Raw genomic sequence first — 144,179 nt, forward strand, 5'->3', positions numbered from 1 at the left:
CACCAATAGAGTATACTCTGAGATCAAGAATTGACAAATGGGACCTCATAAAATTACAAAGTTTCTGTAAGGCAAAGGACACCATCAAAAGGACAAAGAGGCAATCAACAAATTGGGAAAAGATCTTCACCAACCCTACATAAGATAGAGGGCTAATATCCAATATATAAAAAGAACTCAAGAAGTTAGATCCAAGAAAAACAAATAACCCTATTAAAAATGGGGTACAGAGCTAAACAAAGAATTTTCACCTGAAGAACTTCGAATGGCTGAGAAGCATCTTAAAAACATGCTCTTACTGCCTTTAATATTCTTTCTTTGTTTAGAACATTTGGTGTTTTGATTATTATGTGATGGGAAGTATTTCTGTTCTGGTCCAGTCTGTTTGGAGTTCTGTAGGCTTCTTGTATATTCATGGGCATCTCTCTCTTTAGGTTAGGGAAGTTTTCTTCCATAATTTTATTGAAGATATTTGCTGGCCCTTTAAGTTGTAAATCTTCACTCTCATCTATGTCTATAATCCTTAGGTTTGGTCTTCTCATTGTGTCCTGGATTTCCTGGATATTTTGGGTTACAAGTTTTTTGCATTTTGCATTGTCTTTAACTGTTGAGTCCATGGTTTCTATGGAATCTTCAGCATCTGAGGTTCTTTCTTCTATCTCTTGTATTCTGTTGTTGATATTTGCATCTCTGTCCCCTGATTTCTTCCCAAGGCTTTCTATCTTCAAAGTTGACTCCCATTGAGTTTTCTTAGTTGTTTCTACTTCTGATTTTAGATCCTGTATGGTTTTGCTTAGCTCCTTCACTTGCTTGTTTGTGCTTTCCTGTAATTCTTTAAGAGATTTTTGTGTTTCCTCTTTCATGACCTCAGCCTGTTGACCAAAGTTCTCCTGTATTTCTTTAAGTGTTTTTTGCGTTTCCTCATTGTTGGCTTTTGTATTCTCCTGGATTTCTTTCAATGATTTTTGTGTTTCCTTTGCAAGGGCTTTTAACTTTTGATCCATTTTCTCCTGAATTTCTTTAAGTATGTCCTTCATGTGTTCCTGTACCAGCATCATGACCAATGATTTTAAATCCCAATCTTGTTTTACTGGTGTCATGGGGTATCCAGGACATGTTGATAGAAGAGAATTGGGTTCAGATGTTGCCATATTGCCTTGATTTCTGTTAGTGACGTTCCTGCGTTTGGATCGGTAGAATCAATATAGTTAAAATGGCCATTTTGCCAAAAGCAATATACAGATTCAATGCAATACCCATCAAAATCCCAACTCAATTCTTCACAGAGTTAGAAAGAGCAATTATCAAATTCATCTGGAACAACAAAAAACCCAGGAGAGCTAAAACTATTCTCAGCAACAAAAGAAAATCTGGGGGAATCAGTATCCCTGACCTCAAGCAATACTACAGAGCAATAGTGTTAAAAGCTGCATGGTATTGGTACAGTGACAGGCAGGAGGATCAATGGAACAGGATTGAAGATCCAGAAATGAACCCACACACCTATGGCCACTTGATCCTCGACAAAGAGGCTGAAAACATCCAATGGAAAAAAGATAGCCTTTTTAACAAATGGTGCTGGTTCAACAGGAGGCCAGCATGCAGAAGAATGCGAATTGATTCATCCTAGTCTCCTTGTACTAAGCTCAAATCCAAATGGATCAAGGACCTCCACATAAAGCCAGACACTCTGAAGCTAATAGAAAAGAAACTGGGGAAGACCCTTGAGGACATCGGTACAGGGAGAAAGTTTCTGAACAGAACACCAATAGCGTATGCTCTAAGAGCAAGAATTGACAAATGGGACCTCATAAGGTTACAGAGTTTCTGTAAGGCAAAGGACACCATCAAGAGGACAGATCGGCAACCAACAAATTGGGAAAAGATCTTCACCAATCCTACATCAGATAGAGGGCTAATATCCAATATATATAAAGAACTCAAGAAGTTAGACTCCAGAAAACCGAACAACCCTATTAAAAAATGGGGTACAGAGTTAAACAAAGAATTCTCACCTGAAGAACTTCGGATGGCGGAGAAGCATCTTAAAAAATGCTCAACTTCATTAGTCATTAGGGAAATGCAAATCAAAACAACCCTAAGATTTCATCTTACACCAGTCAGAATGGCTAAGATTAAAAATTCAGGAGACAGCAGGTGTTGGAGAGGGTGTGGAGAAAGATGAACACTCCTCCACTGCTGGTGGGGTTGCAAATTGGTACAACCACTCTGGAAATCAGTCTGGAGGTTCCTCCGAAAACTGGGCACCTCACTTCCAGAAGATCCTGCTATACCACTCCTGGGCATATACCCAGAGGATTCCCCACCATGTAATAAGGATACATGCTCTACTATGTTCAAAGCAGCCCTATTTATAATTGCCAGATGCTGGAAAGAACCCAGGTATCCCTCAACAGAAGAGTGGATGCAAAAAATGTGGTATATCTACACAATGGAGTACTATTCAGCCATTAGAAACAATGAATTCATGAAATTCTTAGGCAAATGGATGGAGCTAGAGAACATCATACTAAGTGAGGTAACCCAGACTCAAAAGGTGAATCATGGTATGCACTCACTAATAAGTGGTTATTAACCTAGAAAACTGGAATACCCAAAATATAATTCACACATCAATTGAGATACAAGAAGAAAGGAGGAGTGGTCCCTGGTTCTGGAAAGACTCAGTGAAACAGTATTCGGCAAAACGAGAACGGGGAACTGGGAAGGGGTGGGAGGGAGGACAGGGGAAGAGAAGGGGGCTTATGGGACTTTCGGGGAGTGGGGGGGGCTAGAAAAGGGGAAATCATTTGAAATGTAAATAAATGATATCAAATAAAAAAATTAAAAATAAATAAATAAATAAGTCTTAAAGAAAAAAAAAAGAGAGAGAGAGAGAGACTGGTATGGCATGGGCTTTTGAAACACCAAAGCTCAACCGGGTTCGATGCCAAGTTTCCTCCAACAAGGCCACATCTAATCTAAGAAGGTCACATCTTCTAGTTTTTCTGAAAGAGTTCCACTGGCTGATGAATAAGCATTGAAAAATGTGGGCCAGTCTTCTTCATTCCATCCCCTTCCCCCTCCAAAACCACCATGGAATTAGAGCTCTACACATGACAGGCATATATATTCCTCAGAACCTCTACACTATAACTAAGGGGAGCCTTACCAAAAGGTGTCTTCACATTCGTCTGTCCTTGGGAACCCTCGTTTTTCGCAAGGACAATTTCATGGGAGCTTTGTCTTTTTCAGCATAGTATGACATCCTTCTCCTCATATTTCACTTTCATGCAGTGTAGCATAAACACAGCTTGGACATTGACATTTCCCTTCAAATTCTACAGTTCATTCCAAGATATTGTCTCAGACATTATACCAGGATATCAGAATTTCACTCAGCCAGTATTTTGTGAAACTGATCACTTTCTCAGACAGCAAAACATCTTGTTCTCTCCAGGGTCTCACAGATAAATGAATATATCACACAAATTAGTAAACCAGAAAGATTGAAGAATGTTGGCTTCTCATGCTGCTGGAAGAAGCTGGCCCAATGGGACAGCAGGGCAGTGTCTCTGCTTCATGCCTTCTAAGTGGGCACACATATCCAGAGGGAACTTTACTCTTGTGAGCAGGTACAAAATTAAATGGTGAGGAATGCAGATATGATGTTTTATTAGTTGTTCCTAGCACACAACCAAATCCTAATACACTGAAAAATGTTTATTATGTACATTAAAATATACTTAATAAAGTGTGTGTGTGTGTGTGTGTGTGTGTGTGTTTCTGTGTCATTTTTCATAGAGTACTGCGTTTGGGGAGTTGGAAAAACAGATGGATAGATGGTTCAGCAGGTAAGAGCTATTTGTCCCTTTAGAGGACCTGAGGTCAGTGACCAGCACCCATGTCATGAAGCTCACAACTGTCTGCAACTCCAGCTACAGAGGATGCAAACTTCTGTGCACTGACACATTCACAACACTCCTCACCCATGATTAAGTATAAAACCTAAACACTGAAACAATTGATTATGAAAACTTTGTACTTGTCCTGTTATATTTTTGAGGAGAGAATGTTGCTACTTACAAAAAATTATACCATTCCATGGTGAGAAAGATCATCTATTAAAGTTGGAGTCAGATGACATCTCATGACCCATGTGAGAAGAGCAGAACTTCAAGTGTGCTAGTGAGTCAGTCCATAGGCAGGAGAACTGGGGTGATTGATGGAGTTCCATGGATTCATGGATTCATGAAAACAGGGAAAGCAGTGCTCCCAGAGTCCTGGCATCTGCATGACACAACAGGAAAGGCTTTTGAGAGGTTCCAGGATCTATTTATTACTACTGGATATCTCTAAATGAGGCAATGTGTCCTCACAGTCCTAAAATCCTGTGTGCAATACATGGTACATGGTAGGTCCTCAACACAGTCCACCCTGAACAAGCAATCTCCTTCCTGTCTTAGGATGAGAGTGGCTGAAATCAGACAGTATGACTGAGAGAGAGCCCACTTGGAAGTGTAGCAGTAAGAAACAGCACACACTCATGCTTGCAGGCAGATTGAAGCTTTAGAGCCATTATTGTGATGCAGGGTGATATTGATGATGGATTCACTGAGGATAAAGACCATCAGACAGTTCCCTTACTTATACTAACATTTGTCTTGTGGATATACCCTTCATTATCAGAAAAGAAGATCCCCACTGTGCTTCATTCTGATACAGGTAAGAAGGGAAGAATGGTACTGTTTATACTGACATGGTTAGAGGGAATAACGCACAACATGTGATTCCTGAGATGTGTCTAGCTGTCAACAGAACCATAGATTAACAGATTCCACATTTTTCTCTCTTTTCTCTCTTCCTGGGTTCTTGGAGTCATGTTGATGGGAAATGCTTCACTATTAGTAGTCATGAGATCATGACCGATCCCCTCCATATTTTCTGGGGAATACGTGCTTGGGACATTCTCCTCCACATTGCCAAATATTCCTATGTCAGAGTTAGTTGTGAAAGTCTCACATTTTAATAATACTATTCTTTGTTGGTTTTTTTTATCAAGACAGGATATTACTTTATAGCTTTGCTTCTCCTGGAACACACTCTGTAAACATGGCTGGCCTCAACTACAGAGATCCACAACCCTCTTCCTCATCAGTGCTGGACCTAAAGTTGTGCAACACCCACCACAATCTGTGACATCTGAGTGTGTGAATAGGTGGGGCTCTCACTCCTGTCCCTAATCTTGGGTCTTTGCTTCTTTTGCCTTGGCCACCTGCTATGTGATTGTTGTGCTTTATCCTATTCTAAGTTATTTTGTTATGTGAAGATGTGATCTTTTAGAAACCTGTGCTTCTGTGATGAGTTACAGGTAGGCAGTGGATCCAGATGGGAGGAAACGGGGGCAGAGGGGGTTGGTGGGGGTGGGGGGGGGCTTGATCTGGAAAAGTACAGGGAATGGAAGCTATAATTAGCATATTTTAGAAGAGAATTTATTTCAAATAAAAGAAAATGTAAGGAAATCTTCCAGAGTGAAATATGATGGAAAAGGATCCTGACTCACAGAGATATACGGACACATATTTACATAGCACTTGGTTGTTGAGTATCAGCAATTATCCACCACTGCCTAAGCACTCAGTCCCCACTGGCAATGGGTTGCTACTGCTTATCTCTTCCCCACACTTTACCAGAGAGGGCACTCCTCTCTTGCTGGTGGAATTGCAAGCTGGTTCAACAATGCTGAAAATCAATCTGTTGGTTCCTCAGAAAACTGGAAATAGTTTTCTCGTGAAGAAACAGTGCTGTGCTCAGATCATGAAAACTCCAAAGAGATCACCAGGAACCACAGCTCCTATGCAAGCACATGAGGGTCTTTATTCAAGCTTGACATCAAGCCACTGACATTCATGATGGTGCAACAGGATAGGAGAGAGGCCCTGAGGTCTAGGGGAAGGGGATTTTATTTTATTCTGATATATTTTTTATTTACATTTCAAATGATTTCCCCTTTTCTGGCCCCCCACTCCCCAAAAGTTCCATAAGCGCCCCTCTGTCCCCCTGTTCTCCCACCCACCCCTTCCCACTTCCCTGTTCTGGTTTTGCCTTATCCTGCTACACTGAGTCTTCACAGAACCAGGGGCCACTCCTCCTTTCTTCTTGTACCTCAGTTGATGTGTGGATTATGTTTTGGGTATTCCAGTTTTCTAGGTTAAGATCCATTTATTAGTGAGTGCATACCATGATTGATCTTTTGAGACTTGGTTACCTCACTTAGTATGATGTTCTCCAGCTCCATCCATTTGCCTAAGAATTTCATGAATTCATTGTTTCTAATAGCTGAATAGTACTCCATTGTGTATATATACCACATTTTTTGGCACCCATTCTTCTGTTGAGGGATACCTGGGTTCTTTCCAGCTTCTGGCTATTATAAATAGGGCTGCTATGAACATAGTGGAGCATGTATCCTTATTACATGCTGGGGAATCTTCTGGATATATGCCCAGGAGTGGTATAGCAGGATCTTCCGAAAGTGAGGTGCCCAGTTTTCTGAGGAACCACCAGACTGATTTCCAGAGTGGTTGTACCAATTTACAACCCCACCAACAGTGGAGGAGTGTTCCTCTTTCTCCACATCCTTGCCAACACCTGCTGTCTCCTGAATTTTTAATCTTAGCCATTCTGACTGGTGTAAGGTGAAATCTCAGGGTTGTTTTGATTTGCATTTCCTTAATGACTAATGAAGTTGAGCATTTTTTAAGATGCTTCTCCGCCATCCCATGTTCTTCAGGTGAAATTTCTTTGTTTAGCTCTGTACCCCATTTTTAATAGGGTTATTTGTTTTTCTGGAGTCTAACTTCTTGAGTTCTTTGTATATATTGGATATAAGCCCTCTATCTGATGTAGGGTTGGTGAAGATTTTTACCCAATTTGTTTGTTGAAGATTTGTCCTTTTGATGGTATCCTTTGCATTACAGAAACTTTGTAGTTTTATGAGGTCCCACTTGTCAATTCTTGATCTTAGAGCATACACTATTGGTGTTCTGTTCAGAAACTTTCCCCCTGTACCGATGTCCTCAAGGGTCTTCCCCAGTTTCTTTTCTATTAGCTTCAGAGTGCCTGGCTTTATGTGTAGGTCCTTGATCCATTTGGAGTTGAGCTTAGTACAAGGAGACAAGGATGGATCAATTCACATTCTTCTGCATGCTGACCTCCAGTTGAACCAGCACCATTTGTTGAAAAGGCTATCTTTTTTCCATTGGATGTTTTCTGCCCCTTTGTTGAGGATCAAGTGACCATAGGTGTGTGGATTCATTTCTGGAACTTCAATCCTGTTCCATTGATCTGCCTGCCTGCCACTGTGCCAATACCATGCAATTTTGAACACTATTGCTCTGTAGTATTGCTTGAGGTCAGGGATACTGATTCCCCTAGAATTTCTTTTGTTATTGAGAATAGTTTTAGCTATCCTGTTTTTTTTTTTTTTTATTCCAGATGAATTTCAAAATTGCTCTTTCTAACTCTATGAAGAATTGAGTTGGGATTTTGATAGGTATTGCGTTGAATCTGTATATTGTTTTTGGCAAAATGGCCATTTTAACTATATTAATCTTGCTAATCCATGAGCATGGGAGGTTTTTCCATTTTTTTGAGGTCTTCTAATATTTCCTTCTTCAGAGTCTTGAAGTTCTTGTCATATAGATCTTTCACATGTTTGGTAAGAGTCACCCCTAGGTACTTTATACTGTTGTGGCTATTGTGAAGGGTGTCATTTCCCTAATTTCTTTCTCAACCTGCTTATCCTTTCAATATAGGGAGGCTACTGATTTGCTTGAGTGGGGAAGGGGATTATAATGGAACAAACAAAAAGCAGGTGTTTCCAAGCCTTGGCACTACATGAGATGGTAAAGGGATGTTGTCCTTTAAGCTGATTGGTTTACAGCACCCGGTTAAACCATAAGGAGGGCACATACATCAAAAAGAGCACCACGACCTGGGAACACCTTATGTTTTCTTAGACCATTCTGTTGTTAATCAGCTAGCAGCAGCTGATTTGTCTGTTCTGCAACTACCAGAGACATTTCATGATTTGTCTCAGACCTCAAGAGTGGGAACCACACCTCTCTAAGCCATGTTACTTCACCAGCTATATCACCCTTGTGCATATACCCTAAAGACACCTCACCATACCACAAGGATCCATGCTCCAGCAAGTTCATAGCAGCCTTATTTGTAATAGCCAGAAACCACACAGATGTCCCTCAGCAGAATAATGGATACAGAAAATGTGCTTCACTTTCTCAAAGGAATACTACTCAGCTATAAAAACAAGGACATCATGATGTATCAGGTAAATGGATGGAACTAGATAAATGGATATTAGCCAAAATGTACTGAATACCTGGGATACAACCCAGAGAAAATCACAACATGCAGAAATGCCAAGTAAGGAGGCTTCAATCCTGATTAGAAGTGTGTGGGGGGGTGGATAATCAGAGTAGGCAGAGAGAGGGAGGGACCTGTATGTGAGAAGAGAGGGAGAGGGCAAAGGAGGAACAGGGTCTGATATGGAGGGGACAGGAGAGAGTATCGCAGAGGGCCAGGAGAATGAATGGAAATATGCATCCTCTGGGAATGGGAAGTAGGGAGACCATCTATATAGTACAAGAGACCTAAGAGGTAAGAGACTCTCAGGACTCATGGAAGGTGACCATAGCCAAAACCCCCAACATGGGGAAGAGGGAACTAAAAGTTTCTACCTCCTTTACATAGACAGTGTTAATAAACCACAGTCAAGACTCTAATCCAGAATTGTTCCTGTCTAAAAGAACTGCAGAAACAAAACTGGGGAAGAGACTGGAAGAAATGCTGCCAATGGCCAGCCCAAAATGGGATCCATCTCATGGGGGTGACCAAGGTCTGTCACTATTACTGATGCTATGTTGTGCTCACAGACCAAACCCTGACAAGGCTTTCCTGAGAGAGGCCCTACCAGCAGCTGACTTACAGAGAGGCAGATACTTACACCTGACCATTGGATTCAACCTGAGGTTGAATTTGGTCAAGGACTGAATAATATGAAAAAGAGAATGACCACATAGGAATAGCAGAAGACTCAACTAACCTAGACTCCCAGGGAGATCCCAGAGACTGAGACACCAAACAGAGCATGCAGGCCCAATCTGAGGCCCCTGGCACATATCCAGCAGAGGACTCTCTAATTTGGCCTCAGTGAGAGAAAATGCTTTTAATCCTTACTAGACTTGAGGGCCCAGAAAGGAGGAGGCATGGGTGAGCACCTACTTGTAGGCAAGAGGGAGGAGGAAAGGGAGGGTTATAGAAGGCAGAAATAAACAAAAATAACTTAAAAAATAAAAAAATAAAAAAGGAAAAAGTGAGTGATCATGGACAGCAACCTTGGAGAACAAAGAGCCTTTGATGCTGGCTTGGATGTAAAGAATCTGACCATGGTCCAATGCAGGGACTGCACTCTCCAGAAGCAGAATAAGAGGGTGTTTGCAACTATGATGCCTGTCACAGTCCTCTGGCCATCACCTAGGCTAGTGTATCACTTGTTAGTCTTCTGAGATGTCCTTCCTCTTGTGGCCATTTACCATCCAACTGGATAGATTTCATACCAACAACATAACTCTGCACCCTGGATGTCAGGGATTCAAACTGTCAAATACCAGTTGATACTAATGCACATCCAGGGGGAACCCAGTAGTGAAAGACAAAAGCTTCACTAGAGTTCTTCTAAGCAAGTGGGAAGGACAAAAGACTGTTTCCTCCAGGAGCAGGATCAAGGCACTTCTGTATGCTGTTCCCATGACACTGACTGATCTTCAAGGTTTATCCTCCCTCAGTTCCTCTATAAATGCACATTTAGCCTGAAGAAATCATTTAAACCTGCATTGGAGCAGCCGTGGAGCCTCGGTCTCAGAGAGCTCCTGGTAGCCTTCCTCCTAGGGAAGCACATGAGGGTGAAGGAAACCCAAGTATCAGTGTACCCAACCTTGCAATGCCATGGTCCCAACCTCTGCCCACCTTGTCCTGATCTTACTAACCATGCAGAAACACATTATAATTAATTTGACATGACACTGTCATTTTATTATGTGTATGCTATGTCTCAAAGAATACAAAATTTCCTGTTCTTAGTATTATTTTTATTAAAAATAGATTCATTTGTCCTAGAAGAAATAACAGAAAAATTCCATAAAATAATAAACTAGAAGCCATAAATCGTACACAAAGACATGATGCAGGTCCTTACATACCCTTTAAAGGCAGCTTCAGTCAGTGTATGTTGATATAGGCTATAATCACCCTACCCACTGGCCTCTTAAAATAGCTTAGCGGTAAAGCACCATACCTTGAACACACGGCGTCCCGGGTTCGACTCCCGGTATCTCTGAGGTTTTTCTTTTTCTCTTCAGGGTCTCATTCTACACAGTGTGTCACAACCTAGAACACATTTCCATAGAGACCTCCAGAGTCTCCTCAGTATAGTAAAAGAGCTCATCTAGGACCATGAAAACAATGTTGCTCTATATCCTTGATGTGAAAACAATGTTGCTCTTTAACCTTGATGATGTTTCCATGGAGACTTCCATCTTCTGGTGAGCACAGTCTGGCCATGCCTCTAGGAATGTTTCCTTCACAAGTTGAGGGAATCTCTGCTTTCTAGCTGGTGTAGTTTCCCTTATGGGTATGATTACTCAGGTGATAAAGGACAAGGGTGAATGAATTCTGCTTTGAGAGAAAGGAAGGGAGGGCAGTGGAGAGCCTTCCTAGTTACTGAGCAGAGGGAGGAGCATTTGTGGCTGTCATGGTTACTATAGATATTTTTAAACTATTCCCCTAGACATGGTCTTAAATCATCTCATTTTTTTAAACCTATGTAAATTTTAAGATATCTGCAGTCTTCCAATTTTGGTTTTTATTTGGTGTCTTGGGTATGAAATCTTCACATATATCCTAGTTAATGAAATTTTCTTTTTATACATTCTGTTAGACATTTTATAGGCATTTATTTTTATAAATTTCTAAAATAAAATAAAACAAATTTAAAAATGTTTTTCCATATGATACATATGCAGATCCTAATTTCTATTGGTTTTTATTTATTCATTTAATTTTGGATTGGATATTTTCTTTATTAACATTTCAAATGCTATCCCCTCTCCAGGTTACCCCTTGGGAAATCCCCTATCCCACCGTCCCCTGCCTCTGTGAGGGTGCTCACCTACTCACCCACGCACTCCTGTCCTTCCTCACTGGCATTCCCCTACACTGGGGCATCAAACACCCTCAGGCTCAAGGGCTGCTCCTCTCACTGATGGCCATACAAGGCCATCCTCTGCCACATATGTGCCCAGGGCCATGGGTCACTCCATGTGTACTCTTTGGTTGGTGGCTCAGTCCCCAGGAGCTCCAGGGGGTCTGGACAGTTGACACTGTTGCTCCATCCTTGGGGCTGCAAACCCCCTCAGATACTTCATTGCTCTCCCCAACTCCCCCATTGGGGACCCCATGCTCAGTCCAATGGTTGGCTGTGAGCTTCTGCCTCTGTATTGGTCAAGCTCTGGCAGCCGTTCAGTTGATACCATGATAGCTGAAAGAGAACTGCAGTGGTTGTATGTATGTATGTATGTATGTATGTATATAAAATGAGGAAAGAGATCCTAGAGGGTGTAGGGATTAGATTGAATATAGAAGCAAAGTCAGACTTGCTGAGTCCTAGAGGAGACTTACATTCCTGCAGCCCTGGACAGTGCTTGCTAAGGCAGGAGTAGAGACTGTTAGGTCCCTTTGGCTGGTTTGTCAATCACCAAAGTAAATTGGTAAATGAATGAAGCCACAGGCCCCAGGATAGGACACAACTTGTTTTTGTCACCTGCTGAATATTTGCTAAGTTACTTCACTCTTCTAAAACTTCATTTTGTCATCCACAAAATCAGAATCATAGTAATACCTATCACATTTTCACACTGCTGTGAAAATTAGGAAAAGTAATAAAAATCCTACATAGTTCAGGGCCTCATACGCTCATGGTAAATTTCTAATGCCAATAGAACTTAATATATCACAGGTTTAAAGACATAGTTCAATAATAATTATAAAAGTAGCATGTGTGTGGGATTCATAATGCTCAGAGGCAGACACAGTTTATTTAGAGGTCTCTGGTGTAGTGTCCAAAATGCTTGCAGTTTATAGAGCTCAAAAAACTGTCTAGATTTCTAAATGAGAAAATGGATGAAAGTACAGAATATTTAATATTGGCCTTGGACTCGAGCTGATGAGACAATAAGTCCCTGACTTTGACATACATTTTGTAATTTTCATTAAATACTTCTTTAATATTAGGTAACATATTCTCAATCTGAAAAATGTGCTAATGATGCAAAGTATTTCATACAATTGTTAACATGAAAAAAAAAGCTTCTGAGGAGGCAGAAAGGTCCCAGTCCCTCTCATTCTGCTCACAACACACTGACCACAAATCCTGAAGTGGTGGTGAGCCTACTTGGGTCTGGGATCCCAGCATCTGTCTTCCCACCCTCAGGGAGATTCAACCTCTGGGAACCCACAAGCCTGGCTCCAGAGAATGCTCCTTTCACTACATATTCTCCTAGGTACACACTGAAAAAGGTTTCCACAATGACTCTAGGTTTCCATGACAACCACAATGAGCATTCTGTTTAGTAACTAGGGATGGCTCCACCCCACCCTCTCTTCCAGTCTCTCAAAGTAGAACTCCTTCCCTCCTGTTATCTAGGCCCCCAACCTGAGAAAGCTTACCCACAAGGGAAACTGCCACCAGCCAGAAAGCAGAGATTCACTCAAGCTGTGAACAAAACATATTCCTGGAGGCATGACCACAGTGTTCTCCCCAGTCTGTGGAGTTCTCCATGGAAATGTCATGTTATAGAGCAACATTGTTGTCATGGTCCTAGATGAGCACTTTCATCCAATAATTATCTATGCTTATTTAACCTCATAACAGAAAGTTACAGTCTGAGACACCTTGTGTAGAAAAGAATCGGAAAATAAAAAATCCAAAGATGAAAAGACTTATGTGGAGATGCCGGGAATCGAACCCGGAACCTCATACATGCTAAGCATGTGCTCTACCATTGAGCTACATCCCCAAACATGTATCCTGTCTGATCATTTCATATATGAAGTCACAGAGACTGAAGCAATATTCAGAACCTTCCAGTGATCTACATTAGGTATTAGTGTATAATTGACGGTGTCCAGTTTAGTGTTTTAGAGTTTTTCTGTCATTTCTTGTATGACAAAACATTTCTATTTTCAATAAAAAGAAAATAAGAATAATAAGAGCAAATAATCGTGTGCTCTTCAAAATTTGACAGACCTACATTAAACAACACTGAATTATTTGTGCTCCTCAATTTTAACTCAATTTTTTGTTGGATTAGTTCAGTTAACAGTATAACGTCAAATTCATAATAATGTTACTGAATTAGCAATATGCTCTCATATTTCAGGGAACCAAAGTTGCCTGAAACTTCCTGAACACACCTTTATTCTTTTTTAAAACGTGCCTTAGCTTTCAAGCCTTGTTATTTAGTAACTTAATGTTTCAACCCATGAAAAGCACAACTATTACTGTTCAAATGGTTACCTTCTAGGCTGCCACTGCAGAACAAAAGCTGCAGGATCTCCATATCACAGAGGCAACAACAGGATATCCTAGAGGAGTCCCAGCGAGGTTACAGTATTGACAGAGTATCAAAAGCCAGAGGCCTTGAAACAGACCAAGGACTCACTGAAATGAAGATTTGTAAGTAATAATGTGTGGACAAAAGTGTATACTGTGTGATACACTGTGACACACCACAGCTTCCACGGTGAGATGTTCTTATGTTGTGTTTGTCCTTCTCATTTGATTTTGAATGTTATTTTTTCTTTGTCTTGTTTTTATTATTTGTGGTGGGGGGCATTTGCAAGGGCAGAGGGTGGAAATGGAGGGACAGGAAGATGAGTGAGATTGGGGTGCATGTAATGAATTCATAAAAAATCAATATAAAGATAAAAGGGTATAATTTCTCATCTGAATTATCACTTTTATATGTTCCTAAAAATAATGAAATTATTTACTTAAAATGCATCATTGAAATTGAAGCCTTCAGGTGTAAACATTTGAGTCACGTCTGAGTCCCATCTGAAGGATGTAATAACTCCTCTCTATGGAATGAATTTCTTCCAGATGCTTTATTATTAATCACTGTTTTTAGCTCTCACACCCTTTTCCTATGGTGTCATCACTTCACACGTCCCAGTGTTTGTGTTAAGTGTGTCTTAAGGCACTATCAACCAAAGTAGGATCTTCTAGACCTTATCCTTAGAATCTCATAAATGTTTTCACATCTAATTTTAATATATATACACTGCAATTTACAGAGAATATAAGATTTCTTGAAATTCTTATTATTCTATATCAAATGTAGTCTATTAACTAGTTCCTTCTGTGCTAAACAACTACGCATTCACATGTCAAGTGTTCTCCTCTTTTCATAAATCCTCCACAATTTCATTTGTATTTGCTTCACAATGTTGGGATAATGTATGGGAAAATGGATTAGAGTTTTGAACAGACATGAACTTTTATTTTTCCATTTAGGTCTAACTTCAGGCAATGTTTTTCTCTGATTTTGTTCTGTTTCTTAGGATCTTTTTCTATGCATTTATCAGTGAAAATCGGAATTTGACACCCAATTAAAGTAAATAGTATAAATCGTATTCCTGTTACAATGAATATGTGAAATAGTTTTGAAACAATAGACATTTATCAATAATGAATTGTCAGACCATGAACATACTCTGGATGTATGTAAGTTAATTTAGCAATGTTTTGAGCTGTTCTAATGTACAGGCAGTATAGGTCTATGTTCCCATATCACTCACAAATACTTGACACTTTCTGATTCAAATGGTCAAGTTATTATTTTAAACTAGAGATACTATCTATTGCATTCTCTGTGAACCAATCATTAAATTTTCTGTGAAGTATCAGAAACCAAATATCTAGGATACTCATGAAGGATCTGCATGGATTTCTCAATGATGGAGATTTTATTTGCTCCTTAATGGAGTTTGACCCTACTTCCTTAAGAGCCTGTAGAGGCTACTGAGTCTATTGAAGGAAGTGAGAGAAATGTCCCAGAGACAAGTCCACAGGCCCCCTTCACAAGGTTCTCACTAAGAGATCATGACTGTGTAGCTTTCAGAATTCTGTGTGTAACTGTTATTGGTGAATCTGTTGGAAGATGTGGTTTGACTTCTTGGCCCCTCAACAAACACATTAATGGATCTAGACTAGTGAGGGGGAGAGGCATTGTGTATGTGGGAACAGGGATTCCTAGAAAGAAGCTGGGTCTGCAAAGATTGATTGACTGATTGGAACTTCACTGATGTGCTTGCTTATTCTCCATCCTGATTTGTTTATCAGTATGACTCAGATTACCCATTTCTTCACAGTTATCTCTCATATGTCTTTATATGGTTTCATGCTCTGTTTTCCCCTATTAGCCAGAGGAATAAATTAAATCTTCATCTGATGCCTCTGCTGAATTTGCTGAATTTGATGAGTCTCAATGTTTCACTCCGTGACTGTGAATAGGACACAGTCAGGGAGGGAACCCAGAATGCTAGTGGTAAATGCACAGGCTTACATTTCCACTGTGTGTATACATTCCCTGGCATGGCCTGGTGTGTTTATGGTTGTGTGATGAGATGGGAAGTGGAAAGTCATTGTGCATACCTTTCTCTGAAGGAGTCTGCTCAGACAAGCCACCACCATTCCATCCTCTGGGTTTTAGGTGCTGTCTCCTCCTGGTTTCCTCTATTTCATGGGTTTATTTCCCTGTGTGTTACCTTCCAGGGTGACAGAGAAGGGTCTCGTATCTTCATCCCAGAAGCAGGAGCTCATTGAGACAAACACAGTGTGCTGTGGAGTCTCTCAGTCAGATCAGGTGAAAAGAACGTGGGGACACTCTGGGTAGGCTGGTTCTCTTCCAGCATCCTTATCTCCTCAATAGGTTAACTGTATCCCTTCTTTTGTTCATCAGCAGTCTGTTGAGGTTCAGTATGACTCCATGTGCAAAAAATACCCTGCCATGTCAAACAGGCAGAGTCACCAAGGGACAATAGAGTGAATCTATTACATCAGGTATCCCAGAACTTTCAGTATAGATTACTGGTTCTCACATGTGCTGCACGTGTGGTGAGTACCCAGCTCTTTCTGGGGTCATTGTTAATATTGTTCTTTCACAATCCACCCATATAGAGGTGAGAGTGTGCTACACCCCTTTATGCTCCAGGAGGGTAGTAGCACTTCCAGCCACTCACCCGGGGAATCACCACTTACCTCAAATTTCACATGTCTGGTTGTTTTTATCTCCTGCAGGTCCTATGTCCATCCATCCATCTGAGTCTCTTTCTTCCCCTAAGTCATGCTGGTTCCTTTCTCCTCACTCCTGCTTCCTTGATTTGACAACTCTAAGGGTCCAGCCTGTTCCTCTCTCCCCAAGTATTAGCTCATGGAATCTTTATTGATCAATCAAAACCCAAATGGGGACAAGGACCTTTAATATTTGAACACATATATGCCCAATTATTCAAAAGAAATTGAGCAAATCTGCAACACCCTGTGCAGTAGTAGTAAAGTGGCTTGTTCATCCTGCTTTTATATAGAACCCAGGACTACCTTCCATCAATCACTAAATAGAAAATGATCTACAGGCCAGCCTACGGAATGTTCTTAGTGAGGTATGTTCTCAGGTGAGGCTCTACCCTCTCTCATGTCTCTAGCTTGTATGAAGGTGACACAAATCCAGTCAGCACACTCGTGTATGCTTTATCTCTTCCTTTAGTGTGTATCCTTCTGTGATTTGGTGTTATTTTACATGTACATCTAGCTGGGCTGGAACTCACTATGTAGAGCAGGCTGACTTTGAACATTCTGTGATCTTCCAGCCTCTGCCACCTGATTGTTGAGGTCATGATAGTCACACACTATTCAACTCTTCTTGGGGTGTATTTTTCTAACACATTCATTTCGATTTGACATTTAAGTCTCTTATTTTACATAGTGGACAATTTGCTTTTCATTTAATCTCAAGAATAACCTATCATTTTGCAAAGAAGAACACAAGTACACAGGCTGTAAGTTTTTGTAGCTGTCAGGAAAGAGGGAAGAGAGGGAAAAGAGGAACGGAGAAAGTCATCCCCTTAGAGTTAGGTTCCAAGACAGCAAGCAGGTGCACCAAGAGAGTCAGTAAGTCGCTGTGCTAGAGGTAGAGGAGAAGGAGGCTGAAGCCCTTCATAAAAGGAAGAATTCCAGAGTATCAGGACAGGAAGGCTCCGGTTATCACTGGTATCTGAAAAGGAAGAAGAAAGAGACACTTTTCAGTTAGAATTTTAAAATGTTCATAAGGGAAATTTGTCAGAAGTTCTCTTTCTTTGTTGGATCTTTGTGTGGTTTTGGTATCAGTGTAATTGTGGCTTTGTAGAAGGAATTTGGTAGTGTTCCTTTTGTTTCTATTTTGTGGAATAGTTTGAAGAGTACCGGGGTTAGGTCTTCTTTGAAGGTCTGATAGAATTCTGCACTGAAACCATCTGGTCCTGTGGGTTTTTTTTTTTTTTTGGTTGGAATACTTTCTATGAACCCTTCTAATTCTTTAGGGGTTGTGGGACTGTTTAGATGATCTATTTGGTCCTGATTTAATTTTGGTATTTGGTATTTGGTATCTGTCTAGGAAATTGTCCTTTTCCTCCAGATTCTCCAGTTGTGTTGAGTATAGGCTTTTGTAGTAGGATCTGATGATTTTTTTTTGAATTTCCTCAGTTTCTGTTGTTATATCCCCCTTTTCATTTCCAGTTTTGTTAATTTGGATACTTTTTCTGTGCCCTTTGGTCAGTCTGGCTAAGGGTTTATCTATCTTGTTGATTTCTCAAAGAACCAGCTCCTGGATTCATTGATTCTTTGTATGGTTCTCCTTGTTTCCACTTGATTGATTTCAGCCCTGAGTTTGATGATTTCCTGTCTTCTACTCCTCCTGTGTGAATTGGCTTCTTTTTGTTCCAAGGCTTTCAGGTGTGTCTTTAAGCTGCTAGTGTATGCTCTCTCCCATTTCTTTTTGGAGGCATTCAGGGCTATTAGTTTTCCTCTTAGCACTGCTTTCACTGTGTCCCAAAGATTTGGGTTTGTTGTAAGCCAGACACTCTGAAGCTAATAGAAAAGAAGACACTTGAGGACATCAGTATAGGGGAAAAGTTCCTGAACAGAACACCAATGGAGTATACTCTGAGAAGAAGAATTGACAAATGGGACCTCATATAATTACAAAGTTTCTGTAAGGCAAAGGACACCATCAAAAGGACAAATAGGCAATCAACAAATTGGGAAAAGATCTTCACCAATCCTACATAAGATAGAGGGCTAATATCCAATATATACAAAGAACTCAAGAAGTTAGACCCCAGAAAAACAAATAACCCTATTAAAAATGGGATATAGAGCTAAACAAAGAATTTTCACCTGAAGAACGTTGACTGGCTGAGAAGCATCTTTAAAAAATGCTCAAGTTCATTAGTCATTAGGGAAATGCAAATCAAAACAACCCTGAGATTTCACCTTACACCATTCAGAATGGCTAAGATTAAAAATCCAGCTGAGAGCAGGTGTTGGCAAGGATGTGGAGAAAGAGGAACACTCCTCCACTGCTGGTGGAGTTGCAAATTGGTACAACCACTCTGGAAATCAGTCTGGCGGTTCCTCAGAAAACTGGACATGTCACTTCCGGAGGATCCTGCTATACCACTCCTGGGCATATACCCAGAGGATTCCCCACCATGTAATAAGGATACACACTCCACTATGTTCATAGCAGCCCTATTTATAATAGCCAGAAGCTAGAAAGAATCCAGGTATCCCTCAACTGAAGAATGTATGCAAAGAAATGTGGTATATATACACAATGGAGTACTAATCAGCCATTAGAAACAATGAATTCATGAAATTCTTAGACAAATGGATGGAGCTGGAGAACATCATACTAAATGATGTAACTCAGCCTCAAAAGATCAATCATGGCATGCACTCACCAATAAGTGGATATTAGCCTAGAAAATTGGAATACCCAAAACCTAATCCACACATCAAATGAGGTACAAGAAGAACGGAGGAGTGGTCCCTGGTTCTGGAAAGACTCAGGATAGCAGTATAGGGCAAAACCAGAACAGGGAAGTGGGAAGGGGTGGATGGGGGAATAAGGGGAGGGAAGGGGGCTTAGGGGACTTTCGGGAAATCATTTGTAATGTAAATTAAAAATATCGAATAAAAAATAAAGTAAAATAAAATAACAAAAGAAAAAATATAAAGTTAGAGTCAGGTGACATCTCATGACCCATGTGAGAATAGCAGAACATCAAATCTAGTAGTGAAAAAAAGAAAGAATGATAAGTAGAATCCCACCCCCCAAAAAAGAATTAAAATGCTGGAATGTTTATTGATCAATCAAAACCCAACTGGGTCACTTTTCAGTTAGAATTTAAAATACATTATGGAGCCGAGATGATAACATTTTTAACTTGCAGGAGGCTCAGCAAGTACAAGCACTTCCTTTGAGGCATGCTTGGTGAGTCCAGTTCTAACAAATCAGGGGAAAGGCCACATGTGGTCCTCACAATCTGTAATCTCTGGATTCCTACAGCAAGATGGGATACATGGGCATAAGAATTAGCTGGCGTGCCAGGTAGCCTGGAATACATGGAACACGTAATATAATACATGTAGTACAATACATGCAGTATACTACAGAAGCACAAAGAAGAGAAACCCTCCCTCTAAAGAAGGTTGGGGGATACAGCTGAATCTAAAAAATATTGAATCCGGGTTTCCATGACAACCACAGTGTGCTTCTGCATCAGTGACAAACAAATGTCTATAGCACTTCTTGTCAGCAGCAGTAAGAAAACAGGCCAAGCAAGAGTTGTGTTCATTATATAAAGCTAGGTCATTGATGCCACCTTAGAGAAGATTTTCAGAAAGAGACACAGCAAAGCATCAGGACTGAGTCTATTAAGTACTAAGACAAAGTCTCACACAGGCAAAGGGCACTATAAAAGTAACCAAAGGAATTGGATGGACAGGGGCTTTCAAGAGAGAGTGGCCCTCCAGGGTCATTAAGAAGTTTATATCTGTGAGCCTGTGGAGTTTGAAGTTATATGTCTGAACTCTAATCATATACAGCAAGTTGTAAAGGAAAGATTAAAATGTACATGGCATTTAAAACTAAAGTAAACTGCATGAGCTGGCTTTTTATTTTAGTCTCGAAGACAGCTCTTCTGTGAATGAACTTGTAAGTGGCTTTTGCAGTGTCTGAATTGCAGATTTAGGAAGGAGAAGGCAGGTGCTAATATAGGAAACCTGAAGGCTATAAGCAGTCTGGCCCCAAGAAGCACATTCACTGTTTAATACTTTAAATGCCTTTAGGAAACCATGCATCATTCTCTCTGTTGGCTGCTTTGGTTTAACCAGCTGTGTTTCTAGAGTCATCAAGAAAGGCAATCTATATCTATGGGTTAGGAGATATTTCATATCTTGATTGGCTTCACTGTTACCTGACTTGTTATTTTGCCTCTTTCCTCCTACAGAAATACACAACTTCAGAAGGGGGTATAGTTTAGTCAGGAAAGCTAGGTAATTAGGTGGTCTATTAGTAATATGTATAACCTATCTATCCACAGACAGTACATCCAGTCACCTTAGAGCTTCTTGAGGTAATGCACATCTTCTTAGATACCCCTGCTATTTCTTCTCATTTACTTATCTCCTCAGGTGCCTGTGAAGACCATGGAATGAAAATTCCCAACCTGCTTCTTCTGAGTTTATCACAAATGCAGTCCTTTTGCTTGTCTGCAAGCTCCTATTTACCTACATAATTAGACCAGCAGTGACTGCACAGGAGAGAGACCTAAGGGTCTGTATAGAATCCCATTCAGCTCTTTCCATTACAGAGCAGAAAATGTTAACACTGAGGGTCAGGCCTGAGCTAACAGTCTCATGCAGCCCGAGACCCCAGAGGTAATGGACAGGAGACTTAGAACACCCCCATCTCAATACTGTCCTTATGCAACCAGAAATGACAGTAGAAGTCTAATGCACACAGGCCTAGATCATGCAAAGCAAACATGAGATCATGTCCTAAGCAGACAACATATTCCAAAAGCAAACAAGGGGCTTCAATGCCAGCCAGAACATAGGACTGCCAAATTCTTGTCAACCCACATTTTGCTCAGTTTAGTTTTCTCAACCAAGATCATCTGCATAGATTCTAAATGATCAAGCCAGGTCTGAATAAATGCAGCAGAATGAATGTCACAATTAGGTCTGCAGAACTGACAAGTATTTTACCTGAGGGTACCCCAAGACTCATTTTATCCCACCACCCTCCCCCTGTTTTGTTATGGACAATAGTATTTAGTTTTACTCGTGGTCCCTTGGGCTATCTACTCTTGTTTTGCTCATGGAAGCATTTGTAGGTCCTGTCTATTGGAGTGGGCTGTAAATCAATTCAGATGTTGGTTGTTGACCCCCACAGGACTATTCCACAGATGACCTAGCATGTCTTGCAGGCAGGACCACATTGTCGATCCAAGTATTTATGACTGGACTGATTTGTTTGGTGACACTAGATGGACAGGCCACACACCCTCTATCTCTCCCTTTATTTGGAGACCACATTTGCATTGACTTCACATATGTTAGAATATATTTCTACTGCAATAATCTCCTTAACACCTCTCCACTGCCCATGGATTCTGTCTCCACTGCATTCTCTTGCTCAACACCATCATCACCCCTCTCCCAAAGCACCTGATCCTCCTATTCTTGTACCCTCTGCACTCACCCACATCATCTACTCTACTGTCCCCTCCCAGAGAGATTCTTGTGTCCCCTTAGTCACTCCTTCTATGCAGAACCTCTCTGGGTCTATGGATTGTAGCTTGGTTATCATTATTTATTTAACTCGTGATACTCACATATAAGCAAATATGTACAATGTTTATCGTACTGCATATGAGTTACCACACTCTTGAGTATTTTTTACTCATCCATCCATGTGCTTGCAAATTTCATGTATTTGTTTATTGTTGACATCTGAGTGAATCTGTCAGGGACCAGCTCTGGCATTCATGTTCTCTCTTGAAGATATCTGAGGACAGAGTTTGTAGGTGGGAGCAAGACTTGCTCTTGCAAGATATTAGGGTTGCAATTTTATAATGTTTACCTATCTTAAGTCTAAGTTACTTTTCAATGGTAGCTGGCCTGCCTATCCTTTGAGCCCAAGCACTGCAGGCTGTAGCTTTTAGCACCTCATCATGAAACAGGGGGATTAAGTAAAGGATTAACTGCCAGGGATTTGCTATCTCTTGGCCAGAAGACTTGCCACTAGCTTGTCAAACAGGAAGAAGGTTTTAGAACAAGAAACATTTACTGAACCAGATTAGAGTCACTAGCAAAAGGAAATTCTTTACCACAAACAAATATGTATAGACTAACATAAATTCATATAGAAAATCATGCATAAATAGTCATACAACTCCATGCAATTGAGAAGAACTTAGTTGCATGCTAAAATCATAATTACATACATACCTAAACATACACACACACACATACACACACACAATCATACTTACCTACATATATACACACATCGATACTTACCTACATATATGGAGCAATAAACCATGTGCCTGTGCAGAAAGAATTCACTTACTCTGGGTGAAAACTGAGCTCCCATCTTCACTGCATAGAGAAAGAGAAAGCTTCTGCCCTTTTATTGGTAAAAGAATTAAACCTCAGTCTTTAAGGAAAAAGCTCTGTTGTCTTTAGTAAGACTAAGGCAGCCTTGCTGTTAAGAAAATACCTGTTCAGTCCCATGGCAAGGTGAAGCCTGCCTGCTCCTTCTGCTTTCTCTGCAGCTTCTTCTGAGTCCCTCTGTCTCTCTGCATACTGCATATTGCTCTCTTAATCCCCAAGTTTGCTTTTAATTTCTAACTTATTCTGCTCTGCTGTCCTTCTCCTGCCTTCTCCTAATCTTGCTCTCTCCTCCAGCTCTGATGTAATAGTTCCCTATAATGTAGTGGACATAGTTTTTTTTCTAACTATTCTAGAGAAATGGATCACATGGATTTTACAAAAATCCACTTCTTTTTTTACAAGTTCACTAAAATTTCAAATGTAAATTCAAATCATAAATTTAATAAGTAATATACACCTATAAGTAATATCACCTTGGCTAGTGTACCTCTTGTTAATCTTCTGAGATGTCCTTCCTCTTGTGGCCATTTACCATCCAACCAGATAGATTTCATACCATCAACATAACTCTGCACCCTGGATGTCAGGGATTGAAACTGTCAAATACCAGCTGATACTAACGCACAGCCAGGGATCCCAGTAGTGAAAGACAAAGGCTTCACTAGAGTTCTTCTAAGCTAGTGGGAAGGACAAAAGACTGTTTCCTCCAGGAGCAGGATCAAGGCACTTCTGTATGCTGTCCCCATGACACTGACTGATCTTCAAGGTTTATCCTCCTTCAGTTGCTCTATAAATGCACATTTAGGCTGAAGAAATCATTTAAACCTGCATTGGAGCAGCTGTGGAGCCTCGGTCTTAGAGAGCTCCTGGTAGCCTTCCTCCTAGGGAGGCACACGAGGGTGAAGGAAACCCAAGTGTCAGTGTACCCAACCTTGCAATGCCATGGTCCCAACCTCTGCCCACCTTGTCCTGATCTTACTAACCCTGCAGAAACACATTATGATAAATCTGACCCAACACCCTCAATTTATTGTGTGTATGCCACAATAAATGGGAAGTGGGAATGGGTGGGTGGGAGGACAGGGGGAGAGAAGGGGGTTTATGGTACTTTCTGGGAGTCGGGGGCTAGAAAAGGGGAAATCATTTGAAATGTAAATAAAAAAATATATCGAATAAAAAAAAAGGCTTGTACCACCTTGTCTGAAAAAAAAATAGATTCATTTTTCCTAGAAGAAATAACAGAAAAATTACATAAAATAATAAACTAGAAGCCATAAATCGTACACAAAGACATGATGCACATCCTTACATGTGCTTTAAAGGCAGCTTCAGTCATTTTATGTTGATATTGGCTGTAATCACTCCACTTGCTGGCCTCTTGGTATAGCTTAGCGGTAGAGCCCCAGTCTTGAACACATGGGGTCCCGGGTTCGACTCCCGGTATCTCTGAGGTTTTTCTTTTTCTCTTCAGTGTCTCATTCTACACAGTGTGTCACAACTTAGAACACATTTCCATAGAGACCTCCAGAGTCTCCTCAGTATAGTAAAAGAGCTCATCTAGGACCGTGAAAACAATGTTGCTCTATAACCATGATGTGAAAACAATGTTGCTCTTTAACCTTGATGATGTTTCCATGGAGACTTCCATCTTCTGGTGAGCACAGCCTGGCCATGCCTCTAGGAATGTTTCCTTCACAAGTTGAGCGAAGCTCTGCTTTCTAGCTGGTGTAGTTTCCCTTATGGGTATGATTACTCAGGTGATAAAGGACAAGGGTGAATGAATTCTGCTTTAAGAGAAAGGAAGGGAGGGCAGTGGAGAGCCTTCCTAGTTACTGAGCAGAGGGGAGGGGCAATTGTCGTTGTCATGGTTACTATAGGATATGAACTTTTTAAACTATTCCCCTAGACATGGTCTTAAATCATCTCATTTTTTTTAACCTATGGAAATTTTTGGTTATCTACAGTCCTCCAATTTTGGTTTTAATTTGATGTCTTGGGTATGAAATCTTCACATAGATCCTAGTGACTGAGATTTTCTTTTATACATTCTATTAGACATTTTATAGGAAATTTTTTATAAATTTCTAAAATAAAATAAAATCAATTTATTAAAAATTATAAAAATAATTTTCCATATAATACATATGCAGATCCTAATTTCTATTGGTTTTTATTTATTCATTTAATTTTGGATCGGATATTTTCTTTATCAACATTTCAAATGCTATCCCCTCTCCAGGTTACCCCTTGGGAAATCCCCTATCCCACCGTCCCCTACCTCTGTGAGGGTGCTCACCCACTCACCCACCCACTCCTGTCCTTCCTCACTGGCATTCCCCTACACTGGGGCATCAAACACCCTCAGGCTCAAGGGCCGCTCCTCTCACTGATGACCAAACAAGGCCATCCTCTGCCACATATGTGCCCAGGGCCATGGGTCACTCCATGTGTACTCTTTGGTTGGTGGCTCAGTCCCCAAGAGCTCCAGGGGGTCTGGACAGTTGACACTGTTGCTCCATCCTTGGGGCTGCAAACACCCTCAGTAGTGGTTAAGTTGCCAGAGCTTGACCAATACAGAGGCAAAAGCTCACACCCAACCATTGGACTGAGCCTGGGGTTCCCAATGGGGGAGTTGGGGAGAGCACCTCCCCTCTGCTCAGTAACTAGGAAGGCTCTCCACTGCCCTCCCTTCCTTTCTCTCAAAGCAGAATTCATTCACTCTTGTCCTTTATCACCTGAGAAATCATACCCATAAGGGAAACTACACCAGCTAGAAAGCAGAGATTCACTCAACTTGTGAAGGAAACATTCCTAGAGGCATGGCCAGACTGTGCTCACCAGAAGATGGAGGTCTCCATGGAAACATCATCAAGGTTAAAGAGCAACATTGTTTTCACATCAAGATTAGAGAGCTACATTGTTTTCACCGTCCTAGATGAGCTCTTTTACTATACTGAGGAGACTCTGGAGGTCTCTATGGAAATGTGTTCTAGGATGTGACACACTGTGTAGAATGAGACCCTGAAGAGAAAAAGAAAAAGCTCAGAGATACCAGGAGTCGAACTCAGGACCCCATGTGTTCAAGGAATGGTGCTTTACCGCTAAGCTATATCAAGAGGCCAACAAGTACTGTGATTTTAGCCTATATCAAAATAAAATGACTGAAGCTGCCTTTAAAGGACGTGTAAGGATGTGCATCATGTCTTTGTGTACGATTTATGGCTTCTAGTTTATTATTTTATGGAATTTTTCTGTTATTTCTTCTAGGACAAAACAATCTATTTTTAATGAAAAGAAAATAATACTAAGAACAAGAAATGTTGTGTTCTTTGCGACATGGCATACCTACAATAAATTGACAGTGTCATGTCAAATTAATTATAATGTATTTCTGCAGGGTTAGTAAGATCAGGACAAGGTGGGCAGAGGTTGGGACCATGGCATTGCAAGGTTGGGTACACTGACACTTGGGTTTCCTTCACCCTCGTGTGCCTCCCTAGGAGGAAGGTCTCTCTGAGACCGAGGCTCCATGGCTGCTCCAATGCAGGTTTAAATGATTTCTTCAGCCTAAATGTGCATTTATAGAGGAACTGAGGGAGGATAAACCTTGAAGATCAGTCAGTGTCATGGGGACAGCATACAGAAGTGCCTTGATCCTGCTCCTGGAGGAAACAGTCTTTTGTTCTTCCCACTTGCTTAGAAGAACTCTAGTGAAGCCTTTGTCTTTCACTACTGGGTTCCCCCTGGCTATGCATTAGTATCAACTGGTATTTGACAGTTTGAATCCCTGACATCCAGGGTGCAGAGTTATGTTGATGGTATGAATCTATCCAGTTGGATGGTAAATGGCCACAAGAGGAAAGACATCTCAGAAGGCTAACAAGTGGTATGCTAACCTAGGTGATGGCCAGAGGACTGTGACAGGCATCATAGTTGCAAACACCCTCTTATTCTGCTTCTGGAGAATGCAGTTCCTGCATTGGACCATAGTCAGATTCTTTACATCTAACCAGGCATCAAAGGCTCTTTGTTCTCCAAGGTTGCTGTCCATGATTGTGGAAAGCCGCGTGTATTCGCCATTACAAGATGGCGCCGGCTTCCACTGTGCCAGCTTCGCTTTCTTAGTAACCAAGCTATCTGTGCATGTGCAAGAGTATTTTCGCGCCAAATCTCTGCCCGTCCCGGGGCACTCGAATGAGGTCATGAGTAAACAGCCAATCAGGTGTGTACACGTCACGCCAAAGGGTATATAAACCGCGTCCATGTTGGGTGCGGCGTCTCCCTCCACGAAAAGCTTCAATAAAGCTTGGCTGCAGAAGGATCCTGAGTGTGCCGCGTCGTTCTTGCTGGCGAGACGAAAGCGCGGGACACATGATCACTCATTTTTTTCTTTTTTCTTTTTTTTTAAGGTAATTTTTGTTTATTTATATTCCTAACCATTTCTGCCTTCTATACCCCTCCCTTTCCTCCTCCCTCTTGCCTACAAGAAGGTGCTCACCCCATGCCTCCTCCTTCCTGGGCCCTCAAGTCTAGTAAGGATTAAAATCATTTTCTCTCACTGAGGCCAAATTAGAGAGTCCTCTGCTGGATATGTGCCAGGGGCCTCAGATTGGGCCTGTATGCTCCTGTTTGGTGTCTCAGTCTCTGGGATCTCCCTGGGAGTCTAGGTTAGTTGAGTCTTCTGCTATTCCGATGTGGTCATTCTCTTTTTCAGGTTATTCAGTCCTTGACCAAATTCAACCTCAGGTTGAATCCAATGGTCAGGTATAAGTATCTACCTCTCTGTATGTCAACTACTGGTAGGGCCTCTCTCAGGAAAGACTTGTCAGGGTTTTGTCTGTGGGCACAACATAGCATCAGTAATAGTGACAGACCTTGGTCACCCCCATGAAATGGGTCCCATTTTTGGGCTGGTCATTGGCAGCATTTCCCCCAGTCTCTTCCCCAGTTTTGTTTCTGCAGTTCTTTTAGACAGGAACAATTCTGGATTAGAGTCTTGACTGTGGTTTATTAACACTGTCTATGTAAAGGAGGTGGATTCTTTGAGTTCCCTATTATCCATGTTGGGAGTTTTAGCTAAGGTCACCTTCAATGAGTCCTGAGAGTCTCATACCTCCTAAGTCTCTTGTGCTATATAGATGGTCTCCCTACTTCCCATTCACAGAGGATGCATATTTCCATTCATTCTCCTGACCCTCTGTGATACTCTCTCCTGTCCCCTCCATATCAGACCCTGTTCCTCCTTTGCCCTCTCCCTCTCTTCTACACAGGTCCCTCCCTCCCTCTGCCTACTCTGATTATCCACCACCCCCCTTCTAAGCAGGATTGAAGCCTCCTTATTTGGCATTTCTGCATGTTGTGATTTTCTCTGGGTTGTAGTCTAGGTATTCAGTACATTTTGGGTAATATTCACTTATCTAGTTCCACCCATTTACCTGATAAATCATGATGTCCTTGTTTTTATAGCTGAGTAGTATTCCCTTGAGCAAGTGAAGCACATTTTCAGTATCCATTATTCTGCTGAGGGACATCTGGGTGGTTTCTGGCTATTACAAATAAGGCTGCTATGAACATGGGGGATCATGTATCCTTGTGGTATGGTGGTGTGTCTTTAGGGTATATGCACAAGGGTGATATATCTGGTGAGGTAACATGGCTTAGAGAGGCGTGGTTCCCACTCTTGAGGTCTGAGAAAAATCATGAAATGTCCCAGGTAGTTGCAAAACAGACAAATCGCCTGCTGCTAGCTGATAACAACAGAATGGGCTAAGAAAACATAAGTTGTTCCCAGGTCGTGGTGCTCTTTTTGATGTATGTGCCCTCCTTATGGTTTAACCGGGTGCTGTAAACCAATCAGCTTAAAGGACAACATCCCTTTACCATCTCATGTAGTGCCAAGGCTTGCAAACCCCTGCTTTTTGTTTGTTCCATTATAATCCCCTTCCCCACTCAAGCAAATCAGTAGCCTTCCTATACTCAAATGATAAGCAGGCTGACAAAGAAATTAGGGAAACGACACCCTTCACAATAGCCACAAACAGTATAAAGTACCTTGGCGTGACTCTTACCAAACATGTGAAAGATCTGTATGACAAGAACTTCAAGACTCTGAAGAAGGAAATGGAAGAAGACCTTAAAAAATGGAAAAACCTCCCATGCTTATGGATCAGAGGGATTAATATAGTTAAAATGGCCATTTTGCCAAAAGCAATATACAGATTCAATGCAATACCCATCAAAATCCCAACTCAATTCTTCATAGAGTTAGAAAGAGCAATTCTGAAATTCATCTGTAATAACAAAAAAAAAAAAATAAAAACAGGATAGCTAAAACTATTCTCAATAACAAAAGAAATTCTAGGAGAATCAGTATCCCTGACCTCAAGCAATGCTACCGAGCAATAGTGTTAAAAATTGCATGGTATTGGTACAGTTACAGGCAGGAGGATCAATGGAACAGGATTGAAGATCCAGAAATGAACCCACACACCTATGGCCACTTGATCCTCGACAAAGGGGCTGAAAACATCCAATGGAAAAAAGGTAGACGTTTCAACAAATGGTGCTGGTTCAACTGGAGGTCAGCATGCAGAAGAATGCGAATTGATCCATCCTTGTCTCCTTGTACTAAGCTCAACTCCAAATGGATCAAGGACCTACACATAAAGCCAGGCACTCTGAAGCTAATAGAAAAGAAACTGAGGAAGACCCTTCAGGACATCGGTACAGGGGGAAAGTTTCTGAACAGAACACCAATAGTGTATGCTCTAAGATCAAGAATTGACAAATGGGACCTCATAAGATGACAAAGGTTCTGTAAGGCAAAGGACACCATCAAAAGGACAAATCGGCAATGAACGAATTGGGAAAAGATCTTCACCAACCCTACATCAGATAGAGGGCTAATATCCAATATATACAAAGAACTCAAGAAGGTAGACCCCAGAAGACCAAATAACCCTATTAAAAAATGGGGTACAGAGCTAAACAAAGAATTTTCACCTGAAGACCTTCGGATGGCTGAAAAGCATCTTTAAAAATGCTCAACTTCATTAGTTATTAGGGAAATGCAAATCAAAACAACCCTGAGATTTCACCTTACACCAGTCAGAATGGCTAAGATTAAAAATTCAGCAGACAGCAGGTGTTGGCAAGAATGTGGAGAAAGAGGAACACTCCTCCACTCCTGGTGGGGTTGCAAATTGGTACAACCACTCTGGAAATCAGTCTGGCGGTTCCTCCAAAAACTGGGTACCTCACTTCCAGAAGATCCTGCTATACCACTCCTCGGCATATACCCAGAGGATTCCCCACCATGTAATAAGGATACATGCTCTACTATGTTCATAGCAGCCCTATTTATAATTGCCAGATGCTGGAAAGAACCCAGGTATCCCTCAACAGAAGAGTGGATGCAAAAAAATGTGGTATATCTACACAATGGAGTACTATTCAGCCATTAGAAACAATGAATTCATGAAATTCTTAGGCAAATGGATGGACCTAGAGAACATCATACTAAGTGAGGTAACCCAGACTCAAAAGATGAATCATGGTATGCACTCACTAATAAGTGGGTATTAACCTAGAAACCTGGATTACCCAAAACATAATCTACACATCAAATGAGGTACAAGAAGAAAGGAAGAATGGCCCCTGGTTCTGGAAAGACTCAATGAAGCAGTATTCAGCAAAACCAGAACGGGGAAGTGGGAAGGGGTGGGTGGGAGGACAGGGGGAGAGAAGGGGGCTTACGGGACTGTTTGGGAGTGGGGGGGCTAGGAAAGGGGAAATCATTTGAAATGTAAATAAAAAATATACCGAATAAAAAAAATTAAAAAAAAATGTTTATACTATCCCTGGTATCATCCTGTAAGTAAAGTTATTCTTGTATAGAATTTCGACAACTGGGCACATAACAAATTTTTATAAGCTAAAAAAAAAAAATGGGGTACAGAGCTAAACAAAGAATTTTCACCTGAAGAACATGGGATGGCTGAGAAGCATCTTAAAAAATGCTCAATTTCATTAGTCATTAAGGAAATGCAAATCAAAACAACCCTGAGATTTCACCTTACACCAGTCAGAATGGGTAAGATTAAAAATTCAGGAGACAGCAGGTGTTGGCAAGGATGTGGAAAATAGGAACACTCCTCCACTGCTGGTGGGGTTGCAAATCGGTACAACCACTTTGGAAATCAGTCTGGCGGTTCCTCAGAAATCTGGGCATGTCACTTCCTGAGGACCCTGTTATACCACTCCTGGGCATATATCCAGAGGATTCTTCAGCATGCAATAAGGACACATGCTCCACTATGTTCATAACAGCCCTATTTGTAGTAGCCAGAAGCTGGAAAGAACCCAGGTATCCCTCAATGTAGGAATGGATACAAAAAATGTGGTATATTTACACAATGGAGTACTATTCAGCCATTGGAAACAATGAATTCATGAAATTCTTAGACAAATGGATGGAGCTGGAGAACATCATACTAAGTGAGGTAACCCAGTCTCAAAAGATCAATCATGGTATGCACTCACTGATACGTGGATATTAGCCTAGAAACTTTGAATATCCAGGACATAATCCACAAATTAAATGATGTCCAAAAAGAATGGAAGAGTGGCCCCTGGTTCTGGAAAGACTCAGTGCAAGAATATAGGGGAATTCCAGAACAGGGAAGTAGGAAGGGGTGGATGGAAGAACAGGGGACGGAAGAGGGCTTATGGGACTTACGGGGAGTGGGGACCCAGAAAAGGGGAAGTCATTTGAAATGTAAATAAAAAATATATCAATATTAAAAAAAAGACTATTGGTTAGCTGCCACCCTGTGACTATAATGAAAACTGCTTCAGTGAGACTATGGCTGGCAGGGAGAGAACCTAGACTGTGAAGTGGACTAGATTGGACCTTGCCTCTGGAGTTTGCAGCATCTTCCTCCTCCGTATATTTTCATGGCATATAACAATTCATACCTTAGGCATATCTAATACACCCCAGAGATTGGGACCCGATCCTGCTCTGAGGTGAAGATAAAGAATAGACATGATGGAGCTATAGAAGCTAGGATGAGTCTAAACAGGAACACACAGCTGCAGGCACACACAGAGCACACAGAGGAAAATCCATTTGTGCATCTCATTCATTTGCTCCATGAAACTCAAACAATATTGTCACTGTGTATAGAAAATATATACACGTACATCCTCTATCAAATGTGTGTGTGTGTGTGTGTGTGTGTGTACATGCATGCAGCAGGAGGCAGAAGAGAGCCTCCAGTTTTGCAAGTCAGGTGCCATTTTCCTTAGACAAGGTATGTCACTGGCCTGGGACACCCCAGCTAGGCTAGGCTGACTGCTCAGCAAGCCCTGGGAATCTGGGTCTCTACATTCACAGGCAAGCATGTGCTGCCACACCCATTTTATTCCTCCTGGGGATGGAACCTGCTCACAATGTTATCACTTTACTGACTGACCCACTCCATTCTCTTATTCTTTTCTCAATCAGAGAACAAGTATTTTTCCCCTTCCCCAATATAAATTTTCAAACAGTCAAAAGCACATACGACCATAAGTAAACTGATATTAGGCCTGAACCCTTCCTTTAGACCAAAGGGCTGCCTTCCCTGGGATGCCCTGACAGTGACTTGTGGGCCACACATACCTGCACTGAATGGTGAAAAAAGCACTCCCCCTTTAGGCTATTCTACAGTTTAATGTGTGTGGTACCACAGGGTGCTTTCTCACATGGGACCACAACTCCACAGAACAACTGCCTCTGGTCAGAAGGAAGGGAAGACAAAGGACCTGACTTACCTATCATGTCCCTTGTGATCTTGTCACTCTTGCTCTGTCAATGTGCTGACAGGACTCCACGTGACACTTGTTCTTGTCTGGAGCTGGTGTGCATGGGGAGTCCACAGGATTCTCTCATGTTACACTAGGAGGCAGAGAAAGGAGAAGGCAAGCCCATGGGAGAGAGAGGGAAGGAGAAGAGGAAGCACATGAAGTACAGGGATGGCGAATTCTGACTGCATTCAGACAAGGGGATGTTGTGCACTTGATTCTTCTATGTGCCTCTCACAGATCCTCCCTACACACACACACACACACATGCACACACACACACACACACACACACACACACACATACACACATGCACACACATGCACATCTCCACCAGAGATTCATTATGTAAATGTAAAGACATACAGTCATAACTGTAATAAATTTTTGTTTGCACGTGTGTGTTCATGTGTGTGTGTGTGTGTGTGCATGTGCCTGGGTGTGTGTGTGTTCTTGTGTGAGTGAAAACATAAAAATGGCATATTAAAAGTGTGAAGGCCAGTGGACAATATTTTTTAGATTCAGTTGTCTCCTACAACGTTCTTTAGAACCACGGTTTCTCTTCTTTCTGCTGCTGTAGTATACTGCATGTATTGTACTTTATGTATTATATTATTTGTTCCATGTATCCAGGCTACTTGACACGCCAGATTTTAGCTAATTCTTGTGCCCATGTATCCCATCTTGCAGTAGGAATCCTGAGATTACAGACTGTGAGGACCTCAAGGGGCCTTTCCCCTGATTTGTTAGAACTGAACTCAGATCATGAAGTGTGCCTCAAAAGAAGAGCTTGTACTTGCTAAGCCTCCTGCAAGTTAAAAATGTTATCTTCTCAGCTCCATAATCAACTTTAAAATTCTAACTGAAAAGTGACTCTTTCTTCTTCCTTTTCAGATACCAGTGATAACCGGAGCCTTCCTGTCCTGACACTCTGGAAATTCTTCCTTTTATGAAGGGCTTCAGCCTCCTTCTCCTCTACCTCTAGCACAGCGACTTACTGACTTGCTTGGTGCACCTGCTTGCTGTCTTGGACCCTAACTCCAAAGGGATGACTTTCTCTGTTCCTCTTTTCCCTCTCTTCTTCTTTCCCAACAGCTAACAAAGCTTATAGCCTGTCTACTTGTTGTGTTTTTCTTTGCAAAATGGTAGGTTATTCTTGAGATTAAACAAAAAGCCAATTGTTCACTGTGCAAAATAAGAGAATATTTAAATGTCAAGTGGAAATGAATGTGCTAGGAAAATATAGCCCAACAAGAGTTGCATAGTGTGTGACTATGACCTCAACAATAAAGAGGCAGAGGCTGAAAAAAAAAGGAGGCAGATGCTGGAAGATCACAAAATGTTCAAAGTCAGCCTGCTCTACATAGTGAGTTGCAGGCCATCTAGGAGTATATGTATAATAGCACCAAACCACAGAAGGATACACACTAAAGGAAGAGATAATGCTAACGCAAGTGTGCAGAATGGATTTGCGTCACCTTCATACAAGCTAGAGACATCAGAGAGGGTAGAGCCTCACCTTAGAACAAGCCTTACCAAGAACATTCCATAGGCTGCCCTGTAGAGCAGTTTCTTATTGAGCGATTGATGAAAGTTTGTCCTTGGTTATATGAGAAGCAGGCTGAGCAAGGCAATGAGTCAGCCAGTAAGCTGCACCCCTCTATGGCTTCTGTATCAGCTCCTGTCTCTAGTATCCTGCTGTGTTTGATTTCCTGCCCTCCCCTTCTTGGGTGATGAACAGTGATGTGGAAATGCAAGCCAAGGTAAACCTTTCCTTTCCAACTTGCTTTTGAGCACCGTGTTTTATATCACAGCAACAGAAACTCTAAAAGAGACAAATTTGGAAGATATTCGAAGAATAATCATCTTTTCCACAAATAAATGTAACACAAGGCCTATCCTGTCAAGAAGTCCAGTGAAGGAAATCGCAGTCGGTAAGGTAAACTCCCCCATGTCTTCTCTCATTTATTGAATCAAGAACTATATGTACATTGAGAGTGTCAGTGTGTGTGTGTGTGTGTGTGTGTGTGTGTGTGTATGTGTGTTTTACCATGAGCACAAGAAAATAGTCTTTGAGGACAATGAGAATAGAGAGGACAATAAACTATGTGACATAAAAGCAGAAGGTATATGTACTTGCAGAAGGACAAACAACGGAAAAAAGAGTAAAGTCTAAAATTTTAGAGTAAATTGGACACAGTATGAACCAAAGAAATCTATGAAAAGGTAGGGATAATTTAGTCAATCTCCAGAAAATGGAAACAAAGAAAATTATCTTGAAATCAAGTTGAAAGAAGCACCCTGTTGCTGGTAGAAGAAACACAAAGACACACACGCACACACACACACACACACACACACACACTCAGGGTTTCTATTCCTGCACAAATATCATGAACAAGAAGCAAGTTGGGGAGGAAAGGGTTTATTCAGCTTACACTTCCACATTGCAGTTATCACTAAAGGAAGTCAGGACTGGAACTCAAGCAGGTAGGGAAGCAGGAGCTGATGCAGAGACCATGGAGGGATGTTCCTTACTGGCTTGCTTCCTCTGGCTTGCTCAGCCTGCTCTCTTATAGAACCCAAGAACACCAGCCCAAAGGTGGAACCACCCACAAGGGGCCCTCACCACTTGATCACTAATTGAGAAAATGCCCCACAGCTGGATCTCATGGAGGCACTTCACCAACTGAAGCTCCCTTCTCTGTGATAACTCCAGCCTGTGTCAAGTTGACACACAAAACTAGCCAGTACACTCACACACTCACACAAACATACACACACACTCACACACACTCACATACACTCACATACACACACAGTCTCACACAAACACACACACAAACACACACACTCACGCACAAAGGACAGTCAATTTATTTAAAGAAGTCACATAGTCCAGAGAATTTGGCACAGTATTTTTTGAAATAAACAGCTGTCACACTTGAATTTCTATGTGTAGATAAATTAATCTGTAGGATTATAAGGGGCTAGAAAGACAAAATCTAAAGGAAAACTTCTGTGCTAACATGGCACACACTTGTAAATAAAACTAAATTTCATGAAAGGGAGGTATGCCTATTGAGGAAAAGGGGAACAATTGGAAGAGAGTACAACATAATGAAGAAAATGAATGATCAATGTGCAAATTTTATTTGTTCTTTGTATCAATCTGTGTGGTGATTGAAGCCAGAAGTGTAAGTGCAAGAGAGCCCATATCCAGGTGGTGCAGGTAGGTAGCTAACCTCTGAAGAGGGCAGAGAGGCCTGAGGGCACAGGTAGGACCACACCTGCTGCTCAGACGAACCCATCCAGAACACTCAGGTGGGAGCCTTCCAGTTTCTGTCTCCATCTGGGGACCATCCTCTGCCACAGAATGCCATATCCAGGTGGCTCAGGGGGATAGCTGAGGTCCCAGAAGTGTGGAGAGTGCTGAGAGCATAGGTAGGACCACCCCTGCTGCTCAGAGGAACATGTCCGGAACCCTGAAGACACAAGAGCTCAGGAACAGCCTGGGACAGGAGTCTTCTGATTTCTGTCTCCACCCAGAACTGATCCTGGGCCACAGTGCTACATCCACAAAGACCACCCCAAAAGATCTGATCTCCCAGGAGTGTCTACATATCTATGTGCACTGGTAAGACCAGCACCTCTCTTCAAATTCCTGGCCCAAAAGGGACCTGCCCAGAGGCATCAGGGAACAGGAACCAAGAATCAGCTGGGAACAGGGTCCTTCTGGTTTCTGTCTACACAGATGAGCTGACCCTGTATCACAGCTCTCCATACCTAAAATCCTGCCAGAGAGAACGTGTCTCCCAGAAGTACAGATACACAGGCTGGCAGGACAGATACGTCACAGTTAGAGATAGCAAGATCAGCCAACACCAGAGATAACCAGATGACAAAAGGTAAATGCAAGAACATTACCAACAGAAATCAAGGCAGCATGGCAACATCTGAACCCAGTTCTCCTATAACAGCAAGTCCTACCTACCCCAGCACACTGCAACATCATCAGCCGGATTTAAAATCACATCTCATGATGCTGATAGAGGAGTTCAAGAAGGACATAAATAACTCACTTAAGAAATACAGCAGAACACGGATCAACAATTAGAAGCCCTTAAAGAGGAAGCACAATAATCTCTTAAAGAAATATAGGAGAATATGGGTCAACAGGTAGAAAACCCTTAAAGAGGAAGTACATGAGGTCCCGGGTTCGACTCCCGGTATCACCAGGGTTTTCGTTTTCTCTTCAGGATCTCATTCTACACAGTGTGTCACATCCTAGAACACATTTCCATAGAGACCTCCAGAGTCTCCTCAGTATAGTAAAAGAGCTCATCTAGGACCGTGAAAACAATGTTGCTCTATAACCATGATGTGAAACAATGTTGCTCTTTAACCTTGATGATGTTTCCATGGAGACCTCCATCTTCTGGTGAGCACAGCCTGGCCATGCCTCTAGGAATGTTTCCTTCAAAAGTTGAGCGATGCTCTGCTTTCTAGCTGGTGTAGTTTCCCTTACGGGTATGATTTCTCAGGTGATAAAGGACAAGGGTGAATGAATTTTGCTTTGAGAGAAAGGAAGGGAGGGCAGTGGAGAGACTTCCTAGTTACTGAGCAAAGGGGAGGAGCATTTGTGGCTGTCATGGTTACTATAGATATGAACTTTTTAAACTATTCCCCTGCACATGGTCTTAAATCATCTCATTTTTTTTAACCTATGGAAATTTTTAGATATCTCTAGTCCTCCAATTTTGGTTTTTATTTGGTGTCTTGGGTGTGAAATCTTCACATAGATCCTAGTTACTGAAATTTTCTTTAAAATATTCTGTTAGACATTTTATAGGCATTTATTTTTTATAAATTTCTAAAATAAAATAAAATAAATTTATAAAAAATTATAAAAATGTTTTTCCATATGATACATATGCAGATCCTAATTTATATTGGTTTTTATTTATTCATTTAATTTTGGATTGGATATTTTCTTTATTAACATTTCAAATGCTATCCCCTCTCCAGGTTACCTCTTGGGAAATCCCCTATCCCACCATCCCATGCCTCTGTGAGGGTGCTCACCCACTCACCCACACACTCCTGTCCTTCCTCACTGGCATTCCCCTACACTGGGGCATCAAACACTCTCAGACCCAAGGGCTGCTCCTCTCACACAGATTGGTTGACTGATTGGAAGCCCCATTTGTGTGAGGTCTGGGGCCAACAGATTAGAAGAAGCCCCCACCCATGGTCCTGGGGTCTGCACACAGCTATGTCATCTGGAATGCAGGCTTGATCTCTCACCTTGTCTGCTTCATTACTACTCTTTACTCCATTGTGATATTTGTTCTTACTGAGGATCAGTAGGAAATCTCTTCCCCCATACCATACAACAAGAAAATAAGGAAGCAGAGTCACAGGGAATCAAAAGCATTACATCAGAAGCACCCACCACTCGGCTGTGGTCCTCACCTATCACCTTGTTGGCACTGTCTCCTGTTAGCAGTTGTTCATGCTAAGCTTGCAGTCTCCTGAGATCCTGGGAATTGTTTTGTTACCACAGCTAGTCTGGTTGAAGGAGCTCTGGGATTACAGACATGTACTGTCTCATACAAGTTTTCGTGAATTCTGGAGAGCTGACCTCAGGATTCATGCTTTTCTGTCAAGCACTTTACCCAGGGAGCCATTTACTCTCTCCCCTTCCATTTCCTTCTCACTGCTGTATTATTCTGAAGTCTCTGATTCAAATCTTCTCACTTAGGCATAGAGGGTATTTCCTTTCTGATCCAACCACCCTTCTTCTAAGTTTCTCTTCTCAAAACACAAAGCATGTATATCAAAAGGCTTAAATAAGTATAAGGTCTCTCCTTGTAAAATCAATCATACCTGAAAATGACTCAAAATAAGATTGATTTTCATCAGCAATTTGGTACAACCACTCTGGAAATCAGTCTGGCGGTTCCTCAGAAAACTGGGCACCTCACTTCCAGAAGATCCTGCTATACCACTCCTGGGCATATACCCAAAGGATTTCCCACCATGTAATAAGGATACATGCTCTACTATGGTCATAGCAGCCCTATTTATAATTGCCAGATGCTGGAAAGAACCCAGGTATCCCTCAACAGAAGAGTGGATGCAAAAAAATGTGGTATATCTACACAATGGAGTACTATTCAGCCATTAGAAACAATGAATTCATGAAATTCTTAGGCAAATGGATGGAGCTAGAGAACATCATACTAAGTGAGGTAACCCAGACTCAAAAGGTGAATCATGGTATGCACTCACTAATAAGTGGTTATTAACCTAGAAAACTGGAATACCCAAAACATAATCCACACATCAAATGAGGTACAGGAAGAAAGGAGGAATGGCCCCTTGTTCTGTAAAGACTCAGTGAAGCAGTATTCGGCAAAACCAGAACGGGGAAGTGGGAAGGGGTGGGTGGGAGGACAGGGGAAGAGAAGGGGGCTTACAGGACTTTCGGGGAGTGGGGGGCTAGAAAAGGGGAAATCATTTGAAATGTAAATTAATTATATCGAATAAAAAAATTAAAAATAAAGAAAGAAAAAAAACTTTTAAAAAAATGCTCAAGTTCTTTAGTCATTAGGGAAATGCAAATCAAAACAACCCTGGGATTTCACCTTACACCAGTCAGAATGGCTAAGATTAAAAATCCAGTTGAGAGCAGGTGTTGGCACGGATGTGGAGAAAGAGGAACACTCCTCCACTGCTGGTGGAGTTGCAAATTGGTACAACCACTCTGGAAGTCAGTCTGGCAGTTCCTCAGAAAACTGGGCATGTCACTTCCGGAGGATCCTGCTATACCACTCCTGGGCATATGCCCAGAGGATTTCCCAGCATGTAATAAGGATACACACTCCACTATGTTCATAGCAGCCCTATTTATAATAGCCAGAAGCTAGAAAGAATCCAGGTATCCCTCAACTGAAGAATGGATGCAAAAAATGTGGTATATATACACAATGGAGTACTAATCAGCCATTAGAAACAATGAATTCATGAAATTCTTAGGCAAATGGATGGAGCTGGAGAACATCATACTAAGTGAGGTAGCCCTGTCTCAAAAGATCAATCATGGTATGCACTCACGAATAAGTGGATATTAGCCTGGAAAACTCGAATACCCAAAACATAATCCACACATCAAATGAGGTACAAGAACGGAGGAATGGTCCCTGGTTCTGGAAAGACTCAGTATAGCAGTATAGGGCAAAACAAGAACAGGGAAGTGGGAAGGGGTGGATGGGGAAATAAGTGGAGGGAAGGGGGCTTAGGTGACTTTCGGGAAATCATTTGTAATGTAAATTAAAAATATCAAATAAAAAATAAAGTAAAATAAAATAACAAAAGAAAAAATATAAAGTTAGAGTCAGGTGACATCTCATGACCCATGTGAGAATAGCAGAACTTCAAATCTAGTAGTGAAAAAAAGAAAGAATGATAAGTAGAATCCCCCCCCAAAAAAGAATTTTAAAATGGATTATGGAGCAGAGATGATAACATTTTTAACTTGCAGGAGGCTCAGGAAGTACAAGCACTTCCTTTGAAGCACACTTCATGATCTGAGTTCAGTTCTAACAAATCAGGGGAAAGGCCACATGTGGTTCTCATGATCTGTAATCTCAGGATTCCTACTGCAAGATGGGAGTAACGGGCATAAGAATTAGCTAAAAGCTGGCATGCCGGGTAGCCTGGAATACATGGAACACGTAATATAATACATGTAGTACAATACATGCAGTATACTACAGCAGCACAAAGAAGAGAACCCTGCCTCTAAAGAAGGTTGGAGGAGACTGCTGAAACTAAAAAATATTGAATCCAGGTTTCCATGACAACCACAGTGTGCTTCTGCATCAGTGACAAACAAATGTCTACAGCCCTTCTTGTCAGCAGCAGTAAGAAAACAGGCCAAGCAGGAGTTGTGTTCATTTATATATAGCTGGGTCATTGATGCAACCTTAGAGAAGAATTTCAGAAAGAGACACAGCAAAGAATCAGGACTGAATCTATTAAGTACTAAGACAAAGTCTCACACAGGCAAAGGGCACTATAAAAGTAATCAAATGAATTGGATGGACAGGGGCTTTCAAGAGAGAGTAGCCCTCAAGGGTCATTAAGAAGTTTATATCTGTGAGCCTGTGGAATTTGAAGTTATAAGTCTGAACTCTAATCATATACAGCAAGTTGTAAAGGAAAGATTAAAATGTACAGGGCATTTAAAACTAAAGTAAAACTGCATGAGCTGTCTTTTTATTTTAGTCTCGAAGACAGCTCTTCTGTGAATGAACTTGTAAGTGGCTTTTGCAGTGTGTGAATTGCAGATTTAGGAAGGAGAAGGCAGGTGCTAATATAGGAAACCTGAAGGCTATAAGCAGTCTGGCCCCAAGAAGCACATTCACTGTTTAATACTTGAAATGCCTTTAGGAAACCATGCATCATTCTCTCTGTTGGCTGCTTTGGTTTAACCAGCTGTGTTTCTAGAGTCATCAAGAAAGGCAATCTATATCTCTGGGTTAGGAGATATTTCATATCTTGATTGGCTTCACTGTTACCTGACTTGTTATTTTGCCTCTTTCCTCCTACAGAAATACACAACTTCAGAAGGGGGTATAGTTTAGTCAGGAAAGCTAGGTAATTAGGTGGTCTATTAGTAATATGTATAACCTATCTATCCACAGACAGTACATCCAGTCACCTTACAGCTTCTTGAGGTAATGCACATCTTCTTAGATACCCCTGCTATTTCTTCTCATTTACTTATCTTCTCAGGTGCCTTTGAAGACCATGGAATGAAAATTCCCAACCTGCTTCTTCTGAATTTATCTCAAATGCAGTCCTTTTACTTGTCTGCAAGCTCCTATTTACCTACATAATTAGACCAGCAGTGACTGCACAGGAGAGAGACCTAAGGGTCTGTATAGAATCCCATTCAGCTCTTTCCATTACAGAGCAGAAAATGTTAACACTGAGGGTCAGGCATGAGCTAACAGTCTCATGCAGCCCAAGACCCCAGAGGTAATGGACAGGAGACTTAGAACACCCCCATCTCAATACTGTCCTTATGCAACCAGAAATGACAGTAGAAGCCTAATGTACACAGGCCTAGATCATGCAATGCAAACATGAGATCATGTCCTAAGCAGACAATATATTCCAAAAGCAAACAAGGGGCTTCAATGCCAGCCAGAACATAGGACTGCCAAATTCTGGTCAACCCACATTTTGCTCAGTTTAGTTTTCTCACCCAGGATCATCTGCATAGATTCTAAATGATCAAGCCAGGTCTGAATAAATGCAGCAGAATGAATGTCACAATTAGGTCTGCAGAACTGACAAGTATTTTACCTGAGGGTGCCCCGAGACTCATTTTATCCCACCACCCTCCCCCTGTTTTGTTATGGACAATAGTATTTAGTTTTAATCGTGGTCCCTTGGGCTATCTACTCTTGTTTTGGTCATGGAAGCATTTGTAGGTGCTGTATATTGGAGTGGGCCTTAAATCAATTCAGATGTTGGTTGTTGACCCCCGCAGGACTATTCCACAGATGACCTAGCATGTCTTGCAGCCAGGACCACATTGTCGATCCCAGCATTTATGACTGGACTGATTTGTTTGGTGACACTAGATGGACAGGCGACACTCCCTGTCTCTCCCTTTATTTGGAGACCACATTTGCATTGACTTCATATATTTTAGAATATATTTCTACTGCAATAATCTCCTTAACACCTCTCCACTGCCCATGGATTCTGTCTCCACTGCATTCTCTTGCTCAACACCATCATCACCCCTCTCCCAAAGCACCTGATCCTCCTATTCTTGTACCCTCTGCACTCACCCACATCATCTACTCTACTGTCCCCTCCCAGAGAGATTCTTGTGTCCCCTTAGTCACTCCTTCTATGCAGAACCTCTCTGGGTCTATGGATTGTAGCTTGGTTATCATTATTTATTTAACTCGTGATACTCACATATAAGCAAATATGTACAATGTTTATCGTACTGCATATGAGTTACCACACTCTTGAGTATTTTTTACTCATCCATCCATGTGCTTGCAAATTTCATGTATTTGTTTATTGTTGACATCTGAGTGAATCTGTCAGGGACCAGCTCTGGCATTCATGTTCTCTCTTGAAGATATCTGAGGACAGAGTTTGTAGGTGGGAGCAAGACTTGCTCTTGCAAGATATTAGGGTTGCAATTTTATAATGTTTACCTATCTTAAGTCTAATTTACTTTTCAGTGGTAGCTGGCCTGCCTATCCTTTGAGCCCAAGCACTGCAGGCTGTAGTTTTTAGCACCTCATCATGAAACAGGGGGATTAAGTAAAGGATTAACTGCCAGGGATTTGCTATCTCTTGGCCAGAAGACTTGCCACTAGCTTGTCAAACAGGAAGAAGGTTTTAGAACAAGAAACATTTACTGAACCAGATTAGAGTCACTAGCAAAAGGAAATTCTTTACCACAAACAAATATGTATAGACTAACATAAATTCATATAGAAAATCATGCATAAACAGTCATACAACTCCATGCAATTGAGAAGAACTTAGTTGCATGCTAAAATCATAATTACATACATACCTAAACATACACACACGCACATACACACACACATCCATACTTACCTACATATATACGCACATTGATACTTACCTACATATATGGAGCAAAAAACCATGTGCCTGTGCAGAAAGAATTCATTCACTCTGGATGAAAACTGAGCTACCATCTTTACTGCATAAAGAAAGAGAAAGCTTCTGCCCTTTTATTGGTAAAAGAATTAAACCTCAGTCTTTAAGGAAAAAGCTCTGTTGTCTTTTAGAAAGATTAAGGCAGCCTTGCTGTTAAGAAAATACCTGTTCAGTCCCATGGCAAGAAGAAGCCTGCCTGCTCCTTCTGCTTTCTCTGCAGCTTCTTCTGAGTCCCTCTGTCTCTCTGCATACTGCATATTGCTCTCTTAATCCCCAAGTTTGCTTTTAAATTGTAAGTTATTCTGCTCTGCTGTCCTTCTCCTGCCTTCTCCTAATCTTGCTCTCTCCTCCTGCTCTGATGTAATAGTTCCCTACAATGTAGTGGACATAGTTTTTTTCTAACTATTCTAGGGAAATTGATCACATGGATTTTACAAAAATCCATATCTTTTTTTACAAGTTCACTAAAATGTCAAATGTAAATTCAAATCATAAAATTAATAAGTTGTGGGAAGCCATTAGAGACCCTCACTTTGGCTTACATGGCAAAGGCCCTGAGAAAAGCAAACAAGAGCCTCTCCCATGGGCATTGGTTTAGCCATTGTTTCGAGATAACTGCAGAATAGTCCTGCCTGCATCAATACTACCAACTCCGACTCCAGGGATCTTCATCAGATAACCTCCTCATCTCCTGCAGTAAATGCCAGGAATACCTCTGCTCCTCTTTGTCCTTGCCTTGGTGTACGCCCCTCCTGAAAGCCTTAAAACCTGTGTACCCCAGAACATTAAAGGAGGCTTTGACATGACCCAGATTGACTTATCTTTCTTGGTGCTTGGCCTCCTTCTCTCTCTCCCCCCCTTTGACCCTCAGGTAGCACCTCTTCGGGACCCTGGAATAACTGACCCGCTGGACAGGTTACAATAAGTAGTATACAACAGAGAGTGTCTGCATATGTATCCATTAAAACTAGATGTTCATTAATTGTAACTAGCTTTACAGGTTGCTGGAGGTTAAAAACCCATAAGTTGTTAATGAACTTTTGTATAAATCAACCCAGTCAATATTTTATCTTCTGTCCTTGCACTTACAATAAATCATCTCTTCTCTTTTATGACCTTTAGTTAATTGTTTTACAACCTCTTGGAATGTGTTCTAAGTTGTAAATAACTGCTTTCTATCTCTGAATCAATTAACTTGTGACCCATGGAGACTGACAGAATTCTCACTGTAGTTTTAATATTAGAAAGGATTTTAAGATCAGTTCTATTATGAAGGCACAGGGCCTGCACCCTGATGTCTGCATATATTATATTATACCATTCAGGTTTGACTGGGTATGGGACACCTGATTATGTGAATAGGTGGATCTCAGATTCATTGCCTAATTTCGGGTTCCTTTCTTCTGTTCCCTTGGCCACCTTCTATGTGATAGTTGTGCTTTATCTTATTCTAAGTCATTTTGTTATCTTTCAATGTGATATCTTAGAAGCCTGTGCTTTTGTAATGAGAGACAGGAAGAAAGTAGATCCAAATAGGAGGGAAAGGAGAGTGGATCTGAGAAAAGTACAGGGACTGGAATCTGGAATTAGCATATTTTAGGAGAGAAATGGTGAATTTATTTCAAATAAAGGAAGAATATTTAAGTAAATCATCCAGAGTGAAATATAATGCAAAAGGATCCTGACTCACAGAGAAATACTGACACATAATTCATAGCACTTGGTCGGTTGAGTATCAGCAATTATCCAGCACTGCCTAAGGACTCTCTTCCCATGGGCAATGGGTTGTTACTACTTATCTCTTCCCCACACTTTACCTTGGGGTCCCTCTCTCCTTCCCTCCCCTGTGCTTCTGTCTTCACTTTTTATTTCCTCTCACTCTCCTTTACTACCTCATCTTCTCTGCCAATGCTTGTTGTCTTTATTCCAAGTCATTGCATCTTATTTTCATTGCATTCATTGTACCATTTCTGTAATGGGCTAAGTTGAACAATGTACTTAATCTTAGACTCAGACTTCTATAATCTGCCATCTCTATATACTCTTCAATGGAAATGAAGAAACATCATAGCCAAACTTATTGGACACAAAGAAAGGAGAATTAAGAGGAAAATTCATAGCACTCCATGCCTTCAAAGAGAAATTGAAGTGATCCCATACAAGCAATTTATCAGCACACCTGAAAGCCATAGAATAGAAAGAAGCAAACACCCTAGAGGAGTCCATGGCAGGAAATACTCAAACTCAGGACTGAAATCCAACAGTTACAAACATAGACAAAGATACAAAGAATCAACAAACCCAAGAGCTGATACTTTGAGAAAATCAACAAGATAGATACACCTTTAGCTAGACTAACCAGAGGGCACAGACACAATATCCAAATTAACAAAACCAGAAATGAAATGGGAGAATTAACAGCAGAAACACGGGAAATACAAAATAAATCATCATAACCCACATCGAAAGCCTATAGTCTACAAAAGTGGAAAATCTGGATGAAATGGATGACTTTGTAGACAGATACCACACATGAAAGTTATATCAGGATCAGATCAACTATCTAAACCATCCCATAACCCTTAAGGAAAAAGTCATCAAAACCCTCTCACCAAAATATTCCAGGGACAGATGGTTGTAGCGCACAATTCTACCTGACCTTCAAACAACTAATACCTATACTCCTAAAATTATTCCATGATATAAAACCAGAAGGAACACTACCTAATTCATTCTATGAAGTCACAATTACTCTGATACCTAAACCATGCAAAGACCCAAGAAAGAATAAGAACTTCAAGCCAATCTCAATTATAAATATCAATACAAAAATACTCAATAAAATTTCCTGAAACTGAATCTAAGTACACATCAAAACAATCATTCACCATGATCAAGTTGGCTTCATCCCAGGGATGCAGTGATAGTTAAGTATATGGAAATCCATCAACATAATCCACTAAATAAACAAACTCAAAGGAAAAATAAACACATGATCATCTCATTAGATTCTGAAAAATCCTTTGACAAAATACAACACCTCTTCATGTTGAAAGTCCTGGAGACATCAGGAATTCATGACACCTACCTAATCATAATAAAAGCAATATACATCCGACCAAAAGCCAACATCAAATGAAATGAAGCAATCCCACTAAAATCTGGGACAAGAAAATGTTGCCCTCTCCCTATTAATTCAATCTAGTACTCAAAGTTCTAGCTAGAACAATTAGACAACAAAAGGAGATCAAGTGATACACATTGGAAAGGAAGAAATCAAAGTCTAACTATTTGCAAATGTTATGATAGCATATATAATCGACCTGCAAAATCCCACCAGAGAAGTACGACCATTGATAAACAACATCAGCAAAGTGACAGGATATAAAATTAAAGCACACAAATCAGTAGTCTTCATTTATACAAATGACAAACTGCCAGGGAAAGAAATGAAAGAAAGTAGGGAAGCAACATTCTTCACAATAGACACAAATAGCAATAGGTATCTCGGTGTAACTCTAACCAAGCAAGTTAAAGATCTGTATGACAGAACTTCACATCTCTGAGAAAGAAGTTGAAGAAGACCTCAGAAAATCCCCCATGCTCATGGAATGGCAATATTAACATAGTGAAAATGGCCATCTTACCAAAAGAATATATAGATTCAATCCAATCCCCATCAAAATTCCAACAGAATTCTTCACAGACATGGGAAGATCAATTCTCGACTCCTTATGGATAGACAAAATATCAAGAATATCTACAACAATTCGCAGCAATGAAAGAACTTCTGGGGAAATCACCATCCCTGACCTCAAGCTGTACTACAAAGTAATAGTGATAAAGACCTAGGGGGTTATGGGTGCAAAGACACACAGTTCAATCAATGGAATAGAATCAAAGACCCAGAAGTTATCCCATATACCTATTGACACTTGAAATTTGACAAAGAACCCAAAAACATACAGGGGGAAAATAATGAGTCTTCAATAAATGGTGCTGATATAACTGGCAGTCTCTATGTAAAAAACTGAAAATAGACCCATATTTGTTACCTTGCACAAAGCTCAAGTCCACGTGGATCAAGGACCTCAACACTGAGCCAGATACACTGGATCTAAAAAAAGAGAAATTTGGAAAGATCCTCAAACTCATTGGCACAGAGAAAATTTTTCTAAAAAGGACTCCAGTGGCTCAGGCTCTAAGGGCAACAATTAACCAATGGAATGTCATGAAACTAAAAAGCTCCTGTAAGGAAAAGTGACCCTCAATACATTAAAAAAAAAAAAAAAACAACGTGTAGATTAGGAAAAACAATCTTCAATAACCCTACATCAGACAGAGGGCACACATCCAAAATATAAATGAACTCAACAAGTTAAACTCCCAAAAAACAAATAACCCAATTAATAATTGGAGTACACATCTAAACAGAAGATTAATTCACAAAAGTGGAATCTCAAATGGCCAGGAAGCATTTAAAGAAATGTTCAAAGTCCTTAGTCAAAAGTGCAAATCAAAACAACCATGAGATTCCACTTCACACCAGTTAGAATGGCTAAGATAAAAATCTCAGGAGACAGTAGATGCTGGTAAGGATGTGGAGAAAGACGAACACTCCTCCTTTGCTGGTGGGATTGCAAGCTGGTGGAAGTCAATCTGGTGGTTCCTCAGAAAACTGGAAAGAGTTCTACCTGAAGACCCAGTGTTGTACTCAGATCATGAAAACCCCAAAGAGAGCACCAGGAACCAGGAATCCTATGCAAGCACATGAGAGTCTTTATTCAAGCTTGAGTTCAGGCCACTGACCTTCCTGATGGTGCAACAGAATAGGAGAGAGGCCCAGAGATCCAGGGGAAGGGGATTATAAAGGAACAAACAAGAACCAGGGATTTCCAAGCTTTGGCACTCCATGACATGGTAAAGGGATGCTGGCCTCGGTCCCCAAGAGCTCCTAGTATCCTTCCCCCAAGGGAGGCACACAAGGCTAAGGGCTGCCCTAGCAATAAGGGGCCCAACCTTGCAATGCCATCTTCCCAACGTCTGCCCGACCCTGGCCGGTTCTTACTAAACCTACAGAAACACATTATAATTAATTTCACACAATCCTCTCAATGTATAGTATGTATGCCATGTTTTAAAGAACACAGAATTTCTTGTTGCTAATACTATTTTCTTTTCATCGAAAAGAGATTCTGTTTTCATAGAAGAAAAACATAAAAATTCCACAGAAATCTTAAATTAGAAAGCAGCAAATCATATACTAAGATGTGCTGCAGATTCTTTCAAGGCATATAAATGCAGCTTTGGTCACTCTTTATTGATATAGGCTATAAACGGGCACTTTGCCAGCCTGGAGATGTAGCTCTGTGGTTTGAGCCCATGCTTTGGATGCATGTGGTTCCGGGTTCGATTCCCGGCGTCTCCAAGTGTTTACTTTTCCTCTTTGGGTCTCTTTCTACACAGGGTGACACAACCTAGCATATCTCCATAATCTCCTGAGGAAGATAAAAGACCTCATCTCTGACCAGGGCAACAATGTTGCTCTATAACCATGACAATGTTTCCATGGAGGCCTAGTCTAGTGAGGAAAGCCTGGGCCAAGCAGGCCTCTAGGAATGTTTTATTCACAGCTTGAGTGAAGCTCTGCTTTCTGGCTGGTGGTAGTTTCCCTTATGCTTTGTAATGCGACAGATAACAAGGGTGAATGAGTTCTGCATTGAGAGAAAGGAAGGGAGGGATGGGCAGAGCATTCCTAGTTCCTGAGCAGAGAGAGGGGAGGAGCATTTGTTGTTGTCATGGAAACCCGGATTCAATATTTTTTAGAGTCAGCTGTCTCCTCCGATCTTCTTTATAGGGAGGGGCTCTCTTTGTGCTGCTGGAGTATACTGCATTTATTGTACTACATGTATTATATTACATGATCCATGTATTCCAGACTACCTCGCACACCAGATTTTAGCTAATCCTTATGCCCATATCGCCCATCTTGCAGTAGGAATTCTGAGGTTACAGATCATGAGGACCACATGTGGCCTTTCCCCTGATTTGTTAGAACTGAACTCAGATCATGAAGCGTGCCTCAAAGGAAGTGTTTGTACTTGCTAAGCCTCCTGCAAGTTAAAAATGTTATCTTCTCTGGTCCATAATCCATTTTAAATTCTAACTGAAAAGTGACTCAGTTGGGTTTTGATTAATCAATAAAGATTCCAGCAGCTAATGTTTGGGCAGAAAGGAATAGGCTGGACCCTTAGAGTTGCCAAATCAAGGAAGCAGGAGGGAGGAGAAAGGAACCAGCATGACTTAGGGGGAGAAAGAGACACAGATGGATGGATGGACATAGGACCTGCAGGAGATAAAGGCATGGAGCCATGTGAAATTTGAGGTAAGTGGTGATTGCCAGGGTGAGTGGCTGGAAGTGGTACTACCCTCCTGGAGCATAAAGAAGTGTAGCACACACTCACCTCTACATGGGAGGATTGTGAAGGAACAATATTAACAATGACTCCAGAAAGAGCTGGGCACGCACCACATGTGCACCACGTGTGAGGACCAGTAATCTTATACTGAGAATTCTGGGATACCTGTTATAATAGATTCACTCTATTGTCCCTTGGTGACTCTGCCTGTTTGACATGGCAGGGTATTTTTTGCACATGGAATCACACTGAACCTCAACAGACTGCTGATGAACAAAAGAAGGGATACGGTTAACCTATTGAGGAGATAAGGATGCTGGAAGAGAACCAGCCTACCCAGAGTGTCCCCATGTTCTTTTCAACAGATCTGGCTGAGAGACTCCACAGCACACTGTGTTCTTCTCAATGAGCTCCTGCTTCTGGGATGAAGATACGAGACCCCTCTCTGTCACCCTGGAAGGTAACACACAGGGAAATAAACCCATGAAATAGAGGAAACCAGGAGGAGACAGCACCTAAAACCCAGAGGATGGAATGGTGGTGGCTTGTCTGAGCAGACTCCTTCAGAGAAAGGTATGCACAATGACTTTCCTCTTCCCATCTCATCACACAACCATGAACACACCAGGCCATGCCAGGGAATGTATACACACAGTGGAAATGTAAGCCTGTGCATTTACCACTAGCATTCTGGGTTCCCTCCCTGACTGTGTCCTATGCACAGTCACAGAGTGAAACATTGAGATTCAGCAAATTCAGCAGAGGCATCAGATGAAGATTTAATTTATTCCACTGGCTAATAGGGGAAAACAGAGCATGAAACCATATAAAGACATTTGGGAGATAACTGTGAAGAAATGGGTAATCTGAGTCATACTGATAAACAAATCAGGATGGAGAATAAGCAAGCACATCAGTGAAGTTCCAATCAGTCAATCAATCTTTGCAGACCCAGCTTTCTAGGAATCCCTGTTCCCACATACACAATGCCTCTCCCCCTCATGAGTCTAGATCCATTAATGTGTTTGTTGAGGGGCCAAGAAGTCAAACCACATCTTCCAACAGATTCACCAATAACAGTTACACACAGAATTCTGAAAGCTACACAGTCATGATCTCTTAGTGTGAATCTTGTGAAGGGGGCCTGTGGACTTGTCTCTGGGACATTTCTCTCACTTCCTTCAATAGAATCAGTAGCCTCTATAGGCTCTTAAGGAAGTAGTGTCAAACTGCATTAAACATCAAATAAATTCTCCAACACTATGGAATTCATGCAGATCCTTCATGACTATCCTGGACATTTTATAATCAGTACACAGAGAATGCAACAGATAGACACTGAAGCAAAATTCACATGCTTCCAGAGATCTATATCAGGTCTTTGTGTAAAATTTATGGCATCCAATTTAATGTTTGAGGAGATTTTTTTGGGTCATTTCTTGTATGACAAAAAAAATCTATTTTCAATAAAAAGAAAATAAGAATATTAGAGCAAATAATTTTATGCTCTTCAAAACCCAACAGACCTATAAAAAATAATACTGAATTATTTGGGTTCCTCCATTTTAACTCAATTTTCCGTTGGATTAATAATTCAGTTAATGGTATAATGCCAAATATATAATAATGTTACTGAATTAGCAATATGGTCTCATCTTTCAGGGCATCAAAGTTTCCTGCAACTTCCTGAACACACCTCTATTCTCTTTTAAAACGTGCCTTAGCTTTCAGGCCCTCAAAAACTATTTTCAATTTTTTTGGGAGGTTGGTAATCTTTTTTCTCAACTTTGCCACATACTATTTATCACTTCACATAGTCCAGTGGGTAAATGTAAAGTAACTAGGCAGACTACTCTCCACCAGCTGTCTTGAACTCTCCACAGACCTCTTGAGAAAACTGTACTAAGTCCAGAATTGATTGCTGCTAGTCGGAGGAGATGTCGTTGGCCTGCTTTGAAACTGTCTGCATTACATGTATGATTATTCAAGTGTCACTGAAACTTAGAGGACTCTACAATAATCTCCTACAAAGAAGAGTCAATCCCTTCTAACCATGGCCTAGGAGAGGGACTATAGTGACTGGTGCTAAGAGGCAAGACTCACCAGAGGCTTTGTTCCTACAAGGGCAGTGGGTGGGGAGGGGATGGGAGAGGGGTGTGTATCCACAGCTGAGATGAGGACCTCAGGAGCCTCAGCCCCACTCCACTTCTTTCCTTGTTTTTGTTTTAATTCCGGTGGGAGAGTCATACCAGACAGCAAATCTCATAAAAGAGACCTGTTGGGAGGGTTCAGGTTGTGGAGAGACAAATACAGGAGTGGCTTCCTCTGCTCCCAAGAGGGAGCTGAGAACTGGGACAGAAACACACACAGTCTTTGTAAAGTGTTTCTTAGGGGACTGAGTTTTCTAGAGAGGAGATTTCCACTGTGAGTGATGGGGGGATTTCAAGTGCTGAGTCTGGGGGAGCTCAGAGATTAGTGAGTTTTCCTGTTCCTGGATTGGTGGGTTTTCATGCTCAGGGATTGGTGACTTTTGTTCAGACTTTTCACCTAAAATTAGCATGATCTGGGGCAGGTTCTGCTGAGAGGCTAGAGATAAACTTTATGAACTTTACAGAGGCTGGAATCTCTCTAATGACAGTTAAGGAAGTCTGGAGGGGGCTCCTGGCTGCTGGAGTTCCTCAAGATGGGACCTAGCAGCTATCCTGTCTAGATGGTTTACAAAGTTTAAAAAATATACAAAGTTTACGAAGGAAGTCCACAGCAGACCTACTCTAGGACCCTGTGAAGTTGAATATAAGTCCCAGGAACCACAACTCCTATGCAAGTACATGAGGGTCATTATTCAAGATTGAGCTCAGGCCATAGACCTTCCTGATGGTGCAACAAGAGATGAGAGAGGCCCAGAGATCTAGGGGAACGGGATTATAAAGGAACAAAAAAGATGCAGGTGTTTCCAAGCCTTGGCACTACATGAGATGGTAAAGGTATGTTGGCCTTTAAGCTGATTGCTTTACAGCACCTGTTTAAACCATAAGAAGGGCACATACATCAAAAAGAGTACCACGACCTGGGAACAACTTATGTTTTCTTAGCCCACACTGTTGTTAGCAGCTAGCAGCAGCCGATTTGTCTGTTTTGCAACGACCGGGGACATTTCATGATTTTTCTCAGACCTCAAGAGTGGGAACCACGCCTCTCTAAGTCATATCTCTTCACCAGTATACCACCCTTGTACATATACCCAAAAGACAGCCCACCATACCACAAGGATACATGATCCACCATGTTCATAGCAGCCTTATTTGTTTTTTTTTTTAACTTTTTTTATCCGATATATTTTTTATTTACATTTCAAATGATTTCCCCTTTTCTAGCCCCCCACTCCCCGAAAGTCCCATAAGGCTCCTTCTCTCCCCCTGTCCTCCCACCTACCCCTTCCCAGTTCCCCGTTCTGGTTTTGCAAAATACTGCTTCACTGAGTCTGTCCAGAACAAGGGGCCACTCTCTTGTACCTCATTTGATGTGTGGATTATGTTTTGGGTATTCCAGTTTTCTAGGTTAATATCCACTTATTAGTGAGTGCATACCATGATTCACCTTTTGAGTCTGGGTTACCTCACTTAGTATGATGTTCTCTAGCTCCATCCATTTGCCTAAGAATTTCATGAATTCATTGTTTCTAGTGGCTGAATAGTACTCTATTGTATAGATATACCACATTTTTTGCATCCACTCTTCTGTTGAGGGATACCTGGGTTCTTTTCAGCATCTGGCAATTATAAATAGGGCTGCTATGAACATAGTAGAGCATGTATCCTTATTACATGGTGGGGAATCCTCTGGGTATATGCCCAGGAGTGGTATAGCAGGATCTTCTGGAAGTGAGGTGCCCAGTTTTCAGAGGAACCGCCAGACTGATTTCCAGAGTGGTTGTACCAATTTGCAACCCCACCAGCAGTGGAGGAGTGTTCCTCTTTCTCCACATCCTCTCCAACACCTGCTGTCTCCTGAATTTTTAATCTTAGCCATTCTGACTGGTGTAAGATGAAATCTCAGGGTTGTTTTGATTTGCATTTCCCTAATGACTAATGAAGTTGAGCATTTTTTAAGATGCTTCTCCACCATCCGAAGTTCTTCAGGTGAGAATTCTTTAACTCTGCACCCCATTTTTTAGTAGGGTTGTTCGGTTTTCTGGAGTCTAACTTCTTGAGTTCTTTATATATATTGGATATTAGCCCTCTATCTGATGTAGGATTGGTGAAGATCTTTTCCCAATTTGTTGGTTGCCGATCTGTCCTCTTGATGGTATCCTTCGCCTTACAGAAACTTTGTAATTTTATGAGGTCCCATTTGTCAATTCTTGATCTTAGAGCATAAGCTATTGGTGTTCTGTTCAGAAACTTTCTCCCTGTGCCGATGTCCTCAAGGGTCTTCCCCAGTTTCTTTTCTATTAGCTTCAGAGTGTCTGGCTTTATGTGGAGGTCCTTGATCCATTTGGATTTGAGCTTAGTACAAGGAGACAAGAATGGATCAATTCGCATTCTTCTGCATGCTGACCTCCAGTTGAACCAACACCATTTGTTGAAAAGGCTATCTTTTATCCATTGGATGTTTTCAGCCCCTTTGTTGAGGATCAAGTGGCCATAGGTGTGTGGGTTCATGTCTGGATCTTCAATTCTGTTCCATTGATCCTCCTGCCTGTCACTGTACCAATACCATGCAGTTTTTAACACTATTACTCTGTAGTATTGCTTGAGGTCAGGGATACTGATTGCCCCAGAATTTCTTTTGTTGCTGAGAATAGTTTTAACTATCCTGGGTTTTTTGTTATTCCAGATGAATTTGATAATTGCTCTTTCTAACTCTGTGAAGAATTGAGTTGGGATTTTGATATTGCATTGAATCTGTATATTCCTTTTGGCAAAATGGCCATTTTAACTATATTGATTCTACCGATCCATGAGCATGGGAGGTTTTCCCATTTTTTAAGGTCTTCTTCCATTTCCTTCTTCAGAGTCTTGAAGTTCTTGTCATACAGATCTTTCACATGTTTGGTAAGAGTCACCCCAAGATACTTTATACTGTTTGTGGCTATTGTGAAGGGGGTCATTTCCCTAATTTCCTTCTCAGCCACAGCTTTATTTGTAATAGCCAGAAATCACCCAGATGTCCCTCAGCAGAATAATGGATACAGAAAATGTGCTTCACTTGCTCAAGGGAATACTACTCAGCTATAAAAACAAGGACATCATGATTTATCAGGTAAATGGGTGGAACTAGATAAGTGAATATTACCCAAAATGTACTGAATACCTAGACTACAACCCAGAGAACACCACAACATGCAGAAATGCCAAGTAAGGAGGCTTCAATCCTGCTTAGAAGTGGAGGGGGTGGATAATCATAGTAGGCAGAGGGAGGGAGGGACCTGTGTGGGAGATGGGAGGGAGAGGGGAAAGGAGTAACAGGGTCTGATATGGAGGGGACAGGAGAGAGTATCGCAGAGGGCCAGGAGAATGAATGGAAATATGCATCCTCTGGGAATGGGAAGTTGGGGAACCATCTATATAGGACAAGAGACCTAGGAGGTATGAGACTCTCAGGACTCATGGAAAGTGACCTTAGCGAAAACCCCCAACATGGAGAAGAGGGAACTCAAAGAATCTACCTCCTTTAGATAGATGGTGTTAATAAACCACAGTCAAGACTCTAATCCAGAATTGTTCCTGTCTAAAAGAACCACAGAAACAAAACTGGGGAAGAGACTGGGGGGAAAGGCAGCCAATGACCAGCCCAACTTGGCATCCATCTCATGGGGGTGACCAAGGTCTGTCACTATTACTGATGGTATGTTGTGCTCACAGACCAAACCCTGACAAGGCTTTCCTGAGAGAGGCCCTACCAGCAGCTGACTTACAGAGAGGCAGATACTTACACCTGACCATTGGATTCAACCTGAGGTTGAATTTGGGGAAGGACTGAATAACCTGAAAAAGACAATAACCTCATAGGAATAGCAGAAGACTCAACAAACCCAGACTCCCAGAGACATCCCAGAGACTGAGACACCAAACAGGAGCATGCAGGCCCAATCTGAGGTCCCTGGCACATATACAGCAGAGGCATGCCTGGTCTGGCCTCAGTGTAAAAAAAAATGTTCTTAATCCTTGCTAGAACTGAGGCCCCAGGGAGGAGGAGGCATGGGGTGAACACCTTCTTGTAGGCAAGAGGGAGGAGGCATGGGATGAGGATCTGTGGGAGGGGAATCAATGGCAGAAATCGATTGGAATATAAATAAACATAAAATAACGTAAAAAATAAAAAAATAAAAAGGAAAAAGTGAGTGATCATGGACAGCAACCTTGGGGAACAGAGAGCCTTTGATGCTGGGTTGGATGTAAAGAATCTGACCATGGTCCAATGCAGGGACTGCACTCTCCAGAAGCAGAATAAGAGGTGTTTGCAACCATGATGCCTGTCACAGTCCTCTGGCCATCACCTAGGCTAGTATACCACTTGTTAATCTTCTGAGATGTCCTTCATCTTGTGGCCATTTACCATCCAACCAGATACTTTTCATACCATCAACATAACTCTGCACCCTGGATGTCAGGGATTCAAACTGTCAAATACCAGCAGATACTAATGCACAGCCAGGGAACCCAGTAGTGAAAGACAAAGGCTTCACTAGAGTTCTTCTAAGCTAGTGGGAAGGACAAAAGACTGTTTCCTCCAGGAGCAGGATCAAGGCACTTCTGTATGCTGTCCCCATGACACTGACTGATCCTCAAGGTTTATCCTCCCTCAGTTCCTTTATAAATCCACATTTAGGCTGAAGAAATCATTTAAACCTGCATTGGAGCAGCTGTGGAGCCTCGGTCTCAGAGAGCTCCTGGTAGCCTTCCTCCTAGGGAGGCACACGAGGGTGAAGGAAACCCAAGTGTCAGTGTACCCAACCTGGCAATGCCATGGTCCCAACCTCTGCCCACCTTGTCCTGATCTTACTAACCCTGCAGAAACACATTATAATTAATTTGACATGACACTGTCAATTTAATGTGTCTATGCCATGTCTCAAAGAATACAAAATTTCCTGTTCTTAGTATTATGTTCTTTTCATTAAAAATAGCTTCTTTTGTCCTAGAAGAAATAACAGAAAAATTCCATAAAATAATAAACTAGAAGCCATAAATCGTACACAAAGACATGATACAGATCCTCACATGCCCTTTAAAGGCAGCTTCAGTCATTTTATGTTGATATAGGATAAAATCACACTACCCCTTGGCCTCTTGATATAGTTTAGTGGTAGAGCACCATGCCTTGAACACATTGGGTCCCGGGTTCGACTCCTGGTATTTCTGAGTTTTTTCTTTTTCTCTTCAGGGTCTCATTCTACACAGTGTGTCACATCCTAGAACACATTTCCATAGAGACCTCCAGAGTCTCCTCAGTATAGTAAAAGAGCTCATCTAGGACGGTGAAAACAATGTTGCTCTATAACCTTGATGTGAAAACAATGTTGCTCTTTAACCTTGATGATGTTTCCATGGAGACCTCCATCTTCTGGTGAGCACAGCCTGGCCATGCCTCTAGGAATGTTTCCTTCACAAGGTGAGGGAATCTCTGCTTTCTAGCGGGTGTAGTTTCCCTTATGGGTATGATTTCTCAGGTGATAAAGGACAAGAGTGAATGAATTCTGCTTTGAGAGAAAGGAAGGGAGGGCAGTGGAGAGCCTTCCTAGTTACTGAGCAGAGGGGAGGTGCTCTCCCCAACTCCCCCATTGGGGACCCCATGCTCAGTCCAATGGTTGGATGTGAGCTTTTGCCTCTGTATTGGTCAAGCTCTGGCAGTGGTTCAGTTGATACCATGATAGCTGATAGAGAACGGCTGTGGTTGTATGTATGTATGTATGTATGTATGTATGTATGTATATAAAATGAGGAAAGAGATCCTAGAGGGTGTAGGGATTGGATTGAATATAGAAGCAAAGTCAGACTTGCTGAGTCCTGGAGGAGACTTACATTCCTGCAGCCATGGACAGTGCTTGCTAAGGCAGGAGTAGAGACTGTTAGGTCCCTTTGGCTGGTTTGTCAATCACCAAAGTAAATTGGTAAATGAATGAAGCCACAGGCCCCAGGATAGGACACAACTTGTTTTTGTCACCTGCTGAATATTTGCTAAGTTACTTCACTCTTCTAAAACTTCCTTTTGTCATCCACAAAATCAGAATCATAGTAACACCTACTCCATTTTCACACTGCTGTGAAAATTAGGAAAAGTAATGAAAATCCTACGTGGTCCAGTGCCTGATAGGCTCATGGTAGATTGCTAATGCTAATAGAACAAAATATATCACAGGTTTAAAGACATAGTTCAATAATAATTATAAAAATAGCATGCGTGTGGGATTCATAATGCTCAGAGGCAGACACAGTTTATTTAGAGGTCTCTGGTGTAGTGTCCAAAATGCTTGCAGTTTATAGAGCTCAAAAAAGTGTCTAGATTTCTAAATGAGAAAACGGATGAAAGTACAGAATATTTAATATTGGCCTTGGAGTCGAGATGATGAGACATTAAGCCCCTGACTTTGACATACATTTTGTAATGTTCATTAAATACTTCTATAATATTAGGTAACATTTTCTCAATCTGAAAAATGTGGTAATGATGCAAAGTAGTTCATAGAATTGTTAGCATGAAAATATGATAAACAGAGTAATTATTTAGTGCTTGCAATTAAGTTAGTGCTCATATCATTCATAAATAACTGAATATGTTCAATGTATTAGATTTCTATTTGGATGAGGAGAATTTACTTATAATGAGATAATTACCTTGTTATTCAGTAACTTAATTTTTCAACCAATGAAAATCAGAACTATTACTGTTTAAATGGTACCCTTTCTTGGCTGCCACTGCAGAACCAAAGCTGCAGGATCTCCACATCACAGAAGCCTCAACAGGATATCCTAGAGGAATCCCAGTGAGGTTCCAGTATTGACACAGTATCAAAAGCCAAGGCCTTGAAACAGAAAAGTGACTCACTGAAATAAACATTTGCAAATAAAGATGTGTAGACAAAAGGGTATACTGTGTGACACACTGTGACACACCATAGCTTCCACAGCGAGATGTTGTTTTGTTGTTGTATTTGACATTCTTATTTGTTTTTTAATGTTATTTTTTCTTTTTTGTTGTTTTTATTATTTTTGGTGGGGAGCATTTGCAAGGGCAGAGGGTGGAAATGGAGGGAAAGGAAGATGAGTGAAATTGGGGTACATGATGTGAATTCATAAAGAATCAACAAAAAGGTAAAAAGGGTATCATTTGTTAACTGAATTATCACTTTTTATATATTCATTAAAATAATAAAATTATTTACCTAAAAATGCATCATTGAAATTAAACACCTTCTGGTGTAAACATATGAGTCACATCTGAGTCCCATCTGAAGGATGTAATGACTCCTCTCTATGGAATGAATTGCTTCCAGATGCTTTATTATTAATCACTGTTTTTAGCTCTCACACCCTTTTCCTATGGTGTCATCACGTCACATGCCCCAGTGTTTGTGTTAAGTGTGTGTTAAGGCACTATCAATCAAAGTAGGATCTTCTAGACCATGTCCTCAGAATCTCATAAATGTTTTCACGTGTAATTTTAGTATATATACACTACAATTTACAGAGAATATAAGATTTCTTGAAATTCTTATTATTCTATGACAAATGTAGTCTATTAACTAGTTCCTTCTGTGCTAAACAACTACGCATTCACATGTCAAGTGTTCTCCTCTTTTCATAAATCCTCCACAATTTCATTTGTATTTGCTTCACAATGTTGGGATAATGTATGGGGAAATGGATTAGAGTTTTGAACAGACATGAACTTTTATTTTTCCATTTAGGTCTAACTTCAGGCAATGTTTTTCTCTGATTTTGTTCTGTTTCTTAGGATCTTTTTTCTATGCATTTATTAGTGAAATTCAGAATTTGACACGCAATTAAAGTAAATAGTATAAATCGTATTCCTGTTGCAATGAATATGTGAAATAGTTTTGAAACAATAGACATTCATCAATAATGAATTGTCAGACCATGAACATACTCTGGATGTATGTAAGTTAATTTGGCAATGTTTTGAGCTGTTCTAATGTACAGGCAGTATAGGTCTATGTTCCCATATCACTCACAAATACTTGACACTTTCTGATTCAAATGGTCAAGTTATTATTTTAAACTAGAGATACTATCTATTGTATTCTCTGTGAACCAATCATTAAATTTTCTGTGAAGTATCAGAAACCAAATATCGAGGATACTCATGAAGGATCTGCATGGATTACTCAATGATGGAGATTTTATTTGCTCCTTAATGCAGTTTGACCCTACTTCCTTAAGAGCCTGTAGAGGCTACTGAGTCTATTGAAGGAAGTGAGAGAAATGTCCCAGAGACAAGTCCACAGGCCCCCTTCACAAGGTTCTCACTAAAAGATCATGACTGTGTAGCTTGCAGAATTCTGTGTGTAACTGTTATTGGTGAATCTGTTGGAAGATGTGGTTTGACTTCTTGGCCCCTCACCAACACATTAATGGATCTAGACTAGTGAGGGGGAGAGGCATTGTGTATGTGGGAACAGGGATTCCTAGAAAGAAGCTGGGTCTGCAAAGATTGATTGACTGATTGGAACTTCACTGATGTGCTTGCTTATTCTCCATCCTGATTTGTTTATCAGTATGACTCAGATTACCCATTTCTTCACAGTTATCTCTCATATGTCTTTATATGATTTCATGCTCTATTTTCCCCTATTAGCCAGTGGAATAAATTAAATCTTCATCTGATGCCTCTGCTGAATTTGCTGAAGTTGAATGTTTCACTCCGTGACTGTGCATAGGACACGGTCAAGGAGGATACTCAGAATGCTAGTGGTAAATGCACAGGCTTACATTTCTGCTGTGTGTATACATTCTCTGGCATGGCCTGGTGTGTTCATGGTTGTGTGATGAGATGGGAAGAGGAAAGTCATTGTGCATACCTTCCTCTGAAGGAGTCTGCTCAGACAAGCCACCACCATTCCATCCTCTGGATTTTAGGTGCTGTCTCCTCCTGGTTTCCTCTATTTCATGAGTTTATTTCCCTGTGTGTTACCTTCTAGTGAGACAGAGAAGGGTCTAGTATCTTCATCCCAGAAGCAGGAGCTCATTGAGAAGAACACAGTGTGCTGTGGAGTCTCTCAGCCAGATCTGTTGAAAAGAACATGGGGACACTCTGGGTAGGTTGGTTCCCTTCCAGCATCCTTATCTCCTCAATAGTTTAACCGTATCCCTTCTTTTATTCATCAGCAGTCTGTTGAGGTTCAGTGTGACTCCGTGTGCAAAAAATATCCTGCCATGTCAAACAGGCAGAGTCACCAAGGGACAATAGAGTGAATCTATTATAACAGGTATCCCAGAATTCTCAGTATAAGATTACTGGTACTCACATGTGGTGCACGTGTGCTGTGTGCCCAGCTCTTTCTGGAGTCATTGTTAATATTGTTCCTTCACAATCCTCCCATGTAGAGGTGAGTGTGTGCTACACCCCTTTATGCTCCAGGAGGGTAGTAGCACTTCCAGCCACTCACCCTGGGAATCACCACTTACCTCAAATTTCACATGGCTAGTTGCCTTTATCTCCTGCAGGTCCTATGTCCATCCATCCATCTGTGTCTCTTTCTCCCCCTAAATCATGCTGGTTCCTTTCTCCTCCCTCCTGCTTCCTTGATTTGGCAACTCTAAGGGTCCAGCCTGTTCCTCTCTCCCCAACCATTAGCTCATGGAATCAACCATTACCTGCTGGAATGTTTACTGATCAATCAAAACCCAACTGGGGACAAGGACCTTTAATATTTGGACACATATATGTCCAATTATGCAAAAGAAATAGAGCAAATCTGCAACACCCTGTGCAGTAGCAATAAAGTGGCTTGTTCAGCCTGCTTTTATATAGAACCCAGGACTACCTTCCATCAATCACTCAATAGAAAATGATCTACAGGCCAGCCTACGGAATGTTCTTAGTGAGGTATGTTCTCAGGTGAGGCTCTACCCTCTCTCATGTCTCTAGCTTGTATGAAGGTGACACAAATCCAGTCAGCACACTCGTGTATGCTTTATCTCTTCCTTTAGTGTGTATCCTTCTGTGGTTTGGTGTTATTTTACATGTACATCTAGCTGGGCTGGAACTCACTATGTAGAGCAGGCTGACTTTGAACATTCTGTGATCTTCCAGCCTCTGCTTCCTGATTGTTGAGGTCATGATAGTCACACACTATTCAACTCTTCTTGGGGTGTGTTTTTCTAACACATTCATTTCCATTTGACATTTAAATACTCTCTTATTTTACAAGGTGGACAATTTGCTTTTCATTTAATCTCATGAATAACCTATCATTTTGCAAACAAGAACACAACAAGGAGGCAGGCTGTAAGTTTTTGTAGCTCTCTGGAAAGAGGGAAGAGAGGGAAAAGAGGAACAGAGAAAGTCATCCCTTTGGAGTTAGGGTTCAAGACATCAAGCAGGTGCACCAAGATAGTCAGTAAGTAGCTGTGCTAGAGGTAGAGGAGAAGCAGGCTGAAGCCCTTCATAAAAGGAAGAATTCCAGAGAGTCAGAACAGGAAGGCTCAGGTTATCACTGGTATCTGAAAAGGAAGAAGAAAGAGTCACTTTTCAGTTAGAATTTTAAAATGGATTATGGAGCGAAGATGGTAACATTGCAGGAGGCTTAGCAAGTACAAGCACTTCCTTTGAGGCACGCTTCATGATCTGAGTTCAGTTCTAACAAATCAGGGGAAAGGCACCATGTGGTCCTCATGATCTGTAATCTCAAGATTCCTACTGCAAGATGGGATACATGGGCACAAGAATTATCTAAAATCTGGCGTGCCAGGTAGCCTGGAATACATGGAACATATAATATAATACATGTAGTACAATACATGCAGTATACTACAACAGCGGAAAGAAGAGAAACACTGCCTCTAAAGAAAGTTCAGAGGAGAGAACTGAATCTAAATAAAATTGTCATTTGGCCTTCACACTTTTTAGTATGCTATTTGTATGCCTATACTCACATAAGCATACACACATACACATGAACACACACGTGCAAACAAAAATTTAGTACAGTTATGACTGTATGTCTTTACATTTACATAATGAATCTCTGGTGGAGATGTGCATGTGTGTGCATGTGTGTATGTGTGTGTGTATGTGTGTGTGTGTGTGTGTGTGTGTGTGTGTGTGTGTGTAGGGAGGATCTGTGAGAGGCACATAGAAGAATCAAGTGCACAACATCCCCTTGTCTGAATGTAGTCAGAATTCGCAATCCCTGTACTTCATGTGCTTCCTCATCTCCTTCCCTCTCTCTCCCATGGGCTTGCCTTCTCCTTTCTCTGCCTCCTAGTGTAACATGAGAGAATCCTGTGGACTCCCCATGCACACCAGCTCCAGACAAGAACAAGTGTCACGTGGAGTCCTGTCGGCACATTGACAGAGCAAGAGTGACAAGATCACAAGGGACATGATAGGTAAGTCAGTTCCTTTGTCTTCCCTTCCTTCTGACCAGAGGCAGTTGTTCTGTGGAGTTGTGGTCCCATGTGAGAAAGCACCCTGTGCTACCACACACATTAAACTGTAGAATAGCCTAAACGGGGAGTGCATTTATCACCATTCAGTGCAGGTATGTGTGGCCCACAACTCACTGTCAGGGCATCCCAGGGAAGGCAGCCCTTTGGTCTAAAGGAAGGGTTCAGGCCTAATATCAGTTTACTTATGGTCGTATGTGCTTTTTTACTGTTGTTTGAAAATGTATATTGGGGAAGGGGAAAAATACTTGTTCTCTGATTGAGAAAAGAATAAGAGAGTAGAGTGGCTCAGTCAGTAAAGTGATAACATTGTGAGCAGGAGAACCTTGGTTCCATCCCCAGGAAGAATAAAATGGGTGTGGCAGCACATGCTTGCCTGTGCAAGTAGAGACCCAGGTTCCCAGGTATTGCTGAGCAGTCAGCCTAGCCTAGCTGGGGTGTCCCAGGCCAGTGACAAACCTTGTCTAAGGAAAATGGCACCTGACTTGCAAAACTGGAGGCTCTCTTCTGCCTCCTGCTGCATGCATGTACACACACACACACACACACAGACACACACACACACATTTGATAGAGGATGTACATGTATATATTTTCTATACACAGTGACAGTATTGTGTTTGAGTTTCATGGAGCAAATGAATGAGATGCACAAATGGATTTTCCTCTGTGTGCTCTGTGTGTGCCTGCAGCTGTGTGTTCCTGTTTAGACTCATCCTAGCTTCTATAGCTCCATCATGTCTATTCTTTGTCTTCACCTCAGACTAGGATCGGGTTCCAATCTCTGGGGTGTATTATATATGCCTAAGATATGAATCGTTATATGCCATGAAAATATACAGAGGAGGAAGATGCAGCAAACTCCAGAGGTAAGGTCCTATCAAGTCCAGTTCACAGTCTAGGTTCTCTCCCTGCCAGCCATAGAGTCTGACTCACACTGATGCAGTTCTCTTTACAGCCACGGGGTGGCAGCAAACCAATAATCTTACATTTTAATGAAAAGGGATCAAGTTTTACATAGTGCCAAATAGCCCCAAGTTAATGTATTGCTGGTGTGTTTGGAAGCTTCAAGGGTATACTAGGGCAGTTCCACTTCCGGATCACCACAGATCTAGTGCTCAATAAATCACTTCATGGCGGCTCTGAGTAAAGAGAGCAGTTCAAAGCGTGCATACAGGGGTCCTACATAGACAATATGGTATCAATAATCGGATTGAATTCTGTTGCACTCAGATGCATTTCCCAGACATTCCAACCTTCTCCAGAAGGCTACGGTATGACTACCCAGATCCCTCCCTGTCAGACACCTTCATTTTCTGTCAGTCATCAGCATTGCGCTCTGCTCCCTGGTGACTCTCAAGAGCAACCTGGTGTTTGTGGTCTGTTGTACAACTCTTTCATGCTTATCACTTTTTACAGGCAAAGTTAGAAGCATTAGTTCATGATGGATTAGGTTTTGTTTGTGTGTGTGAGAGGGCTTGTGCATGTGTATGTGAGTGCCTGTGTGCATGCCTGTGTTTAGGGGGTGTATGTATATGAATGTGTGTTTGTGTGTGTGTGTGTGTGTGTGATTCACATGTTTACATTCATGTGAAGGCCACAAGAGGACATTAGGTGACTTACTGCATCACTTTCTGATTTTTTCTCTGAGGAAATTTGTGTCACTAGACTTGGAACTAGACATGAAGTGACTCGTCTCCCTGAGTGATCCACCTCCGCAGCAGAGGGTTACAGTTCCATGGGTCACCACAGCCAGCAGCTTTGCCTTTGAAAGGCCTAGAGGAAGGGACACTCCTAGAGTCCAAGAATAACACAGGGAACTAGTCAGGGAGTGCAGTAAATCATCATCTTGGATGAAATGATATTTATGACAGGAACAGAAGACTTTTTCTGTTTCCTTATCCAGTCTGTTAGTCTATGTCTTTTTATTGGGGAATTGAGTCCATTGATGTTAAGAGATAGATATTAAGGAATAGTGATTATTACTTCCTGTCATTTTCAATGTTATTTTTATATTTGAGTGGTTATCTTCTTTTGGGTTTGATGAAAGGTTACTATCTTGCTTTTTCCAGGGTGAAGTTTCCCTCCTTGTATTGGAGTTTTCCTCCTATTATCCTTTGTAGGGCTGGGTTTGTGGATAGATATTGGGTAAACTTGGTTTTGTCATGGAATATCTTAGTTTCTCCATCTATGGTGATTGAGAGTTTTGCTGGGTATAGTAGTTTTGGCTGGCATTTGTGTTCTCTTAGAGTCTGCATGAGATCTGCCCAGGATCTTCTAGCTTTCATGGTCTCTGGTGAGAAGTCTGGTGTAATTCTGATAGGTGTTCCTTTATATGTTACTTGCCCTTTTTCTCTTACTGCCTTTAATAATCTTTCTTTGTTTAGAACATTTGGTGTTTTGATTATTATGTGACAGGAGGTATTTCTGTTCTGGTCCAGTCTGTTTGGAGTTCTGTAGGCTTCTTGTATATTCATGGGCATCTCTCTCTTTAGGTTAGGGAAGTTTTCTTCCATAATTTTATTGAAGATATTTGCTGGCCCTTTAAGTTGTAAATCTTCACTCTCATCTATGCCTATAATCCTTAGGTTTGGTCTTCTCATTGTGTCCTGGATTTCCTGGATATTTTGGGTTACAAGCTTTTTGCATTTTGCATTTTCTTTAACTGTTGAGTCCATGGTTTCTATGGTATCTTCAGCATCTGAGATTCTTTCTTCTATCTCTTGTATTCTGTTGTTGATATTTGCATCTATGTCTCCTGATTTCTTCCCAAGGCTTTCTATCTCCAAAGTTGTCTCCCTTTTAGTTTTCTTAGTTGTTTCTACTTCTGATTTTAGATCTTGGATGGTTTTGCTTAGCTCCTTCACTTTCTTGTTTGTGCTTTCCTGTAATTCTTTAAGAGATTTTTGTGTTTCCTCTTTCATGACCTCTGCCTGTTGAGCAAAGTTCTCCTGTATTTCTTTAAGTGTTTTTTGCATTTCCTCATCATTGGCTTTTGTATTCTCCTGGATTTCTTTCAATGATTTTTGTGTTTCCCTTCCAAGGGCTTCTAACTTTTGATCCATTTTCTCCTGAATTTCTTTAAGTATGTCCTTCATGTGTTCCTGTACCAGCATCATGACCAGTGATTTTAAATCCAATTCTTGTTTTATTGGTGTGATGGGGTATCCAGGACATGCTGGTAAAGAAGAATTGGGTTCAGATGCTGCCATATTGCCTTGATTTCTGTTAGTGACCTTCCTGTGTTTGCCTTTTGCCATCTAGTTCTCATTGGTGTTAGTTGGTCTTGTCAATGCTGGACTCACCAGTGCAAGCTGCCTCTTCCCAGGTGGTCTCTGGTACACAGCTTACCTCCTGCACTGCCTGGAGACAGGGTGCTGTTGCCCAGGCTGTTTAGATCCCGAAGCAGACACCTGAAGGCTCCTGCCGGGGTCCGCTGGATTCACCAGAGCACACTGACTTCTCCCTGCTGGCCGCCCGGAAGCCCCTCTTGCCTCTTGCAGGACCTGGAGATGTGGCGTTGCTGCCCAGGCTGATCTGGATCCGGAAGTGGAGAGATCTGAGGGCTCCAGCCAGAGGCCTCAGGACTGGAACCTAAGCTCAGTGCCACCGGAGAAAGCTATGCTGTGTGCTCCCAGACTGCCTCTGGGTGCACACCAGGTCTCCCACACTTCCTGGAGACCGAGTGCTGTGGCCCAGGCTGTTCAGATCCCAAAGCAGACACCTGGAGGCTCCTGCTGGGGCCCGCTGGATTCACCAGAGCACACTGACTTCTCCCCGATGGCTGCCTGGAAGCCCCTCTTGCCTCTTTGCAGGACCTGGAGATGTGGTGTTGCAGCCCAGGCTGATCTGGATCCGGAAGTGGAGAGCTACATTATCTCTTTATATGGGGTATATAACTGGTGTGATTCAGTCTTCACAGCATCCCTCTAAACTCTAGGTGTACTCTATTTTATACCCCAATGCATAATGTTAAGTATGCCCTATACAGCAAAGTGTGATAGGGAAAACATATTCAGTTTTCTAGCTTCATAATAACATATTAGCAAGTACTGAAGTTTAGTGAAATGTCTGATTTGCTTAGATCTACAATAGCAGACACATTATGCTCATGGTTGGGAAAGGAAAGACTCAACAGTAAGATGAACAGTACTGAATTTCATGCTGTGTGAGGAAGCAGTCATTCCTACATTTGACTGTCATAGTTTCATGTGTGAATGTGACCAAGTCAAGGAAAGATGGTCTAGATTTGTCTAATAGGCTATAGGACTGTTTCTTAAAAAGATAAGTATTTCAGTCAGCAGCCTGTATGAAAGCAATCAATATGTCCCTCTACGGAGCAATTGATAAAGAAAGTGTTGTATATTTATACTATGGAATACTACTCAGCTATTAAAAACAATGAATTCATGAAATTCTTAGGCAAGTGGGTGGAGCTGGAGAACATCATACTACTCAGCTATTAAATACAATGAATTCATGAAATTCTTAGGCAAGTGGGTGGGTGGAATTCGAAAATGTCATCCTGAGTGAGGTGACGCAATCACAAAAGAACCTGCATCGTATACACTCACTGATAAGTGGCTATTAACCCAGAAGTTCTGAATACCCAAGAAACAATTCACATATCAAATGATTCCCAAGAAGAAGGAAGGAGAGGCCCCTGGTCCTGGAAAGGCTCAATGCAGCAGTGTAGGGGAATACCAGAACAGGGAAGAGAGAAAGTGTGCATTGGGGAACAGGGGGAGGGAAGAGTGCTTATGAGACTTACAGGGAGGGGGGGATCCAGAAAAGGGGAAATCATTTGAAATGCAAATAAAGAATATATCTCATAAAAATAAATTAAAAAAAGAAAGCCATCAATATACTATGTGGGCAACAGAGGGCACAGACACCACAGAGACTATGCCCTTTATGAAGGTGTGTAGGATGACTTTTAGAAACTGTGAGAAACAGTTTCTTTTCATGTCAGCCTTCTCAAGATGGCTTCCTCTTTCCAATACTGAATAGGGACATTTTTCCTATTTCAGTGTCCAGAAGGAGAATAATATTCCTTTTTAAAGGATGTATTTATTTTATATATGGTGTACATAATTAGTGTCTTCAGACACACCAGAAGAGGGCATTAGATCCCATTAGAGACGGTTGTGAACCATCATGTGCACCACGTGTGAGAACCAGTAATCTAACACTGAAAGTTCTGGGATACCTGTTATAATAGATTCACACTATTGTCCCTTGGTCTCTCCGTCTGTTTGATATGGCAGGGTATTTTTTGCACATGGAATCACACTGAACCTCAACAGACTGCTGATGAACAAAAGAAGGGATACGGTTAACCTCTTGAGGAGATAAGGATGCTGGAAGGGAACCAACCTACCCAGAGTGTCCCCACGTTCTTTTCAACAGATCTGACTGAGAGACTCCACAGCACACTGTGTTCTTCTCAATGAGCTCCTGCTTCTGGGATGAAGATACGAGACCCTTCTCTGTCACCCTGGAAGGTAACACACAGGGAAATAAACCCATGAACTAGAGGAAACCAGGAGGAGACAGCACCTAAAACCCAGAGGATGGAATGGTGGTGGCTTGTCTGAGCAGACTCCTTCAGAGAAAGGTATGCACAATGACTTTCCTCTTCCCATCTCATCACACAACCATGAACACACCAGGCCATGCCAGGGAATGTATACACACAGTGGAAATGTAAGCCTGTGCATTTACCACTAGCATCCTGGGTTCCCTACCTGACTGTGTCCTATTCACAGTCACAGAGTGAAACATTGAGATTCAGCAAATTTAGCAGAGGCATCAGATGAAGATTAATTTATTCCACTGGCTAATAGGGGAAAACAGAGCATGAAACCATATAAAGACATATGAGAGATAACTGTGAAGAAATGGGTAATCTGAGTCATACTGATAAACAAATCAGGATGGAGAATAAGCAAGCACATCAGTGAAGTACCAATCATTCAATCAATCTTTGCAGACCCAGCTTCTTTCTAGGAATCCCTGTTCCCACATACACAATGCCTCTCCTCCTCACTAGTCTAGATCCATTAATGTGTTGGTGAGGGGCCAAGAAGTCAAACCACATCTTCCAACAGATTCACCAATAACAGTTACACACAGAATTCTGAAAGCTACACAGTCATGATCTTTTAGTGAGAACCTTGTGAAGGGGGCCTGTGGACTTGTCTCTGGGACATTTCTCTCACTTCCTTCAATAGACTCAGTAGCCTCTACAGGCTCTTAAGGAAGTAGGGTCAAACTCCATTAAGGAGCAAATAAAATCTCCATCATTGAGTAATCCATGCAGATCCTTCATGAGTATCCTCGATATTTGGTTTCTGATACTTCACAGAAAATTTAATGATTGGTTCACAGAGAATCAATAGATAGTATATCTAGTTTAAAATAATAACGACCATTTGAATCAGAAAGTGTCAAGTATTTGTGAGTGATATGGGAACATAGACCTATACTGCCTGTACATTAGAACAGCTCAAAACATTGCCAAATTAACTTACATACATCCAGAGTATGTTCATGGTCTGACAATTCATTATTGATGAATGTCTATTGTTTCAAAACTATTCCACATATTCATTGTAACAGGAATACGATTTATACTATTTACTTTAATTGGTGGTCAAATTCTGAATTTCACTAATAAATGCATAGAAAAAAGATCCTAAGAAACAGAACAAAATCAGAGAAAAACATTGCCTGAAGTTAGACCTAAATGGAAAAATAAAAGTTCATGTCTGTTCAAAACTCTAATCCATTTCCCCATACATTATCCCAACATTGTGAAGCAAATACAAATGAAATTGTGGAGGATTTATGAAAAGAGGAGAACACTTGACAAGTGAATGCGTAGTTGTTTGGCACAGAAGGAACTAGTTAATAGACTACATTTGTCATAGAATAATAAGAATTTCAAGAAATCTTATATTCTCTGTAAATTGCAGTGTATATATACTAAAATTACACGTGAAAACATTTATGAGATTCTAAGGATATGGTCTAGAAGATCCTACTTTGATTGATAGTGCCTTAACACACACTTAACACAAACACTGGGGCATGTGACGTGATGACACCATAGGAAAAGGGTGTGAGAGCTAAAAACAGTGATTAATAATAAAGCATCTGGAAGCAATTCATTCCATAGAGAGGAGTCATTACATCCTTCAGATGGGACTCAGACGTGACTCAAATGTTTACACCTGAAGGCTTCAATTTCAATGATGCATTTTAGGTAAATAATTTCATTATTTTTAGAAACATATAAAAGTGATAATTCAGATGAGAAATTATACCCTTTTATCTTTATATTGATTCTTTATGAATTCACATCACGCACCCCAATCTCACTCATCTTCCTGTCCCTCCATTTCTACCCTCTGCCCTTGCAAATGCCCTCCACCAAAAATAATAACAACAAGACAAAGAAAAAATAACATTCAAAATCAAATGAGAAGGTCAAACACAACAACATAACAACATCTCACTGTGGAAGCTGTGGTGTGTCACAGTGTGTCACACAGTATACCCTTTTTTCCACATATTATTACTTACAAATCTTCATTTCAGTGAGTCCTTGGTCTGTTTCAAGGCCTTGGCTTTTGCTACTCTGTCAATACTGGAACCTCACTGGGACTCCTCTAGGATATCCTGTTGTTGCTTCTGTGATGTGGAGATCCTGCAGCTTTTGTTCTGCAGTGGCAGCCGAGTAGGGAACCATTTGAACAGTAATAGTTCTGTTTTTCATTGAAAAACTAAGTTATTAAATAACAAGGCCTGAAAGCTAAGGCATGTTTTAAAAGAGAATAGAAGTGTGTTCAGGAAGTTGCAGGAAACTTTAGTTCCCTGAAATATGAGAGCATATTGCTAATTCAGTAACAGTATTATGTATTTGACATTTTTCTGTTACCTGAACTAATAATCCAAAATAAAACTGAGTTAAAATTGAGGAGTCCAAAAAATTCAGTGTTATTTATTGTAGGTCGGTCAAATTTTGAAGAGCGCACGATTATTTGCTCTTAATATTCTTATTTTCTTTTTATTGAAAATAGAAATGTTTTGTCATACATGAAATGACATAAAAACTCTAAAACACTAAACTGGACACCATCAATTATACACAAATACCTGATGTAGATCCTTGGAAGGTTCTGAATGTTGCTTCAGTCTCTGTGAGTTCATATATGAAATGATCAGGCAGGATACAAGTTTGGGGATGTAGCTCAATGGTAGAGCACATACTTAGCACGTATGAGGCACCAGGTTTGATTCCCGGCATCTCCACTTAAGGCTTTTCATCTTTGGATTTTTTGCTACACGTCCAAGTGGTCTCTCTCTCTCAGTCATACTGTCTGATTTCAGCCATTCTCATCCTAAGATAGGAAGGAGAATGCTGGCTCGGGGTGGACTGTGTTGAGGACCTACCATGTACCATGTATTGCACACAGGATTTTAGGACTGTGAGGACACATTGCCTCATTTAGAGATATCCAGTGGTAATAAATAGATCCTGGAACCTCTCAAAAGTCTTTCCTGTTGTGTCATGCAGATGCCAGGACTCTGGGAGCACTGCTTTCCCTGTTTTCCTGCATCCATGAATCCATGGAACTCCATCAGTCGCCCCAGTTCTCCTGCCTATGGACTGACTCACTAGCACACTTGAAGTTCTGCTCTTCTCACATGGGTCATGAGATGTCATCTGACTCCAACTTTAATGATCTTTCTCACCAAGGACTGGTATAATTATGTTGTAAACAGAAACATTTTTCATTCAAAATATAACAGGGCAAGTACTAAGATTTCATAGTTGATTCTTTTCGTGTTTAGATTTTATCCCCAATCAGAGGTAAGGAGGGTTGTGGATGTGAGTGTCAGTGCTCAGAGGCTTTGCATCCTCCATAGTTGGAGTTGCAGGCAGTTGTAAGCTTCACAACATGGGTGCTGGTCACTGACCTCAGGTCCTCTGGAAGATCAAAGACCTCTTACCTGCTGAAGCATCTATCCATCTGTTTTGTCTGCTCCCTGAACTCAGTACTCTATGAAAAATCACACACACACACAAACACACACACACACAGAGAAAGTTTATTAAGTATATTTTAAGGTACATAATTAACATTTTTCAGTGTATTAGGATTTGGTTGTGTGCTAGGAACAACTAATAAAACATCATATCTGCATTCCTCACCATTTAATTTTGTACCTGTTCACAAGACTAAAGTTCCCTCTGGATATGTGTGCCCACTTAGAAGGCATGAAGCAGAGACACTGCCCTGCTGTCCCATTGGGCCTGCTTCTTCCAGCAGCATGAGAAGCCAACATTCTTCAATCTTTCTGGTTTACTAATTTGTGTGATATATTCATTTATCTGTGAGAACCTGGAGAGAACAAGATGTTTTGCTGTCTGAGAAAGTGATCAGTTTCACAAAATACTGGCTGAGTGAAATTCTGATATCCTGGTATAATGTCTGAGACAATATCTTGGAATGAACTGTAGAATTTGAAGGGAAACGTCAATGTCCAAGCTGTGTTTATGCTACACTGCATGAAAGTGAAATATGAGGAGAAGGATGTCATACTATGCTGAAAAAGACAAAGCTCCCATGAAATTGTCCTTGCGAAAAACGAGGGTTCCCAAGGACAGACGAATGTGAAGACACCTTTTGGTAAGGCTCCCCTTAGTTATAGTGTAGAGGATCTGAGGAATATATATGCCTGTCATGTGTAGAACTCTAATTCCATGGTTGTTTTGGAGGGGGAAGGGGATGGAATGAAGAAGACAGGCCCACATTTTTCAATGCTTATTCATCAGCCAGTGGAACTCTTTCAGAAAAACTAGAAGATGTGACCTTCTTAGATTAGATGTGGCCTTGTTGGAGGAAACTTGGCATCGAAACCGCTTGAGCTTTGGTGTTTCAAAAGCCCATGCCATACCAGTCTCTCTTGCTGCCTATGGATCAGTATGTAGGACTCTCAACTCCTGTTTCATTCTTCTGTTGAAGGACATCTGGGCTAAGAAAACATAAGTTGTTCCCAGGTTGAGGTGCTCTTTTTGATGTATGTGCCTCCTTATGGTTTAACCAGGTGCTGTAAACCAATCAGCTTAAAGGCCAACATCCCTTCACAATCTCATGTGTTGTTCTTTCTCCACGTACTCACCAGCATCTACTGTCTCCTGACTTTTTAATCTGAGCCATTCTGATTTGAGTGAGGTGGAATCTCAGGGTTGTTTTGATTTGGATTTCTCCAATGAGTCAGGACTTTGAACATTTCTTTAAGTGCTTTTTGGCCATTTAAATTCCCCCATTGTGAGTTCTCTGTTTAGCTCTGTACTCCATTTTTCTTTTGGGTTATTTGGGGGTTTTGGAGGATAACTTGTTGAGTTCTTTTAAAATTTTGATATGAGCCCTCTGTAGGATGTAGGTTAGGTAAAGATGTTTGTCCCAATCTGCAGGTTGCTTATTTGCTGAATTTCAGATTCATGAGGTCCCATTTGTCAACTGTTGATTTTAGAGCCTGAGCCACTGGAGTTCTTTTAGGAAATTCCCCCTGTGCCAATGAGTATGAGGCTCTTTCTGAATTTCTATTCCATCATATTCCGTGTATCTGGTTTAGTGTTGAGGTCCTTGATCCATTTGTCCTTGAACGTTTTGCAAGACAACAAGTATGGGTCTATTTTCTTTTTCTTTCTTTCTTTCTTTCTTTCTTTCTTTCTTTCTTTCTTTCTTTCTTTCTTTCTTTCTTTCTTTCTTTCTTTCTTCTTTTTTTTTTTTTTACATATAGACTGCCAGTTAGACCAGCAGAATTTATTGAAGACGCATTATTTTTTCCACTGTATGTGTTTGGGTTCATTTTAAGAATATGGAGTTACTTCTGGGACATCAGCTCTTTTCCATTGATTGACCTGTGTATCTTTGTACCAATACCACTCGGTTTTATCACTATTGCTTTGTGGTACAGTTTGAGGACAGGGAGAGTGATTTCCCCAGAAGTTCCCTTATTGTTGAGATCTGTTATAGTGATCCTGGATATTTTGTCTATCCATAAGGAGTTGAGAATTGATCTTCCCATGTCTGTGAAGAATTGTGTTGGTATTTTGGTGCAATTGCATGGAAACTGTATATTTCTTTTGGTGAGATGGCCATTTCACTATGTTAATATTGCCAATCCATGAGCACGGGAGATCCTTACATCTTCTGAGGTCTTCTTTGAATCCTGTTCTCAGGGATTTGAAGTTCTGTCATACAGATCTTTCACTTGCTTGGTTAGAGTTACACCAAGATACTTGTTGCTATTTGTGGCCATTGTGAAGGGTGTTGCTTCCCTAATTTCTTTCCCTGGCAGTTTGTCCCTTGTATAAAGGAAGGCTACTGATTTGTTTAACTTAGTATTACATCATACGACTGTGATGATATTGTTTCTCAATGGTAGTACTTCTCTGGGGAATTTTGGGGGGTTGCTTATGTATACTATCATAAGAGGCTACATACACTCTTAATAGACCACCATATTACCTAGCTTTCCTGACTAAGGCATACTCACTTCTGAAGTTGTATATTTCTTTAGGAGGAATGAGGGAAAATAACTACTCAGGTAACAGTGAAGTCAATCAAGATATGAAATATCTCCTAACCCATAGATATAGATTGCCTTTCTTAATGAGTCTAGAAACACAGCTGGTTAAACCCAAGCAGCCTACAGAGAGAATGATACATGGTTTCCTAAAGGCATTTCAAGTATTAAACAGGGGCCAGACTGCTCATAGCCTTCAGGTTTACTATATTAGCACCTGCCTTCTCCTTCCTAAATCTGCAAATCATACACTGCAAAAGCCACTTACAAGTTCATTCACAGAAGGGCTATCTTTAAGACTAAAATAAATAGCCATTTCATGCAGTTTTACTTTAACTTCATTTAGTTTTAAATTCCAGGTATATTTTAACCTTTCCTTTACATCTTGCTGTATATGATATGAGTTCAAACATATGCCATCAAACTCCACAGACTCACAAATATAATACTATGACCCTTGAGAGGCACTCTCTCTTGAAAGTCCATGGCCTTCCAGTTCTTGTGCTTACTTTTATCATGCAATTTGCTATGTGAGTCTTTGTCTTTGTACTTAATAGACTCAGTCCTGATGCTTCGCTGTGGCTCTTTCTGAAATTGTCTATGGTGGCATCAATGACCTTACTTTATATGAGTGAAGTTCCCTATGAACATAGCTCCTGCTTGGGCTGTCCTCCTCCTCCTGCTGACAAGGACTGTAGACATTTGTTTATCACTGATGAAGAAGCACACTGTGGGGTGTGTGTGAGTGTGTGTGTGTGTGTGTGTGTGTTTTCCTAGGAATTGAATACAACAACTTGCACAGACCATCCAATCAGTCTAATGTAGTAAAACACGATTTGAACTTTTCAATATGAATATCTCTTCTAATAAAGTATTTAGGAATAGAAATAAGGGCTGGAGATGGCCTAGCGCTTAAGAACACTGACTGCTTTTCCAGCTGGCCACAGTTCAAATCCCCACAACCACATGGTGGTTCACAACCGTCTCTAATGGGATCGTATGCCCTCTTCTGGTGTGTCTGAAGACAGTGATTACGTACTCCATATATAAAATAAATACATCCTTTAAATAGGAAGATAATATTCTACTTCTGGACACTGAAATAGGAAAAATGTCCCTATTCAGTATTGGAAAGAGGAAGCCATCAGGACAAGGCTGACATGAAAAGAAACTATTTCTCACAGTTTCTAAAAGTCATCCTACACACCTTCAGAAAGGGCATAGTCTCTGTGGTGTCTGTGCCCTCTGTGGCCTGGATGCCATCTGTTTGCACTGTTGTATATTGATGGCTTTCTTTTTTAATCTATTTTTATAAGATATATTCTATATTTACATTTCAAACGATTTCCCCTTTTCTGGATCCCCCCTCCCTGAAAGTCTCATAAGCACTCTTCCCTCCCCCTGTTCCGCAATGCATACCTTCTCTCTTCCCTGTTCTGCTATTCCCCTACAGTGATTGATGGCTTCTGTTCAGATGCTTCACCTAAAATTAGGTTAAGCTGGGTGTTTTCCTTATGAGGGGCTGCAGACAAATATGGTAAATGTGTCAGACAGCTCGGGCATTGGTTGGTTTTGTTTTACTTTTCCCCCTAAAATTAGCATAATCAGGGGCGGGTCCTGTTGAAGGGTCATAAGTATACTTGTAGATGTTTCACAATGCGCAGGGACTGGTGGCTTTTGTACAGACAGCTCACCTAAAATTAGGATATCGTGGGTATTTTCCTTTTGAAGGGCTGCAGACAATCTCAGGAAATCTTTCAGAGTGCTCAGGGATTGGTTCGTTTTGTTTTGAGGTTTACCCTAAAATTAGCATAATCAGGGGCGGGTCCTGTTGAAGGGTTTTCCATATACTTTGTAAATGTTTCAGAGTGCACAGTGAATGGTGGCTTTTGTTCAGATGCTTCACCTAAAATTAGGTTAAGCTGGGTGTTTTCCTTGTGAGGGGCTGCAGACAGACTTGGTAGATGTGTCAGAGAGCTCAAGGATTTTTTGGTTTTGTTTTACTTTTACCCCTAAAATTCGCATAATCTGGGGCGGGTCCTGTTGAAGGGTTATAAGTATACTTGTAGATGTTTCAGAATGCTCAGGGACTGGTGGCTTTTGTACACACACTTTACCTAAAATTAGGATATGGTGGGTGTTTTCCTTTTGAGGGGCTGCAGACAAACTCAGTGAATGTTTCAGAGTGCTCAGGGATTGGTTGGTTTTGCTTTACTTTTTCCCCTAAAATTCGCATAATCTGGGGCGGCTGCTGTTGAAGGGTCATAAGTATACTTGTAGATGGTTCAGAATGCGCAGGGACTGGTGGCTTTTGTGCAGACACTTTACCTAAAATTAGGATATCGTGGGTGTTTTCCTTTTGAGGGGCTGTAGATAAATTCAGTGAATGTTTCTGAGTGCTCAGCGTTTGGTTGGTTTTATTTTGAGGTTTCCCCTAAAATTAGCATAATCAGGGGTGGGCCCTGTTGAAAGTGACCAGGGAATGGTGGCTTTTATACAGATGCTTCACCTAAAATTAGGTTAAGCTGGGTGTTTTCCTTTGAGGGGCTGCAGACAAACTTGGTAAATGTGTCAGAGAGCTCAGGGATTGGTTGGTTTTGTTTTGAGGTTTCCCCTAAAATTAGCATAATTAGGGGCGGGTCCTGTTGAAAGTGATCAGGGAATGGTGGCTTTTGTACAGGCACTTTACCTAAAATTAGGATAACGTGGGTGTTTTCCTTTTGAGGGGCTGTAGACAAACTCAGTGAATGTTTCAGAGTGCTCATGGATTGGTTGGATTTGTTTTGAGCTTTCCCCTAAAATTAGCATAATCAGGGGCGGGTCCTTTTGAAGGGTTATCCATAGTCTTTGTAAATGTTTCAGAGTGCACAGTGATTATTGGCTTTTGTTCAGATGCTTCACCTAAAATTAGGTTAAGCTGGGTGTTTTCCTTGTGAGGGGCTGCAGACAGACTTGGTAGATGTGTCAGAGAGCTCAAGGATTTTTTGGTTTTGTTTTACTTTTACCCCTAAAATTCGCATAATCTGGGGCGGGTCCTGTTGAAGGGTTATAAGTATACTTGTAGATGTTTCAGAATGCTCAGGGACTGGTGGCTTTTGTACACACACTTTACCTAAAATTAGGATATGGTGGGTGTTTTCCTTTTGAGGGGCTGCAGACAAACTCAGTGAATGTTTCAGAGTGCTCAGGGATTGGTTGGTTTTGTTTTGAGGTGTCCCCTAAAATTAGCATAATCAGGGGCAGGTCCTGTTGTAGGGTTATCCAGAGTCTTTGTAAATGTTTCAGAGTGCCCAGTGCTTGCGGGCTTTTGTTCAGATGCTTCACCTAAAATTAGGTTAACCTGGGTATTTTCCTTTTGAGGGGCTGCAGACAAACCTGCTAAATGTGTCAGGCAGCTCAGGGATTGGTTGGTTTTGTTTTATGTTTCCCCCTAAAATTCGCATAATCTGGGGCGGGTCCTGTTGAAGGGTCATAAGTGTACTTGTAAATGTTTCAGAATGCTCCGGGACTGGTGGCTTGTCTACAGACACTTCACCTTAAATTAAGATATCATGTGTGTTTTCCTTTTGAGGGGCTGAAGACAATGTCAGTAAATGTTTCAGAGTGCTCAAGGATTGGTTAGATTTGGTTTGAGCTTTCCCCTAAAATTAGCATAATCAGGGGCGGGTCCTTTTGAAGGGTTATCCATAGTCTTTGTAAATGTTTCAGAGTGCACAGTGATTATTGGCTTTTGTTCAGATGCTTCACCTAAAATTAGGTTAAGCTGGGTGTTTTCCTTTTGAGGGGCTGCAGACAAACTTGGTAAATGTGTCAGAGAGCTCAGGGATTGCTTTAATTTTTCTGCTTTTCCCCCTAAAATTTGCATAATCTTGGGCGGGTCCTGTTGAAGGGTCAGAAGTATACTTGTAGATGATTCAGAATGCTCAGGGACTGGTGGCTTTTTTACAGACACTTCACCTGAAATTACCATATCATGTGTGTTTTCCTATTGAGGGGCTGCAGACAATGTCAGTAAATGTTTCAGAGTGCTCAGGGATTGGTTGGATTTGCTTTGAGCTTTCCCCTAAAATTAGCATAATCAGGGGCGGGTCCTGTTGAAGGGTTATCCAGAGTCTTTGTAAATGTTTCAGAGTACACAATGATTGGGGGCATTTGTTCAGATGGTTCACCTAAAATTAGGTTAAGTTGGGTGTTTTCCTTTTGAGGGGCTGCAGACAAACTTGGTAAATGTGTCAGAGAGCTCAGGGATTGGTTGGTTTTGTTTTACTTTTTCCCCTAAAATTCGCATAATCAGGGGCAGGTCCTGTTGAAGGGTCATAAGTGTACTTGTAGATGTTTCAGAATGCGCAGGGACTGGTAGCTTTTGTACAGACACTTTACCTAAAATTAGGATTTCGTGGGTGTTTTCCTTTTGAGGGGCTGCAGACAGTGTCAGTAAATGTATCAGAGTGCTCAGGGATTGGTTGGATTTGTTTTGAGCTTATCCCTAAAATTAGCATAATCAGGGCTGTGTTATGATGAAGGGTTATCCATAGTCTTTGTAAATGTTTCAGTGTGAACCATGATTGGTGGCTTTTGTTCAGATGCTTCACCTAAAATTAGGTTAAGCTGGGTGTTTTCCTTTTGAGGGGCTGCAGACAAACTTGGTAAATGTGTCAGAGAGCTCAGGGATTGGTTGGTTTTGTTTTACTTTTCCCCCTAAAATTAGCATAATCAGGGGCGCATCCTGTTGAAGGGTCTTAAGTATACTTGTAGTTGTTTCAGAATGCGCAGGGACTGGTGGCTTTTGAACAGACACTTCACCTAAAATTAGGATATCATGTGTGTTTTCCTTTTGAGGGGCTGCAGACAAACTCAGTGAAGGTTTCTGAGTGCTCAGGGATTGGTTGGTTTTGTTTTGGGATGTCCCCTAAAATTAGCATAATCAGGGGCGAGTCCTGTTGAAGGGTTATCCATATACTTTTTAAATGTTTCAGAGTACACAGTTATTGCAGGCTTTTATTCAGATGCTTCACCTAAAATTAGGTCAATCTGGGTATTTTCCTTTTGAGGGGCTGCAAACAAACCTGCTAAATGTTCCAGGGATCTCAGGGATTGGTTGGTTTTGTTTTGCTGTTCCCCCTAAAAGTAGCATAATCTGGAGCGGGTCCTTTTTAAGGGACATTAGTGTACTTGTAGATGTTTCAGAATGCAAAGGGACTGGTGGGTTTTGTTTAGACACTTCACCTAAAATTAGGATATCATGGGTGTTTTCCTTTTGAGGGCCTGGAGACAAACTCAGGAAATGTTTCAGAGTGCTCATGGTTTGGTTGTTTTTGTTTTGAAGTTTCCCTAAAATTAGCATAATCAGGGGCGGGTCCTGTTGAAAGGGTGCAGTGAATGTTGACTTATGTTCAGATGCTTCACCTAAAATTAGGTTAACCTGGGTGTTTTCCATTTCAGGGTCTGCAGACCCTGTGTAAATGTTTTAGAGTATACACGGACTGGTGCATTTTGTTCTGTCTTTGCACATATTATTAGGGTAACCTGCTTATTGTCCTTTTTGGGAGCTGCAGATAAACGTTTTAAATCTTTGAGAGTGCTCAGGGACTGGTGAGTTTTGTTTGGACACTTCACCTAAAATTAGGATAACCTGGGTATTTTCCTTTTCAGGGGTTGCAGACCAACTCTGTAAATATTTCAGAGTGCTCAGGGACTGGTGGCTTTTGTTCTGTCTTTTCCCCTGATACTAAGGTAACCTTAGTATTATCCTTTTTGGGAGCTGCAGATAAACTTTTTAAATCATTGAGAGTGCTCAGGAACTGGTGAGTTTTGTTCAGGTACTTCCCCTAAAATTAGGATAACATGGGAATGGTCCTGTTGAGGGGCTGCAGATAAAGTTTGTGAAAGTTTCAGAGTGCTCACGGACTTTTTGTGGACACTTCACCTAAAATTAGTTTAACCTGGATGTTTGTCTTTTAAGGGGCTACAGACAAACTTTGTAAATTTGTCAGAGAGCTCTGGGATTGGTTGGTTTTGTTTTGCTTTTCACCCTAAAATTAGCATAATTTCCCCTAAAATTGTGGTAACCAGTGTATTGTCCTGTTCAGGAGCTGCAGATAAACTTTTTAAATCTCTGGGAGTGCTCAGGCACTGGTGTCTTTTGTGCAGACACTTCACCCAAAAGTAGGATAGATAATTCAGGGATGGTCGCTTTGAGGGTCTCCAGATAAAGTTTGTGAAAGTCTCAGGGTGCTCTGTTACTAGTGGCTTTTTTTTTTTTGGACACTTCACCTAAAAGTAGGTTAACCTGGGTGTTTTCCATTTCAAGGGCTGCAGACAAAATCTGTAAATGTTTCAGAGTACACAGGCACTGGTGACTTTTGTTCTGTCTTTGCACCTATTATTAGGGTAACCTGCTTATTATCCTTTTTGGGGAGCTGCAGATAAACTTTTTAAATCTTTGAGAGTGCCCAGTGACTGGTGAGTTTTCTCAGGACACTTCACCTAAAATTAGGATAACCTGGGTATTTTCCTTTTCAGGGGTTGCAGATAAACTCTGTAAATATTTCAGAATGCTCAGGGACTGGTGGCTTTTGTTCTGTCTTTTCCCCTGATATTAGGTAACCTGAGTAATATCCTTTTTGGGAGCTGCAGGTAAACTTTTTAAATCTTTGAGAGTGCTCAGGGACTAGTGAGTTTTCTTTGGACACTTCACCTAAAATTAGGATAACCTGGGTGGTTTCCTGTTCAGGGGTTGCAGACCAACTCTGTAAATATTTCAGAGTGCTCAGGGACTGGTGAGTTTTGTTCAGGCACTTCCCCTAAAATTAGGATAACCTGGGAATGGTCCTGTTGAGGGGCTGCAGATAAAGTTTATGAAAGTTTCAGAGTGCTCAGGGACTTGTGTCTTTTGTTTGGGCACTTCACCTAAAATTAGGATAATCTGGGTGTTTTCTTTTTCAGGGGTTGCAGACAAACTCTGTAAATATTTCAGAGTGCTCAGGGAATGGTGTCTTTTGTTCTGCTGTTTCCCTAAAATTTGCATTAACCAGTCTATTGACCTGTTCGGGAGCTGCAGATAAACTTTCCAACCTCTGAGAGTGCCCAGGGTCTGGTGTCTTTTGTGCAGACACTTCACCTAAAATTAGGATAACTCAGGCATGGTACCTTTGAGGGTCTTCAGATAAAGTTTGAGAAAGTCTCAAGGTGCTCATGGACTTTTTGTGGACACTTCACCGAAAATTATGTTAACCTGGGTATTTTCATTTTGAGGGGCTACAGACAAACTTGGTAAATGTGTCATCTCAGGGATTGGTTGGTTTTGTTCTGCTTTTTCCCCTAAAGTTTGCATAATCTTGGGCAGGTCCTGCTGAAGGGTCATAAGTACACTTGTAGATGTTTCAGAATGCTCAGGGACTGGTGGCTTTTGTACAGACACTTTATCTGAAATTAGGATATCATGGTTGTTTTCCTTTTGAGGGGCTGCAGACAAACTCAGTGAATGTTTCAGAGTGCTCAGGGATTGTTTGGTTTTGTTTTGAGGTTTCCCCTAAAATTTGTATAATCAGGGGCTGGTCCTTTTGAAGGGTTATCCATATACTTTGTAAATTTTTCAGAATGCACAGTGATTGGGGGCTTTTGTTCAGATGCTTCACCTAAAATTAGGTTAAGCTGGGTGTTTTCCTTTTGAGGGGCTGCAGACAAACTTTGTAACCGTGTCAGGGAGCTCAGGAAGTAGTTGTTTGTAATAGCTGAATAGTTTTCCATCCTGTAAATGTACCACAACTCAATTGGATTTTTGATATACTGTGAAGAATCATTTTAAAATGGTACATATTCCATGCAGGTGTAAAGTGTTTGTTTGCACTGCATTGTCATAGGAAAGGCAGTTTACAAATTATTTTGAGCCTTAATGGGTAGGAAGTAAAAGCCTCTATACTTAGAACATGTGTGAAAGGATTTGCACTGAGCTGTCAAACTGTCACCAAAGGTTTCCTGTAGGTAGTTGGATGATGAAAATTTCCTTTTTTCCCCCCATCTTGCTTATGTGCATTTTCTATGCTCTCAGAGCTAAATGTGTGCAGTGGCTAGAAAAGCAATAAAATAAAGTTTAAGACTTTAAAAGCAGTGCCCTTCCTGTGTCTCTGCTGCCAGACTGCAGTTACAGCAGTTCTGATGCTACTATGACAGCTGATAGAGAACTAACTACAGTGGTTCTGATGCTGCCATGACAGCTGATAGAGAACTAGATGGCCAAAGCCAGTGCAAGGAAGCCTGTTACCATGTGAGGCTCCAGTCTGGTCAAACAGAGTGGGCATCAGTTGTGTCAGAGAGGCCAGAGACCAGTGTGGGATTTCATATTAACAACCCCTTTAGGCTTACATAGATGATGCTGAGAACTGCATCAAAGGATACATTCCTTTCTCTGTGTATGTGTGAGTCTGTCTGTCTGTCTGTCAGTATGTGTGTTTGTGTGTGTGTGTGTGTGTGTGTATATATATAAAATCAGGAAAGAGATCCTAGAGGGTGTAGGAATTAGATTGAATATAGAAGCAAAGTCAGACTTGCTGAGTCCTGGAGGAGACTTACATTCCTGCAGCCCTGGACAGTGCTTGCTAAGGCAGGAGTAAAGACTGTTAGGTCCCTTTGGCTGGTTTGTCAATCACCAAAGTAAATTGGTAAATGAATGAAGCCACAGGCCCCAGGATAGGACACAACTTGTTTTTGTCACCTGCTGAATATTTGCTAAGTTACTTCACTCTTCCAAACCTTAACTTTCTCATCCACAAAATCAGAATCATAGTAACACCTACTCCATTTTCACACTGCTGTGAAAATTAGGAAAAGTAATGGAAATCCTACGTGGTCCAGTGCCTGATAGGCTCATGGTAAATTTCTAATGCCAATAGAACTTAATATATCACAGGTTTAAAGACATAGTTCTATAATAATTATAAAAATAGCATGTGTGTGGGATTCATAATGCTCAGAGGCAGACACAGTTTATTTAGAGGTCTCTGGTGTAGTGTCCAAAATGCTTGCAGTTTATAGAGCTCAAAAAAGTGTCTAGATTTCTAAATGAGAAAACGGATGAAAGTACAGAATATTTAATATTGGCCTTGGACTCGAGCTGATGAGACATTAAGTCCCTGACTTTGACATACATTTTGTAATGTTCATTAAATACTTCTTTAATATTAGGTAACATTTTCTCAATCTGAAAAATGTGGTAATGATGCAAAGTATTTCATACAATTGTTAGCGTGAAAATATAATGAAAAACAGTAATTGTTAGTAATTGTTTACCATTGCCTGGCTGTAACTTAATTTTTCAAACAATGAAAAGCAGAACTATTACTGTTTAAATGGTACACTTTATTGGCTGCCACTGCAGAACCAAAGCTGCAGAATCTCCACATCACAGAAGCAACAACAGGATATCCTAGAGGAGTCCCAGTGAGGTTCCTATATTGACACAGTATCAAAAGCCAAGGCCTTGAATCAGACCAGCGACTCACTGAAATGAACATTTGTAAGTAAAGATGTGTGGACAAAAGTGTATATTGTGTGACACACTGTGAAACGCCATAGCTTCCAAAGCAAGAGGTTGTTTTGTTGTTGTATTTGACATTCTTATTTGTTTTTTAATGTCATTTTTGTTGTTTTTATTATTTTTGGTGGGGGGCATTTGCAAGGGCAGAGGGTGGAAATGGAGGGACAGGAAGATGAGTGAAATTGGGGTGCATGATGTAAATTCATAAAGAATCAATAAAGAGGTAATTCTAATCTGAATTATCACTTTTTATATATTCGTTAAAATAATGAAATTATTTACCTGAAATGCATCATTTAAATTAAACACATTCTGGTATAAACATATGAGTCGAATATGAGTCCCATCTGAAGGATATAATGACTCCTCTCTATGAATTGCTTCCAGATGCTTTATTATTAATCACTGTTAGTATCTCCCACACCCTTTTCCTATAGTGTCATCATTTCACATGTCCCAGTGTTTGTGTTAAGTTTGTGTTAGGGCATTATCAACCAAAATAGTATCTTCTTCTTATTCTATACCAAATGTAGTCTATTAATGAGTTCTTTCTGTGCTAAACAACTATGCATTCACATGTCAAATGTTCTCCTCTTTTCATAAATCCTCCACAGTTACATTTGTATTTGCTTCAGAATGTTGAGATAATGTATGGGAAAATGGATTAGAGTTTTGAACAGATGTGAACTTTTATATTTCCATTTTGGTCTCTCTTCAGCCAGTGCTTTCTGATTTTGTTCTGTTTCTTAGTGTCTTTTTCTATACACGTAGCAGTGAAGTTTGGAGTTAGACACCCAGGGTATTTTTTGCACACGGAATCACACTGAACCTCAACAGACTGCTGATGAACAAAAGAAGGGATACAGTTAACCTATTGAGGAGATAAGGATGCTGGAAGGGAACCAACCTATCCAGAGTGTCCCCACATTCTTTTCAACAGATCTGGCTGAGAGACACCACAGCACACTGTGTTCTTCTCAATGAGCTCCTGCTTCTGGGATGAAGATACGAGACCCTTCTCTGTCACCCTGGAAGGTAACACACAGGAAAATAAACCCATGAAATAGAGGAAACCAGGAGGAGACAGCACCTAAAATCCAGAGGATGGAATGGTGGTGGCTTGTCTGAGCAGACTCCTTCAGAGGAAGGTATGCACAATGACTTTCCTCTTCCCATCTCATCACACAACCATGAACACACCAGGCCATGCCAGGGAATGTATACACACAGTGGAAATGTAAGCCTGTGCATTTACCACTAGCATTCTGGGTTCCCTCCCTGAATATGCCCTATGCACAGTCATGGAGTGAAACATTGAGATTCAGGAAACTCTGCAGAAGCATCAGATGAAGATTTAATTTATTCCACTGGCTAATAGGGGAAAATAGAGCATGAAACCATATAAAGACATATGAGAGATAACTGTGAAGAAATGGGTAATCTGAGTCATACTGATAAACAAATCAGGATGGAGAATAAGCAAGCACATCAGTGAAGTTCCAATCAGTCAATCAATCTTTGCAGACCCAGCTTCTTTCTAGGTATCCCTGTTTCCACATAAAAAGTGCCTCTCCTCCTCACTAGTCTAGATCCCTGGTATCCATTAATGTGTTGCTTGAGGGGCCTAGAAGTCAAAACATATCTTTCAACATATTCACCAATAACAGTTACACACAGGATGCTGAAAGCTACACAGTCATGATCTCTTAGTGTGAATCAGGAGTTCTTTTGTTCCTGGGGACATTGAATAGGATTGTTCATTTTATAAGAGATTTATTAGTGACATTAGTACAATATGCAGACAATAGCATTGCAGGGATTCTTAGAAGACATCATGGTCACATGGCAGAGTAGATACCACAAAAGAATGCAACTTAAGTCTCAGACTGATCCCTAGCACACACAGTGCCCCACAATTGTAATCTCATCACCAGGAACTGAGGCTAGGACACAGTGGAATGCTGACTCAAAGCAAAGCAAAACCACAAATTACAGGAAGAGACGGGGACAGATACAGAGAGAGAGAGAGAGAGAGAGAGAGAGAGAGAGAGAGAGAGAGAGAGAGAGAGAGAGAGCTAGCTCTAACCTCTTAGGAATACACACTACAGTCAGCAGTCCAATCTCCTTTCTCTACATGACCCCACAAGAACACTCTGACAATAGCTTCAGTTCACCCTAGTACAAAAGCTTCTGAGGGTTCTTCTTGTTGTATTTTTCTTTGACCAGCAAGAAGTGTCCCTTAGAGTCTCTTTTGATGACTTTGGGTTAAAAGTCAATTTTATCTGATATTAAAATGACTACTCCAGCTTGTTTCCCGAGACCATTTGCTTGTAAAATTGTCTTCCAGCCTTTTACTCTAAGGTAGTGTTTGTCTTTGACCCTGAGGTGTGTTTCCTATAAGCAGCAAAATGTAGGGTCCTGTTTACGTATCCATTCAGTTAGCCTATGTCTTTTTATTGGGGCATTGAGTCCATTGATGTTAAGAGATATTAAGGAAAAGTGATTGTTACTTCCTGTCATTTTTGACATTATTTTTTTAAATTTGATTGGTTAACTTCTTTTGGGTTTGATGAAAGGTTACTATCTTGTTTTTTCCAGGGTGAAGTTTCCCTCCTTGTTTTGGTGTTTTCCTCCTATTATCCTTTGTAGGGCTGGGTTTGTGGATAGATATTGGGTAAACTTGGTTTTGTCATGGAATATCTTAGTTTCTCCATCTATGGTGATTGAGAGTTTTGCTGGGTATAGTAGTTTTGGCTGGCATTTGTGTTCTCTTAGAGTCTGCATGAGATCTGCCCAGGATCTTCTAGCCTTCATAGTCTCAGGTGAAAAGTCTGCTGTGATTCTGATAGGTCTTCCTTTATATGTTACTTGGCCTTTTTCTCTTACTGCCTTTAATATTCTTTCTTTGTTTAGTACATTTGGTGTTTTGATTATTATGTGACGGGAGGTATTTCTGTTCTGGTACAGTCTTTTTGGAGTTCTGTAGGCTTCTTGTATATTCATGGGCATCTCTCTCTTTAGGTTAGGGAAGTTTTCTTCCATAATTTTATTGAAGATATTTGCTGGCCCTTTAAGTTGTAAATCTTCACTCTCATCTATGCCTATAATCCTTAGGTTTGGTCTTCTCATTGTGTCCTAGATTTCCTGGATATTTTGGGTTACAAGCTTTTTGCATTTTGCATTTTCTTTAACTGTTGAGTCCATGGTTTCTATGGTATCTTCAGCATCTGAGATTCTTTCTTCTATCTCTTGTATTCTGTTGTTGATATTTGCATCTCTGTCCCCTGATTTCTTCCCACGGCTTTCTATCTCCAAAGTTGTCTCCCTTTGAGTTTTCTTAGTTGTTTCTACTTCTGATTTTAGATCCTGGATGGTTTTGCTTAGCTCCTTCACTTGCTTGTTTGTTCTTTCCTGTAATTCTTTAAGAGCTTTTTGTGTTTCATCTTTCATGACCTCAGCCTGTTGACCAAAGTTCTCCTGTATTTCTTTTAGTGATTTTTGCGTTTTCTCCTTATTGGCTTTTGTAGTCTCCTGAATTTCTTTCAATGATTTTTGTGTTTCCCTTGTAAGGGCTTCTAAATTTTGATCCATTTTCTCCTGAATTTCTTCAAGTATGTCCTTCATGTGTTCCTGTACCAGCATCATGACCAGTGATTTTAAATCCAAATCTTGTTTTACTGGTGTGATTGGGTATCCAGGACATGTTGGTAGAGGAGAATTGGGATCAGATGTTGCCATATTGCCTTGATTTCTGTTAGTGTCGTTCCTGCATTTGCCTTTTGCAATCTAGTTCTCACTGGTGTTAGTTGGTCTTATCAATGCTGGACTCACCAGTGCAAGCTGTCCCTTCCCCGTTGGCCTCTGGTGCACAGCTTACCTCCTGCACTGCCTGGAGACAGGGTGTTGTGGGCCAGGCAGTTCAGATCCCCAAGCAGACACCTGAAGGCTCCTGCTGGGGCCTGCTGGATTCACCAGAGCACACTCGCTCCTGGTTTTATTGATTCTTTGTATGGTTCTTTTTGTTTCTACTTGATTGATTTCGCCCCTGAGTTTGATGATTTCCTGCCTTCTACTCCTCCTGGGTGAAATAGCTTCTTTTTTTTCCAGGGCTTTCAGGTGTGTCATTAAGCTGTTAGGGTATGCTCTCACCATTTTCTTTTTGGAGGCACTCAGGGCTATGAGTTTTCCTCTTAGCACTGCTTTCATTGTGTCCCATAGATTTGGGTATGTTGTATCTTTATTTTCATTAAGTTCTAAAAAGTCTTTAATTTCTTTATTTCTTCCTTGGCCAAGGTATCATTGAGTAGAATATTGTTCAGTTTCCATGTGTATGTGGGTTTTCTCTTGTTTTTGTTGCTATTGAAGACAACTTTTACTCCATAGTGATCTGATAGGAGGCATGGGATTAGTTCGATTTTGGAGAAGGTACCATGATGTGCTGAGAAAAAGGAAAAAATACAACAAGAAGAACTCTCAATCCTGAACATATATGCTCCAAATTTAAGCGCACCCTCATTCATAAAAGAAACTTTATTAAAGCTCAAAGCACACATTGCACCTAACACAATAATTGTGGGTGACCTCAACACTGCACTTTCCTCAATGGAATGATCAGGAAAACAGAAACTAAACAGGGACACAATGAAACTAAATGAAGCTTTGGTCCAATTAGATTTAACAGATATATATATGACATTCTATCCTAACGCAATAGAATATACCTTTTTCTCAGCACCTCATGGTACCTTCTCCAAAATCGACCATATAATTGGTCACAAGACAGACCTCAACAAATATAAGAAGATCGAACTAATCCCATGCCTCCTATCAGATCACTATGGAGTAAAAGTGGTCTTCAATAGCAAAGAATCGACAAAACCAGGAGCTGGTTCTTTGAGAAAATCAACAAGATAGATAAACCCTTAGCTATATTAACCAAAGGACACAGAGACAGTATCCAGATTAACAAACTTAGAAATGAAAAGGGCGATATAACAACAGAAAATGAGGAAATTCAAAAAATCATTAGATCCTACTACAAAAGCCTATACTCAACACAACTGGAGAATCTGGAGGAAATGGACAGTTTCCTAGACAGTTATCCGACACCAAAACTAAATCAGAATCAAATAGATCAACTAAACAGTCCCATAACACCTGAAGAAATAAAAAGGGTCATAGAAAGTCTCCCAACCAAAAAAAGCACGGAACCAGATGGCTTCTGTGCAGAATTCTATCAGACCTTCATAGGAGACCTAACACAAATACTCTTCAAACTATTCCACAAAATAGAAACTATTCTCAACAACAAAAGAAATTCTGGGGGAATCAGTATCCCTGACTTCAAGCAATACTACAGAGCAATAGTGTTAAAAACTGCATGGTATTGGCACAGTGACAGACAAGTGGACCAATGGAATAGAATTGAAGATCCAGAAATGAATCCACACACCTATAGTCACTTGATCTTCGACAAAGGAGCCAAAAACATCCAGTGGAGAAAAGATAGCCTTTTCAACAAATGGTGCTGGTTCAATTGGAGGTCAGCATGCAGAAGAATGCGAATTGATCCATTCTTATCTCCATGTACTAAACTTCACTCCAAGTGGATCAAGGACCTCCTTGTAAAACCAGACACACTGAAACTAAGAGAAAAGAAACTGGGGAAGACCCTTGAGGACATAGGCACGGGGGGAAAAGTTCCTGAACAGATCACCAATAGCTAATGCTTTAATATCAAGGATTGACAAATGGGACCTCATAAAATTACAAAGTTTCTGTAAGGCAAAGGACACCGTTAAAAGGACAAAACGGCAACCATCAAATTGGGAAAGGATATTCACCAACCCCACATCTGATAGAGGGCTAATATCCAATATATACAAAGAACTCAAGAAGTTAGACCCCAGGGAACCAAATAACCCTATTAAAAAATGGGGTACAGATCTAAACAAAGAATTTTCACCTGAAGAAATTCAGATGGCCGAGAGGCACCTTAAGAAGTGCTCAACATCATTAGTCATTAGGGAAATGCAGATCAAAATAACCCTGAGATTTCACCTTACACCAGTCAGAATGGCTAAGGTCAAAAACTCAGGAGACAGCAGGTGTTGGCAAGGATGTGGAGAAAGAGGAACACTCCTCCACTGCTGGTGGGGCTGTAAGATGGTACAACCACTTTGGAAATCAGTCTGGAGGTTCCTCAGAAAACTGGACATGACACTTCCATAGGTCCCTGCTATACCTCTCCTGGTCATATACCCAAAGGATTCCCTGACATGCAATAAAGACACATGCTCCATTATTTTCATAGCAGCCTTATTTATAATAGCCAGAAGCTGGAAAGAACCCAGATGCCTCTCAAAGGAGGAATGGATACAGAAAATGTGGTATATTTACACAAGGGAATACTACTCAGCAATTACAAACAATGAATTCACAAAATTTTTAGGGAAATGGTTTGATCTGGAAAATATCATCCTAAGTGAGGTAACCCAATCACCAAAGAATACACATGGAATGCAATCTCTGATAAGTGGATATTAATTAGCCCAGAAGCCCTGAATACCCAAGGCACAAATTGCATAACAAATGACTCCCATGAAGAAGTATGGAGAGCTTCCTGATACTGGAAAGGATTGATCTAGCATTGGAAGGGAATATAAGGACAGAGAAAAAGGAGGGAGGTGATTGGAAAAGGGATGGAGAGAAGAAGGTTTATGGGACATTTGGGGAGGGGGGATCTTGGAAAGGGGAAATCATTTGGAATGTAAACAAAGAATATAGAAAATAAAAATATTAAAAAAAAAAAGCATCTGAGGAGGCAGAAAGGTCCCAATCCCTCTCCTTCTGCCAACAACACACTGGCCACAAATCCTGAAGTGGGAGTGAGCCTACTTGGGTCTGGAATCCCTGCATCTGTCTTCCACCCTCAGGGAGATTCAAGTGCTCACCTCTGGGAACCCACAAACCTGGCTCCAGAGAATGCTCCTTTCACTACATATTCTCCTAGGTACACACTGAAAAAGGTTTCCACAATGACTCTAGGTTTCCATGACAACCACAATGAGCATTCTGTTTAGTAACTAGGGATGGCTCCACCCCACCCTCTCTTCCAGTCTCTCAAAGTAGAACTCATTCCCTCCTGTTATCTAGGCCCCCAACCTGAGAAAGCTTACCCACAAGGGAAACTGCAACCAGTCAGAAAGCAGAGCTTCACTCAAGCTGTGAACAAAACATATTCCTGGAGGCATGACCACAGTGTTCTCCCCAGTCTGTGGAGTTCTCCATGGAAATGTCATGTTATAGAGCAACATTGTTGTCATGGTCCTAGATGCGTGCTTTCATCAATAATTACCAATGCTTCTATCACTTCATAACTTAAATTCTGAGACACTATGTGTAGAAACGGATCTGAAAATAAAAAATCCAAAGATGAATAGCCTTATGTGGAGATGCCGGGAATCAAGCCTGGTGCCCCATACATGGCAAAGCATGTGCTCTATCATTGAGCCACAGCCCCATACCTGTGAGGAGTCTGATCATTTCATATATGAACTCACAGAGAGTGAAGCAAATTCACAGGTTTCTGCAAAATTCAGACATCATCAGCATGAGATTCCACAAAAATCGACATCAGGTCTTTGTGTAAAATTCATAGCATCCACTTTAGTATTTTAGGAGGTTTTTTGTGTCATTTCTTGTATAACAAAAAAATCTATTTTCAATAAAAAGAAAATAAGAATATTAAGACCAAATAGTCATATGCTCTTCAAAACCTAACAGACCTATAACAAATAATACTGAATTATTCATGTTCCTCCATTTTAACTCAATTTTATGTTGGCTTAATAATTCAGTTAACAGTATAATGCCAAATTCATAATAATGTTACTGAATTAGCAATATGCTCTCATCTTTCAGGGCATCAAAGTTTCCAGTAACTTGTTGAACACACTTCTATTCTCTTTTAAAACATGCCTTAGCTTTCAGGCCTTCAAAAACTGTTTTCAAATTTTTGGGGAAGCTGGTAAACTTTTTCTCAACTTTCCCACACACTATTTTTCACCTCATATAGTCCAGTGGGTAAAGGTAACGTAAGTAGGCAGACTACTCTCCACCAGCTGTCTTGAACTCTCCACAGACCTCTTGAGAAAACAGTACTAAGTCCACAATTGATTGCTGCTAGTCGGAGGAGATGGCCTTGGCCTGCTTTGAAACTGTCTGCATTACATGTATGATTAGTCAAGTGTCACTGAAACTTAGAGGACTCTACAATAATCTCCTACAAAGAAGAGACAATCCCTTCTCACCATGACCTAGGAGAGGGACTGTAGTGACAGGTGCTAAGAGGCAAGACTCACCAGAGGCTTTGTCCCTACAGGGGCAGTGGGTGGGGAGGGAATGGGTGAGGGGTGTGTATCCACAGCTGAGATGAGGACCTCAGGAGTCTCAGCCCCACTCCACTTCTTTCCTTGTTTTTGTTTTAATTCATGTGGGAGAGTCATACCAGACAGCAAATCCCATAAAAGAGACCTGTTGGGAGGGTTCAGATGGTGGAGAGACAAATACAGGAGTGTATTTGTCCCAAGAGGGAGCTGAGAACTGGGACAGAAACACACAGAGTCTTTGTAAAGTGTTTCCTAGGGGGCTGAGTTTTCTAGAGAGGAGATTTCCACTGTGAGTGATGGGGGAATTTCAAGTGCTGAGTCTGGGGGAGCTCAGAGATTAGTGAGTTTTCCTGTTCCTGGATTGGTGGGTTTTCATGCTCAGGGATTGGTGGCTTTCATTCAGACTTTTCACCTAAAATTAGCCTGATCTGGGGCAGGTTCTGATGAGAGGCTAGAGATAAACTTTATGAACTTTACAGAGGCTGGAATCACTCTAATGACAGTTAAGGAAGTCTGGGGGTGTGTCCTGGCTGCTGGAGCTCCTCAAGATGGGACCTGGCAGCTTTCCTGTCTAGATGGTTTACAAAGTTTACAAAATATACAAAGTTTACAAGGGGAGTCCACAGCAGACCTACTCTAGGACCCTGTGAAGTTGAATATAAGTCCCAGGTTTAGGGTTCCATAGCTGCCTGCAGCTATTACGAAGCGGGTTTCTGGAACAGAAGCTGAGGAATAAATAGGGAAGAGGGGCGAAAAGAAGTGCGGCTAAGACAATATTCACTGATCAAAGCCCGAAACTTTAATGGCGCCAGACCTTTTAACAGTTTGGGCAAACCCTTCCCCCCAGACTCCAGGCTGAGTTCCGGTGGAAGTTGTCTAGCTTCTCTTGGAGGTCCTCGTCTTGACTGCTCTGGCAGCTGGGTGGGTCACCTGTTTAATTCAGGAATTCCTAGACCTGGAGGAACAATGAACTTAACCTTTACTTCGAGCACTCCACCCTGGGTGGAGAAGGATCCTGGCTATCTGGGAGGAGTTAACCTTGACCATAGTCAAACTCTGACCAAGTGCAAGACTGCCCCAATATGGCTCTGTACATGTCCTCCTTTTTTTTATTAATTTGAAAATGAGGAGGTCAATTATGTAGCTGCCAGCAGCCACATGTAAACCGGGTTACCTGTTGAGAGAATTTTGGGGTAACAGGGACAGAGGAGACGAAAAGAAATTTGAGTCAAGGCGGGGATTCCGGTTCAAGACTGGTTTTAATAATTTTAAGACAGGTTAAATAGTATTTTGGGGGATCGACCAACCCCCCACAAGTCTGTGGCTTCAGAGGCGGTCTTGTGAATTCTCTGGCCCCAGGTCTCAGTGGGTCGTCTGCCTTCGGGCTGGCGACTCAGGTAAACACGGGCTTGGGGGTGGTGTCAATAGCCGAGGTGCGGAGCCTATTGTTCACAGAACAAAGGCCGGAGGTAGCTATTGGAAGAGTTGAGTGACTCGCCAGCCAGCTTACTTGCGGGGGGGGGGGGGGGGGGGGGGAGAGGAGACACCCAGGAACCACAACTCCTATGCAAGCACATGAGGGTCTTTATTCAAGCTTGAGCTCAGGTCACAGAGATTCCTGATGGTGCAACAGGAGAAGAGAGAGGCCCAGAGATCTAGGCGAAAGGGATTATAAAGGAGCAAGCAAGATGCAGGTGTTTGCAAGCCTTGGACCTACATGAGATTGTAAAGGGATGTTGGCCTTTAAGCTGGTTGGTTTACAGCACCTGTTTAAACCATAAGGAGGGCACATACATCAAAAAGAGCACCTTGACCTGGGAACAACTTATGTTTTCTTAGCCCATTCTGTTGTTAGCAGCTAGCAGCAGCCAATTTGTCAATTTTGCAACTACTGGGGACCTTTCATGATCTGTCTCAGACCTCAAGAGGGGGAACCACGCCTCTCTAAGCCATGTTACTTCACCAGCTATATCACCCTTGTGCATATACCCTAAAGACACCCCACTGTACCACAAGGATACATGCTCCCCCATGTTCATAGCAGCCTTATTTGTAATAGCCAGAAACCACGCAGATGTCCCTCAGCAGAATAATGGATACAGAAAATGTGCTTCACTTGCTCAAGGGAATACTACTCAGCTATAAAAACAAGGACATCGTGATTTATCAGGTAAATGGGTGGAACTATATAAGTGAATATTACCCAAAAAGTACTGAATACCTCGGATACAACCCAGAGAAAATCACAACATTCAGAAATGCCAAGTAAGGAGGCTTCAATCCTGCTCAGAAGTGGAGGGGGTGGATAATCACAGTAGGCAGAGGGAGGGAGGGACCTGTGTGGGAGATGGGAGGGAGAGGGGAAAGGAAGAACAGGGTCTGATATGGAGGGGACAGGAGAGAGTATAGCAGAGGGCCAGGAGAATGAATGGAAATATGCATCCTCTGTGAATGGGAAGTAGGGGGACCATCTATATAGCACAAGCGACTTAGGAGGTACTAGACTCTCAGGACTCATGGAAGGTGACCTTAGCCAAAACCCCCAACATAGGGAAGAGGGAACTCAAAGAATCCACCTCCTTTAGATAGACAGTGATAATAAACTACAGTCAAGACTCTGATCCAGGATTGTTCCTGTCTAAAAGAACCACAGAAACAAAACTGGGGAAGAGACTGGGGGAAATGCTGCCAATGACCAGCCCAACTTGGGATCCATCTCATGGGGGTGACCAGGTCCTGTCATTATTACTGATGCTATGTTGTGCTCACAGACCAAACCCTGACAAGGCTTTCCTGAGAGAGGCCCTACCAGCAGCTCTCTTACAGAGAGGCAGATACTTACACCTGACCATTGGATTCAACCTGAGGTTGAATTTGGTGAAGGACTGAATAACCTGAAAAAGACAATGACCTCATAGGAATAGCAGAAGAATCAACTAACCTAGACTCCCAGGGACATCCCAGAGACTGAGACACCAACCAGGAGGATACAGGCCCAATCTGAGGCCCCTGGCACATATACAGCAGAGGACTGCCTGGTCTGGCCTCAGTGGGAGAAAATGCTCTTAATCCTTAGTAGCCTTGAGGGCCCAGGAAGGAGGAGGCATGGGGTGAGCACCTTCTTGTAGGCAAGAGGGAGGAGGAATGGGATGAGAATCTGTGGGAGGGGAATCAAGGGAAGAAATCAATTGGAATGTAAATAAACATAAAATAACGTTAAAAATAAAAAAAAATAAAAAGGAAAAAGTGAGTGATCATGGACAGCAACCTTGGAGAACAAAGAGCCTTTGATGCTGGGTTGGCTGTAAAGAATCTCACCATGGTCCAATGCAGGGACTGCACTCTCCAGAAGCAGAATAAGAGGGTGTTTGCAACTATGATGCCTGTCACAGTCCTCTGGACATCACCTAGGCTAGTATACCACTTGTTAGTCTTCTGAGATGTCCTTCCTCTTGTGGCCATTTACCATCCAACTGGATAGATTTCATACCATCAACATAACTCTGCACCATGGATGTCAGGGATTCAAACTGTCAAATACCAGCTGATACTAATGCACATCCAGGGAACCCAGCAGTGAAAGACAAAGGCTTCACTAGAGTTCTTCTAAGCTAGTGGAAAGGACAAAAGACTGTTTCCTCCAGGAGCAGGATCAAGGCACTTCTGTATGCTGTCCCCATGACACTGACTGATCTTCAAGGTTTATCCTCCCTCAGTTCCTTTATAAATGCACATTTAGGCTGAAGAAATCATTTAAACCTGCATTGGAGCAGCCGTGGAGCCTCGGTCTCAGAGAGCTCCTGGTAGCCTTCCTCCTAGGGAGGCACACGAGGGTGAAGGAAACCCAAGTGTCAGTGTACCCAACCTTGCAATGCCATGGTCCCAACCTCTGCCCACCTTGTCCTGATCTTACTAACCCTGCAGAAACACATTATAATTAATTTGACCCAACACCCTCAATTTATTGTGTGTATGCCATGTCTCAAAGAATACAAAATTTCCTGTTCTTAGTACTATTTTATTTTCATTAAAAATAGATTCTTTTCTTCTAGAAGAATAACATAAAAATTCCATAAAACAATAAAGTAGAAGCCATAAATCATGCACAAAGTCACGATGCAGATTCTTACAGGCCCTGTAAATGCAGCTTCAGTCATTGTGTGTTGATATAGGCTATAATCACACCAATCAGTACCCTCGCAATATAGCTTAGTTGTAGAGCCTCATGCCTTAAGTACATGGGGTCCTGGGTTCGACTCCCTGTATCTCTGAGGATTTTCTTTTTCTCTTCAGGGTCTCATTCTACACAGTGTGTCACAACCTAGAACACATTTCCATAAAGACCTCCAGAGTCTCCTCAGTATAGTAAAAGAGCTCATCTAGGACCATGAAAACAATGTTGCTCTATAACTTTGATGTGAAAACAATGTTGCTCTTTAACCTTGATGATGTTTCCATGGAGACCTCCATCTTCTGGTGAGCACAGTCTGGCCATGCCTCTAGGAATGTTTCCTTCACAAGGTGAGGGAATCTCTGCTTTCTAGCTGGTTTAGTTTCCCTTATGGGTATGATTTCTCAGGTGATAAAGGACAAGGGTGAATGAATTCTGCTTTGAGAGAAAGGAATGCTGAATTCTGCTTTGAGAGAAGGGAATGCTGTGGAGAGCATTCCTAGTTACTGAGCAGAGGGGAGGAGCATTTGTGGTTTGACTGCTGTTTGAAAATTTATATCTGGGAAGGGGAAAAATACTAGTTCTCTCATTGAGAATAGAATAAGGCAGGGGAGTGGCTCAGTCAGTAAAGTGATAACATTGTGAGCAGGAGAACCTTGGTTCCATCCCCAGGAAGAATAAAATGGGTGTGGCAGCACATGCTTGCCTGTGAATGTAGAGACCCAGATTCCCAGGTATTGCTGAGCAGTCAGCCTAGCCTAGCTGGGGTGTCCCAGGCCAGTGACAAACCTTGTTTAAGGAAAATGGCACCTGACTTGCAAAACTGGAGGCTCTCTTCTGCCTCCTGCTGCATGCATGTACACACACACACACACACACACACACACACACACACATTTGATAGAGGATGTACATGTATATATTTTCTATACACAGTGACAGTATTGTTTGAGTTTCATGGAGCAAATGAATGAGATGCACAAATGGATTTTCCTCTGTGTGCTCTGTGTGTGCCTGCAGCTGTGTGTTCCTGTTTAGACTCATCCTAGCTTCTATAGCTCCATCATGTCTATTCTTTGTCTTCACCTCAGAGCAGGATCGGGTTCCAATCTCTGGGGTGTATTAGATATGCCTAAGGTATGAATTGTTATATGCCAAGAAAATATACAGAGGTAAAAAATTCTGCAAACTCCAGAGTTAAGGTCCTATCAAGTTCAGTTCACAGCCTGTTTTCTCTTCCTCCCAAACAGAGATCATCAGGCCTGAATCACACTGATGCAGTTCTCATTACAGCCACAGGGTGGCAGCACACCTATAGTCTTACATTTCAATGGAAAGGGCTCATGTTTTACAGAGTGCCAAATATCCTCTTGTTAATGTATTGCTGTCTGGAAGCTTCAAGGGTATACTAGAGCAGTTCCCACTTATGGAGCACCACAGATCTAGTGCTCAACAACTCACTTCATCGCTGCTCTGAGTAAAGAGAGCAGTTCAAACCGTGCATACAGGGGTCCTACATAGAGAATATGGTATCAATAATCTGATTGAATTCTGTTGCACTCAGATGTGTTTCCCAAACATTCCAACCCTCTCCAGAAGCCTATGCTACGACTTCCCAGATCCCTCCCTGTCAGAAATATTCATTCTCTTTCAATCATCAGCATTGTGCTCTGCTCCCTGGTTACTTTAAAAAGCAACCAAGTGTTTGTGGTTTGCTGTACAATTATTCTTTCATGCTTATCATTTTATACACAAAGTTGGAAACATTTGTTTATGATAACTTAGGTTTTGTTTGTGTGTGTGAAGGCCTGTGCACATATATGTGTGTGCCTGTGTACATGTGTGTGTTTGGAGAGTTATGGATGTGCATGTGATCCTTGTTCATATGTGTGTGTCTCTGTGTGTGTGTGTGTATGTCTGAGGTTCATGTGCATGTTTACATTAATATGAAGTCCACACACAGACAAAAACACACACAGTATGCTTCTGCATCAGTGACAAACAAATGTCTACAGCCCTTCTTGTCAGCAGCAGTAAGAAGACAGGCCAAGCAGGAGTTGTGTTCACAGGGAACATCATTTATATAATGCTAGGTCATTGATGTTGGTTTCTGCACAAAATGTCCTGTCTGCTCACCGCGCTTGCTTGAGCGCGGACTGCGGGACACTGAGGGACACAGGGTCAGGCTTGAGCTAACAGTCTCATGCAGCCCAAGACCCCAGAGGTAATGGACGGGAGACTTAGAACACCCCCATCTCAATACTGTCCTTATGCAACCAGAAATGACAGGAGAAGGCTAATGTACACAGGCCTAGATCATGCAATGCAAACATGAGATCATGTCCTAAGCAGACTATATATTCCAAAAGCAAACAAGGGGCTTCAATGCCAGCCAGAACATAGGACTGCCAAATTCTGGTCAACCCACTTTTTGCTCAGTTTCGTTTTCTCACCCAGGATCGTCTGCATAGATTCTAAATGATCAAGCCAGGTCTGAATAAATGCAGCAGAATGAATGTCACAATTAGGTCTGCAGAACTAACAAGTATTTTACCTGAGGGTACCCCAAGACTCATTTATCCCACCACCCTCCCCCTGTTTTGTTATGGACAATAGTATTTAGTTTTACTCGTGGTCCCTTGGGCTATCTCCTCTTGTTTTGGTCATGGAAGCATTTGTAGGTCCTGTCTATTGGAGTGGGCTTTAAATCAATTCAGATGTTGGTTGTTGACCCCCGCAGGACTATTCTGCAGATGACCTAGCATGTCTTGCAGCCAGGACCACATTGTCGATCCCAGCATTTATGACTGGAAGATTTGTTTGGTGACACTAGATGGACAGGTGACACTCCCTGTCTCTCCCTTTATTTGGAGACCACATTTGCATTGACTTCACATAATTTAGACTATTTCTACTGCAATAATCTCCTTAACACCTCTCCACTGCCCATGGATTCTGTCTCCACTGCATTCTCTTGCTCAACACCATCATCACCCCTCTCCCAAAGCACCTGATCCTCCTATTCTTGTACCCTCTGCACTCACCCACATTATCTACTCTACTCTCCCCTCCCAGAGAGATTCTTGTGTCCCCTTAGTCACTCCTTCTATGCAGAACCTCTCTGGGTCTATGGATTGTAGCTTGGTTATCATTATTTATTTAACTTGTGATATTCACATATAAGCAAATATGTACAATGTTTATCATGTTGCATGTGTGTTACCTCACTCTGGGATATTTTTTACTTGTCCATCCATGTGCTTGCAAATTTCATGTATTTATTTATTGTTGACATCTGAGTGAAACTCTGTCAGGGACCAGCTCTGGCATTCATGTTCTCTCTTGAAGATATCTGAGGACAGAGTTTGTAGGTGGGAGCCAGACTTGCTCTTGCAAGATATTAGGGTTGCATTTTTATAATGTTTACCTATCTTAAGTCTAAGTTACTTTTCAATGGTAGCTGGCCTGCCTATCCTTTGAGCCCAAGCACTGCAGGCTGTAGCTTTTAGCACCTCATCAGCAAACAGGGGGATTAAGTAAAGGATTAACTGCCAGGGGTTTGCTATCTCTTGGCCAGAAGACTTGTCTCTAGCTTGTCAGGCAGGAAGAAGGTTTTAGAACAAGAAACATTTATTGAACCAGACTAGAGTCACTAGCAAAAGGAAATTCTTTAACACAAGCAAATATGTATAGACTCACATAAATTCATATAGAAAATCATGCATACACAGTCATACAACTTCATGCAATTGAGAAGAACTTAGTTGCATGCTAAAATCATAATTACATACATACCTACACACACACACACACACACACACACACACACACACATACTTACCTACATATACACACACATTGATACTTACCTGCATATATGGAGCAATAAACCAAGTGTCTCTGCAGAAAGAATTCACTCACTCTGGATGAAAACTGAGCTCCCATCTTCACTGCATAGAGAAAGAGAAAGCTTCTGCCCATTTATTGGTAAAAGATTAAACCTCAGTCTTCAAGGAAAAAGCTCTGTTGTCTTTAGTAAGACTTAGGCAGCCTTACTGTTAAGAAAATTCCTGTTCAGTCCCATGGCAAGGAGAAGCCTGCCTGCTCCTTCTGCTTTCTCTGCAGCTTCTTCTGAGTCCCTCTGTCTCTCTGCATACTGCATATTGCTCTCTTAATCCCCAAGTTTGCTTTTAATTTCTTAGTTATTCTGCTCTGCTGTCCTTCTCCTGCCTTCTCCTAATCTTGCTCTCTCCTCCTGCTCTGATGTAATAGTTCCCTACAATGTAGTGGACATAGTTTTTCCCTAACTATTTTAGGGAAATGGATCACATGGATTTTACAAAAATCCATTTCTTTTTTTACAAGTTCACTAAAATTTCAAATGTAAATTCATATCATAAATTTAATAAGTAGTATACAACAGAGAGTGTCTGCATATGTATCCATTAAGACTAGATGTTCATTAATTGTAACTAGCTTTACAGGTTGCTGGAGGTTTAAAACCCATAAGTTGTTAATGAACTTTTGTATAAATCAACCCAGTCAATATTTTATCTTCTGTCCTTGCACCTACAATAAATCATTTCTTCTCTTTTATCACCTTTAGTTAATTGTTTTACAACCTCTTGGAATGTGTTCTAAGTTGTAAATAACTGCTTTCTATCTCTGAATCAATTAACTTGTGACCCATGGAGACTGACAGAATTCTCAGTGTAGTTTTAATATCAGAAAGGATCTTAAGATCGATTCTATTATGAAGGCACAGGGCCTGCACCCTGATGTCTGCATATATTATATTATACCATTCAGGTTTGACTGGGTATGGGACACCTGAGTATGTGAACAGGTGGATCTCAGATTCATTGCCTAATTTTGGGTTCCTTTCTTCTGTTCCCTTGGCCAGCTTCTATGTGATAGTTGTGCTTTATCTTATTCTAAGTCATTTTGTTATCTTTCGATGTGATATCTTAGAAGCCTGTGCTTTTGTAATGAGAGACAGGAAGAAAGTAGATCCAAATAGGAGGGAAAGGAGAGTGGATCTGAGACAAGTACAGGGACTGGAATCTGGAATTAGCATATTTTAGGAGAGGAAAGGGTGAATTTATTTCAAATAAAGGAAGAATATTTAAGTAAATCATCCAGAGAGAAATATAATACAAAAGGATCCTGACTCACAGAGAAATACTGACACATAATTCATAGCACTTGGTCGGTTGAGTATCAGCAATTATCCAGCACTGCCTAAGCACTCTCTCCCCATGGGCAATGGGTTGTTACTACTTATCTCTTCCCCACACTTTACCTTGGGGGTCCCTCTCTCCTTCCCTCTCCTGTGCTTCTGTCTTCACTTTTTATTTCCTCTCACTCTCCTTTACTACCTCATCTTCTCTGCCAATGCTTGTTGTCTTTATTCCAAGTCATTGTATCTTATTTTGATTGCATTCATTGTACCATTTCTGTAATGGGCTAAGTTGAACAATGTACTTAATCTTAGACTCAGACTTCTATAATCTGCCATATCTATATACACTTCAATGGAAATGAAGAAACATCATAGCCAAACTTATTGGACACAAAGAAAGGAGAATTAAGAGGAAAAGTCATAGCACTCCATGCCTTCAAAGAGAAATTGAAGTGATCCCATACAAGCAATTTATCAGCACACCTGAAAGCCATAGAGTAGAAAGAAGCAAACACCCCAGAGGAGTCCATGGCAGGAAATAGTCAAATTCAGGTCTGAAATCCAACAGTTACAAACGTAGACAAAGATACAAAGAATCAACAATCCCAAGAGCTGATACTTTGAGAAAATCAACAAGATAGACACACCTTTAGCTAGACTAACCAGAGGGCACAGACACAGTATCCAAATTAACAAAATCAGAAATGAAATGGGAGAATTAACAGCAGAAGCACGGGGAATACAAAAAAACAAAACAAAACAAAACAAAAAAAACATCATAACCCACATCAAAAGCCTATAGTCTACCAAAGTGGAAAACCTGGATGCAATGGATGACTTTCTAGACAGATACCACACATGAAAGTTATATCAAGATCAGATCAACTATCTAAACCATCCCATAACCCTTAAGGAAAAAGTCATCAAAACCCTCTCACCAAAATATTCCAGGGACAGATGGTTGTAGTGCACAATTCTACCTGACCTTCAAACAACTAATACCTATACTCCTAAAATTATTCCCTGATATAAAACCAGAAGGAATACTACCTAATTCATTCTATGAAGTCACAATTACTCTGATACCTAAACCATGCAAAGACCCAAGAAAGAATAAGAACTTCAAGCCAATCTCAATTATAAATATCAATACAAAAATACTCAATAAAACTCCCTGAAACTGAATCTAAGTACACATCAAAACAATCATTCACCAAGATCAAGTTGGCTTCATCCGAGTGATGCAGTGATAGATAAATATATGGAAATCCATCAACATAATCCACTAAATAAACAAACTCAAAGGAAAAAAAACCCATGATCATCTCATTAGATTCTGAAAAATCCTTTGACAAAATACAACACCTCTTCATGTTGAAAGTCCTGGAGACATCAGGAATTCATGACACCTACCTAATCATAATAAAAGGAATATACATCCGACCAAAAGCCAACATCAAATGAAATGAAGCAATCCCACTAAATTCTGGGACAAGGAAATGTTGCCCACTCCCTATTTATTCAATCTAGTACTCAAAGTTCCAGCTAGAACAATTAGACAACAAAAGGAGATCAAGCGGATACACATTGGAAAGAAAGAAATCAAAGTTTAACTATTTGCAGATGTTATGATAGCATATATAATCGACCTGCAAAATTCCACCAGAGAAGTATGACCATTGATAAACAACATCAGCAAAGTGACAGGATATAAAATTAGAGCACACAAATCAGTAGTCTTCATTTATACAAATGGCAAACTGCCAGGGAAAGAAATGAAAGAAATTAGGGAAGCAACATCCTTCACAATAGACACAAATATCAATAGGTATCTCGATGTAACTCTAACCAAGCAAGTGAAAGATCTGTATGACAGAACTTCACAACCCCGAGAAAAGAAGTTGAAGAAGACCTCAGAAAATCCCCCATGCTCATGGAATGGCAATATCAACATAGTGAAAATGGCCATCTTACCAAAGGAAATATGTAGATTCAATCCAATCCCCATCAAAATTCCAACAGAATTCTTCACAGACATGGGAAGATCAATTCTCGACTCCTTAAGGATAGACAAAATATCAAGAATATTCACAACAATTCGCAGCAATGAAAGAACTTCTGGGGAAATCACCATCCCTGACCTCAAGCTGTACTACAAAGTAATCGTAATAAAGACCTAGGGGGTTATGGGTGCAAAGACACACAATTCAATCAATGGAATAGAATCAAAGACCCAGAAGTTATCCCATATACCTATTGACACTTGAAATTTGACAAAGATCCCAAAAAACATACAGGGGGAAAATAGTGAGTCTTCAATAAATGGTGCTGATATAACTGGCAGTCTGTATGTAAAAAACTGAAAATAGAACCATATTTGTTACCTTGCACAAAGCTCAAGTCCAAGTGGATCAAGGACCTCAACACTGAGCCAGATACACTGGATCTAAAAGAAGAGAAATTTGGAAAGAGCGTCAAACTCATTGGCGCAGAAAAAATTTTTCCAAATAGGACTCCAGTGGCTCAGGCTCTAAGAGCAACAATTAACCAATGGAACCTCATGAAACTGAAAAACTACTGTAAGGCAAATGTGACCATCAATTCATCAAAAAAGCAATGTATAGATTAGGAAGAAACATCTTCAATAACCCTACATCGGACAGAGGGCACACATCCAAAATATAAATGAACATAACAAGTTAAACTCCCAACAAACAAATAACCCAATTAATAATTTTCCTTGAGGACATCGGTGCAGGGGGAAAGTTTCTGAACAGATCACCAATAGCGTATGCTCTAAGATCAAGAATTGACAAATGGGACCTCATAAAATTACAAAGTTTCTGTAAGGCAAAGGACACCATCAAAAGGACAAATCGGCAACCAACTAGTTGGGAAAAGATCTTCACCAATCCTACATCAGATAGAGGGCTAATATCCAATGTATATAAAGAACTCAAGAAGTTAGACTCCAGAAAACCAAATAACCCTATTAAAAAATGGAGTAAAGAGTCAAAGAATTTTCACCTGAAGAACTTCGGATGGCGGAGAAGCATCTTAAAAAATGCTCAACTTCATTAGTCATTAGGGAAATGCAAATCAAAACAACCCTGAGATTTCACCTTACACCAGTCAGAATGGCTAAGATTAAAAACTCAAGAGACAGCAGATGTTGGCGAGGATGTGGAGAAAGAGGAACACTCCTCCACTGCTGGTGGGCTTGCAAATTGGTACAACCACTCTGGAAATCAGTCTGGCAGTTCCTCAGAAATCTGGGCACCTCACTTCCAGAACATCCTGCTATACCACTCCTTGGCATATACCCATAGGATTCCCCAGCATGTAATAAGGATACATACTCCACTATGTTCATAGCAGCCCTATTTATAATTACCAGAAGCTGGAAAGAACCCAGGTATCACTCAACAGAAGAGTGGATGCAAAAAATGTGGTATATCTACACAATGGAGTACTATTCGTCCATTAGAAACAATGAATTCATGAAATTCTTAGGCAAATGGATGGAGCTGGAGAACATCACACTAAGTGAGGTAACCTGGACTCAAAAGATGAATCATGGTATGCACTCACTAATAACTGGATATTAGCCTAGAAAATTGGAATACCCAAATATAATCCACACATCAAATGATGTACAAGAAGAATGGAGGAGTGTCCTGGTGCTGGAAAGACTCATTGTAGCAGTATAGGGCAAAATCAGAACAGGGAAGTGAGAAGGGGTGGGTGGGAGAACAGGGGGAGGGAAGAGGGCTCATGTGACCTCATCTATGACTACAGCAACAATGTTGCTCTATAACCATGACAATGTTTCCATGGAGACCTAGTCTAGTGAGGAGAGCCTGGGCCATGCACGCCTCTAGGAATGTTTTATTCACAGCTTGAGTGAAGCTCTGCTTTCTGGCTGGTGGTAGTTTCCCTTATGCTTTCTAATGCGACAGATAACAAGAGTGAATGAGTTCTGCATTGAGAGAAAGGAGGAGATGGCCTTGGCCTGCTTTGAAACTGTCTGCATTACATGTATGATTAGTCAAGTGTCACTGAAACTTAGAGGACTCTACAATAATCTCCTACAAAGAAGAGACAATCCCTTCTCACCATGACCTAGGAGAGGGACTATAGTGACTCTTGCTAAGAGGCAAGACTCACCAGAGGCTTTGTCCCTACAGGGGCAGTGGGTGGAGAGGGAATGGGTGAGGGGTGTGTATCCACAGCTGAGATGAGGACCTCAGGAGCCTCAGCCCCACTCCACTTCTTTCCTTGTTTTTGTTTTAATTCAGGTGGGAGAGTCATACCAGACAGCAAATCTCATAAAAGAGACCTGTTGGGAGGGTTCAGATGGTGGAGAGACAAATACAGGACTATCTTCCTCTGCTTCCAAGAGGGAGCTGAGAACTGGGACAGAAACACACAGAGTCTTTGTAAAGTGTTTCCTAGGGGGCTGAGTTTTCTAGAGAGGAGATTTCCACTGTGAGTGATGGTGGGATTTCAAGTGCTGAGTCTGGGGGAGCTCAGAGATTAGTGAGTTTTCCTGTCCCTGGATTGGTGGGTTTTCATGCTCAGGGATTGGTGGCTTTTGTTCAGACTTTTCACCTAAAATTAGCATGATCTGGGGCAGGTTCTGTTGAGAGGCTAGAGATAAACTTTATGAACTTTACAGAGGCTGGAATCACTCTAATGACAGTTAAGGAAGTCTGGGGGTGTGTCCTGGCTGCTGGAGTTCCTCAAGATGGGACATGGCAGATTTCCTGTCTAGATGGTTTACCAAGTTTACAAAATATACAAAGTTTATGAAGGGAGTCCACAGCAGACCTACTCTAGGAACCTGGGAATTTGCATATAAGTCTTAGTTGTTTTCCTTTACCTTTAAGCTTATGGGAAGTTTGAAAACTGAATATATGAATACTTGAAAATGGATAAGTATAATAGGAAAATGAAATTTTAATTTCATATGAATTTAATCTTAAATTCAAAGGCTACATGTACCTATTCAGTGCCACAGTACTATATAACATTTGGTCTAGATATTTTTTAATAACTCAATCTCCTCAATTATACACCAAAGATCATATATAATGGATAAAACAAGTCCCCTGCTTACTTATATCTGAGTTCTAGTACAGGATATAGACCTAACGTGGATTATTCAGAGACTCCTGCAATGATGAAAATCTATCTTAATTTGAGTCTTGTTCAGGTATCATTGATTTTACAAGGAGTGACCTTATGCCTTTTGGTATATATGCTTTGTGTTTTGAGAAGAGAAACTTAGAAGAAGGGTGGCTAGATCAGAAAGGAAATACCCTCTATGCCTAAGTGAGAAGATTTGAATCAGAGACTTCAGGATAATACAGCAGTGAGAACGAAATGGAAGGGGAGAGAGTAAATGGCTCCCTGGGTAAATTGCTTGACAGAAAAGCATGAATCCTGAGGTCAGCTCTCCAGAATTCACGAAAACTTGTATGAGACAGTACATGTCTATAATCCCAGAGCTCCTTCAACCAGACTAGCTGTGGTAACAAGACAATTCCCAGGATCTCAGGAGACTGCAAGCTTAGCATGAACAACTGCTAACAGGAGACAGTGCCAACAAGATGATGGGTGAGGAACACAGCCGAGTGGTGAGTGCTTCTGATCTAATGCTTTTGATTCCCTGTGATTTCTGCTTCCTTATATTCTTGCTGTATGGTATGGGGGAAGAGATTTCCTACTGATCCTCAGTAAGAACAAATATCACAACGGAGTAAAGTGTAATAATAATGAAACAGACAAGGTGAGAGATCATGCCTGCATTCCAGATGACATAGCTGTGTGCAGACCCCAGGACCCTGAGGGGGGGGGTGTTCTTCTAATCTGATGGCTTCCAATCAGTCAGTCAATGTTTGTAGACCCAGCTTCTTTCTAGGAATCCCTGTTCCCACATACACAATGCCTCTCTCCCTCACTAGTCTAGCTCCCTGGTATCCACTAATGTGTTTGTTGAGGGGCCTAGAAGTCAAAACACATCTTCCAACAGATTCACCAGTAAAAGTTACACACAGGATGCTGAAAGCTATACAGTCATATTCTTTTAGTGGGAATCTTGAGAAGATGGCCTGTGGATTTGTCTCTGGGACATTTCTCTCTCTTCCTTCAATAGACTCAGTATCCTCTGCATGCTCTTAAGGAAGCAAAGGTGAACTGCAATAAACATCAAATAAAGTCTCCATCATTGAGTAATCTATGCAAATTCTTCATGACTATCCTGTACATGTCTTTACTGACATTTAATAATAGGCTCACAGAGAATGCAACAGATAGAACTTGTAGATTAAAACAATACTAGGTGTATTTGAATCAAAAGTGTCAAATATTTGTGAGCAATATGGATGCATAGACCTATACTGTTTATACATTAGAAAGCCTCAAAACATTGCTGAATTATTACATACACCAATCTAGAGTCTATTATGCTCATGAGTCTCACTATTCATTAGTAGAAAGATGTCTATTGTTTCAAAATTATTCTACATGTTCAGTGCAGCAACAATAATAATAGTACTATTTACTTTAATTGCGTGTACAACTCCAAACTTCACTTATAAGTGTATAGAAAAAGACACTAAGAAACAGAACAAAATCAGAGAAGAACATTGGCTGAAGAGAGACTGAAATGGAAAAAAAAAAGTTCACGTCTGTTAAAAACTCTAATCCATTTTCCCATACATTATCCCAACATTCTGAAGCAAATACAAATGAAATTGTGAAGGGTTATGAAAAGAGGAGAACACTTGACATGTGAATGCATAGTTGTTTGGCACAGAAGGAACTCGTTAATAGACTACATTTGTCATAGAATAATAAGAATTTCAAGAAATCATATATTCTCTGTAAATTGCAGTGAATATATATTAAAATTACATATGAAAACATTTATGAGATTCTAAGGACATGGTCTAGAAGATCCTAAGTTAGTTGATAGTGCCCTAACACACGCTTAACACAAACACTGGGACATGTGAAATGATGACACTATAGGAAAAGATACTAACAGTAATTAATAATAAAGCATCTGGAAACAATTCATTCCATAGAGAGGAGTCATTATATCCTTCAGATGGGACTCATATTGGACTCAAATGGTTACACCTGAAGACGATTATTTTCAATGATGCATTTCAGGTAAATGATTTCATTTTTTTAAGGATATATAAAAATTGATAATTCAGATAAGAAATGACCCCCTTTTAATCTTTATATTGATTCTTTATGAATTCTCCTGATGCACCCCAATCTTTCTCATCTTCCTGTCCCTCCATTTCCACCCTCTGCCCTTGCAAATGCCCCCCACCAAAAATAATAAAAACAAGAAAAAATAACATTAAAAATCAAATGAGAAGGTCAAAAACAACAACAAAACAACATCTCACTGTGGAAGCTGTCACAGTGTGTCACAGAGTGTCACACAGTATACCCTTTTGTCCACACATCATTACTTGCAAATGTTCATTTTAGAGAGTCTTTGGTCTCTTTCGAGGCCTCTGGCTTTTGTTACTCTGTCAATACTGGAACCTCACTGGGACTCCTCTAGGATATCCTGTTGTTGCTTCTGTGATGTGGAGCTTTTGTTCTGAAGTGGTAGCCAAGAAAGGGTAACATTTAAACAGTAATAGTTCTGCTTTCCATTGGCTGTAAAACTAAGTGACTAAATAATAAGGTAATTATCTAATTATAAATGAATTCTTGTCATCCAAACTCAAATCTGATACATGGTAGATATTCCTAAAGTTCTATGTGAATGACATGAGCACAAACTAAATTGCAAGCACTAAACAATTAATCTAAGTTTTTCATTTCATTTTCATGCTAACAATTCTATGAAACACTTTGCATCATTACCACATTTTTCAGATTGAGAATATGTTACCTAATATTAAAGAAGTATTTAATGAACATTACAAAATGTATGTCAAAGTCAGGGACTTAATGTCTCATCAGTTCGAGTCCAAGGCCAATATTAAATATTCTGTACTTTCATTTGTTTTCTCATTTAGAAAACTAGACACTTTTTTGAGCTCTATAAACTGCAACCATTTTGAACACTACACCAGAGACCTCTAAATAAACTGTGTCTGCCTCTGAGCATTATGAATCCCACACACATGCTATTTTTATAATTATTATTGAACTATTTCTTTAAACCTGTGATATATTAAGTTCTATTGGCATTAGAAATTTACCATGAGCCTATGAGGCCCTGGACTATGTAGGATTTTTATTACTTTTCCTAATTTTCACAGCAGTGTGAAAATGTGATAGGTATTACTATGATTCTGATTTTGTGGATGACAAAATGAAGTTTTAGAAGAGTGAAGTAACTTAGCAAATATTCAGCAGGTGACAAAAACAAGTTGTGTCCTATCCTGGGGCCTGTGGCTTCATTCATTTACCAATTTACTTTGGTGATTGACAAACCAGCCAAAGGGACCCAACAGTCTTTACTCCTGCCTTAGCAAGCACTGTCCATGACTGCAGGAATGTAAGTCTCCTCTAGGACTCAGCAAGTCTGACTTTGCTTCTATATTCAATCTAATCCCTACACCCTCTAGGATCTCTTTCCTCATTTTATATACATACATACATACATACAACCACTGCAGTTCTCTATCAGCTATCATGGTATCAACTGAACGGCTGCCAGAGCTTGACCAATACAGAGGCAGAAGCTCACAGCCAACCATTGGACTGAGCATGGGGTCCCCAATGGGGGAGATTGGGAGAGCACTGAAGTATCTGAGGGGGTTTGCAGCCCCAAGGATGGAGCAACAGTGTCAACTGTCCAGACCCCCTGGAGCTCCTGGGGACTGAGCCACCAACCAAAGAGTACACATGGAGTGACCCATGGCCCTGGGCACATATGTGGCAGAGGATGGCCTTGTTTGGTCATCAGTGAGAGGAGCAGCCCTTGAGTCTGAGGGTGTTTGATGCCCCAGTGTAGGGGAATGCCAGTGAGGAAGGACAGGAGTGGGTGGGTGAGTAGGTGAGCACCCTCACAGAGGTAGGGGACGGTGGGATAGGGGATTTCCCAAGGGGTAACCTGGAGAGGGGATAGCATTTGAAATGTTAAGAAAGAAAATATCCAATCCAAAATTAAATGAATAAATAAAAACCAATATAAATTAGGATCTGCAGATGTATCATATGGAAAAACATTTTTATAAATTTATTTTATTTTATTTTAGAAATTTATAAAAATAAATGCATATAAAATGTCTAACAGAATGTATAAAAGAAAATCTCATTCACTAGGATATATGTGAAGATTTCACACCCAAGACACCAAATAAAAAACAAAATTGGAGAACTGGAGATATCTAAAATTTTCCATAGGCTAAAAAATATGAAATGATTTAAGACCATGTGTAGGGGAATAGTTTGAAAAGTTCATATCTATAGTAAACATGACAACGACAAGTGCTCCTCCCCTCTGCTCATTAACTAGGAAGGCTCTCCACTGCCCTCCCTTCCTTTCTCTCAAAGCAGAATTCATTCACCCTTGTCCTTTATCACCTGAGAAATCCTACCCATAAGGGAAACTACACCCGCTAGAAAGCAGAGCTTCGCTCAACTTGTGAAGGAAACCTTCCTAGAGGCATGACCAGTCTGTGCTCGCCAGAAGATGGAAGTCTCCATGGAAACATCATCAAGGTTAAAGAGCAACATTATTCTCACATCAAGATTAGAGAGCAACATTGTTTTCAAGGTGCTAGATGAGCTCTTTTACTATACTGAGGAGACTCTGGAGGTCTCTATGGAAATGTGTTCTAGGATGTGACACACTGTAGAATGAGACCCTGAAGAGAAAAAGAAAAACCTCAGAGATACCAGGTGTCGAACCCGGGACCCCATGTGTTCAAGGCTTGGTGCTCTACTGCTAAGCTATATCAAGAGGCCGACAAGTAGAGTGATTATAACCTATATCAATATAAAATGACTGAAGCTGCCTTTAAAGGGCATATAAGGATCTGCATAATGTTTTTGTGTATGATTTATGGCTTCTAGTTTATTAGTTTATGGAATTTTTCTGTTATTTCTTCTTGGACAAATGAATCTATTTTTAATGAAAAGAAAATAATACTAAGAACAGGAAATTTTGTGTTCTTTGAGACATGGCATACCTACAATAAATTGAGAGTGTCATGTCAAATTTATTATAATGTGTTTCTGCAGGGTTAGTAAGATCAGGACAAGGTGGGCAGAGGTTGGGACCATGGCATTGCCAGGTTGGGTACACTGACACTTGGGTTTCCTTCACCCTCGTGTGCCTCCCTAGGAGGAAGGCTACCAGGAGCTCTCTGAGACCGAGGCTCCACGGCTGCTCCAATGCAGGTTTAAATGATTTCTTCAGCCTAAATGTGCATTTATAAAGGAACTGAGGGAGGATAAACCTTGAAGATCAGTCAGTGTCATGGGGACAGCATACAGAAGTGCCTTGATCCTGCTCCTGGAGGAAACAGTCTTTTGTCCTTCCCACTAGCTAGAAGAACTCTAGTGAAGCCTTTGTCTTTCACTGCTGGGTTCCCCCTGGATGTGCATTAGTATCAGCTGGTATTTGACAGTTTGAATCCCTGACATCCAGGGTGCAGAGTTATGTTAATGGTATGAAATCTATCTGGTTGGATGGTAAATGGAACAAGAGGAAGGACATCTCAGAAGACTAACAAGTGGTACACTAGCCTAGGTGATGTGGAGAGGACTGTGACAGGCATCATGGTTGCAAACACCTCTTATTCTGCTTCTGGAGAGTGCAGTCCCTGCATTGGACCATGGTCAGATTCCTTATATCCAACCCAGCATCAAAGGCTCTTTGTTCTCCATGGTTGCTGTCCATGATCACTCACTTTTTCCTTTTTAATTTTTTTTATTTTTAACGTTATTTTTTGTTTATTTAAATTCCAATCAATTTCTGCCTTCTATCCCCTCCCTTTCCTCCTCCCTCTTGCCTACAAGAAGGTGCTCACCCCATGCCTCCTCCTTCCTGGGCCCTCAAGTCTAGTAAGGATTAAAAGCATTTTCTCTCACTGAGGCCAAATTAGAGAGTCCTCTGCTGTATATGTGCCAGGGGCCTCAGATGGGGCCTGCATGCTCCTGGTTGGTGTCTCAGTCTCTGGGATCTCCCTGGGAATCTAGGTTAGTTGAGTCTTCTGCTATTCCTATGTGGTCATTCTCTTTTTCATATTATTCAGTCCTTCCTCAGGTTGAATCCAATGGTCAGGTGTAAGTATCTGCCTTTCTGTATGTCAGCTGTTGGTAGGGCCTCTCTCAGGAAAGACTTGTCAGGGTTTGGTCTGTGAGCACACCATAGGATCAGTAATAGTGACAGGCCTTGGTCACTCCCATGAGATGGATCCCAAGATGGGCTGGTCATTGGCAGCATTTCCCCCAGTCTCTTCCCCAGTTTTGTTTCTGTGGTTCTTTTAGAGAGGAACAATTCTGGATCAGAGTCTTGACTGTGGTTTATTAACACTGTCTATCTAATGGAGGTGGAATCTTTTAGTTCCCTCTTCGCCATGTTGGGGTTTTAGCTCAGGTCACCTTCAATGAGTCCTGAGAGTCTCCTAACTCCTAGGTCACTTGTACTATATAGATGGTCCCCCTACTTCCCATTCCCAGAGGATGCACATTTCCACCCATTCTCCTGGCCCTCTGCGATACTCTCTCCTGTCCCCTCCTTATCAGACCCTGTTCCTCCTTTCCCCTATTCCTCCCTTCTCCCACACAGGTCCCTCCCTCCCTCTGCCTACTGTGATTATCCACCCCCCCACTTCTAAGCAGGATTGAAGCCTCCTTACTTGGCATTTCTTCATGTTGTGATGTTCTCTGGGTTGTATTCTAGGTATTCAGTACATTTTGGGTAATATTCACTTATCTAGTTCCACCCATTTACCTGATAAATCATGATGTCCTTGTTTTTATAGCTGAGTAGTATTCCCTTGAGCAAGTGAAGCACATTTTCTGTTGAGGGACATCTGGGTGGTTTCTGGCTATTACAATTAAGGCTGCTATGAACATGGGGGAGCATGTATCCTTGTGGTATGGTGGGGTGTCTTTAGGATATATGCACAAGGGTGATATATCTGGTGAAGAAACATGGCTTAGAGAGCTGTGGTTCACACTCTTGAGGTCTGAGAAAAATCATGAAATGTCCCAGGTAGTTGCAAAACAGACAAATCGGCTGCTTCTAGCTGCTAACAACAGAATGGTCTAAGAAAACATAAGTTGTTTCCAGGTCGAGGTGCTCTTTTTGATGTATGTGCCCTCCTTATGGTTTAACCAGGTGCTGTAAACCAATCAGCTTAAAGGCCGACATCCCTTTACCGTCTCATGTAGTGCCAAGGCATGCATACCCCTGCTTTTTGTTTGTTCCATTATAATCCCCTTCCCCACTCAAGCAAATCAGTGGCCTTCCTATACTCAAAGGATAAGCAGGCTGAGAAAGAAATTAGGGAAATGAAACCCTTCACAATAGCCACAAACAGTATAAAGTATCTTGGGGTGACTCTTACAAAATATGTGAAAGATCGTTATGACAAGAATTTCAAGACTCTGAAGAAGGAAATGGAAGAAGACCTCGAAAAATGGAAAAACTTCCCATGCTCATGGATCACCAGGATTAATATAGTTAAAATGGCCATTTTGCCAAAAGCAATATACAGATTCAATGGAATACCCATCAAAATCCCAACTCAATTCTTCATAGAGTTAGAAAGAGCAATTCTGAAATTCCTTGAGTATAGGAAGGCCACTGATTTGCTTAGTTGATTTTATAACCTGCCACTTTGCTGAAGTTGTTTATCAGCTGTAGGAGCTCTCTAGTGAAGTTTATTGGGTCACTTAGGTATTTGCCCGAGCTGGTACCTCAAGTACAGTATTGAAAAGATAAGGAAAAAGGGGGCAGCCTTGTCTGGTCCCTGATTTCAGTGGGATTGCTTCAAGTTTCTCTCCATTTAGTTTGATGCTGGCTACCGGTTTGCTGTATATTGCTTTTACTATGTTTAGGTATGGGCCTTGAATTCCTGTTCTCTCAAAGACTTTAAGCATGAAATGATGCTGAATTTTGTCAAATGCTTTTTCAGCATCCAATGAAATGACCATGTGGTTTTTTTCTTTGAGTTTGTTTATGTAGTGGATTGCATTGATGGATTTTCGTATATTGAACCAACCCTGCATCCCTGGGATAAAGCCTACTTGGTGGATGATCGTTTTGATGTGTTTTTGGATTCAATTGGCAAGAATTTTATTGAGTAATTTTGCATCAATGTTCATAAGGGAAATTGGTCTGAAGTTCTCATTCTTTGTTGGATCTTTGTGTGGTTTTGGTATCAGCGTAATTGTGGCTTCATAGAAGGAATTGGGTAGTGTTCCTTCTGTTTCTATTTTGTGGAATAGTTTGAAGAGTATTGGTGTTAACTCTTTTCTGAAGGTCTGATAGAATTCTGCACTGAAACCATCTGGTCCTGTGCTTTTTTTGGTTGGAAGACTTTCTATGACTCCTTCTATTTCTTTAGGATTTATGGGACTGTTTAGATGGTCTAGTTGGTCCTGATTTAATTTTGGTATTTGGTATCTGTCAAGGAAATTGTCCATTTCCTCCAGATTCTCCAGTTGTGTTGAGTACAGGCTCTTGTAGTAGGATCTGATGATTTTTTGGATTTCCTCAGTTTCCGTTGTTATATCTCCCTTTTCATTTCTAAGTTTGTTAATTTGGATACTTTCTCTGTGCCCTTTGGTCAGTCTAGCTAAGGGTTTATCTATCTTGTTGATTTTCTCAAAGAACCAGCTCCTGGTTTTGTTGATTCTTTGTATGGTTCTCTTTGTTTCTACTTGACTGATTTCAGCCCTGAGTTTGATGATTTCCTGCCTTCTAGTCCTCCTGGGTGAAATAGCTTCTTTTTGTTCCAGGGCTTTCAGGTGTGTCATTAAGCTGGTAATGTATGCTCTCTCTATTTTCTTTTTGGAGGCACTCAGGGCTATGAGTTTTCCTCTGAGCACTGCTTTCATTGTGTCCCATAGATTTGGGTATGTTGTGTCTTCATTTTCATTGTATTCTAAAAAGTCTTTAATTTCTTTCCTTATTTCTTCCTTGACCAAGGTATCATTGAATAGAATATTGTTCAGTTTCCACGTGTATGCGGGTTTTCTGTTGTTTTTGTTGCTATTGAAGACCACTTTTACTCCATAGTGCTCTGATAGGAGGCATGGGATTAGTTCGATCTTCTTATATTTGTTGAGGTCTGTCTTGTGACCAATTATATGGTCGATTTTGGAGAAGGTACCATGAGGTGCTGAGAAAAAGGTATATTCTTTTGCTTTAGGATAGAATGTTCTATATATATATATATATATATATATATATATATATATATCTGTTAAATCTAATTGGTCCAAAGCTTCAATTAGTTTCATTGTGTCCCTGTTTAGTTTCTGTTTTCCTGATCAGTCCATTGAGGAAAGTGCAGTGTTGAAGTCACCCACAATTATTGTGTTAGGTGCAATGTGTGCTTTGAGTCTCAATAAAGATTCTTTTACGAAAGAGGGTGCCCTTGCATTTGGAGCATAGATGTTCAGGATTGAGAGTTGTTCTTGTTTTATTTTTCCTTTGACCAGCAAGAAGTGTCCCTCAGAGTCTCTTTTGATGACTTTGGGTTGAAAGTCAATTTTATCTGATATTAAAATGGCTACTCCAGCTTGTTTCCTGGGACCATTTGCTTGTAAAATTGTCTTCCAGCCTTTTACTCTAAGGTAGTGTTTGTCTTTGACCCTGAGGTGTGTTTCCTGTAAGCAGCAAAATGTAGGGTCCTGTTTACGTATCCAGTCAGTTAGTCTGTGTCTTTTTATTGGAGCATTAAGTCCATTGATGTTAAGAGATATTAAGGAATAGTGATTGTTACTTCCTATCATTTTTGACGTTATTTTTTAAATTTGAATGCTTAACTTCTTTTGGGTTTGATGAAAGGTTACTATCTTGCTTTTTCCAGGGTGAAGTTTCCCTCCTTGTATTGGTGTTTTCCTCCTATTATCCTTTGTAGGGCTGGGTTTGTGGATAGATATTGGGTAAACTTGGTTTTGTCATGAAATATCTTAGTTTCTCCATCTATGGTGATTGAGAGTTTTGCTGGATATAGTAGTTTTGGCTGGCATTTGTGTTCTCTTAGAGTCTGCATGAGATCTGCCCAGGACCTTCTAGCCTTCATAGTCTCAGGTGAAAAGTCTGCTGTGATTCTGATAGGTCTTCCTTTATATGTTACTTGGCCTTTTTCTCTTACTGCCTTTAATATTCTTTCTTTGTTTAGGACATTTGTGTTTTGATTATTATGTGACGGGAAGTATTTCTGTTCTGGTCCAATCTGTTTGGAGTTCTGTAGGCTTCTTGTATATTCATGGGCATCTCTCTCTTTAGGTTAGGGAAGTTTTCCTCCATAATTTTATTGAAGATATTTGCTGGCCCTTTAAGTTGTAAATCTTCACTCTCATCTATGCCTATAATCCTTAGCTTTGGTCTTCTCATTGTGTCCTGGATTTCCTGGATATTTTGGGTTTCAAGCTTTTTGCATTTTGCATTTTCTTTTACTGTTGAGTCCATGGTTTCTATGGAATCTTCAGCATCTGAGATTCTTTCTTCTATCTCTTGTATTCTGTTGTTGATATTTGCATCTCTGTCCCCTGATTTCTTCCCAAGGCTTTCTATCTCCAAAGTTGTCTTCCTTTGAGTTTTCTTAGTTGTTTGTACTTCTGATTTTAGATCCTGGATGGTTTTGCTTAGCTCCTTCACTTGCTTGTTTGTGCTTTCCAGTAATTCTTTAAGAGATTTTTGTGTTTCCTCTTTCATGACTTCAGCCTGTTGACCAAAGTTCTCCTGTATTTCTTTAAGTGTTTTTTGCGTTTCCTCATTGTTGGCTTTTGTATTCTCCTTGATTTCTTTCAATGATTTTTGTGTTTCCCTTGCAAGGGCTTCTAACTTTTGATCCATTTTCTCCTGAATTTCTTTAAGTATGTCCTTCATGTGTTCCTGTACCAGCATCATGACCAGTGATTTTAAATCCAAATCTTGTTTTACTGGTGTGATGTGGTATCCAGGACATGCTGGTAGAGGAGAATTGGGTTCAGATGTTGCCATATTGCCTTGATTTCTGTTAGTGTCGTTCCTGCATTTGCCTTTTGCAATCTAGTTCTCACTGGTGTTAGTTGGTCTTGTCAGTACTGGACTCACCAGTGCAAGCTGCTCCTTCCCAGATGGCCTCTGGTGCACAGCTTACCTCTTGCACTGCCTGGAGACAGGGTGCTGTTGCCCAGGCTGTTCAGATCCCAATGCAGACACCCGAAGGCTCCCGCTGGTGCCCGCTGGATTCACTGGAGCACACCGCCTTCTCCCAGCTGGCCGCCCGGAAGCCCCTCCTGCCTCTTGCAGGACCTGGAGAGGACCTGGGTGTTGCTGCCCAGGCTGATCTGGATCCAGAAGCAGAGAGAGTTGAGCTGAGGGCTCCAGCCAGAGGCCTCAAGACTGGGACCCAAGCTCTGGGCCACAGGAGCAAGCCGCGCTGTGAGCTCCCAGACTGCCTCTGGGTGCACACCGGGTCTCCCGCACTTCCTGGAGACCGAGCACTGTGGCCCTGGTCGTTCAGATTCCAAAGCAGGCACCCGAAGGCTCCTGCTGGGGCCCGCTGGATTCACCGGAGCACACCAACTTCTCCCCGCTGGCCTGCTGATGTGTTCTTAGGTGCCCTTGCAGCTCTAGTGTGCTTTGTCCCAGATTGTGTCTGTGAACCAGATGGAGCCCGTGTGCACCCCCAGGGAGCGCAGACAGTGTACGTTGCAGGGACCTCGCCCGCGTGCTGATCACTCTGCTGGGCAGCTGATCCCCCAACCGGGCTGGCGCACACAAGGTTAGCCTGGCCGCCCAGGCCCTGGGTCCATGCAAAAGCCTGGGAGGCCAAGGTCCGAGCAAAGTTCCCCTCTGGCTATGACTGTCAACGGGGTCTGCCAGGTGACCAGGATGGCGGGCATGCTTGCTCGCGCTCCCCGAAAGTGCCGGGAGAGTCTGCTGGGCTAACAACCTCCTGGGTGGGTTGACACACAGATGGCCCACCAAGCCGCCCAGTTCTTGGGGTCAGTCCAGGGCCTGTTGGGGCCTAGACCCCCACTTTGTTAACCTCAGGCTATGCTTGTTAGCCGTCTCTGCCCTCCCGAGCTCTCTGGGTCCTGTAGGCAAAATGGTGGCGTGCGCGCTGGCCAGGGCAAAAAAAAAACCCAACTGGCTGGGTTGGCACCCCGATGGCCCCCCAAACAGCCCAGGGTCTGGGTGCAGGCCAACGCCCGTCGGGCTCAGACCCCCGCGATGTTGGCCTCGGGTTATGTTTGTGTACCTCAGTCTGCCCGATCTCTCTGGAGTCCGAAACTAAGATGGAGGTGAACCTCTCCTGACTGGCGGGAGGCCGAGTTCTGAAGTGGCTTCCGTGCAGCAAAAGGCACCGCAAATCTGCAGCTGCTTGCAGCCCAGCTGGTCAGCGAAGGTCAGTGGTCATGGGCGCAGGGCCTAACTGGACCCTGTGTCGACTTGGTTCCACTGCTGATGGCCCTTCAGCTGGACCAGCCACTGCTGCATTGCCTCCACAGCTGCCGCCGACGCCGCCCAAAAACAGTAATGGTTTTTACTTTTGATTTTTCCAGCCGTTTTAACTATCTCTGACTTCTAAAGAATAAATTCTCCCCCAGAGAATTCAGCTCGGATAAGCTGCATAAATTCCTCAGGTGTGAGCCAGTCCTCCGTGGAAGATTCAAAGTGCTTTTTAAAATTTTAAAGTCAAGGGACTTGTTTGGGCTCTGGCTTTTTCTATCTTTGAAATAAATCTTGAAGTTAGAGTGACCATTTGTCCTTTTCAATCTCGTAGCTCCTTTAAGAGGGCTATTCTTAAAGCAAGCACTGGCTCCCCCTGGGAGCCCCGGGGAGAGTTCTCTTTTCTTTGTAAAGGGCAGGGCACTCTGGAATGGTTTCACCTGGAGAGAGGGGCCCATGGCGACCTGCCCACAGACTTCTGGGCAAAAGGAATGCCCAGAAAGTGTCGGGGAGAGAGGGACCCACCAAAGAAACACCCTCCTGGTAAGGAGGTGGGGCTGGCAGAGTGGAGTGGAAATTTGACACCTTGGCGGTCTTTTGTCTTTTGTTCTTAAGTCTCTTTCTTCTTTTTATTACCTCACTGGCTCACGAGAGTGAATTTCTCCTTCACTCTCAGAATCTTCCGTCTCTAAGATAGCTCAATGAAGAGCCAGAAAAATTGGATGCGACTGAAGTCCCCATCCTAACAAGTTTCTTTATCACTGCTATTGCATAATTAGTGGTGGAACCTAAAACTACTCCCCCAAATAACCACGCAGGCTAGCAGAAAGCATACTGCTGTAAAAGCAGGGTCATGAACTTTCTTGTAATTCTCATGGTTCTTAGCTGCGGAGTTTGTTATTAGATCTTTACTGTGCAAATCCTCTTTCCTTTTGTTCCATCTCAAACTTCTTCCCACTCTGCCTTAATCTGCAGGAAGGGGCTAACTAGCCACACTCTCCACCTTAGTCTGTACTTCAGACCGGAGACTCGTTGGCCTCTTTTACCGAGAAATTTTTTCTTTTTGACTTTCCTTTATAACTTAAACTTGTCCCAAATACCAGGAACTTCCCTCCCATATAACGGGAATTTTTAATTTAACCCCATTTACCAGGAACTTACCAGTGCACTACCCCCAACCGCAGCAGGTTCTGAAGTCTCCATACAGGCTTCCAAACGTCACGCCCAGCCTCGCTGGCAAGGAAGACACAACACCAGGGAGTTTCTTCCTTCTTATGGTTTATTTCGGGAACCTTGAACAAAGCTTATTTCTTCTTTTGGAGGCCTTGAGCTCTCTCCCTGCCTGACCTTATATAGCCTACTCAGCCCCGTCTGCCAAGAGAGATAGCCAGCCGCTTCCTCATAGGCCAACTAAGTGAATTCTTCATTAGCATGTAAGTGTGATAACGAATACAGCACACTGCACATGTACTAAAGTAATTTACTACCAGGGAGCTGCATCTGGCCAGCACCATCTTGTAATAGAGATGAACAAAAGGTGGCTTACTACAAGGTTTTATACTTAGTCACGGGTGAGGAGTGTTGTGAATGTGCCAGTGCCCAGAAGTTTGCATCATCTGTAGCTGGGGTTGCAGGCAGTTGTGACCTTCATGACATGGGTGCTGATCACTAACCTCAGGTCCTCTGGAGGGACAAATAGCTCTTACCTGCTGAACCATCTATCCATCTGTTTTTCCAACTCCCCAAACACAGTACTCTATGAAAAATGACACAGAAACACACACACACACACACACACACACACACACACACTTTATTAAGAATATTTTAATGTATATAATTAACATATTTCAGTGTATTAGGATTTGTTTGTATGATAGGAACTACTAATAAAACTATATCTGAGGAAGCTGTGGAAGGAGAGAAGCCCCGCAGCCATATTTGCTGTCTGCATGGACACAAAAGGATCACTAGGTACTGTAATTCCCTGAGCTTTAGATTTCTGGTGGTGCAAACCGCCAGGGGTCTGCCTGCACTCAGGAACTGAGAACGTAGGCGACTTTTGTCTGCAAGCCCGCCGGGCTCTGGGCCCTTGTCCTGCCCAGGAAGCTGTGGAAGGAGAGAAGCCCCACAGCCATATTTGCTGTCTGCAGGGACACTAAAGGATCACTAGGTACTGTAACACCCTGAGCTTTAGATTTCTGGTGGTGCAAACTGCTAGGGGTCTGCCTGCACTCAGGAACTGAGCACGTAGGCGGCTTTTGTCTGCCAGCCTGCTGGGCTCAGGGCCCATATCCTGCCCAGGGAGCTGTAGAAGGAGAGAAGCCCCATGGCCATACTCGCTGCCTGGAGGGACACAAAAGGATCACTAGGTACTGTATCACCCTGAGTTTTAGATTTCTGGTGGTGCAAACCGCCAGGGGTCTGCCTGCACTCAGGAACTGAGCACATAGGCGGTTCATCTGCAAGCCAGTCCATTGCAGGACCTGTGTCCTATGTGAGAATCAACAGAAGGAGTGACCCCCACCACAACTTCTTCCCTCTATAATAGAGCAGACAGAGAACACCTGGTTGACCTTGACAACCTAAGTATAGCATTGCTTGAGGCAAGACAGAGAAGGACTCCAAAGGCACAAAAGAGGAAGCCAGAATATCAGTAATCTGGTCCAGAAGAAATCCAGTCATCCAGTGGTGCAGAGATAATCTTAAAGATCCACAGTAGGTTGAAGCACCAGACAGTGACAATAAGACCATCTAACTGCTGGGAGAACTAGATGGCTAAAGGCAAACGTAGGAACTTTACTAACAGAAACCAAGGCATTATGGCAGCATCTGAACCCATTTCTCCAACATTAGCAAGTCCTGGATACCCCAACACACCAGAAAAACAAGATTTGGATTTAAAATCACTGGTCATGATGCTGGTACAGGAACACATGACAGACATACTTAAAGAAATTCAGGAGATTAGAAGCCCTTACAAGGGAAACACAAAAATTATTGAAAGAAATTCAGGAGAATACAAAAGCCAGTAAGGAGGAAACACAAAAATCACTAAAAGAAATACAAGAGAACCTTGATCAACAGGCAAAGTCATGAAAGAGGAAACACAAAAATCACTTAAAGAATTAGAGGAAAACACAAACAAGCAAATGACAGAACTGAGCAAAAATTTCCAGGCTCTAAAAACAGAAGTAGAAACAACTAAGAAAGCACAAAGGGAGACAACTTTGGAGATAGAAAATCTTGGGAAGAAATCAGGGACCATAGACACAACTATCAACAACAGAATACAAGAGATAGAAGAAAGAATCTCAGATGCCGAAGATACCATAGAAACCATGGACTCAACAGTTAAAGAAAATGCAAAATGCAAAAAGCTTGTAACCCAAAATATCCAGGAAATCCAGGACACAATGAGAAAGCCAAATCTAAGGATTATAGGTATTGATGAGAGTGAAGATTTACAACTTAAAGGGCCAGCAAATATCTTCAACAAAATTATGGAAGAAAACTTCCCTAACCTAAAGAGAGAGATGCCCATGAATATACAAGAAGCCTACAGAACTCCAAACAGACTGGACCAGAACAGAAATACCTCCAGTCACATAATAATCAAAACCCCAAATGTACTAAACAAAGAAAGAATACTTAGAGCAGTAAGAGAAAAAGGGCAAGTAACATATAAAGGAATACCTATCAGAATTACACCAGATTTCTCACCAGAGACCATGAAAGCTAGAAGATCCTGGGTGGAGCTCATGCAGACTCTAAGAGAACAAAAATGCCAGCCGAGACTACTATACCCAGCAAAACTCTCAATCACCATAGATGGAGAAACCAAGATATTCCATGACAAAACCAAATTTACACAATATCTTTCTACAAACCCAGCCCTACAAAGGATAATAGGGGGAAAGCACCAGTACAACGAGGGAAACTATACCCTGGAAAGAGCAGGATATTAAGCTTCTTTCATCAAACCCCAAAAGGATAACCACACATGTATAAAATTATAATCAAAAATGTTAGGAAGCAATAACCACTACTTCTTGATATCTCTTAACATCAATGGAATCAATTCTCCAATAAAAAGACATAGACTAACAGACTGGTTACATAAACAGGACCCTACATTTTGCTGCTTACAGGAAACACACCTCAGTGTCAAAGACAAAAACTTCCTTAGAGTAAAAGGCTGGAAGACAATTTTACAAGCAAATGGTCCCAGGAAACAAGCCGGAGTCGCCATTCTAATTTCAGATAAAATTGACCTTCAACCTAATGTCATCAAAAGAGACATGGAAGGTCACTACTTGCTGGTCAAAGGAAAAATCCAACAAGAAGAACTCTCAATCCTGAACATCTATGCCCCAAATCCAAGGGCGCCCTCATTCATAAAAGAAACTTTACTAAAGCTCAAAGAACACATTGCACCTAACACAATAATTGTGGGTGACTTCAACACTCCACTTTCACCAATGGACCGATCAGGAAAACAGAAACTAAACAGGGAGACAATGAAACTAATTGAAGCTTTGAACCAATTGGAGTTAACAGATATATATATATAGAACTTTTTATCCCAAAGCAAAAGAATATATGTTTTTCTCAGCACCTCATGGTACATTCTCCAAAATAGATCATATAGTTGGTCACAAGACAGAACTCAACAAATATAAGAAGACTGAAATAATCCCATGCCTCCTATCAGATCACTATGGAGTAAAAGTGGTCTTTAGTAACAGTAAAAACAACAGAAAGCCCACATACACATGGAAACTGAACAATACTCTACTCAATGATACCTTGGTCAAGGAAGAAATAAAGAAAGAAATCAAAGATTTCTTAGAATTTAATGAAAATGAAGGCACAACATACACAAATCTATGGGACACAATGAAAGCAAATCAAAACAACCCTGAGATTTCACCTCACACCAGTCAGAATGGCTAAGGTCAAAAACTCAGGAGACAGCACATGTTGGTGAGGATGTGGAGAAAGAGGAACACTCCTCCACTGCTGGTGGGATGGCAAGATGGTACAACCACTTGGGAAATCAGTCTGGCAGTTCCTCAGAAAACTGGGCATGACACTTCCTGAGGACCTGGTTATACCACTCCTGGGCATATACCCAGAGGATTCTTCAGCATGCAATAAGGACACATGCTCCATTATGTTCATAACAGCCCTATTTGTTGTATCCAGAAGCTGGAAAGAACCCAAGTGTCCTTCAGTGGAGGAATGGATACAAAAAATGTGGTATATTTACACAATGGAGTACAATTCAGCCATTAGAAACAATGAATTCATGAAATTCCTAGACAAATGGATGGAGCTGGAGAACATCATACTAAGTGAGGGAACCCAGTCTCAAAAGATCAGTCATGGTATGCATTCACTGATAAGTGTATATTAGCCGAGAAACCTTGAGTACCCAAGACATAATCCACATATTAAATGATGTCCAAAAAGAATGGAGGAGTGGCTCCTGGTTCTGGAAAGACTCAGTGCAAGAGTATAGGGGAATTCCAGAACAGGGAAGCGGGAAGGGCTAGATTGAGGAACAGGGGGAGGGAAGAGGGCTTATGGGAGTTGATGGGAGTGGGGACTCAGAAAAGGGGAAATCATTTGAAATGTAAATAAAAATATATCAATAAAAAATACATTTGGGAGATAATTTAAAAAGAAAAAAGACAATGTTTGTGTCTTTCATAGACATGAAACGACCACAACAAAGAATATGCCCCTGGAGCTCTAAGGGGTTTACTTTACTCATGTGACTGTGCTGCCCCTCAAGATTCTGCTATTTTGTTTTATAATGAAATAACATTCAGTATTGGACTTACTTGGAATACAAACACAGGTGTAAAATCATCATTTTAAGATAGCACAGATGTTTTAATTGAACATGTTCAACTTTATGATTTATCACTAAATATTTATCACTGTATTTTAGACTACTGAAACTTATTTAGAAACATGTTCCATGGGACAAAAAATTAACAATTATGTTCTGTATTTGTCAACTGGTATCTTCGTATGTTGATCTTACTCAATTCTCTTGTTCATATTTTCCTATCCTAGTACATCACATGCTTGCCTTCCTGGATATGTTCTTGCTGTTGCAATTGTTTTGGGTGGCTGTATTTTTGTTTATTTTTTTCCTTTGCTAGACAGGGTTTCTGCATGTAATCCTCGCTGTCCTGAATATTGCTTTGCAGAACAGGCTGGCCTTGTATTAGGAAATTTGTCTGTTTCTGCCTTTCCAGCACTTCGATTAAAGATGTATACCACCATTCAAAAAAAAAAAAAAAAAACTCCAAGTGGACCAAGGACCTCCGTGTAAAACCAGACACACTGAAACTAATATAAAAGAAACTGGGGAAGACCCTAGAGGACATGGGCACGGGGGAAAAGTTCCTGAACAGATCACCAATTGCTTATGCTCTAAGATCGAGAATTGACAAATGGGACCTCATAAAATTACAAAGTTTCTGTAAGGCAAAGGACACTGTTAAAAGGAAAAAATGGCAATCATCAAATTGGGAAAGGATATTCACCAACCCTACATCTGATAGAGGGCAAATATCCAATATATACAAAGAACTCAAGAAGTTAGACCCCAGGGAACCAAATAACCCTATTAAAAAATGGAGTACAGATCTAAACAAAGAATTTTCACCTGAAGAAATTCAGATGGCCAAGAGGCACCTTAAGAAGAGCTCAACATCATTAGTCATTAGGGAAATGCAGATCAAAACAACCCTGAGACTTCACCTTACACCAGTCAGAAGGGCTAAGGTCAAAAACTCAGGAGACAGCAGCTGTTGGAAAGGATGTGGAGAAAGAGGAACACTCCTCCACTGCTGGTGGGGTTGTAAATTGGTACAACCACTCTGGAAATCAGTCTGGCAGTTCCTCAGAAAACTGGGCACCTCACTTCCAGAACATCCTGCTATACCACTCCTCGGCATATACCAAGAGGATTCCCCACCATGTAATAAGGATACATGCTCTACTACGTTCATAGCAGCCCTATTTATAATTGCCAGAAGCTGGAAAGAACCCAGGTATCCCTCAACAGAAGAGTGGATGCAAAAAATGTGGTATATCTACACAATGGAGTACTATTCAGCCATTAGAAACAATGAATTCATGAAATTCTTAGGCAAATGGATGGAGCTAGAGAACATCATACTAAGTGAGGTAACCCAGACTCAAAAGGTGAATCATGGTATGCACTCACTAATAAGTGGTTATTAACCTAGAAAACTGGAATACCCAAAACATAATCCACACATCAAATGAGGTACAAGAAGAAAGGAGGAGTGGTCCCTTGTTCTAGAAAGACTCAGTGAAGCAGTATTCTGCAAAACCAGAACGGGGAACTGGGAAGGGGTGTGTGGGAGGACAGGGGGAGAGAAGGGGGCTTATGGGACTTTCGGGGAGTCGGGGGCTAGAAAAGGGGAAATCATTTGAAATGTAAATAAAAAATATATCGAATAAAAAAAAAGAATTTGCTTTTTGTCACCTGCTGAATATTTACTAAGTTACTTCACTCTTCCAAAACTTCCTTTTGTCATCCACAAAATCAGAATCATAGTAACACCTACTCCATTTTCACACTGCTGTGAAAATTAGGAAAAGTAATAGAAATCCTACGTAGTCCAGGGCCTGATAGGCTCATGGTAAATTGCTAATGCTAATAGAACAAAATATATCACAGGTTTAAAGACATAGTTCTATAATAATTATAAAAATAGCATGTGTGTGGGATTCATAATGCCCAGAGGCAGACACAGTTTATTTAGAGGTCTCTGGTGTAGTGTCCAAAATGCTTGCAGTTTATAGAGCTCAAAAAAGTGTCTAGATTTCTAAATGAGAAAACGGATGAAAGTACAGAATATTTAGTATTGGCCTTGGAGTTGAGATGATGAGACATTAAGCCCCTGACTTTGACATACATTTTTTAATGTTCATTAAATACTTCTTTAATATTAGGTAACATTCTCAATTTGAAAAATGTGGTAATGATGCAAAGTATTTCATAGAACAACTATGCATTCATATGTCAAATGTTCTCCTCTTTTTATAACCCTTCACAATTTCATTTGTATTTGGTTCAGGATGCTGGGATAATGTATGGGAAAATGGATTAGAGTTTTTAACAGATGTGAACTTTTATTTTTCCATTTAGGTCTCTCTTCAGCCAATGTTCTTCTCTGATTTTGTTCTGTTTCTTAGTGTCTTTTTCTATACAGTCATCAGTGAAGTTTGGAATTGGACACCCAATTAAAGTAAATAGTTTAATTCTTATTCTTGCTGCACTGAACATGTAGAATAATTTTGAAACTATAGGCATCTTTCTACGAATGAATAGTGAGACTCATGAGCATAATAGACTCTGGATTGGTGTATGTAGTAATTCAGCAATGTTTTGAGGCTTTCTAATGTATAAACAGTATAGGTCTATGCACCCATATTGCTCACAAATATTTGACACGTTTGATTCAAATACTCCTAGTACTGTTTTAATCTACAAGTACTATCTGTTGCATTCTCTGTGAGCCTATTATTAAATGTCAGTAAAGACATGTACAGGATAGTCATGAAGAATTTGCATAGATTACTCAATGATGGAGACTTTATTTGATGTTTAATGCAGTTCAGCCTTACTTCCTTAAGAGCATGCAGAGGATACTGAGTCTATTGAAGGAAGTGAGAGAAATGCCCTAGAGACAAATCCACAGGCCATCTTCTCAAGATTCACACTAAAAGAATATGACTGTATAGCTTTCAGCATCCTGTGTGTAACTTTTACTGGTGAATCTGTTGGAAGATGTGTTTTGACTTCTAGGCCCCTCAACAAACACATTAGTGGATACCAGGGATCTAGACTACTGAGGGTGAGAGGCATTGTATATATGGGATCAGAGATTCCTAGAAAGAAGCTGGGTCTACAAAGATTGGTTGACTGATTGGAAGCCATCAGATTAGAAGAACATCCCCCCCCCAGGGTCCTGGGGTCTGCACACAGCTATGTCATCTGGAATGCAGGCTTGATCTCTCACCTTGTCTGCTTCATTACTACTCTTTACTCCATTGTAATATTTGTTCTTACTGAGGATCAGTAGGAAATCTCTTCCCCCATACCATACAACAAGAAAATAAGGAAACAGAGTCACAGGGAATCAAAAGCATTACATCAGAAGCACCCACCACTCGGCTGTGGTCCTCACCTATCACCTTGTTGGCACTGTCTCCTGTTAGCTGTTGTTCATGCTAAGCTTGCAGTCTCCTGAGATCCTGGGAATTGTTTTGTTACCACAGCTAGTCTGGTTGAAGGAGCTCTGGGATTACAGACATGTACTGTCTCATACAAGTTTTCGTGAATTCTGGAGAGCTGACCTCAGGATTCATGCTTTTCTGTCAAGCACTTTACCCAGGGAGCCATTTACTCTCCCCCCTTCCATTTCCTTCTCGCTGCTGTATTATCCTGAAGTCTCTGATTCAAATCTTCTCACTTAGGGATAGAGGGTATTTCCTTTCTGATCCAACCACCCTTCTTCTAAGTTTCTCTTCTCAAAATACAAAGCATTGTTGAAGTCACCCACAATTATTGTGTTAGGTGCAATGTGTGCTTTGAGCTTTAATAAAGTTTCTTTTATGAATGATGGTGACCTTGCATTTGGAGCATAGATGTTCAGGATTGAGAGTTCTTGTTGTATTTTTCCTTTGACCAGCAAGAAGTGTCCCTCAGAGTCTCTTTTGATGACTTTGGGTTGAAAGTCAATTTTATCTGATATTAACATGGCTACTCCAGCTTGTTTCCTGAGACCATTTGCTTGTAAAATTGTCTTCCAGCATTTTACTCTAAGGTAGTGTTTGTCTTTGACCCTGAGGTGTGTTTCCTGTAAGCAGCAAAATGTAGGGTCCTGTTTACGTATCCAGTCAGTTAGTCTGTGTCTTTTTATTGGGGCATTAAGTCCATTGATGTTAAGAAATATTAAGGAATAGTGATTGTTACTTTCTGTTGTATATCTACACAATGGAGCCATTAGAAACAATGAATTCATGAAATTCTTAGTAAAATAGATGGAGCTAGAGTACATCATACTAAGTGAGGTAACCCAGACTCAAAAGATCAATCATGGTATGCACTCACTAATAAGTGGATATTAACCTAGAAAACTGGAATACCCAAAACATAATCCACACATCAAATGAGGTACAAGAAAAAAGGAGGAGTGGCCCCTTGTTGTGGAAAGACTCAGTGAAGCAGTATTCGGCAAAACCAGAACTGGGAAGTGGGAAGGGGTGGGTGGGAGGACAGGGGAAGAGAAAGGGGCTTATGGGACTTTCGTGAGTGGGGGGCTAGAAAAGGGGAAATCATTTGAAATGTAAATAAAAAATTATATCGAAGCTGGGCGGTGGTGGCGCACGCCTGTAATCCCGGCACTCTGGGAGGCAGAGGCAGGCGGATTTCTGAGTTCAAGGCCAGCCTGGTCTACAGAGTGAGTTCCAGGACAGCCAGGGCTACACAGAGAAACCCTGTCTCGAAAAAACCAAATCCAAAAAAAAAAAAAAATTATATCGAATAAAAAAAAAACACAAAGCATGTATATCAAAAGGCATGAATAAGTATAAGGTCACTCCTTGTAAAATCAATCATACCTGAAAAAGAGTCAAAATAAGATGGATTTTCGTCAGTGTAGGAGTCACTGAATAATCCAAGTTAGGTCTATATCCTGTACTAGAACTCAGATATAATAAAACAGGGGACTTGCTTTGTCCATTATATATGATCTTTGGTGTATAACTAAGTGAGGAGATTAAGTTATTAAAAAATATCTAGACCAGATGTTATGTATTACTGTGGCACTGGATAGCTACATGTAGCTCTTCAATTTTATGAATATATTCATAAAAAATTCAAATTTCATTTTCCTAAAATAGGAAATTTATCCTTTTCAAGTATTCATATATTCAGTGTTCAATCTTCCCATAAGATTGAAGGTAAAGGAAAACAATTAAGACTTATATTCAACTTCACAGGGTCCTAGAGTAGGTCTGCTATAGACTCCCTTCGTAAACTTTGTATATTTTGTAAACTTGGTAGACCATCTAGAGGGGAAAGCTGCCAGGTCCCATCTTGAGAAGCTCCAGCAGCCAGGACACACCCCCAGACTTCCTTAACTGTCATTAGAGTGATTCCAGCCTCTGTAAAGTTCATAAAGTTTATCTCCAGCCTCTCATCAGAACCTGCCCCAGAGCCACCAATCCCTGAGCATGAAAACCCACCAATCCAGGAACAGGAAAAGTCACTAATCTCTGAGCTCCCCCAGACTCAGCACTTGAAATCCCACCATCACTCACAGTGGAAATCTCCTCTCTAGAAAACTCAGTCCCCCTAAGAAACACTTTACAAAGACTGTGTGTGTTTCTGTCCCAGTTCTCAGCTCCCTCTTGGAAGCAGAGGAAGCCACTCCTGTATTTGTCTCTCCACAACCTGAACCCTCCCAACAGGTCTGTTTTATGAGATTTGCTGTTTGGTATGACTCTCCCATCTGAATTAAAACAAAAACAAGGGAAGAAGTGGAGTGGGGCTGAGGCTCCTGAGGTCCTCATCTCAGCTGTGGATACACACCCCTCCCCCACCCCCTCCCCACCCACTGCCCCTGTAGGGATAAAGCCTCCAGTGAGTCTTGCCTCTTAGCACCAGTCACTACAGTCCCTCTCCTAGGTCATGGTGAGAAGGGATTGACTCGTCTTTGTAGGAGATTATTGTTGAGTCCTCTAAGTTTCAGTGACACTTGACTAATCATACATGTAGTGCAGACAGTTTTTTTCATGTCTTTGTGTACGATTTATGGCTTCTAGTTTATTCTTTTATGGAATTTTTCTGTTATTTCTTCTAGGACAAAAGAATCTATTTTTAACGAATAGAAAATAGTACTAAGAACAGAAAAATTTTGTGTTCTTTGAGACATGGCATACACACAATAAATTGAGGGTGTTGGGTCAAATTAAATATAATGTGATTCTTCAGGGTTAGTAAGATCAGGACAAGGTGGGCAGAGGTTGGGACCCTGGCATTGCAAGGTTAGGTACACTGACACTTGGGTTTCCTTCACCCTCGTGTGCCTCCCTAGGAGGAAGGCTACCAGGAGCTCTCTGAGACCGAGGCTCCACGGCTGCTCCAATGCAGGTTTAAATGATTTCTTCAGCCTAAATGTGCATTTATAGAGGAACTGAGGGAGGATAAACCTTGAAGATCAGTCAGTGTCATGGGGACAGCATACAGAAGTGCCTTGATCCTGCTCCTGGAGGAAACAGTCTTTTGTCCTTCCCACTAGCTAGAAGAACTCTAGTGAAGCCTTTGTCTTTCACTGCTGGGTTCCCCCTGGATGTGCATTAGTATCAGCTGGTATTTGACAGTTTGAATCTCTGACATCCATGGTGCAGAGTTATGTTGATGTTATGAAATCTATCCGGTTGGATGGTAAATGGCCACAAGAGGAAGGACATCTCAGAAGACTAACAAGTGGTATACTAGCCTAGGTGATGGCCACAGGACTGTGACAGGCATCATGGTTGCAAACACCTCTTATTCTGCTTCTGGAGAGTGCAGTCCCTGCATTGGACCATAGCCAGATTCTTTACATCCAACCCAGCATCAAAGGCTCTTTGTTCTCCAAGGTTGCTGTCCATGATCACTCACTTTTTCCTTTTTTTATTTTTTTTATTTTTAACATTATTTTTTATTTACATTCCAATCAATTTCTGCCTTCTATACCCCTCACACAGATCCTCATCCCATGCCTCCTCCCTCTTGCCTACAAGAAGGTGCTCACCCCATGCCTTCTCCTTCCTGGGCCCTCAAGTCTAGTAAAGATCAAGATCATTTTCTCCCACTGAGGCCAGACCAGACAGTCCTCTGCTGTATATGTGCCAGGGGCCTCAGATTGGGCCTGCATGCTCCTGGTTGGTGTCTCAGTCTCTGGGATGTCCCTGGGAGTCTAGGTTAGTTGTGTCTTCTGCTATTCCTATGTGGTCATTCTCTTTTTCAGGTTATTCAGTCCTTCACCAAATTCAACCTCAGGTTGAATCCAATGGTCAGGTGTAAGTATCTGCCTCTCTGTAAGTCAGCTGTTGGTAGGGCCTCTCTCAGGAAAGCCTTGTCAGGGTTTGGTCTGTGAGCACAACATAGCATCAGTAATAGTGACAGACCTTGGTCACCCCCATGAGATGGGTCCCATGTTGGGCTGGTCATTGGCAGCGTTTCCCCCAGTCTCTTCCCCAGTTTGGTTTCTGCGGTTATTTTAGACAGGAACAATCCTGGATCAGAGTCTTGACTGTGGTTTATTTACACTGTCTATCTAAAGGAGGTGGATTCTTTGAGTTCCCTCTTCCCTATGTTGGGGGTTTTGGCTAAGGTCACATGATTCCTGAGAGTCTCTTACCTCCTAGGTCTCTTGTACTATATAGATGGTCTCCCTACTTCCCATTCCCAGAGGATGCACATTTCCATTCATTCTCCTGGCCCTGTACAATACTCTCTCCTGTCCCCTCCATATCAGACCCTGTTCCTCCTTTGCCCTCTTCCTCCCTTCTCTCACACAGGTCCCTCCCTCCCTCTGCCTACTCTGATTATCCATTCCCCACTTCTAAGCAGGATTGAAGCCTCCTTACTTGGCATTTCTGCATGTTGTGATGTTCTCTGGGTTGTATTCTAGGTATTCAGTACTTTTTGGGTAATATTCAGTTATCTAGTTCCACCGATTTACCTGATAAATCATGATGTCCTTGTTTTTATAGCTGAGTAGTATTCCCTTGAGCAAGTGAAGCACATTTTCTGTATCCATTATTCTGCTGAGGGACATCTGAGTGGTTTCCGGCTATTACAAATAAGGCTGCTATGAACATGGGGGAGCATGTATCCTTGTGGTATGGTGGTGTGTCTTTAGGGTATATGCACAAGGGTGATATAGCTGGTGAAGTAACATGGCTTAGAGAGGCATGGTTCCCACTCTTGAGGTCTGAGACAAATCATGAAATGTCCCAGGTAGTTGCAAAACAGACAAATCGCCTGCTGCTAGCTTATAACAACAGAATGGGCTAAGAAAACATAAGTTGTTCCCAGGTTGAGGTGCTCTTTTTGATGCACGTGCCCTCCTTATGGTTTAAACAGGTGCTGTAAACCAACCAGCTTAAATGCCAACATCCCTTTACCATCTCATGTAGGTCCAAGTCTTGGAAACACCTGCATCTTGCTTGCTCCTTTATAACCCCCTTCCCCTGGATCTCTGGGCCTCTCTCTTCTCCTGTTGCACCATCAGGAAGGTCTGTGACCTGAGCTCAAGCTTGAATAAAGACCCTCATGTGCTTGCATAGGAGTTGTGGTTCCTGGGACTTATATTCAACTTCACAGGGTGCTAGAGTAGGTCTACTGTGGACTCCCCTTGTAAACTTTGTATATTTTGTAAACTTGGTAAACCATCTTAGAGGGGAAAGCTGCCATGTCACATCTTGAGGAACTCCAGCAGCCAGGACACACCCCCAGACTTCCTTAACTGTCATAAGAGAGATTCCAGCCTCTGTAAAGTTCATAAAGTTTATCTCTAGCCTCTCAACAGAACCTGCCCCAGATCATGCTAATTTTAGGTGAAAAGTCTGAACAAAAGCCACCAATCCCTGAGCATGAAAACCCACCAATCCAGGAACAGGAAAACTCACTAATCTCTGAGCTCCCCCAGACTCAGCACTTGAAATCCCCCCATCACTCACAGTGGAAAACTCCTCTCTAGAAAACTCAGTCCCCAAGGAAACACTTTACAAATACTGTGTGTATTTCTGCCCCAGTTCTCAGCTCCCTCTTGGGAGCAGAGGAAGACACTCCTGTATTTGTCTCTCCACAACCTGCACCCTCCCAACAGGTCTCTTTTATGAGATTTGCTGTCTGGTATGACTCTCCCACCTGAATTAAAACAAAAACAAGGAAAGAAGTGGAGTGGGGCTGAGGCTCCTGAGGTCCTCATCTCAGCTGTGGATACACACACCTCACCCATTCCCTCCCCACCCACTGCCCCTGTAGGGACAAAGCCTCTGGTGACTCTTGCCTCTTAGCACCTGTCACTACAGTCCCTCTCCTAGCTCATGGTGAGAAGGGATTGTCTCTTCTTTGTAGGAGATTATTGTAGAGTCCTCTAAGTTTCAGTGACACTTGACTAATCATACATGTAATGCAGACAGTTTCAAAGCAGGCCAAGGCCATCTCCTCCGACTAGCAGCAATCAATTGTGGACTTAGTACTGTTTTCTCAAGAGGTCTGTGGAGAGTTCAAGACAGCTGGTGGAGAGTAGTCTGCCTAGTTACTTTACATTTACCCACTGGACTATATGAAGTGAAAAATAGTGTGTGGCAAAGTTGAGAAAAAGATTACCAGCCTCCCCAAAATTTTTTAAAAGTTTTTGAAGGCCTGAAAGGTATGGCACATTTTAAAAGAGAATAGAGGTGTGTTCAACAAGTTACTGGAAACTTTGATGCCCTGAAAGATGAGAGCATATTGTTAATTCAGTAACATTATTATGAATTTGGCATTATACTGTTAACTGAATTATTAATCCAACATAAAATTGAGTTAAAATGGAGGAACCTGAATAATTCAGTATTATTTGTTAAGCTCTGTCAGGTTTTGAAGAGCATATCATTATTTGCTCTTAATATTCTTATTTTCTTTTTATTGAAAATAGATTTTTTTTAGTCATACAAGAAATGACACCAAAAAAAATCTCCTAAAACACTAAAGTGGATGCCATGAATTTTACACAATTTTGATTCACTGTCTGTAAATTCATATATGAAGTGATCAGACTACTCACAGGTATGGGGATGTAGCTCAATGGTAGAGCACATGCTTTGCATGTATGGGGTACTGGGTTCGATTCCCTGCATCTCCATTTAAGTCTCTTCAACCTTGGATTTTTTATTTTCAGATCCTTTTCTACACAAGGTGTCTCAGACTTTAACTTTCTGTTATGAAGTGATAGATGCATTGGTAATTATTTATGAAAGCAAGCATCTAGGACCATGAAAACACTGTTGCTCTATGACATGATATTTCCATGGAGACCTCCACAGACTGGGGAGAACACTGTCGTCATGTCTCCAGGAATATGTTTTGTTCACACCTTGAGTGAAGCTCTGCTTTCTGGCTGGTTGCAGTTTCCCTTGTGGGTAAGCTTTCTCAGGTTGGGGGCCTAGATAACAGGAGGGAATGAGTTCTACTTTGAGAGACTGGAAGAGAGGGTGGGGTGGAGCCATCCCTAGTTACTAAACAGAATGCTCATTGTGGTTGTCATGGAAACCTAGAGTCATTGTGGAAACCTTTTTCAGTGTGTACCTAGGAGAATATGTAGTGAAAGGAGCATTCTCTGGAGCCAGGCTTGTGGGTTCCCAGAGGTGAGCACTTGAATCTCCCTGAGGGTGGAAGACAGATGCTGGGATTCCAGACCCAAGTAGGCTCACTCCCACTTCAGGATTTGTGGCCAGTGTGTTGTTGGCAGAAGGAGAGGGATTGGGACCTTTCTGCCTCCTCAGAAGCTTTTGTACTAGGGTGCACTGAAGCTATTGTCAGAGTGTTCTTGTGGAGTCAGGTAGAGAAAGGAGATTGGACTGTGTGCATTCCTAATCAGTTAGAGCTCTCTCTCTCTCTCTCTCTCTCTCTCTGTCTCTCTCTCTCTCTGTGTCTCTCTCTCTCTTTCTCTCTGTCTCTCTCCCCCTCTCGCTCTCCCTCCCTTGTCACTCTCTCCCTCTTTTCTTTCCCTCTCCCCCATCTCTCTCCCCCCTCTACCCTCCCTCTCCCTATCTTCTACCTTCCCCTCTCTCTCTCTCTCTCTCTCTCTCTCTCTCTCTCTCTCTCTCTCTCTCTCTCGTAATTTTCAGTTTTGCTTTGCTTTGAGAGAGCATTCCACTGTGTCCTAACCTCAGATTCCTGGTGATGAGATTACAATTTTGGGGCACTGTGTGTGCTAGGGGTCAGTCTGAGATTTAAGTTGCATTCTTTTGTGGAATCTACTCTGTCATGTTACCATGATGTATTCTAAGAATCCCTACAATGCTATTGCCTGCATATGGCACTAATGTCACTAATAAATCTCTTATAAAATGAACAATCCTATTCAATGTCCCCAGGAACAACAGAACTCCGGAAACCTTTCAGAGTTTTCTATTTCTCTGTTCGGAGTGAACTTTGGGACCTTTCTGCATGGTTCATCAAAAATTCTTTATTGGATATAGAGTTTTCAAACTTTCCTCTTAGCCATGGACTTAAACTTTCTCATTTTCTTTTTCACCCATGCATTTGGAACAGGGCAGATTTCACTTTCTCCAGTTCTCCAATTAAGTTTTTTATTTGGTATCTTGTCTACAAAATCTTCACCTAACCTGCAGTGACAAGTAGTTTCTTCTTCATGTTCAGTTACACATTTCATATATTTTTATATTTTTACATCTCTAATCTATTTTGAATTGTCTTCCCATGTAGTAGACTGCTGATTCTAATTTATATTTGTGGATGAGGATATACACTTACCTCAGCACTGTTTCCTGAAAGACCACCCTTTCTGCACAGAATTGACTTTGTATATTTATGGAATACCAGTTGTCCAAGACACCCTTCATGGAACATATTCTAATAATCCCAGAGCCTGAGGTGGGGGCATGTAGCAGGAATATATTCAATTCTTCTCAGCCCAGCCTACACACTAACTTGATCTGAGCATGAGATACACTGAGACATCTTGGCTCCAAATTAGACGTTGTCTGTAAATGTGTAGATGTAAGTATGACTGTTGATTTCCGTTTTTCTGGACTTGTCAACCTTAATTCCAATACCATTCTGGCTCAGTTACATTAGGTCTATATGGAGGTCTGTCTTCAGGCAATGTTCTTCTCTGACTTTCTTCTGATTCTTAGTTTTCATTTTCTATGCATGAATCTATGAAGTTTGACTTTAGAGACCCAATTAAAATAAATAGTATTATCTTATTCTTATTGCATGAAACATGTAGAATAATTTTGAAACAATAGACATCTTACCACTAATGAATAGTCAGAGTCAAGAACATAATAGACTCTGGATTTGTGTATGTAGTTATTTAGGAATGTTTGGAGCCTTTCTAATGTATAAGCAGTATGCAGGTCTGTTGAGGTCCAATGTGATTCCATGTGCAAAACATATACTGCCGTGTCAAACAGACAGAGGGACCAAAGAACTCTGGATAAATTCTATTACATCAGATGTCCCAGAATGCTCACTGTTAGATTACTGGTCCTCACACGTGGTGCACATGTGGTACATGCCCAGCTCTTTCTGGAGTCATTCTTAATATTGTTCCTTCACAATCCTCCCATGTAGAGGTGAGTGTGTGCTACACCCCTTTGTGCTCCAGGAGGGTAGTAGCACTTCCAGCCACTCACCCTGGGAATCGCCACCTACCTCAAATTTCACATGGCTAGTTGATTTTATCTCCTGCAGGTCCTATGTCCATCCATCCATCTGAGTCTCTTTCTCCCCCTAAGTCATGCTGGATCCTTTCTCCTCTCTCCTGCTTCCTTGATTTGGCAACTCTAAGGGTCCAGCCTGTTCCTCTCTCCCCAACCATTACCTGATGGAATCTTTATTGATCAATCAAAACCCAACTGGGCCACTTTTCAGTTAGAATTTAAAATGGATTATGGACCGGAGAAGATAACATTTTTAACTTGCAGGAGGCTCAGCAAGTACAAGCACTTCTTTTGAGGCATGCTTCATGATCTGAGTTCAGTTGTAACAAATCAGGGGAATGGCCACAAGTGGTCCTCATGATCTGTAATCTCAGGGTTCCTACAGCAAGATGGGAGACATGGGCATAAGAATTACCAAAAATCTGACGAGCCAGGTAGCCTGGAATACATGGGACACGTAATATAATACATGTAGTACAATAAATGCAGTATACTACAGCAGCAAAAAGAAGAGAAACCCTCCCTCTAAAGAAGGTTGGGGGAGACAGCTGAATCTAAAAAATATTGAATCCGGGTTTCCATGACAACAACAAATGCTCCTCCCCTCTCTCTGCTCAGGAACTAGGAATTCTCTGCCCATCCCTCCCTTCCTTTCTCTCAAAGCAGAACTCATTCACACTTGTTATCTGTCGCATTAGAAAGCATAAGGGAAACTACCACCAGCCAGAAAGCAGAGCTTCACTCAAGCTGTGAATAAAACATTCCTAGAGGCGTACTTGGCCCAGGCTCTAATCACTAGACTAGGTCTCCATGGGAACATTGTCATGGTTATAGAGCAACATTGTTGCCCTGGTCATAGATGAGGTCTTTTATGTTCCTCAGGAGATTATGGAGATATGCTAGGTTGTGTCACCCTGTGTAGAAAGAGACCCAAAGAGGAAAAGTAAAGATTTGGCCATGCTGGGAATCAAACCCGGAACCGCATGCATCCAAAGCATGGGCTCAAACCTCAGAGCTACATCTCCAGCCTGGCAACTTGCCAGGTTTATAGCCTATATCAATAATGAGTGACCAAAACTGCATTTATAGGGTTTGAAAGAATCTGCAGCACATCTTTATATGATTTGTTGCTTTCTAATTTAAGATGTTTGTGGGATTTTTATGTTTTTCTTCTATGAGAACAGAATCTCTTTTCAATGAAAAGAAAATAGTATTAGCAACAAGAAATTCTGTGTTCTTTAAAACATGGTATACATACAATACATTGATATATTTATTTACATTTCAAATGATTTCCCCTTTTCTGGACCCCCACTTCCCGAAAGTCCCATCAGTCCCCTTCCCTCCCCCTGTTTTCCCACCCACTCCTTCCCACTTCCCCGTTCTGATTTTGCTCTATACTGCTTCACTGAGTCTTTTCAGAACAAGGGGCCACTCCTCCATTCTTCTTGTACCTCATTTGATGTGTGGGTTATGTTTTGGGTATTCCAGGTTTCTAGGTTAATAACCACTTATTAGTGAGTGCGTACCATGATTCACCTTTTGAGACTGGGTTACCTCACTTAGTATGATGTTCTCTAGCTCCATCCATTTGCCTAATAATTTCATGAATTCATTGTTTCTAATGGCTGAATAGTACTCCATTGTGTAGATATACCACATTTTTTGCATCCACTGTTCTGTTGAGGGATACCTGGGTTCTTTCCAGCATCTGGCAATTATAAATAGGGCTGCTATGAACCCAGTAGAGCATGTATCCTTATTACATGGTGGGGAATCCTCTGGGTATATGCCCAGGAGTGGTATAGCAGGATCTTCTGGAAGTGAGGTGCCCAGTTTTCAGAGGAACCTCCAGACTGATTTCCAGAGTGGTTGTACCAATTTACAACCCCACCAGCAGTGGAGTAGTGTTCCTCTTTCTCCACACCCTCTCCAACACCTGCTGTTACGTGAATTTTTAATCTTAGCCATTCTGACTGGTGTAAGATGAAATCTCAGGGTTGTTTTGATTTGCATTTCCCTAATGACTAATGAAGTTGAGCATTTTTTAAGATGCTTTTCCGCCATCCGAAATTCTGCAGGTGAGAATTCTTTGTTTAACTCTGTACCCCATTTTTTAATAGGGTTGTTTGGTTTTCTGGAGTCTAACTTCTTGAGTTCCTTATATATATTGGATATTAGCCCTCTATCTGATCTAGGATTGTTGAAGATCTTTTCCCAATTTGTTGGTTTCCGATCTGTCCTTTTGATGGTGTCCTTTGCCTTACAGAAACTTTGTAATTTTATGAGGTCCCATTTGTCAATTCTTGACCTTAGAGCATACACTATTGGTGTTCTGTTCAGAAACTTTCTCCCTGTACCGATGTCCTCAAGGGTCTTCCCCAGTTTCTTTTCTATTAGCTTCAGAGTGTCTGGCTTTATGTGGAGGTCCTTGATCCATTTGGATTTGAGCTTAGTACAAGGAGACAAGGATGGATCAATTCGCATTCTTCTGCATGCTGACCTCCAGTTGAACCAGCACCATTTGTTGAAAAGGCTATCTTTTTTCCATTGGATGTTTTCAGCCTGTTTGTCGAGGATCAATTGGCCATAGGTGTGTGGGTTCATTTCTGGATCTTCAATCCTGTTCCATTGATCTGCCTGCCTGTCACTGTACCAATACCATGCAGTTTTTAACACTATTGCTCTGTAGTATTGCTTGAGGTCACGGCTACTGATTCCCCCAGAATTTCTTTTGTTGCTGAGAATAGTTTTAGCTATCCTGGGTTTTTTGTTATTCCAGATGAATTTGATAATTGCTCTTTCTAACTCTGTAAGAATTGAGTTGGGATTTTCATGGTATTGCATTGAATCTGTATATTGCTTTTGGCAAAATGGCCATTTTAACTACATTGATCCTGCCGATCCATGAGCATGGGAGGTTTTCCCATTTTTTGAGGTCTTCTTCCATTTCTTTCTTCAGAATCTTGAAGTTCTTTTCATACAGATCTTTCACATGTTTGGTAAGAGTCACCCCAAGATACTTTATACTGTTTGAGGCTATTGTGAAGGGGGTCATTTCCCTAATTTCCTTCTCAGCCTGCTTATCATTTGAGTATAGGAATGCCACTGATTTGCTTGAGTTGATTTTATAACCTGCCACTTTGCTGAAGTTGTTTATCAGCTGTAGGAGTTCTCTAGTGGAGTTTTCTGGGTCACTTAGGTAAACTATCATGTCATCTGCAAATAATGATAGTTTGACTTCTTCCTTTCCAATTTGTATCCCTTTGACCTCCTTATGTTGTCGAATTGCCCGAGCTAGTACCTCAAGTACAATATTGAAAAGATAAGTAGAAAGGGGGCAGCCCTGTCTAGTCCCTGATTTTAGAGGGATTGATTCAAATTTCTCTCCATTTAGTTTGATGCTGGCTACCGGTTTGCAGTATATTGCTTTTACTATGTTTAGGTATGGGCCTTGAATTCCTGTTCTTTCCAAGACTTTAAGCATGAAAGGATGCTGAATTTTGTCAAATGCTTTTTCAGCATCCAATGAAATGACCATGTGGTTTTTTTCTTTGAGTTTGTTTATGTAGTGGTTTGCTTTGATGGATTTCCGTATATTGAACCAACCCTGCATCCCTGGGATAAAGCCTACTTGATCATGGTGGATGATCGTTTTGATGTGTTTTTGGATTCGGTTGGCAAGAATTTTATTGAGTATTTTTGCATCGATGTTCATAAGGGAGATTGGTCTGAAGTTTCTTTCTTTGTTGGATCTTTGTGTGGTTTTGGTATCAGTGTAATTGTGGCTTTGTAGAATGAATTGGGTAGGGTTCCTTCTCTTTCTATTTGTGGAATAGTTTGAAGAGTATTGGTGTTAGGTCTTCTTTGAAGGTCTGATAGAATTCTGCACTGAAACCATCTGGTTCTGTGCCTTTTTGGTTGGAGGACTTTCTATGACACCTTCTATTTCTTTAGGGGTTATGGGACTGTTTAGATGATCTATTTGGTCCTGATTTAATTTTGGTATTTGGTATTTGTCTGGGAAATTGTCCATTTCCTCCAGATTCTCCAATTGTGTTGAGTATAGGCTTTTGTAGTAGGATCTGATGATTTTTTGGATTTCCTCAGTTTCTGTTGTAATATCTACCTTTTCATTTCTAATTTTGTTAATTTGGATACTTTCTCTGTGCCCTTTGGTCAGTCTGGCTAAGGGTTTATCTATCTTGTTGATTTTCTCAAAGAACCAGCTCCTGGACTCGTTGATTCTTTGTATAGTTCTCTTTGTTTCCACTTGATTGATTTCAGCCCTGAGTTTGATGATTTCCTGTCTTCTACTCCTCCTGGGTGAATTGGCTTCTTTTTGTTCCAGGGCTTTCAGGTGTGTCATTAAGCTGCTAGTATATGCTCTCTCCATTTTCTTTTTGGAGGCACTCAGGGCTATGAGTTTTCCTCTTAGCACTGCTTTCATTGTCTCCCAAAGATTTGGGTATGTTGTGCCTTCATTTTAATTAAATTCTAAAAAGTCTCTGATTTCTTTCTTTATTTCTTCTTTGGCCAAGGTGTCTTTGAGTAGAGTATTGTTCAGCCTCCATGTGTATGTGGGCTTTTGTTGTTTTTGTTGCTATTGAAAACCACTCTTACACCATAGTGATCTGATAAGAGGCATGGGATTAGTTCGATCTTCTTGTATTTGTTGAGGTCTGTCTTGTGACCAATTATATGGTCGATTTTGGAGAAGGTACCATGAGGTGCTGAGAAAAAGGTATATTCTTTTGCTTTAGGGTGAAATGTTCTATAAATATCCGTCAAATCCAATTGGTCTAAAGCTTCCATTAGTTTTACTGTGTCCCTGTTTAGTTTCTGTTTTCCTGATCGGTCCATTGAGGAGAGTGGAGTGTTGAAGTTCCCCACAATTATTGTGTTAGGTGCAATGTGTGCTTTGAGCTTTAGTTAAGTTTCTTTTACGAATGAGGGTGCCCTTGTATTTGGAGCATAGATGTTCAGAATTGAAAGTTCTTCTTGGTGGATTTTTCCTTTGACCAGCAAGAAGTGTCCCTCAGTGTCTCTTCTGATGAATTTAGGTTGAAAATCGATTTTATCTGATATTAGAATGGCTACTCCGGCTCATTTCCTGAGACCATTGGCTTGTAAAATTGTCTTCCATCCTTTTACTCTAAGGTAGTTTTTGTCTTTGACATTTAGGTGTGTTTCCTGTATGCAGCAAAATGTAGGTAGGGTCCTGTTTCCTTATCCAGTCTGTTAGTCTGTGTCTTTTTATTGGGGAATTGAGTCCATTGATGTTAAGAGATATTAAGGAATAAAGATTATTATTTCCTGTCATTTTTGATGTTATTTTTATATTTGAGTGGTTATCTTCTTTTGGGTTTGATGAAGGAAGGTTACTATCTTACTTTTTCCAGGGTGTAGTTTCCCTCCTTGTATTGGAGTTTTCCTCCTATTATTCTTTGTAGAGCTGGGTTTGTGGAAAGATATTGTGTAAATTTGGTTTTGTCATGGAATGTCTTGGTTTCTCCATCTATTGTGATTGAGAGTTTTGCTGGGTATAGTAGTCTTGGCTGACATTTGTGTTCTCTTAGAGTCTGCATGAGATCTGCCCAGGATCTTCTAGCTTCTCTAGTGAGAAGTCTGGTGTGATTCTGATAGGTCTTCCTTTATATGTTACTTGGCCTTTTTCTCTTACT

General features: G+C 41.2%; 3 non-coding genes and 2 pseudogenes across 3 annotated transcripts; 3 read left to right on the forward strand and 2 right to left on the reverse strand.

The window, feature by feature from the left end:
• Positions 1–13,085: 13,085 nt before the first annotated feature.
• Positions 13,086–13,157, reverse strand: Trnaa-agc (transfer RNA alanine (anticodon AGC)). Its single transcript has one exon. It is a non-coding gene; the product is annotated as a tRNA-Ala (tRNA).
• Positions 13,158–48,797: 35,640 nt separating this feature from the next.
• On the forward strand, positions 48,798–48,870 carry Trnap-ugg (transfer RNA proline (anticodon UGG)). The gene has a single exon. It is a non-coding gene; the product is annotated as a tRNA-Pro (tRNA).
• A 7,324-nt stretch (positions 48,871–56,194) lies between these two features.
• Positions 56,195–120,443, reverse strand: LOC127674603 (presenilins-associated rhomboid-like protein, mitochondrial; annotated as a pseudogene).
• An 8,233-nt stretch (positions 120,444–128,676) lies between these two features.
• On the forward strand, positions 128,677–133,789 carry LOC127674604 (presenilins-associated rhomboid-like protein, mitochondrial; annotated as a pseudogene).
• A 2,086-nt stretch (positions 133,790–135,875) lies between these two features.
• Trnaa-ugc (transfer RNA alanine (anticodon UGC)) lies at positions 135,876–135,947 on the forward strand. Its single transcript has one exon. It is a non-coding gene; the product is annotated as a tRNA-Ala (tRNA).
• The last annotated feature ends 8,232 nt before the right edge of the window (positions 135,948–144,179 follow it).

This window comes from Apodemus sylvaticus, chromosome X (genome assembly GCF_947179515.1).
Source record: "Apodemus sylvaticus chromosome X, mApoSyl1.1, whole genome shotgun sequence".
Lineage (NCBI taxonomy): Eukaryota > Metazoa > Chordata > Mammalia > Rodentia > Muridae > Apodemus > Apodemus sylvaticus.